General features: G+C 42.0%; 4 protein-coding genes across 7 annotated transcripts in view; 3 read left to right on the plus strand and 1 right to left on the minus strand.

Annotated features, from left to right (window-relative positions):
* Positions 1-6,766: 6,766 nt before the first annotated feature.
* Positions 6,767-8,127, plus strand: abraa (actin binding Rho activating protein a). The gene has a single exon (XM_072244409.1). It carries the CDS (start codon positions 6,806-6,808, stop codon positions 7,898-7,900), a length of 1,095 nt encoding a protein of 364 aa, XP_072100510.1. The 5' UTR covers positions 6,767-6,805; the 3' UTR covers positions 7,901-8,127.
* Positions 8,128-15,752: 7,625 nt separating this feature from the next.
* timmdc1 (translocase of inner mitochondrial membrane domain containing 1) lies at positions 15,753-36,235 on the plus strand. The gene is made up of 8 exons (XM_072244422.1): positions 15,753-15,876; positions 16,343-16,609; positions 19,129-19,294; positions 20,999-21,087; positions 26,031-26,098; positions 29,120-29,198; positions 32,912-33,022; positions 34,592-36,235. The coding sequence occupies exons 2-8, from the start codon at positions 16,479-16,481 to the stop codon at positions 34,728-34,730; spliced, it is 783 nt and encodes a 260-aa protein (XP_072100523.1). The 5' UTR covers positions 15,753-15,876; positions 16,343-16,478; the 3' UTR covers positions 34,731-36,235.
* Positions 36,236-42,236: 6,001 nt separating this feature from the next.
* On the plus strand, positions 42,237-74,908 carry poglut1 (protein O-glucosyltransferase 1). 3 transcript variants are annotated; one of them, XM_072244384.1, is made up of 11 exons: positions 42,237-42,343; positions 48,556-48,640; positions 52,032-52,175; positions 54,426-54,561; positions 55,475-55,596; positions 58,944-59,003; positions 60,245-60,344; positions 62,860-62,918; positions 63,967-64,134; positions 69,513-69,569; positions 71,371-74,908. In XM_072244384.1, exons 1-11 carry the CDS (start codon positions 42,265-42,267, stop codon positions 71,525-71,527), a joined length of 1,167 nt encoding a protein of 388 aa, XP_072100485.1. In that variant the 5' UTR covers positions 42,237-42,264; the 3' UTR covers positions 71,528-74,908. The 3 variants fall into 3 exon arrangements, with proteins under 3 accessions (XP_072100485.1, XP_072100494.1, XP_072100500.1); XM_072244393.1 differs by lacking the exon at positions 42,237-42,343 and adding an exon at positions 42,375-42,641; XM_072244399.1 differs by lacking the exon at positions 42,237-42,343 and adding an exon at positions 42,824-42,932.
* A 21,759-nt stretch (positions 74,909-96,667) lies between these two features.
* Positions 96,668-144,179, minus strand: part of LOC140188243 (death-inducer obliterator 1-like) — a 105,397-nt gene continuing 57,885 nt past the window's right edge. For both annotated transcript variants that reach the window (XM_072244347.1, XM_072244339.1), the window contains 10 exons: positions 142,955-143,435; positions 141,097-141,256; positions 140,824-140,940; positions 135,423-135,533; positions 124,845-124,974; positions 120,588-121,101; positions 117,642-117,795; positions 116,240-116,329; positions 113,030-113,225; positions 96,668-100,288 (listed from right to left, as the gene is read on the minus strand). In XM_072244347.1, the coding sequence (XP_072100448.1) occupies positions 98,037-100,288; positions 113,030-113,225; positions 116,240-116,329; positions 117,642-117,795; positions 120,588-121,101; positions 124,845-124,974; positions 135,423-135,533; positions 140,824-140,940; positions 141,097-141,256; positions 142,955-143,435 (4,205 nt within the window). In that variant the 3' untranslated portion in view covers positions 96,668-98,036. The remainder of the gene's footprint in view (positions 100,289-113,029; positions 113,226-116,239; positions 116,330-117,641; positions 117,796-120,587; positions 121,102-124,844; positions 124,975-135,422; positions 135,534-140,823; positions 140,941-141,096; positions 141,257-142,954; positions 143,436-144,179) is intronic.

The raw sequence follows: 144,179 nt of genomic DNA on the forward strand, positions 1-144,179 counted from the left end.
CAATCTGCCTTTGTCCCTTCTCCTGTCAGTAGAAACAGTTTCACAGGGCCTAGTAACCAAGCCAGAAGTGAAAGCCAGGAGCTGGTCTTGGTTGTCAGAAGCTATATGAGATGTATGCCATTGGGAGCATTTAATAGCTAGTGGGAGTTTATCCTCTCTAGTCCCAACTTCCTGCTCCCCAACTATGACAACTTAAGGAACCATCAGTGGACAAATCAATCGTTTATTAAAAAAAGAGATTCATGGAATCACTATCAACTGAAGTTGCTTCCATCAGGCATTGAGGACTCCTTCAAAAGGTGATGCCTCAAAGAGGTGGCATCCATCATAAAGGGCCCCCATCACCCAGGACATGCCCTCTTCTCATTGCTACCATCAAAGAGGAGGTAGAGAAGCCTGATGACACACACTCACATTTTAGAAACAGCTTCTTCCCCTCCGCCATCAGATTTCTGAATGGGCCAAGAACCCATGAACACTTCTTCAGTATTTTCCCTCACTTTTTGCACTACTTATTTAGTTTATTTTTTAATATATATTTCTTATTGTAAACATAGAAACATAGAAAACCTACAGCACAATACAAGCCCTTCGGCCCACGATGCTGCGCCAAACATGTACTTACTTTATAAATTACCTAGGGTTACCCATAGCCCTCTATTTTTCTAAGCTCCATGTACCTATCCAGGAGTCTCTTAAAAGACCCTATTGCATCCGCCTCCACCACCGTTGCCAGCAGCCTATTCCACACACTCACCACTCTCTGCGTAAAAAACTTACCCCTGACATCCCCTCTGTACCTACTTCCAAGCACCTTAAAACTGTGCCCTCTTGTGCTAGCCATTTCAGCCCTGGGAAAAAGCCTCTGACTATCCACACGATCAATGCCTCTCATCATCTTGTACACCTCTGTCAGGTCACCTCTCATCCTCCGTCGCTCCAAGGAGAAAAGGCCGAGTTCACTCAACCTGACCTCATAAGACATGCTCCCCAATCCAGACAACGTCCTTGTAAATCTCCTCTGCACCCTTTCTATGGTTTCCACATCCTTCCTGTAATGAGGTGTCCAGAACTGAGCACAGTACTCTAAGTGGGATCTGACCTGGGTCCTATATAGCTGCAACATTACCTCTCGGCTCCTAAACTCAGTCCCATGATTGATGAAGGCCAATGCACTGTATGCTTTCTTAACCACAGAGTCAACCTGCGCAGCAGCTTTGAGTGTCCTATGGACTTGGACCCCAAGGTCTCTTTGATCCTCCACACTGCCAAAAGTCTTACCATTAATACTATATTCTGCCATCATATTTGACCTACCAAAATGAACCACCTCACAATTATCTGGGTTGAACTCCATCTGCCACTTCTCAGCCCAGTTTTGCATCCTATCAATGTCCTGTTGTAACCTCCGACAGCCCTCCACACTATCCACAACACCCCCAACCTTTGTGTCATCAGCAAATTTACTAATCCATCCCTCCACTTCCTCTTCCAGATCATTTATAAAAATCACGAAGAGCAGGGGTCCCAGAACAGATCCCTGAGGCACACCACTGGTCACGACCTCCATGCAGAATATGACCTGTCTACAACCACTCTTTGCCTTCTGTGGGCAAGCCAGTTCTAGATCCACAAAGCAAGGACCCCTTAGGTCCCATGCCTCCTTACTTTCTCAATAAGCCTTGCATGGGTACCTTGTCAAATGCCTTGCTGAAATCCATATACACTATATCTACTGCTCTACCTTTATCAACGTGTTTAGTCACATCCTCAAAAAATTCAATCAGGTTCATAAGGCCCGATGTGCCTTTGACAAAGCCATGCTGACTATTCCTAATCATATTATGCCTCTCCAAATGTCCATAAATCCTGCCTCTCGGGATCTTTTTCATCAATTTACCAACCACTGAAGCAAAACTCACTGGTCTATAATTTCCTGGGCTATCTCTGCTCCCTTTCTTGAATAAGAGAACAACATCTGCAATCCTCCAATCCTTTGGAACCTCTCCCGTCCTCATTGATGATGCAAAGATCATTGCCAGAGGTTCAACAATCTCCTCCCTCGCCTCCCACAGTAGCCTCGGATATATCTCATTCGGTCTCAGAGACCTATCCTACTTGTGCTTTCCAAAAGCTCCAACACATCCTCTTTCTTAATGTCTATATGCCCAAGCTTTTCAATCCACTGTAATTCATTCCTACAATCGCCAAGATCCTTTTCTGTAGTGAATACTGAAGCAAGGTATTCATTAAGTACCTCTGCTATCTCCTCCGGTTCCATACACACTTTTCCACTGTCACACTTCTCATTTATTCTCATTTATCTTTTTTTTTATCATGTACTTTATCATTTTTTTATTATTGTGTATTGCAATATAGTGCAGCCATGAAACAAGAACATATTTCACGATGCGTGCCGGTGATATTTAACCTGATTCTGATTCCTCTTTAAGGCCTGACATTTCTGGACATGATGTCAGGAGCTGTGGGATTGTTTACATGGGAAGAGGCTGATGGAGCATGTGATTCATCGGGGCTAGAAGTCTATGTAATTGACTGTTGTGGATTAGTGGAAAAGGACACAGAAGAATGCACACATTTATTCCTCTCCATAAATGAGATGTGTGTGGATGGACTCTGAAATATCACACCGGTCATTCTGAAGTCATCTTCCTGTCTATTATTGCCTGTTGTCTCATTACAGAGGCATTCCTATTAAACATTCTGCACTGGACTGAGATCATCAAAGTACAGCACCGTATGCACCCTTGATGTTCCGCTGACCTATATAAATATACTCCACTATCAATCTAACCCTTCGCTCCTACACAGCCCATAGCCCTCCATTTTTCTAATTTCCATGATGACCTAAGAGTCTCTTAAAAGTCCTTGTTGCATCAGCCTCAACCATCACCCCAGCAGTCTCAACCAACACCCCAGCATTCTCAACCAACATCCCAGCATTCTCAACCAACACCCCAGCAGTCTCAACCATCACCCCAGCGGTCTCAACCATCATCCCAGCATTCTCAACCAACACCACAGCAGTCTCAACCATCACCCCAGCGGTCTCAACCATCATCCCAGCATTCTCAACCAACACCACAGCAGTCTCAACTGTCACCCCAGCGGTCTCAACCATCATCCCAGCATTCTCAACCAACACCCCAGCAGTCTCAACCATCACCCCAGCGGTCTCAACCATCATCCCAGCATTCTCAACCAACACCACAGCAGTCTCAACCGTCAACCCAGCATTTTCAACCATCACCTCAGCGGTCTCAACCATCACCCTAGCAAGCTCGACCAACATCCCAGCAAGCTCGACAACACCCCAGCATTCTCGACCAACACCCAAGCAGTCTGAACCAACACCCCAACAGTCTCAACCAACACCCCAACAGTCTCAACCATCACCCCAGCGGTCTCAACCATCATCCCAGCGGTCTCAACCAAACCCCAGCAGTCTCAACCATCACCCCAGTAGTCTCAACCATCACCCCAGTAATCTCAACCATCACCCCAGCAGTCTCAACCATCATCCCAGCACTTTCAACCGTCACCCCAGCAGTCTCAACCATCACCCCAGCAGTGCATTCCAGCCACTCTGCGTAAAAAATCTACCTCTGACATCCCTACTATGGAGAGGAATAAAGAATCAACATTTCATTACTCCTGATCAGACCTTGATCAGCCTTGATGAAGGCCAGAAACATCGTCCTTTCTGTAGATGATGCCCGACCTGCTCATTCCTCCAGCATTTTGCCTGTGTTACTTTGGATTTCGAAGTAATTTTTATTATCAGAGTATATATATGTCACCAGTTTCAACCCTAAGATTCATTTTTCTGTGGGCATACAACAAATCTATAGAAAAGTAACTATAACAGGATCAATGAAAGTTCAAGTATAGAAGACAACAAACTGTGCAAATGTAAATATAAATAAATAGCAATAAATAACAAGAACATAAGATAACAAGGTAAAGAGTCCTCAAGGTGAGATCATTGGATGTGGGAACACCTCAATGGATGGGCAAGTGAGTTAGTTATCCTCTTTTCTTCAAGAGTCTAATGGTTGAGGGGTAGTAACTGTTTTTGAACCTGGTGGTGTGAGTCCAGAGGCTCCTATACCTTCTACCTGATGGTAGCAGTGAGAAAAGTCCAAGGCCTAGGTGATGTGCATCTCTGATGATGAATGCTACTTTCCTCCAACAGCATTTCATGTGGATGTGCTCATTTGTTGAGAGGGCTTTACCCACGAAAGCTTTTGCAGAGGCTTTCCCAGCATCTACTGAATCTTGTGCGTTTTTGACATCCCTCTTAATACATTCCTCCACTCACCCCTCTGGCATTGGCCACTGATGCCCTGGGAAAAAGGTGCTGGCTGTTCATATTGTCTATGCCACTCACAATGATGTACACCTTCATCAAGTTGCCTCTCATTCTCTTTCTACCAAAGAGAAAAGCCTAAGCCCACTAAACCTTTCAAAGAGCCCTTGCCACATATATTTGTTGAGGTGAATTGGAGGGGGGAAGCTGGATAAACATATGAGGAATAAAGAAGTACACTCAGTGGCCACTTTATTAGGTACACCTGTTCATCTGCTCATTGACGCAAATATCTAATCAGCCAATCATGTTGCAGCAATTCAAAGGTTTCAAAGGTACATTTAATGTCAGAGAAATGAATACAATATACATCCTGAAATGCTTTTGCTTCACAACCATCCACAAATACAGAGGAGTGCCCCATAGAATGAACGACAGTTAAATGTTAGAACCCCAAAGTCCCCCCCAGCTCCCCTCCCTCCTGCGCATAAGCAGCAGGAAGCAACAGTTGCCCCCTCTCCCTGCCAGCAAAAAAAAACATTGGTACCTGTCACCGAGCACTCAAGCATGAGCAAAGCAACAGCAAAGACACAGACTTGCAGTACCCCGAAGACTACTCGTTCACCCAGTATTCAACATACCACAGACTCTCTCTCTTTCTCTCTCTCTCTCTCTCTCCCTAATAAGGGAGGGGGTGGTGTCTCTGTTTCACAGTGAGAGGAGAAACATAACAAACAACTCACTGGTACGATGTTAAAAGTCTATTGCGTCACTTTTTCCAAGCTCTGTGCCGAAAGATCTCAGGTCTCTGGGCACACAGCCGGAGATGTTCCGTCACCAAGGCACCGACCTCCAATACCGCCCCCCACTCCACCCCCATCTCCAGAGCCACAAAATCTCGGTCCTCCAAAGGTGAGCAAAGCTTTTAGCTGAGCCCTTGTCGTGCCAAACAATGGCCATTTGTAAAACCCCAAGAGCAGGTCTCATTCTCACAAAGAACTGTAGTCAACGTGTAACTCCAGGTCAGGGTCTTCAAAAGAACCCTGAAAGGGAAAACTAGAGACATTAAAGATGGAAATAGAGCTATTTCCGAAGATGCAAGCAAAGGACGCCATTAGGTGCCATTAACCTCCTAAGCTCTAATGCATAAAAGCATGCAGACGTGGTCAAAAGGTTCAATTGTTGTTCAGACCAAACATCAGAATAGGGAAGAAATGTGATCTAAATTATTTTGAATATGGAATGATAGTTGGTGCCAGACAGGGTGGTTTGAGTATCTTAGAAACTGCTGATCTCCAGGGATTCTCACGCACAACAGTCTCTAGAGCAGGGGTTCCCACTATTCTTTATGCCATGGACCCCTACCATTAACCGACCCCAGGTTGGGAAATTCTGCTCTAGACTTTGCAGAGAATAGTGCAGAAACAAAAAAAGATCCAATGAATGGCAGTTCTGTGGGCAAAAACATTTGAGAGAGGTCAGAGGAGAATTGCCAGACTAGTTTAAGTTGACAGGAAGGTGACAGTAACTTAAATAACCACACATTACAACAGTGGTGTGCAGAAGAGCATCTCTGAACACACAGCACGTTGAGCCTTGAAGTGGATGGGCCACAGCAGCAGAAGACCACAAACATACACTCAGTGGCCACTTTATTAGGTACAGAAGATTACTAACAAAATGGCCTGAGTGTAGAAAGATAGAACATGGAGGCTGTTGGTAGGGAGGTCATGGATCAAGTGGTATCTCTAGGAAGGACCGAATAGACTCAAGAGGAAGAATAACCTTGTCCGATAGTGTCGTCTTACTCTGCATGACAGAGTTTTCATTTTGAGATTGATCTTAGCTGCCTGCAGCTGATTAGATTAGAAATCCATGGTAGCATAGTGGTTAGCGGAATGCTATTAAAGCTCAGAGCGTTGGAGTTCAGAGTTCAATCCCAGCATCCTCTGTAAGGCATTTGTACGTCCTCCGTGTGGAATACATGGGTTTCCTGGGTCCTCCAGTTTCCTCCCACAGTCCAAAGACAAACCGAATAGGTTAATTGGTCATTGTAAATTCGCTCGCAATTAGGTTAGGGGTAAATTGCGGCTGTCGGGGTTGTTGGACAGTGTAGCTCGAAGGGCCGGAAGGCCTATTCCATGGTGTATCTCTAAATTTAAAAAAAGAGTTGGCACTATGTGCTCCACCTGTCACTTCATTGCAGAGTGTAAGACACTGTCTTGGCAGCTTGATGCAGGCACTGGAACACAGCCAACAATGGAGGGAGAGTGAGGAGCATCTGAGAATGTAAAGAGGACATTTCCATGTGTGGGAGCCAGTCAGAACCAGGGACTTGTCCTCAATCTGAAATACCAATCATGCTTTCAAAATAACTCCCAGGTCGTGCTCTATATAAAGTGTTCAAAATCAGTCCCGGGAAGCAGAGGTTCAAGGCTGAGTTTCCTTCCGCTCACTCTCCGTGCTCTTCAAACCATGAACGCTGAGTCCAAGTCTCCGAGACCAGTCAGTAAAGCAGTCAGAAGGTTCCGGTGTGTCTCCATGGTGAACAGCCTGGCGAAGAACTGGCAAAAGTGGGCAAATGATCACACACACAAACAGAAAACGCAGCCTCTCGGTTGGCAGCCTAGTGGCTCTTCAGAAGACTATGCCAAGAAGCCCACCCTACGTGAGACCGAAATCCAGCCGCCAAAAGTGTTGCAAATAGATCTAAAAAGCAGCAGCTTCAATGGGGAGAATGTGGCATCCAGCAAAGAGCAGAAGGAAAATCAGGAAACAAAATTGTCCATTAGGACTGTCCCTGTTAACAAAACAGTCAGCGCCAGACAAACTGCCAAGGGCAACGAGCTGGTGAGTTTGATGAGTGGCCGATTCAATCAGCCAGCGCCGGAGAAGGCACCAAAGCCATTTCTGGGTGACAGGTCACCCACCCGAAGGCGACTGCGTCTCAGCAAAGCATCGGAGTTGCTGCAGTCATGGAAGACAGCGGAGAAGGAAGGGAAGGACCTGGCACTCAAATGCAACCTGGCCAGCGATGGTGGGAGAGAGAAGAGGAAAGAAGGGATTGAGGAAGAGAGCAAGGACAAGGACGGCACAGGTGACAGAGGGAAGAGGAAGAAGCTGGTCCAGAATGTCCACGTGCGCACCATGGGAGAGCTGAGGAAGGCCTGGCTGAGGTGGGCAGAGGATCATATCGAGAAGCAAAAACTCAACCCTTTCAGTGAAGACTTTGACTATGACTACGCCATGTCCTTCCGTCTAAAGAAGGGTGACCGGGGCTACGGGCAGCCAAAGGAGGGGAGCAAGTCCGCAGAGAGGGGAGAGCGAGCTCAGAGGCACATCCGCAGAGAGGTCGATGAACTCTGCTACATCATCAGAGACCTAGGGATAGAGGGGAAGGACGGGATGACCCGAGTCACTTTCGGCCAGCTGTTTGACAGATACGTCACCATCTCAGATAAAGTGGTGGGCATTTTGATGAGGGCTAGGAAACATGGACTGGTGGAATTCCCAGGTGAGATGTTGTGGCAGGGAATAGACGATGATGTTATTATCACCCTCATGGAATGACAAAATCCAGAGTATTAGAATCAGACGAAGAGCCATGCGGCAGAGAATTTGATTCGTATTCTACTTCTTTCAAAGTGAAAGTGTATTTATCTCCTTGGAGCAGAGACTGTTGTGGTATATTTTGTACATATTTTTCTACAAATGTTAGCATTAATTCCTGTGTCAGCTGTTTTGATTAAAATAAATATGAGTTCTGCTCAAGGTTTGAATAAAGATCTGTCCAACAAGTGTGAAAAATGATGCTCAGTGGACTAGAGCCTACTTTTGTATTTAAAGGTGACTCATTTCTTCAAATGCGTTGAAGGGTTTCAGTAGAGCTTCATTAATATAGGCAAGTGTTCCAACATACTTCACAGAAATATTGTCAAACCAATCTGTCATTCTGCTGCATAAGGAGACATTAGGACTGATGACTGATTGTATGCCAAAGTTAAATCTATTGTCATGTGCACAACTAGATTAGATTAGCTTCTCACACAAAAGGCTGGAGGAACTCAGCAGCCCAGGCAGCATCTAAGGAAAAGGGTAAAGTTGAAGTTTCAGGCCAAGACCCTTCATCAGGACTCTTTTCCATAGATGCTGCCTGGTTCACTGAGTTCCTCCAGAACTCTGTGCGTATTACTTCAATTTCCAGCATCTGCAGATCGTCTCTTGTTTTAGATTAGATATCTTTGCTTGTCACAGGTATATTGGAACATACAGTGAATTTGCATCAACGACTAATATAGTCTAAGGTTGTGCTGGGGGCAACCCGCAAGTGTTGGCATGCTTCCAGTGCCTATGTAGCGTGCCCACAACTTATTAACCCTTACTAACCCATTTGACCTTTTTTTTAGATTATGAAGACACGCAGTCCTCTTTTATTGTCATTTAGTAATGCATGCATTAAGAAATGATACAATGACTTTGGAATGTGGGAGGAAACTGGAGCACTCTGAGAAAACCCATGCGATCATAGGGGTGGGGGGGGAGGGGGAAATGTATAAACTCCTTATAGCCACGGGCGGGAATTGAACCCGGATCACTGGTGCTGTAAAACATTCTGCTAACTGCTATGCTACCGTGTTCTACAGGTATGCAGAGGAGCAATGAAAAACTTATTTGCAGCCACGGAAGCATCAGCAGCAAGAGGAAAAGAGGTTCTGAAGGGAATTTTCAAGTTCAAGTTTATAGTCATCCAGCCATATACATGTATACAGCTAAATGAAACAACGTTCTTCCGGACCAAGGTGCACAACACAGTACATACAGTATAACTCAAACACAACACTTAATGCACTATTACCACAAATAATAAGGTGCATTTACAACATACATTAAAAAGTAAACAGCGTAACACTACTGTTGCTTCATACGTGATGAGACCTGCGTGGTGACAGGGACTTCAGTAGTCTCACAGCCTGGGGGAAGAAACTGTTCCCCAATTTTAACAGTCCTTGCCCTAATTATATTTTGGTTGACGATAAGATATCGTCTGGCAAAATGCAGGCACAAATACTAAACTAGAAAATCCCATATTTCAGCTACAGCCCATGGTGTATCAGCTGATTTCAATCAGAATGTCATCAGCAAGGTAAGGGACAAACTGTTCACCAACACCACCCTGTTCAGAAAATGCCAACATCTGGCTACTGAGAGGGACAGGCTGCGGCACGCCCACAGTTAAACAGTTAGAACGCAGCACACGCAAAGGATTCTGCACACTCGTAAATCCATGCCAGTGTTTATAAGGCTCATCGTCCCATGTCTCACACACCCTGTTCTCCTTTCACCATGTCCACGATGACCCACACACAGAAAGCACCTCTATCCGGATGCAGCACAACAATTGCTCTGCTTGCAGCAACAAGAACTGCAGAGTTGTAAATGCAGCCCAAACCATCAAGCAAACAAGCCTCCTCTCTACTCACTCTGTCTCCACCTCCTGATGACTCAGGATTGGCAGTCAGCATAATAAAGGATCCCTCTCGCCCCAGACATTCTCTCTTCTCCTCCCTCCCATCGGGCAGAAGATACAACGGCTTGAAAGCATGTAGCACCAGACTCAAGGAGACAACTTCTATGCTGCTGTTATAAGGCTATTGTACCTGCACCAATTGCAACAAATTTCTTTACGCATTGGACCGGGTCAATATCAGTGCACAACCCAACTTGATCTAATTTCCTGATTTTAAATGTAAAAAATTTACAATGGTTGCTTTCTGACAGCACATTTTGCTAAATGAGTTTCTATTTCTACTTGTTCAGGCTTCTGTACCTCCTCCGTGATGGTAGCAATGAGAAGAGGCCAGGACACGTACTGCTGGACAAAATACTAGTACTCCCTATACCTTCTCTGAGGATCATCACCTTGTCATGGTGAAGAGGCTTGTGAGTTCCTGAGATCCCAAGAGTGATGCCATCTGGACCTTCCTGGTAGGGTCACCCATAGTGGTAAGGTCAAGGGAGAAGATTCAGACAAAGACTGATCCAACCAAGACCTCAATGGTGCAGCCGGCAGAAGATGATGACACATCACAACAGCAGTGATGGTAGAGGAAGGCCTCAGCACTGAAGGGTCCCCAGTCATCTTGCCCTCCATGTCACTGGACCCTGACTGTGGTGGAGCAGAAGACCATGAGACAAAGGAGCTGAATTGGGCCATTTGGGCCATTGAGTCTACACCATTCCATCATGGCTAATTTATTATCCTTCTCAACTCCATTCTCCTGAATTCTCACCATAACCTTTAGTGCCCTGACTAATCAAGAAGCTATCAACCTCAGCTTTAAATATAACCAATGACTTGGCCTCCACAGCCATCTATGGCAATGAATTCCACAGATTCACTACTCTCTGACTAAAGAAATTTCTCCTACTCTCTGTTCTAAATGGACATCCCTCTATTTTGAGGCTGTGCCCTCTGATCCTAAGCTCTCCCCACCACAAGAAACATCTTCTCCATGTTCACTCTATTGAGGCCTTTCAATATTTGATAGGTTTCAATGTGATCCCCCCTTCATTCTTGTAAACTCCAGCGAGTACAGACCCAGAGCCATTAAACATTCCTCATGTGTTAACCCTTTTATTCCCAGGATCATTCTCATGAACCTCCTCTGGAACTTCTCTAAAGCCAGCGCATCCTTTCCATCTAAGTCCTTCCGCAGACTCCCTGCTTCCTCAATGCTACCTGCCAATCTGCCTAGCTTCGTATAGACCCAGAACACAGCTCACTGCAGAAGCTACTTTCCTCAGAATCAGAATCAGGTTTGTTGCTGCTGACATAAGTTGTGAGATTTGTTGTTTGGTGGCAGCAGTACAGTACAAGACATAAAAATTGCTGAAAGATACAATAGATAAATACATGTAAGAGAGGATTACTGAGGTAGTGTTCATGGACCATTCCAGTTCAAGTTCACTGCCATTTCAACCATCTATATGTATACTGCCAAATGAAACAATGTTCCTCTTGACCAAGGTGCACAGCACAGTATGTAAAACTCTCACACAGCACATATATGTCAATGATATGGTTGACAGAATTGGTGGCTTGGTGCCCAGATTTGCTGATGAGGTGCAGGCCGTGTTGAGGAAGCAGGGAGTCTGCAGAAGGACTTAGCCAAATTGGGAGAATGCAAAATTTGTTGTTTTATGGCAGCTGTACAGTGCAAAGACATCAAAATTATTATAAATTACAAAAATGAAAAATAGTGCAGAAAATAAAGGAGTAACAAATTAGTGTTCATGGATTCATGGACCATCCAGAAAACTGATGGTGGAGGGGAAGACGTTTTTCCTGAATCATTCAGTGCAGGTCTTCAGACTCCTGTACTTCCTGTTACGTACCCCGTAACTGGGTTGCCAAACTAGCAGAAATGGATCACTCAGTTGGAGTCTGGATTACTAGAGCTAAGAAAATTTTATTAAAGAAACAAGCAACACAGTAATCGAAAGGATAATAAATGCAACAGTTCAGCAATGATAAACACACATGTGCACAGAATTAAGATAACAGGATCAATCAAGCTCTATCGTTGTCTAGGGGTAAATGACCAATTTCAAAGTGACACAAAGTCCAGTTCAATTTAGTTCAGTTCGCAGTAATCATTGCCATGGCGATGGACAATGTGGGGGGGAAGGAGAGAGAGAACGAGAACGAATGATCATTCAAGATGGCTTCCACTCACAGACCTGCGATATTGCTCACAAGCAGCTTTCGGGCGAGTCCTTTGTGATGTCACCTGGGCTCACCGACTGTGACCCCTCCTCCAGATGCGGTCGATCCTCTGCAGTGAACCCGGCGCCCAAGCAAGGGCGGACACACACCGGGTTCCCGCTGATGGTACCCTTCCACCCAGTGCGACTAAGGCTGATCCCGCGATCAGCCGTCCAAGAGCTTCCCACCGACTTGTGAGAGGCGCACCGCTTCCAGGGTCTCGTTACCTCTGGGTGTCGTGTGTGCTGCCTTAGCGAACCTGTCCCTTTTTATCCCCCTGCTGGGGTATCGCCTGTCCATCACTTCAAACAGTTCAAGGTTCAAAGGGGGAGCCGCTCTAGTCAGCTCTCTCTCCCGTCCCTTCATTACACATCTCCAGATTGCCTGTCCATCACTTCAAACAGTTCAGGGTTCAAAGGGGGAGCCGATCTTGACAATACCCAGACTGATGGCTCCTTCATTAACATCGCCAAATGCTGCTTCATTGTGTTCCTTATCTCTCCCTCCCCTGAGGACAGGTGGCAGACCAACTGCTGATGCCACTGGTGCTAGCCCAGGCCAGCAAACATCTTAATTTATGTGTATTCTTGTCACATTCCTCTCTGATGGTAGTAATGAGAAGAGGGTATGTCATGAAATTTTCTATTGAACTGTTAATAATTTTAACTGTTATAATTAATCTCTTCGATTCACTAGTTTAAGAACAAGAACTGGGCCTCAATACCGCCTTGTGCAATTGGATCCTGGATTTCCTCACCTGTAGACCCCAGTCAGATCAGACTGGTAAAAACATCTCCTCCACAATCTCCATCAGCACAGGAACACCATAGGGATGTGTACTTAGCCCCCTGCTCTACTCATTTTACACCTATGATTGTGTGGGTGAGTACTGCTCCAACACCATATACAAGTTGGCTGATGAACCATTGTTGTGGACTGTATCAAAGGTGGGATGAATCAGCATACAGGAAGGAGATTGAAAACTTGGCTGAGTGGTGTAATAACAACAACCTCTCACTCAATGTCAATTAGACCAAGGCATTAATTGTAGACTTTAGAGGAGGAAAACCAGAGGTCCGAGAGCCAGTAATCATCCGAGGAAAGGGTCAGTAACTTTAAATTCCTGTGTGTGACTATCTCAGAGGACCTGTCCTGGGCCCATCGAATAAATATAATTGCAAAGAAAGTACAACAGTGCTCTGTTTCTTCAGGAGTCTGCAGTGATTCAACATGTCATCAAAAACCTTGACAAACTTCTATAGACGTGTGGTACGTATGCTGACTGGCTGCACCCAAAGGTTCAAAGGTTCAAAGCATGCATGTACAAAACAACCCTGATATTTGTCTTCTCCAGATAGCCATTAAATACAGAAAGGTGTTGATGAAAGAAAAGACATCACCTTCCCCACACCCCCCCCCCCGCCAAATCCAGGATGAAAAAGAAAAGAAACAAAACTCACAGGCCCAAAGATCCCCTTCCCCCACAGCGAAAAGCAGCCACGAAAACAATCACTGACCTCTACACATAACAATCCCCGATGCCGTCACTCGCAGAAAAGGACAGCAGCAGTAGCACCAAAACCCCAACCCCTCCTCTTACACACAGATCACCCAACTGCCAATCGACCACAAGATAGAAAACATGGAAAAACTGAATATAATATACAGTCCAATAATCACATAAATCTCAGAATATAACCATATAACAATTACAGCATGGAAACAGGCCATCTCGGCCCTTCTAGTCCATGCCGAAAGGTTACAAATATAGTAAACATTTTTTTTGTCTGCATACGAAGAGACCAGCCACACGAACTTAGTCCTTCAATAAAGAGTGATCTTTAAGAGTGCATTACAGCCTGGTATGGGAACACCAATGCCTTTGAATGGAAACTCCTACAATAGGCAGTAGATTCGGTCCAGTACATCACAAGTAAAACCCTCCCAACCACTGAGCACATCGACATGAAACGTTGCCATAGAAAAGCAGCATCCATCATCATCGTCAATCACCACCCAGACGATGCTCTTTTCTCACTGCTGCCATTGGGTAGAAGGTACAGCAGGAGCCTCAGGATTCGCACCACCAGGTTCAAGAACAGTTACTACCCCTCAACCATCAGGCTCCTGAACAAAAGGGATAACTAAACTCATTCTATTTCTGGTGTTCCTGCAACCGATGGTCTCACTTTTAGGACTCTTCATCTTGTTATTTAATGCTTGCTATTTATTGCCATTTATTTATATTTCCACTTGCAGTTTGTTGTTCATTGATCCTGTTTACAGTTACTCTTCTATGGATTTGCTAAGTATACCCACGGGAAAAAGAATCTCAGGGTTGTATTGGTGACATGTATGTACTCTGATAATGAACTCTACTTTGAACTTTGCATTCCTCCCCCACCATTCATTGCTTTTGACCTTGCCCAGTTGCAATCCCCTCCATCCCTCATTCTCCCAAGTCTATTCCCCTTTTTTTCATCTCCCCATTTATTGTCTTTCTCTTCGCTTGTGCACCCTCTTCTTTACATTCTCTGCCTCCCTTACTTGTGTAACTTACAGCAATTTTTATCTGGCACGGTATTTTTGCTATAAAACAGCAAATTTCAGTGATAATAAATCCAACTCCATTCTCTCTATACCCATGACTGTGTGGCTAGGCATAGCTTAAATGCCATGTATAAATTTGCTGACAACCATTGTGAGCAGAATCTCAGATGGTGCCAAAAGGGCGTACAGAAGTGAGACATAACAGCTAGTTGAGTGGTGTCACAGCACAACCTTGCACTCAATGTCAGTGACACCAAAGAGCTGATTGTGGACTTCAGGAAGGGTAAGACGGGGGAACACAAACTAATCCTTACAGAGGCATCAGAAGTGGAGAGAGTGAGCAATTTCAAGTTCAGGGGTGTCAATTTCTCTTAAGACCTAACCTGGTCCCAACCTATAGATGCAGCTACAAAGAAGGTAAGACAGTGGCTATATTTCATTCGGAGTTCGAGGAGATTTGGTTTGTCACCTAAAACACTTGAAAACTTCTACAGATGTAGCGTGGAGAGCATTCTGACAGTCTACATCACTGTCTGGTATGGGGCGGGGGAGTGCTACTGCACAGGACCGAAAGAAGCTGCAGGAAGTTGTAAAATTTGTCAGCTCCCTCATGGGTACTAGCCCCTGTAGTTTCCAAGACATCTTTAAGGAGCGGTGTCTCAGAAAGTTCAAGGACCCATCACCCAGGACTTTCCCTCTTCTCATGGTTACCGTCAGGAAGTACAGAAGCCTGAAGGTATTCACTCAGTGATTCAGGAACAGCTCCTTCCCCTCAACCATCTGATTTCTAAATGGACATTGAACCCATGAACACTACCTCAACTTTTTCAATTATTTCTGTTTTGCACTATTTATAATTTAACTATTTAGTATACATATTATGCTATAATTCGTGCATTTATTTGTTTCTATATTTATCATGTATTGTATGATAAATTAATAAAATTAACATATGCCGATGATATTAAACCTGATTCTGATTCCTAATATTAAAGGCCTTCCCTCTAACCTTTCCCCCTCGCACCCGCAATGGATGGAAGGCGCATGCTCTTCCTACTGCTGTCTCTTGAACTACAACTCCCATAATGCCATATTTCCAGAGCCTGCGTAGTTGCTCTATCGGGCTTCCTCTGGCCTCCTGGTGTGAGAGGTACCTGGGTGCCGGGGAAAGCTGGGGAGTTCGTTTTTCTGTCACCAGCAGTTGACGCAGATGTCTTGGCTGCGCCGGGAGGTAAGGTGGCTTATAGTCTGTCGGCCAGCAATTGTGCGGCAGTTGGGCCCTAGGGTCCAAACAGGACAGCGTCAATGTCACCGGTGTCGAAGGATAGGTGATGGCAGATGGGTAGTGAGGGGAGAGAGAGGAGAGGAGGAAGGGGGAAAAGGAGAGGAATGGTAGGGGGAGATAGAGGAGCAGTGGGATGGGGAGAAGGAGAGTGGGGGGAATTCGTTTATTTTCTTTCAACCCGCCAAATGAAACACTTCCTACAGACCAAAGTACACAATACAGTACAGATATTTTGCACACAACACAAATGTTCCCTGTAGTATGTTGACGAATAATAAAATATATTCCAGTTGCATTATGACGATGCTCTTCACTGTATACTTCCATCTACATGTGAGAAATAAAGCTAATATTTTAGTGTTTAATTTGGTGAAAGAGGTGATGGAATGTGGTTTATGTTATTGATTTATAGTGCCATTGCATCTGGGGCTAAATGAGGAGCAATATTAGTGGTGAAATAAAGCATTGACCCTCAGACGTGCCTCTGCCTCCACGAAGTGCCAGGTGACGAGTATTTCTGGAGTTATCTCAACTGCTACTTTGGTAAAATGTTCTGCTTCCCTCGGGTGTGTGCCGCGGAAGACATGGAGAGCCGGGATGAAAAGCTACCAAAATTTATTGGTAGTTCCCAGATCCCTGAGACAGGATGGGATAGACTCCGGGAACTATTCCATCGAGAGTAAGTATGAACCCAATCATTTTTTTTTAATGCAGTAAACCTGGAAAAGGGTAGTCATTTTAACAGGCATTCATAGAGAGTTGATTGAGGGAAAACCAGAAAATTTGGGGGGGGGAGGGGAGGGAACATAAGAAATTTTGTGTATGTTGGAAATCCAGAGCGACACACAAAATGCTGGAGGAACTCAGTAGATCAAAATGGAAATGAATAAACAGTCAGTGTTCAGGACCTGATGAAGGGTTTTGGCCCCAGAGGTGAACTGTTTATTCAGTTCCACTGATGGTGCTTGACCTGCTGAGTTCCATTTTGTGTGGGTGGGGGTGGGCTAGAGAGGTCTTTTTGAAATCTTTTTGACAGTCTCAATCTTTCTGGCTATGAAATGCAGTAACAGAAAGTGACCATTTAGTTCCACAATCTATCCTTCCATTCAATGGTTAACATTCACTATAAATGAAATAAAAATTAAAACTATGTAATATATATGGTAGCTCATCCTGCTGAATCTTCCAGCAGTTTATTTTTGCTCCAGGAACTTGAAACACTCGACACGTCAGACAGCATCTGTTGAAAGAGATTTGACCTAACTCTATACAGTATATCTGCCTGTATCTTGTATCCCTAAGTATATTTAGTTAACAAAACTGTCAGTTTTGGACAAAATTAAAAGTAACAAGTTTTATTCCTCAGCAATATCAGCCTTTACCTTTTTCACATTTGAAAACCTCCCCCAGGCAGTTAATCTGATGAACCATTCTAGTTAGCCCCCCAACCTCTTTGTCTATTACTCTGCACTGTAAACACTTTAAACCACTTTTTATAATGTTCTTTGCACTGTAAATACATGATAGTATTTATAGATTTACGCACATCATATTCCATATCTGTACTTTTTAAATGTAATCATTGAATATTGTTTTTTTGTTGCATGTCGCACCAACACACCACTGCAAATTCCTAATACATGTAAATTTGCACACTGGCCACTTTATTAGGTACACCTGTACACCTGCTCATTACTGCAATTATCTAATCAGCCAATCATGTGGCAGCAACTCAATGCATAAAAGCATGCAGACATGGTCAAGAGGTTCAGTTGTTCAGACCAAATATCAGAATAGGAAGAAAAGTGATCTTAGTGACTTTGACTATGGAATGAATGTTGGTGCCAGAGAGGGTGGTTTAAGTATCTTTTGAGAAGCTGCTGATCTCCTGGGAATTTCATGCACAATCTCTTAGAGTTTACGGAGAATGGTATGAAAAAGAAAAAAATATCCAGTGAGTGGCAGTTCTGTGGCTAAAACACCTTGTTAATGAGAGAGGTCAGAGGAGAATGGCCAGACTGGTTTAAGCTGACAGGAAGGTGACAATAACTCAATAACCATAGTGGTGTGCAGAACAGCATCTGTGAACACACTACACATCGAACTTTGAAGTGGATGGGCTGCAGCAACAGAAGACCATGAACAATACACTCGGTGGTTACTTTATTAGGTACAGGAGATTACTAACAAAATGGCCACTAAGTGTATGTAAATGTACATGACAAATAAAATTGAGCCTTGAGCCTAAGTTCATAATTGTATCTTTTTTTGAAATGGAAGTGTGGTTAACTGAGCAACAATTGACCTTTATTGTCATTTGTGGTGTACTGGAGAGCGAGGAAGACTATCAAAGCTTGCAGTGAAATCTGAACCAGCTGGAAAATTGAATTTAATGCAGACAATTGTGAAGTGTTGCACTTTGGTGGGACCACCCAGGGTGGGTCCTACACACTGAATGTTAGGACACTGAGGAGTGTGGTAGAACAAAGAGATTTGAGAATACAGGTCCATAATTCATTGAAAGTGATGTCACAGGTAGATAAGTTCATAAAGAAAGCCTTTGGCACATTGGCTTTTATAAATCAGGGTACTGTGCACAGGAGATGGGATGTTATGTTGAAGTTGTATAAGACATTGGTGAGGCCAAATTTGGAGTATTGTGTGCAGTTTTGGTCACCTACCTAGAGTAAAGATGTAAGTAAGATTGAAAGACTATAGAGGAAATTTACAAGGATTTTGCTGGGACTGGAGGACCTGAGTTATAAGGAAAAATTGAATAGGTTTGAACTTTATTCTCTAGAACATAGAAGATTGAGGGGCGATTTGACAGACGTGTACAAAATTATGAGAGGCACGGATAGGGTAAATGTAAGCAGGCTTTTCTTACTGAGTTTAGGTGAGACTACAACTAGAGGTCATGGGTTAAGGATGAAAGGTGAGGAGTTTAAGGGGAAGATGAGGGGTAATGTCTACTCAGTGTGGTAAGAGTACCGAATGAGCTGTCAGCACAAGTGATAGATGTAATTGCAATTTCAGTGTTCAAGAGACATTTAGAGAGGTACATGGATGGGAGAGGTATGGTGCGGATGGAGGTTGATGGGTTTAGGCAGTTTGAATGGTTCGGCACGGGCTGGATGGGCTGAAGTGTCTGTTTCTGTGCTGTGATTCTATGATTGAATACACGTCCTGTGCACGCAGCGAGATGAAGAATTACCCGGAGGAAGTCATCCATATCTGGAAGAGCGCTGTTGTCGCTGGATTTGTTGGGATGGTGTACGGTGGTATTCCTGCAGCTCGACATGCTAAAATCCGTTACATTGAACAGAGCCAGGCTGAGGTGTACAGAAATCGCTTGGAAGCTGTGGTGAGTGACAGAATTACGCGGTACAGAAATTGGAAACAGGCCCGGAGTCTGTTCTGACCATTAAGCACCTAGTTTTATTTCTTTTTCCTCCCACGTTCCAAAGACATGCAAGTTAGGGTTAGTTAGTAAGTTGTGGGCATGCTATTTTGGCGCCAGAAGCACCCAGCACTTTCAGGCTGCCCCCAACATACCCTTGCTGATTTGATGCAAATGTTGCATTTCACTGTATCTTTCGATGTACATGTGATACATAAAGCTAATCTTTATTTGTGCTAATCTGACAGGAAGCCCTTCTCACCAGCCCAGGTCTAGTTACACAGTAGGAACAATTAATAGTTGCTAACCCACATAACTTTGGGATGCAAGTTCAAAGTAAATTTATTTTCAAAGTATATATTTGTTACAACATGCCATCTTGAGATGGAATTTACAGGGAAAAAGAAATACAGTAGAATTTACAATAACTTAAACAGACAAAAACTGACACAAACAACCAGTGTGCAAAAGACACAGCAAATAATTGTAAAGCTGAGAACATAAGAAAACCCTGCTTGTAACCTGTGGGGATCACAGCCTTGATTTACCAGTGTTATACAGATGGGTTGCAGGAAGCCTTGGGGGATGTTAGTATGGATGGAGAGGAATAAAGAGTCATCAGTTCGCCAAGACCCTTCATCAGGACTTATGGATGTGTCAATTGCTTCCACTGTGTTTCCTTCAACTTTTCAAGTGTTGGGTGCCACACGGATTGCTTTTATTGTGTCAGGTACATAGAATAGTGAGCCATATCAAACTTGTCCCATCTGCTTCTATGTGGTCCATACCCTCCATTCCCTGCCTTTTCATGTGTCTGTCTAAATGCGTCTTAAACCGTGATGTTGTCCATCCTGTCCGATTACGACAGGAAAACTGTGCGGGAGAGTTTTTAAAGTGGTTAACCTGTTGCACTGGGACAGTTCCACTCTCTCGACCTCGGAAGTCCGGGTCTAGTGGTACGAACAAGTGTAACAAACTGGAGTCTTCCCTGGTTGCAGTGGATGACCATGACATCCTCTGTGCCTTGTCATGCCCTTCGGTCTCCACGGAGTGTTGCAGTACCACCACCCTGGCTGTTGGATTTCACTGTAGATCTCATCCACCCAGTCTGTCGCAGCTGCTTCACATGCTAAAACAGTTATGTCCCTGTCTCACTGGAGTATGAGGCTGTCGGCTACCCTCACCTGGTTTAGCTCACCTTTCGAAGAGGTGTACCCAGGTGTGGCTGCTGTCACATGCAAACAGCTACTGGGAGCCACGAGTGAATGCCTGGTGGGGACCAAAGGTGAGTGAGCTGCCTCAGAATGGACACAAGCTTCTAGTATTCTATCTGCCTCTTAGGAATTTCTCTGGTTTCGGGCACCTATGTCTCTCTTTAATTTAAAAAAAAACAGCCTGCCATACAAATGTTTAAACTGGTGCACTCTTACCTTAACCTAAGCTATCCAGCATTTAACATTCCCACTCTGAAAGGAAAAAAAACCCTCTAAGGCTCTCAGTTTATGTGTTTTTATTAGACAGTCTCCAAAACTGCAGTGACAGTGCTGCAATATGTTGCAAATTGAAACCAATTAACTGCATTTGTTTTTTTCTGTGGTACTATTATGTAGCTTGTGTGAGTGAGCAACAATTTCCCTGCATCAATGCTGCTTTTTTCTCATCTGTTAGAGGTCGGCACAGGATGCTGCTGTCCGAGGTTTCATCCGTTATGGATGGCGGTGGAGCTGGAGGGTGACTGCATTTGTCACGATTTTCAAGTAAGTGAAATGTTTGGTCAGTTACAGCACGCAAACTAACTGTGTTTAAGGTGTGAGCCAAATGCCCAGGACCAACTCCTGGAACCACTTTAATATGTTTGGAAGGAATCCGAATTTGGTCGTCACAAACTGGAAAGTCAAAAGTGATAACTAATATGTGTTTTTCAAACAACACACATCAAAGTTGCTGGTGAACGCAGCAGGCCAGGCAGCATCTGTAGGAAGAGGTGCAGTCGACGTTTCAGGCCGAGACCCTTTGTCAGGACTAACTGAAGGAAGAGTGAGTAAGGGATTTGAAAGTTGGAGGGGGAGGGGGAGATCCAAAATGATAGGAGAAGACAGGAGGGGGAGGGATGGAGCCAAGAGCTGGACAGGTGATTGGCAAAAGGGGATACGAGAGGATCATGGGACAGGAGGTCCGGGAAGAAAGACAAGGGGGGGGGGACCCAGAGGATGGGCAAGAGGTACATTCAGAGGGACAGAGGGAGAAAAAGGAGAGTGAGAGAAAGAATGTGTGCATAAAAATAAGTAACAGATGGGGTACGAGGGGGAGGTGGGGCCTAGCGGAAGTTAGAGAAGTCGATGTTCATGCCATCAGGTTGGAGGCTACCCAGACGGAATATAAGGTGTTGTTCCTCCAACCTGAGTGTGGCTTCATCTTTACAGTAGAGGAGGCCGTGGATAGACATGTCAGAATGGGAATGAGATGTGGAATTAAAATGTGTGGCCACTGGGAGATCCTGCTTTCTCTGGCGGACAGAGCGTAGATGTTCAGCAAAGCGGTCTCCCAGTCTGTGTCGGGTCTCACCAATATATAAAAGGCCACATCGGGAGCACCGGACGCAGTATATCACCCCAGTCGACTCACAGGTGAAGTGTTGCCTCACCTGGAAGGACTGTTTGGGGCCCTGAATGGTGGTAAGGGAGGAAGTGTAAGGGCATGTGTAGCACTTGTTCCGCTTAACACGGATAAGTGCCAGGAGGGAGATCAGTGGGGAGGGATGGGGGGGACGAATGGACAAGGGAGTTGTGTAGGGAGCGATCCCTGCGGAATGCAGAGGGGGGGGGGAGGGAAAGATGTGCTTAGTGGTGGGATCCCGTTGGAAGTGGCGGAAGTTACGGAGAATAATATGTTGGACCCGGAGGCTGGTGGGGTGGTAGGTGAGGACCAGGGGAACCCTATTCCTAGTGGGGTGGCGGGAGGATGGAGTGAGAGCAGATGTACGTGAAATGGGGGAGATGCGTTTAAGAGCAGAGTTGATAGTGGAGGAAGGGAAGCCCCTTTCTTTAAAAAATGAAGACATCTCCCTCGTCCTAGAATGAAAAGCCTCATCCTGAGAGCAGATGCGGCGGAGACAGAGGAATTGCGAGAAGGGGATGGCGTTTTTGCAAGAGACAGGGTGAGAAGAGGAATAGTCCAGATAGCTGTGAGAGTCAGTAGGCTTATAGTAGACATCAATGGATAAGCTGTCTCCAGAGACAGAGACAGAAAGATCTAGAAAGGGGAGGGAGGTGTCGGAAATGGACCAGGTAAATTTGAGGGCAGGGTGAAAGTTGGAGGCAAAGTTAATAAAGTCAACGAGTTCTGCATGCGTGCAGGAAGCAGCGCCAATGCAGTCGTCGATGTAGCAAAGGAAAAGTGGGGGACAGATACCAGAATAGGCACGGAACATAGATTGTTCCACAAACCCAACAAAAAGGCAGGCATAGCTAGGACCCATACGGGTGCCCATAGCTACACCTTTAGTTTGGAGAAAGTGGGAGGAGCCAAAGGAGAAATTATTAAGAGTAAGGACTAATTCCGCTAGACGGAGCAGAGTGGTGGTAGAGGGGAACTGATTAGATCTGGAATCCAAAAAGAAGCGTAGAGTTTTGAGACCTTCCTGATGGGGGATGGAAGTATATAAGGACTGGACATCCATGGTGAAAATAAAGCGGTGAGGGCCAGGGAACTTAAAATCATCGAAAAGTTTAAGAGCGTGAGAAGTGTCACGAACATAGGTCGGAAGGGATTGAACAAGGGGTGATAAAACAGTGTCGAGGTATGCAGAAATGAGTTCGGTGGGGCAGGAGCAAGCTGAGACAATAGGTCGGCCAGGACAGGCAGGTTTGTGGATCTTGGGTAGGAGGTAGAAACGGGAAGTGCGGGGTGTGGGAACTATAAGGTTGGTAGCAGTGGATGGGAGATTCCCTGAGCGGATAAAGTCGGTGATGGTGTGGGAGATAATGGCTTGGTGCTCCTTAGTGGGGTCACGATCAAGGGGTAAATAAGAGGAGGTATCCGCGAGTTGTCGCTGTGCCTCGGCAAGGTAGAGGTCAGTACGCCAGACTACAACAGCACCCCCCTTATCGGCGGGTTTAATAATAAGGTTAGGATTAGTGTGGAGGGAGTGGAGAGCAGAGCGTTCGGAAGGAGTGAGGTTGGAATGGGGACAAGGTGCGGTGAAGTCGAGACGGTTGATGTCCCGTCGGCAATTAGCGATAAAGAGATCCAGAGCAGGCAGAAGACCAGAGCGGAGTGTCCATGAAGAAGAGGAGGGTTGAAGATGGGAGAAGGGGTCATCGGTGGGAGTGGAAGAGTCCTTGCCAAAGAAGTAGGCTCAGAGACGGAGACGGCGGAAGAAAAGTTCCGCATCGTGGCGAACACGGAACTCGCTGAGGTGTGGGCGAAGGGGGACAAAGGTGAGGCCCTTACTGAGGACCGAGCGTTCTGCCTCCGACAGTTGAAGGTAGGAGGGGATGGTAAAGACCTGGCACGGATGAGAGCTGGGATCAGAGGGGGGAGGGGGGAGGCTGGGGGTGTCAATGGAGAGGGGAGGGTTGGGGTGAGAGGAAGATGGAGCCTCCGAGGGCCCAGGAGTTGACGGTGGGATCTGAGGAAGACGGGGCTGCGGAGTGGTGGTGGGGGAAGGGGAGACGGGAGTCACAACAGCAGCACATAAAGACCCGGCCTGGAGTTCAAGGCTGGAATCTTGAGAGCTGGGATCAGAGGGAGGAGGGGGGAGTGTTTTTCAAGATGTGTTGGTGTTCCCAAGAGCATAACACGGAAAAATTAACTGTCTCTATCGGATTATGTTCCAGCTTAGACCATTTTCCTTTATAGCTAGATTTTAATGTTTCTTTGAACTACAATTTAGAAATGTCACAATACCAGAAGGCATGCATTTAAGGTGAGGAGGGTAATTTCAAATGAGATTGGGAGGGAAGGAGCTATTTTTTTTTTTTTTTTTTTAAACACACAGTGGTGGGTGTCTGGGATGTGCTGCCTGGGCAGGTATTAGAGGCAGAAACATTTGGAACTTTTAAGAGACATTCAGATGGGCACATCAATGTGAGGAAAACGGAAGGATATGGACATTGTGTAGGCAGAAGTTAGTTGCCCATTTGATTACTAAATGGTTCAGCAAAACACTGTGGGCCGAAGGGCCTGTTCCTGTGCTGTACTGTTTAATGAACTATTTTTGCATAATACGTTCTGAAATTTTAGTAAGCTGCTATTTCTCTAAGTCTTTATTTTTAAATTGTTGATGGTAATGGCACATTTAAAAAGATACATAGCACAGATGCTGAAAATGAGAAATGCATGATTTAATCAGACCTGAAATGTTGAGTGTTCATCTCCTTCCAAAGATGCTGCCTGACCCACTGAGTTCTCCAGCATGTTGTGCGATACTCCAGATTCCAATATCTGTAGTCCTAGTCTCTCCATGGATAGATTGAGCAGGCTTGTTGGCTTCCAAATAAACGTAGGTACTAAGACAACTGCATTAATAGTATGAGTAAAACTGAATGGAGGTAATTGCACTCATCATCATAAGTAAGAGAGAGGAATTCTGATTGGAATGACAATTTGATTTGGATGAGATTTCTCTCCTGTGCCAATGGTGAAATAATACCAGGAAAATATTCTCTTTAATTTGACTTGTTATTTTAGGTGCAAGATTACACAAACATTAACATCTTTTGGATCCAAAGAGCCGACTTTGGATTCTGTTTTCAGATTTTCAGGAGCTTTCGTGTAACATTTTGTCTATAGCTGAATCATCAGGGGTATCACAGAGTGAGTTAAGATTAGACTTTAAACAAAATGGATAATGTAAAATAAAGGATGCTGTAAAAAAAAGAAATGATGCAAACTGAAAACTGCTCAGTGCTCACTGTTTGTTAATGCAAATATCTAATCAGCCAGTCGTGTGGCAGCAACTCGATGCACAAAAGCATGCAGACGTGGTCAAGAGGTTCAGTGGTTATTCAGACCAAACATCAGAATGGGGAAGAAATGTGATCCAAGTGACAGACGATGGAATGATTGTTGGTGGCAGACAGAGTGGTTTGAGTATCTGAGAAATTGCTGATCCCCTGGGATTTTCATGCACAAGTATCTACAGATAACAGAGAATGGAGCGAAAACAAAAAACAAAACATCCAGTAAGTGGCAGTTCAATGGGTGAAAACACCTAGTTAATGAGGGAGGTCAGAGGAGAAATGCAGACTGGATCAAGCTGACAGGAAAGTGACAATAACTCAAGTAACCACACATTACAATAATGGTGTGCAGAAGAACATCCCTGAAGTGGATGGGCTACATCAGCAGAAGAGCACAAACATACACTCAGTGGCCACTTTATTAGGTACAGAGAGCCCACACTGCCCAATTACGCCCATGTGACTAACCCATAGGTCTTTGGAATGTGGGAGGAAACCGGAGCACCTGGGGGAAACCCACGTGGTCACAGAGGAAAAAGTACAAACTCCTTACAGAGAGCAGTGGGAATTGAACCTGGGTTGTCAGTGCTGTAACAGTGTTGTGCTAACCGCTACACTACCATGCGGTCCCAATTATATGTATGGGTGCAGGTTTACTTTCCCTTTTCAGGCTATGTAGATGTGATTACCTTGTTTTTACTTGTTTATTCTTACTTCGTTATTTTTCCCCCAAACAGTACAGTTAGCATGGGTCTATCGGTGTATCATGATCAGAATCTCCTGAGGTACTATTCTGCAGCTGGAGGTGAGAGCCTGCTTAAACTTGCACTTTTCGAATCATGAACCTCCCCCTGCATTTTGTATTTCTTAATTGTAACATTTTATTTATTTTCAAGTGCATTGATAGACCATTTGCTTCAAATGTCTATACCTAGTTTTATACTCTACCTAGTCTTCACCCACCACCCCACCCTCAGATGCTGAGCTAATTTACATTAAATGAGTTATCCATTGCAACCGATCTGAGAGGAAAAAAGACCTTTCTTCTAGGAATCAATTTCATTGTCACTAACGTGCTGTGAAATTTATGGTTTTGTGGCAGCAGTACAGTACAATGAGCAGAAAAATTACTGTAACACAAGAATTTTAAAACTAAACACAGTACAAGAACCTCAGGACTTGCATCACCAGGTTTAGGGACAGTTACAACCCCACAGCTATCAGGCCCTTGATCAAAAGGGATAACTACACACACTTGCCCGTCCATTGGGATGTTCCCACAACCAATGATCTCATTTTAAGGATTCTTTATCTTGTTATCTCATATTCTCGTAATTTACTGCTATTATTTTGTATTTGCTCAGTTTGTTGTCTTCTGCACTCTGGTTGATCTTTCACTGATCCTGTTATAGTTTGTATTCTATAGATTTGCTGAGTATGCCCACGGGAAAATGAATACATATATGTACTTTGATAATAAAATTTACTTTGAACTTTGAAAAGAGCAAAATAGTGAATTAGTGTTCATGTTCAGTTGAGAAATCGGAAGGCAGAAAGGAAGAAGCTGCTCCTGATAGGCGAGGTACAATTCCCTACTGGATTTGTTAATTCGATCTTATCTTTTTCCCCCTTTGCCTGTGATCTTCCCTAGAATTTGAATCTTTTTCAGATTCTTTATCATGCCTCTCCTAGTTGAATGATTTTCATCGGTCGGTGGGACCTAATGACCATTCTTCATGAGGTCACTGTGAGAGTGTTGGTTGACTGTTTGACCAGGGAAGAGCCATGGCATAATCCAGACCACAGGTGTTGCTTAATTGTTTCAAAAGTGACCAAGAAATGGAAATCTAGACTGACTTATTTTTAAATCCTCTGAATGGTGGAGCCAACTTTGACATGGGCTTGCCATCACTAACACCACCACCACTGCAGAATGAACTGGAGGCTTCAACAGGCGGTTCAGCTGAACGCTGTCACTAGAATGTTGTAAGTGGGCAGTATGGCTTCCTCAAAGCAATTTGCGATTCAATATGCTTGTGGGGCCTCTTTTCTGCTAGATATGTTCCTTTACAACAGGGGTTCCCAACCTGGGGTCCACGGACTCCTTGGTTAATGGTAGATCTCTGTGGCATAAAAATGGTTGGGAATCCCTGCTTTAGAGCAGAGGTAAGAAATTTTTTTTAGTGAGAGTCTGGTGAATTGAGTTAATTGCTATCGTTAGGTAACTTTAAAGCAGAAGTTGATAGGTTCTTGATTAGTCAGGAAATCAAAGGTTATGGGAGAAGGCAAGAGAATGGGGTTGAGAGGGGTAATAAGTCAGCCATGAAGGAATGGAAGAGTAGACATGATGGGCCAAATGGCCTGATTCTGCTCCTATGTCCTACAGCATATCTCCATAATCGTTGATTTTCCCCTATGGTTCAGAAATCCATCCCAAACTTGAATGTACAGTATTTTAATGATTCATCATCTACAGTCCCTTGTGCTAGATTTATTTGTTAATCCAAACCTGAAAGCATGTGCCACCAGACTCAAAGACAGCTATCCTGTTGTAATAAGATTATTGAATAGTTCCCTGAAACGATAAGTTGTACTCATGTGATCACAATCTACCTCATTATGATCTTTCACCTTATCTACCTGCACTGTACATCCTCTATAACTATTATACTTTATTCTGCATCTTCATCAACTTCATGAAGTTGAGGGAATAACATCATTCAACTTCACTTGTCTCATCACTGAACTGTGCCCACAACCTATGGACTCACTTTCAAGGACACTTCATCTCATGTTCTTAATATTATTGCTTATTTACTCTTATTATTTTTTTCTTTTTGTATTTGCATAATTTATTGTCTTTTGCACGTTGTTTATCGGTCTTGAGTGCAGTGTTTCATTGATTCTATCATGTTTCTTTATATTTACTGTGTACGCCCTCAAGAAAATGAATCTCAGGGTTGTATTTGTTGACATGAATGAACTTCGATAATTTACTTTGAACTTTTGATCTGTCATCACTTTCTATTTTTATTTATTTATCGATACAGTGCAAAGTAGGCCCTTTCAACCCTGATTTAGCCCTGACCTAATCAGGACAATTTAAAATTTACCCAGTATGTCTGTTTACTGTGGCACAAATCTGAAAACCCACCCATTCCACAAGGAGGACATAGAGACTTCTTACAGAGAATGCCAGGATTAAACACCAAACTCTTAAGCCCCGAATTGTAATAGTGTCACACTAATTGCTGTGCTACCATGACGCCCCAGTTTTCCTTGTTCTACCTCAATGCACTGTATAATGATTTGATCTGTATGAACAGTATGCAAGATAAACTTTTCACTGTTTCTTGTACATGTGACAATAATAAACCAATATCAATACACTCCCAAGAAGAAATTCCTGTCCATCTATATTAAATGGGTGACCTCTTATTCTGAAACTTTTCCCCACCTCCTAATTCTAGATTTCCTATTATCCTTTCAACTTCCTCAGAATCTCATGTTTTAATAAGGTCATGTACCATTTTTCCCAGTGGTAAGGAGTGTAGCCTCAACCTTCCTTTATAGGACGGTCTTTCATCCCAAGAATCAACGTGGTGAACCTTCTCTGAATATCCCTTTGTGTAATGTCAGGGCTGGTGTTGAAACCTGACCTCTTGTACAACAAGAGAAGCTTGTAGCAAGCTCCACAAACTGTACAAAACCAGTATTTGTGTACATTGAGTACAGGGCTCAAAGAATGAAGCTTTTATTTCCTTTGTCATTTACAAGTAGCACCAGTTACTGAGAGCTAATGTGAAGCATGTACTTCTGTTTTTAGCAATCACAGGAGGACTATTCCGGATGAATCTTGGACTGGGTGGATTTTTAGCTGGTTCAGCCATTGGCGCTGTAATGGGGTGAGTCAGAAAATTTATTTAGTCTTACAGCATGGTAATGGGCCCTTATGACCCAACGACCTCATGCTGCCCAGTTACACTCATGTGACCAATTAACCTACTTACCCCTGTGTCTTTGGAATGTGGGAGGAAACCCATACAGTCGTGAGGAGAACATACAAGCTCCTTACAGACAGTGGCGGAATTAATGCTGTCACTGGTGCTGTAACAGTGTTACAATAAGCCGGTCTATGAGCCAGTCTTAAGGGATCAGAGGTGGAGAGGATCAGTAACTTTAAATTCCTTGGCGTTAACGTCTCAGAGGATCTCTCTTGCGGCCATCACAAAAAAGGCCCAACAGCTCTACTTAAAGTTTGTGTAGATGTCCCCAAAAACTTTAACAAACTTCTATAAGTGTATAGCAGAGAGTATCCTAACTGGTTGCACCATCCTGCCAAAAGGTCTTGGCCGGAAATGTCAACTGTACTTTTTCCATAGATGCTGCCTGGCCAGCATTTTGTGTGTGTTGCTTGGATTTCCAAAATCTGCAGATTTTCTTTTGTTTGTGGTTGCATCATCAGCTGGTATGGAAGCACCAACCCCCAGGTGTAGAAAAGATTAAATGAAGTGCTGAATACAACCTAGTCCATCACAGGAAAAGCCCTCCCTACTATTGAGAACATTTACATGGAGTGATGCCACAAAAAAATCAGCATCCATCATCAAAAACCTCCAGCATTCAGGCCATGTTATCTTCTCACTACTAGCATTGGACAGGAATTACAGAAGCCCTGGGTCCCACTATTCTCTCAAAAAAGAACACAATAAGAACAAAAAGAAGTATATTTGAGTGATGGTCACAGTATTGCTAAACTGTAGTGATTAGGTTGGTTCAAGAACTGAAAGGTTGAAGTGAAGCTGTTTTTAGAAAGAGAAACATAGAAAGCCTACAGCACAATACAAGCCCTTCGGCCCACAAAGCTGTGCAAAACCTGTCCTTACCTGAGAAATTACCCAGGGTTGCCCATAGCCCTCTATTTTTCTGAGCTCCATGTACCTATCCAGGAGACTCTGAAAAGACCTTATCGTATCCACCTCCACCGTCATTGGCAGCCCAGTCCACACACTCGCCACTCTCTATGGGGGAGGGAAAAGAAACACAACAACAACAAACAAACAAAAAAAAACTTACCCCTGACATCTTCTCTGTACCTACTTCCAAGCACCTGAAAACTGTGCCCTCTCGTGCTAGCCATTTCAGCCCTGGGGAAAAAGCCTCTGACTATCCACATGATCAATGCCTCTCATCATCTTATACACCTCTATCAGGTCACCTCTCATCCTCCGTTGCTCCAAGGAAAAAAGGCCAAGTTCATTCAAACTATTCTCATAAGGCATGCTCCCCAATCCAGGCAACATTCTTGTAAATCTCCTCTGCAGCCTTTCTATGGTTTCCACATCCTTCCTATGATGAGGCAACCTGAACTGAGCACAGTACTCCAAGTGGTGTCTGACCAGGGTCCTACATTGCTGCAACATTACCTCTTGGCTCCTAAACTCAATCCCATGATTGATGAAGGCCAATGCACTGTATGCTTTCTTAACCACAGTCAACCTGCGCAGCAGCTTTGGGTGTCCTATGGACTCGGAGCCCAAGATCCCTCCTATCCTCCACACTGCCAAGAGTCTTACCATTAATACTATATTCTGTCATCATATTTGATCTACCAAAATGAACCACCTCACACTTATCTGGGTTGAACTCCATCTGCCACTTCTCAGCCCAGTTTTGCATCCTGTCAATGTCTCGCTGTAACCTCTGACAGCCCTCCGCACTATCCACAATAACCTCCAACCTTTGTGTCATCAGCAAATTTACTAACCCATCCCTCCACTTCCTCATTCACATCATTTTAAAAAAGTCACGAAGAGTAGGGGTCCCAGAACAGATCCCTGAGGCACACCACTGGTGACCAACCTCCATGCAGAATATGACCTGTCTACAACCACTCTTTGTCTTCTGTGGGCAAGCCAGTTCTGGATCCACAAAGCAAGGTCCCCTTGGATCCCATGCCTCCTTCCTTTCTCAATAAGCCTTGTATGGGACACCTTATCAAATGCCTTGCTGAAATCCATATATACTACATCTACTGCTCTACCTTCATCAATGTGTTTAGTCACATCCTCAAAAAATTCAATCAGACTCGTAAGGCACAACCTGCCTTTCACAAAGCCATGCTGACTATTCCTTATCATTTTATGCCTCTCCAAATGTTCATAATTCCTGCCTGTCAGGATCTTCTCCATTAACTTACCAACCCCTGAAGTGAGAATCACTGGTCAATAATTTCCTGGGCTATCTCTACTCCCTTTCTTGAATAATGGAATAATATCCGCAACTCACCAATCCTCAGCAATCTCCTCCCACGCCTCCCACAGTAGCCTGGGGTATATCTCATCTGGTCCCGGTGACTTATCCAACTTGATACTTTCCAAAAACTCCAGCACATCCTTTTTCTTAATATTTACATACTCAAGCTTTTCAGTCCGCTGTAAGTCATCCCTACAATCGCCAAGATCCTTTTCTGTAATGAATACTAAAGCAAAGTACTCATTAAGTACATCTCTTATTTCCTCCGGTTCCATGCACGCTTTTCTGCTGTCATACTTGATTGGTCCTATTCTTTCACGTCTTATCCTCTTGCTCTTCACATACTTGTAGAATGCCTTGGGGTTTTCCTTAATCCTGTCTGCCAAGGCCTTCTCATGGCCACTTCTGGCTCTTCTAATTTTTTTCTTGAGCTCCTTCCTGCTAGCCTTATAAACTTCTAGCTTTCTATCATTACCTAGCTTTTTGAACCTTTTTTAAGCTCTTCTTTTCTTCGTGACTAGATTTACAACAGCCTTTGTACACCATGGTTCCTGTACCCTACCATTCTTTCCCTGTCTCATTGGAACGTACCTATGCAGAACTCCACGCAAATATCCCCTGAACATTTGGTGGTCTGGGACTTCAGACTTCTGTACCTCCTGCTTGATTGGAGCACAGGATGATGGTATGGCCCAGATGATGGCAATCTTTGGATGTTGCCTTCTAGAGGCAGCGCCTCCAGTTGAATCTACCTATGGTGGGGAGGCAGTATTTTAAAGTTAGTTTGTACTTCATGTAAAGCAGGGGTTCCCAACCTCAGGCCCACAGACCCCTTGCTTAATGGTATTGGTCCATGGCATAAAAAAAGTTGGGAACCCCTGTTGTAAAGGAAGTTCTATTACTGAGAGTTAACATGTTGAAGTAGTGAAATCCATTGGATAGACTGCTGGCTGGAGAAGGTGGTGCCAGGAGAGGGTTCGTGTTTTTGGTCTAAAGACAAAACTGAAATATATAAAGTTGCCCTCAGATTTCTAGTGCTTAAAGAGCAAGTGAGTAATATTGTCCAGGCTTCACTTTCATGTAAAACATTTGTCGTATTCGCCTTGGCTACAAATCTTGTTCCCTCCTTTTCATTGTGTGCTGCCTGTCACTGTGATGGTATTTCCCTAAGTGAAGGTGGTTGAAGACTGGTGAAGGTAGTGAAGTTTAATTGTTTTTAAAATACTTGCAATTGGTGTTTGTTTTTTTTTTCTGCAAGTACTTTAAGATAGAGTCACTCAATGCCTGAGAAAAGTCAGTGAGCTTTCCAGTCCAGTTTCATGTAGATTGTGTACTGACAGCTATATATACCATTTTCTTCCAGGATACCAGCTGGGGCCTTGATCCTGGGAATTCAGAAAGTTAATGGAGAGACCCTGCGGGAAAGGAAACATAGACAACGTCAAGAAAATTATAAACTTAGGTTGGAAGAATGGTAAGAAGTTATAATTTTGTGACCTCTGAAACTAGAATAAGACATGGGAAAATCTTTGAAACAGGTTTTGAAATGTATTTTAAAATGTGGCATGTTAGCGTAATGCTTTACAGTGCCGGCTGTAAAATCAATATTTAATTCCCGCCACAGTCTTGTGGGCATGCTCTGTCGGTGCTGGAAGCCTGGTGACACCTGTGAGGTGCCCAGCGCGATCTTCACTGATTTGATTCACTGCAAAATGACACATTTCATTGTTTTGATATACATGTGACAAATAAAGCTGATAAAGCTAAAGATAACCTGCATGATACATCCAAGCGATAGATTTGAAACTAGAATATTTAGTATTGTTATTAGTTTTTTTGGTTCACCATTTCTCACAGATACGTAGATTTATAGAGAGATACAGCACAGAAGCAGGTCCACACTGCCCATCGAGCACCCATTCGTATACAAACCTTATGCTAGTTAGTCTTCTCCACACTTATTTATGTCCTCCAGATTCTAAACTCTCCTACACAATAAGGCCAACTTACAGTGGGCAATTAATCTACCAATCCACAGATGTTTTTGAGAAGTTGGAGTTTCCTGATTGGTTGCATCAGGGCGTGGTATGGAAAAAGAAAGGTCTACAAAGTGGTGGATACAGCCTAGTCTGTTACAGACAAAGCACTCGCCACCATTTAGCCCACAAGAAGGCATCATCAAAGACCCCTACCGTCCAGGCCATGCCCTCTTCTCATACAACAGGAATTCTGCAGATGCTGGAAATTCAAGCAACACACATCAAAGTTGCTGGTGAACGCAGCAGGCCAGGCAGCATCTCTAGGAAGAGGTGCAGTCGACGTTTCAGGCCGAGACCTGACGAAGGGTCTCGGCCTGAAACGTCGACTGCACCTCTTCCTAGAGATGCTGCCTGGCCTGCTGCGTTCACCAGCAACTTTGATGTGTGTTCCCTCTTCTCATACTGCCATTGTGAAGGAGGTACAGGAGTCTCAGGACCCACGCCACCTCAGGTTCAGGAACAGTTATTATCCCTCTACCATCAGGTTTCTGAACCAGCATGGATCACCTCACTCACCTCAACGCTGAACTGATTCAACAACCTACAGACTCTCATTCACAAACTCTACAACTCATGCTCCCAGTATTATTTCTTGCTTATTTTTATTTGCGCTATTTGTCTTTGTCTTTTGCACATTGGTTGTCAGTCTTTGTTTACAGTTTTTCCTAAATTCTATTGTATATCTTTATTTTCCTGTAAATGCCTGCAAGAATCTCAAGGTTGTATTTGATGACATACTCATACTTTGACTATAAATTTACTTTGACTTTGATCCGAACACTGGAGGGAAGACACATTTCTTATGGAAAACATACAAACTCCAGACTGACTGCACCCAAGGACAGGATTGAACTAGGTCAATGGAATAGTGAGTCAGCAGCTCTACTCTCTGTGCTGGTTTGAATTATAATTTGTTCTGATTCGTACAAATCACACTGATTATTACCAACTCATCGTATAAGGAATTGTTTTTGTTACATAAACAATTTGCATCTTCTCCGCAGGAGAGCCAGACTTAATGTGACGGAAGATTTAGTACATGAAATTGCTGGAAAAGATTCAGTGGAAAATGATTTGGAGAAATTGGAGGAGTTATTGAAGCAGCCCAGAAATCCCAGTTCATCTGTTCAAGAGAAAAGTTGACTCATTTAAAGAATTAAGAGTGTTTGTAACAGATACCAAAATTCAAATGACTTTTTTAAAAAAAAGGTATTGAATATATCCAAGGCACTCACAATAGTGATATTCTTGGCTTGTTGGAGGACAATGGAGTCCCAGGACTAGATTTAAAGGGATTGATATGTGAAATGACTGTACAAGCTACAAATCTCATGACTGTGAATATACTGGACCCGGTGAAGATCTATGTTACCTTCTGTTAGTATTCTGCCATGTTTCACACAAGAAATCTGCACCTGGTTTAGTATTCATCAGAAGATTAGCTAAAGGTGACTATCTTCCTTTCCATAAGAAAGCAGTGGCCATTTTGCAAGCTTGTCCCTCAAATGTATGATCAAGATGGATCAGCACACTGTAACTCCTGAATACTACCTCACAATTCAGGTTGTACAGTGCCTATAAAAAGTATTCACCCCCTTGGAAAGGTTCATTCATGCTTTATTGTTTTACAACATTGAATCACAGAGGATTTAATTTGCCATAAACAAGAGAAAATCTGCATGGTCTGCTGAGTTCCTCCAGCATTTTGTGTCGATTTAATTTGGCTTTTTTTTTATACACTGATGAGAAAAAGACTCGTGTCAAAGTGAAAACAGATCTCTACAAAGTGATATAAATTATTTACAAATATAAAACGATTGATTGCATAAGTATTCACCCCCTTCAAGTCAGTATTTAGAAGCACCTTTGGTAGCAATTACAGCCTTGAGTCTATGTAGATAGATCTCCATCAGCTTTGCACAGCTGGACACGGCAATTTTTCCCCATTCTTTACAAAACTGCTCAAGTTCTGTCAGATTGCATGGGGATCATGAGTGAACAGATCTTTTCAACTCCAGCCACAAATTTTTTTTTTTAAAGGTTTTCCTCCAGCACTTCCCTGTATTTTGCTGCATTCATTTTACCCTCTACCTTCACAAGCCCTCCAGGGTCTGCTGCAAGTGAAGCATTCCCAGAGAATGATGCAGCCACCACCATGCTTCACATTAGGGATGGTGTGTTTTTGATGATATGTGGTGTTAGGCTTGTGCTGAACATAGCATTTAGTTTGATGGCCAAAAAGCTCAATTTTGGTTCATCAGACCATAGAACCTTCTTCCAGCTGACTTCAGAGTCGCCCACATGCTTTCTGGCAACTCTATCCAAGATTTCATGTGAGTTATTTTTCATCAGTGGCTGTCTCTTTTCCACTCTCCCATTTCAACCACTGGGGCTTGTAACTCCTCCAGAATTGTCATATGTCTCTTGGTGGCCTCCCTCTCTAGTTTCCTTATTGCATGGTCACTCAGTTTTTGAGGCCGGCCTGCCCTCAGCAGATTTACAGCTGTGCCATATTCTTTTCATTTATTGATGATTGACTTAACCGTACTCCGTGATATTCAGATACCTGGAAAGTTTTTTTAAAACGCAGACACAAGGAAATCTGCAAATGCTGGAAATTCAAGTAATACACACAAAAAATACTGGTGAAAGCAACAGGCCGGGCAGCATCTATAGGAAGAGGTACAGTCGACGTTTCGGGCCGGGACCCTTCGTCAGGACTAACTGAAAGAAGAGATAGTAAGAGATTTGAAAGGGGGAAGGGGAGATCCAAAATGATAGGAGAAGACAGGAGGGGAGGGGTGGAGCCAAGAGCTGGAGAAGGGAGAGGATCATGGGATGAGAAGCCTGGGGAGAAAGAGAAGCAGGGAGGGGAGCCCGCAGGGTGGAGAGCAGGCAAGGAGTTATAGTGAGAGGGACAGGGGGAGAAATAAGAGAGAGAAAAAAAGGGAGGAAAATAAAAAAAATATATGAAATGAATAAGGGATGGGGTGAGAAGGGGAGGAGGGGCATTAACGGAAGTTAGAGAAGTCAATATTCATGCCATCAGGTTGGAGGCTACCCAGACGGAATATAAGGTGGTGTTCCTCCAACCTGAATGTGGCTTCATCTTGACTATAGAGGAGGCCGTGGATAGGCATATCAGAATAGGAATGGGACGCGGAATTAAAATGTGTGGCCACTGGGCGATCTTGCCACACTCAGGTTGGAGGAACACCACCTTATATTCCGTCTGGGTAGCCTCCAACCTGATGGCATGAATATTGACTTCTCTAACTTCTGTTAATGCCCCTCCTCCCCTTCACACCTCATCCCTTATTTATTTTATATATTTTTTAATTTTCCCCCCTTTTTTTTCCTCTTTTTCTCCCTCTGTCCCTCTCACTATAACTCCTTGCCTGCTCTCCACCCTACGGGCTCCCCTCCCCCTTCTTTCTCCCTAGGCTTCCCATTCCATGATCCTCTCCAGCTCTTAGATCCACCCCTCCCCTCCTATCTTCTCCTATTAAATTTGGATCTCCCCCTCCCCCTCCCACTTTCAAATCTCTTACTAACTCTTCCTTCAGTTAGTCCTGACGAAGGGTCTCGGTCCGAAACATCGACTGTACCGCTTCCGAGAGATGCTGCCTGGCCTGCTGCGTTCACCAGCATTTCTCTGTGTGTGTTGCTTGGAGAATTTTGTGTGTCCATCTCCTGAATTCTGCTTTTCAATATCTTTTTCGCGGAGTTGCTTCGAGTGTTTTTTTGTCTTTATGGTGTAGTTTTTACCAGGATACTAACTCATCAGCAATTGGACCTTCCAGATACAGCTGTATTTTTACTACAATCAATGGAAACACCTTGACTGCACACAGTGATCTCCATTTAACTAATTATATGACTTCTAAGATCAATTGGCTGCACCAGTGATGATTTGGTGTGTCATATTAAAGGGGGTGAATACTTATGCAATCAATTATTTTGTGTTTTATATTCGTGATTAAGTTAGATCACTATGTAGAGATTTGTTCTCACTTTGAGATGAAAGAGCCTTTTGCTGTTGATCAGTATCAAAATAAGCCAAATTAAATCCACTATGATTCAATGTTGTAAAGCAATAAAACATGAAAACTTCCAAGGGGGATGAATACTTTTTATACTTTTTGTTAAATTTTCTGAATTATTTTAAGTCACTGGTTAAAATTCTAACATGCATTCTTGCTTTTGATCATCTTTTTGATTTAAAGTAGTGATAAAGGAAGTTTCAAAGTCATATTAATCCAGTGATCTTGAGAAACATACTGTGGAAATGAAGACTATTTGTATGTACGCCAAGCAGTAGGAACTTGTCTTTTCATAAATTGTGTTGTCACCTCACTTTAATCTTATGAAATGCCAGTATTGCAAATAATGTCACTAAACTGAAATGTTTTCTTCAACCAATCAGGTTTATTATCACTGATGTAAAGGGCATATAATTAGTGGCCTCTGCATTAGGTACACTTGCTCATTAATGCAAATATCTAATCAGCCAATCATGTGGCAGCACCACAATGTATAAAAGCATGCAGATGTGGTCAAGAGGTTCATTTGTTGTTCAGACTGCACATCAGAATGGGGAAGAAATGTGATCTAAAATTACCTTGATCATGGAATAATTGTTGGTGCTAGATGGAGTGGTTTGAGTATGTCAGAAACTGCTAATCTGGAAGTTTCATGCACAAGTCTCTTAAGTTTACAGAGAATGGTGCGAAAAACAAAAAAAAAAAAATCCGGTGAGTGGCAGTTTTGTGAGTGAAAGTGCCTTGTTAATGAGAGAAGTCATAAGAAAATGGTCAGACTGGTTCAAGCCAATAGGAAGTTGGCAGTAACTCAAATAACCACACATTGCAACATTGGTATACAGCAGAGCATCTCTGAATGCAAACACATTGAACAGAAGTGGGTAGGTTACAGCAGCAGAAGACCACACTAGGTTCCACTCCTGTACCTAATAAAGTGGTCGCTTAGTGTATGTTGTGAAACTTATTTTGTAGCAGCAGTACAATGCAATACAAAAAATAGACTATAAGAAATGTATGTGGCACATGGTCCACACCACTCCCTCCTCTTTCTTTATCTGGACCATCACTCACACCTCCCTTTCCTTTCTCAATCTCTCTGTCTCCATCTCTGGAGGCAAACTGTTAGCCAACATCTTTTGTAAACCTAGTAGTTTCCACCATGTCTCCTGTAAAAATGCTATTCCCTTTTCTCAATTCCTTCATCTCCCACTGCATCCATTGCCAGGATGTGGCTTTTCTTTCAAGCACATCAGAGATGTCCTCCTTCAAAGAATGGTATTTCCCTTCTTCCACCATTGATGCTTCCCTCAACAGAATCTCCTCCATTTCACGAACATCTGTGCTCAGCCCATCTTCCCGCCTCCTTAATACTGATAGAGTTCCTCTTGTCCTTACCTACCGGCCCAAGAGTCTCTGCATACACTGCCATTTCCAAAAGGATCCTACCACCAAACATACCTTTACCAACCTCTCCCCCAAACTTTTTTGCAGGGATTGCTCCCTCCATGATTTCTTTGTCCATTCATCCTTCCCAGCACTTATCCCTGCGAGCACCTGTCCATTCACCTCCATTCAGGGCCCCAAACAGTCCTTCCAGGTGAGGCAACACTTCACCTGCGTATCTGCTGGGCTCGGCTATTGTGTCCAGTGCTGCCAGTAAGGCCTCTTGTGCTTTGGCGAGACCCATCATAAGTTGGGGGACCACTTCGTCAAGCACCTCCATTCCATCTGCCAAAATTGGAACTTCCCGATGGCCAAACATTTTAATTCCCATTCCCCTACCGACGTGTCCTTTTGTGCCATGATGAGGCCACCCTGAGGGTGGAGGAGCCACACCTTGTATTCCCTCTGCGTAGCCTCCAATCTAATGGCATGAATATTGATTTCTCCTTCTAGTTAAAAAAAATTCCTTCCCCACTCCTCTCTTCTAATCCCCACTCTGGCCTCTTTATCTCTTCTCACCTGTCTATCACCTCCCACTAGATCCTCTCCTTCCCTTTCTCCTATGGTCCACTCTCCTATCAGATTCCTTCCTTTTCAGTCCTTGACTCCCTGGATTCACCTATCATCTTCTAGCTATCGTTTCCCTCCTCCCACCTTTTTATTCTGGCATCTCCCCCCTTTTCCAATCCTGAAGAAGGGTCTTCGGTCCGAAAAGTTTATTCATTTCTATAGATGCTGAGTTCCTCCAGCAATTTGTGTGTGTTGCTTTGGATTTCCAGCATCTGCAGAATTTCTTGTGACATATGTATGTGTATATATATTTTTATAATTTATATATTTATAATTTATCTTGTTTAATTTCTTATATAAAATAAAATATATAATAAATAAGTATTACAAAATTAGTGAGGTATATTCATGGGCTTATGGACGATTCAGAAATCTGATGATGAAGCTCTTCCTAAAATACTGAATGTGTTGTCAGGCTCAGATACCTCCTCCATTTGCCTTTTAGAGGCATCGCCTTTTGAAGATGCCCTTGCTGGTGAGGAGACTAGTGCCTCAAGGTAGGTCTGTGAATGCTAAATTCAAAATTCTAATAATTTATTTACAAATTATTTGTAACCATACACTATCTTGAAATTCATTTTTAGTGGGTATTTTCAGTAAAAATAAAGAAATACAATAGAATTTATATAAAATTATAGATGAACAAAGACTGACAAACAATGAATGTGCAAAAGACAAACCACAAATAGAAAAAAATAAGAATGATCTCACTGGAGTTCTGAAATTGTTCCATACTGCAGCTAATGGGTAAGTATAGTAACACAGATCAGAGAATGCCTTGAGCTAATAAAACACCTTTACTCTTGGAGTTTGGAACACATACTGAATTTCTGTAACTGTACTGGCTGAAAATTGGAAGTGTTGGGGGAATTATGTATGAATCATTGGAAATGGATGCTGAGTGTCCATTTAATGGCCTAACCTCCACATCATAGATATGCCTGATCCTTAAGTTTTCACAATACCCATTTTATCCCTCATTTTTAAATAAAAGATTTTGCAGAATAACTGGTTATAACTTAAGTTGGTTTTCACTATTTAGCAATTATCAAATCAAATCCAATACAGATGATCATTTCTTTGGTGGTAAATTATAATCTCAGCCTAATGTAAAAAGAACACAAAAGATACGGTAGGAGAACCGTTTGATCATTTTTCCCTCAATCCCATTCTCCTTCCTTCTCTTCGTAACCTTTGATGCCCTTGCTAATCAAGAACTATCAACCTCCGCCTTAAATATACCCGAAGACTTGATCTCCATAGCAGTTTGTGGCAAGGAAGATTCACCACCCTTCGGTTAAATTATTTCCTCATCTCATTTCTAAAGGCGCTGTGCCCTCTGGTCCCAGACTTTCGTAATCCTGTCCACAGATATTCCCCCACCCCACACCCCTATTCGTGTAAATTTCAGCATGTATAGGCCCAGAGCTATCGAATGCACCTCATACGTTAGCCGTTTCATTCCCAGGATAATTCTCGAGAACCTCCTCCGGACCTCTCCAATGCCAACACATCCTTTCTTAAATTGGCCCAATATTGCTCATAAAACTCCATATGTTGTCAGACCAAATCCTTAAAAAGCCTCAGCATTACTTTTATATTCTAAATGAATGCTAACCTTGTATTTGCCGTCCTTACTACCGACTGCCAAATCCTTTTGCAACTCCGATTTCCGAATTCACTCACCGTTTAGACAATAGTCTACGCCTTTATTCCTTCTACCAAAGTACTTCATTCCTTCTACCAAAGGACACGAATATTTTAATGTTTAATTATGTAGAAAATGCAACAAAGGCAGTATGAATTTATAAAACTCCTACATATTATACAATTAAAACAACCAGGCAATGTGATCAATATGACGGTGTACGTTATAAATAATTATTGGCCCCATGGTGTAGGAAATAATTCTACTCAGAGGCACATTTATAAACAATGCGGTAATGTGATATTGAAATTCCAGCTTACACTTTTCTTCTCCAGTCTGTAGAGTGGACCATGAATATCAGCTTTTAAGGTTAGATCTCCAGGGTAGTGTTAATGAGTGTACCTTTGAGAAATCTGCATGAATTTTTGATATATAGTTCAGTAGTTGAGAATTACTGTTAATAGCTCTGCAGCTGTAATTAGCTTTTGCAAACAACAGCGGTAAATTGCTATGGACACGGCCCCTGTGGTTGAAGATTGATCTGCAGGACAATGGCGGACGTAACAACTCGATGAGCACGTCGCTCATGTTTTAATATTTCTGGGAGTTTTAAAAGTGCTGGAAATGGGGGAGAAGGTAGAATCGTTTGACTAACAAGTGTAGAAGACCAATGATGAGCGAGAAAGTGTAAATCCTATCAGGATTCACGTCTCGAGCAGTGAATGGCTGCGCGAATTTGACAAACTTTACAGAGAGTGCAAACAAAGTTTTAAATTTACGAACGCTACATTTGAATCCCTGACACTAGGTAAAACCCACCATTTATCGGTAGGCTGAGATAGCCAGGCAGTCATCATCAGTTGCATCAACAGGCTGTGTACACGACCAGGCCTGGGCGCCGTCGCGATGGTAACCACAGGCCAGACCGTGTAATGGATCGCAGAGCCGTAGATGTGCGCAGGCGTGTTGTGCGATGGCGACAAGATGGCACCTGCTGGCGGCCTTTGTGTGGGGCTCGAATATAATTGCGGCTTCTGGCGGCGGCAGGACAGGTAGAGTGGTTCCGGTCGGGTTTGGCAGGCAGCGCCCAGCAGTGGTTTCAGCAACTGAAAGCAGAGAATTCCACGGATGGGGAAGAGAGAGGTTACAGACAGGGTGGTGAGGGCTGGGTAAGATGCTGTGTTGGTGTCGAGGGATTGAATGGGGATATTGGGAAAGAAGATGCAAAAGTTACACCGATAGCGCCAAGATCTGGGTTAAATCGACCTCACTGGCACCTTGAGGCAGCGGTCATTGACTATATTCATAGACTGAGATAACATGGAAACAGATAAATTGCAAGTAAATCTGGTGAGTTGCCGCAATGTATTTATTCAAAATTCTAAGTAAATTTATTATCAAAGTACATATATCCCATCATATACAACCCTGAAATTCGTTGTTTTTTGTGGACATGCTCAGTAAGTCCAAGATGCACAATAAAATAATGCCGCACGCAACAGGAAGAACAAACAACCAATGTGCAAAAGGCAACACACTGTGAGAATACAAAAGAGAAGAAAAAACAATAAGTATCGAGAACATGAGATGACGATTCCTTGAAAGTGAGTCCATAGGTTGCAGGAACAGTTCAGTGATGGGGTGAGTGAAGTTATCCCCTCTGGTTTGAGAGCCTGATGGTTGAGGGGTAATAACTGTTTCTGAACCTGGTGGTGTGGGTCCTGAGGTTCCTGTACCACCTTCTTGATGGCAGCAGCAGAAAGAGAGCATGTCCAGAGTGGTGGGGGTCCTTGATGATGAAAGCTGCTTTCCTGTGACAGCGCTCTTGTGTAGATGTGCTCAATGGTGAGGAGGGTCATATCCAGTACTTTGTGTGGTCTTTTCTTTTCCTGGGCATTGGTAAAATATATATTCCTTTCAATATACATCTATAGAAGTTTGTCAAAGTTTTAGATATCATGGCAAATCTTTGCAAACTTTTTTAATTTTATTTTTATTTGGATAAGGTATTCGCAAGTATTATGCACACTTTTTTACATATAAAACCTTTTCCATTTTTTAATATATGTATAAATATGTATACATTCACAAGTACACACAGATGATATTAAAGGGAAAATAATGAAAAAAAAGAAAAGATAATAAAAGGGCATAACAAAGTGGGAATAAACAAGAATGTATAATTAGGCACTTAAATAGATATTTATGTGCAATTGTAATTCCACACTATTTAAATAATAATAGTTATTAAAAATAGTAATAATAGTGGTTGACTATTAATTTCCATGTATCTCTTCTGGTCCATTTCTTTCTAGTCCAAAATATTGTTTGTAACCCTATGTAACTTCCATCGCAGGTGTTTGTATCCTAACACGTTCATGTTTGCTCCTACCCACAAACATACTTATCCAATCCCTGTGTACTTATTTACTTCATTTTATCCTTTTTTCCCCCCAAATCTTTTTCTTTACTTGTGTTAATTCCACGTTTTCCAGAATTAGAACAGTGAACATTCGAACCAAGGGAGCTTACATTAACACTATTACTATGTTGATGAGGAAAGCAGTATGAACCATTAGGAGATTCATCTGCTCATATTGGGGTTATAAACTTAATCTATTTATTCCAAATTTGCAGCAGCTTTATATCTTTCTTCTGTTCCAAAAACAATACATGCCCCAAATAGAGAGTCTCCAAGTTCAGAGGTATCTGAGTCTTAAATACCTTGACTAATGTTCTGTGAATACCCTTCCAATATAAACTTAATTTAGGGCAATCCCAAAAATTATGGAAATGATTTGCCTCCTTGCAGCCATACCTTCTCCAACACGCCACGTTTGTGTTTTTATATTTTTCCTGGTATGGGGTCTTGAAGTATCTTATATTTTTCCAGCAATGTTCTCTCCAAACAAAAAAGTTAGTTGAAGACCACTGAAAGTTGCATATTTTCCCCCAAGCCTCCTTTGAAAGTACCAACCCCGCTTTGTTCTCCCACTTCTCTTTAATGTACAATGTGTTTTCATTTTTGGCATGAGAGAGGGCACTATATAATCGAAAAATAGATTTACTTGGTATTGAGCTGTAAGCCGATTTCAGAATCTTGAAAAATTCTAATTCTGCTGTTGATAAGTATGTCTACAACTCTGGTTAACATAATGCTGTACTTGAAGGTACCTAAAAAAAAGTCATTGTGTTCTCGGCCATGTTTGTCCTGCAGGGATTGAAAACTTTGTAATGCATTTTTATGTGTGAATGAGAGGTAGGTTGTAAGACCTTTCTTTATCCATAGTTCAAATCTTTTATCATCTCTGCTGGGAAGGAATTTGGTATCATAAGCACACCATCTGAAAAGTTTTAACATGTTGTAGATTCCACATGAATTAGCCACCTTCTGCCATACTTTTAGTGTGAGATTTATCCAGCTGTTTTTAAACTTTTCCAATTGGGCCACCAATCCTTTGTCTGCAATTGAGGCCTGTAGACGAAAACTGTCAATCAATCCAAATTCTATTTCCTTCCATCTAGCCTTGTATTCCCTATTGCACCAATATAACAGAGGGGTTATCTGTGAAGCATAAAAATAGTTTCTCAAGCAAGGAAGTGCCATACCTCCTCCTTCCTTTCCTATCTGTAAGGTGTTAAATCAGATTCTAGGTTTCTTCAAATCTTTGCAAACTTCTAAGGAAGTAGAGGTGCTGCCGTGCTTTCTTTGTAATTGCACTTCGATGCTGGGCCCAAGATAAATCCTCTGACATCAAGGAATTTAAAGTTGCTGATCCTCTCCACCTCTGATCCCCTGGTGAGAACTGGCTCATGGATCTCCAGTTTTCTCCTCCTGAAGTCAATAATCAGCTCCCTGATCTTGCTGACATTGAATGAGGGGTTATTATTGTTGTTGTGGCACCACTCAGCCAGATTTTCAATCTCCCTCCTATATGCTGATTCATCACCACCATTCGACCAATGATTTGAATGTGGCATTGGAGCTGTGCTTAGCCTCACAGTCATAAGTATAAAGTGAGTAGAGCAGGGTGCTAAGCACACAGTCTTGTGGTGCATCTGTGCTGATGGAGATTGTGAAGGAGATGTTGTTGCCAATCTGAATTGACGGGGTTCTGTGAATGAGGAAATTGAGGATCCATTTGCACAAGGAGGCATTGAGACTAAATTCTTGAAGCTTATTGATTAGTTTTGAGGGGTTAATAGTATTGAAAGCCAAGCTGTAGTTCATAAAGAGCATCCTGCTGTATGCATCTTTGCTGTTCCAGGGTTGAATGAAAAGCCAATGAAAAAGACAACAAAGTTCATGACATATGCCATGATATAAAACTTAATTCGGATTCTGAAATGGTATCTGCTGTGGACATTTTGTGCTGGAAGGCAAATTGGAGTGGATCCAAGTCACTTCTCATGCAGGACTTGATATGTTTCATTGCCACCTTTCAAGGGGTTAGGGTTAGGGTCAGTTCATTACCACAATCTTAGGCACTACAAGGTTATGCATAGCATAATTTTCTTTGGTGGACTAAGATTAATTCTATGGAGGAGACATTTGAAAATTGATTGTGAAAGTGAATGCACAATTGCAAAGTTCAAAGTAAATGTACTATCTAAGTCTCATATACTACCTGAGATTAATTTTCTTATGGGCATTCACAGTAGAAGAAAGTGATACAAGAGCATTAATGAAAAGTTACACATAAACCAAGACCGACAAACAACTAATGTACAAAAGAAAACAAACTGCAAATACAAAAATAAATAAATAAATAAATTGATAATGAGAACATGAGTTGTAAAGTCCTTCAAAGTGAGTTTGTAGGTTGTGGAATCAGTTCAGAGTTGAGGTGAGCGAAGTTATCCACACTGGTTCAAGAGCCTGGTGGCTGAGGGGTAATAACTGTTCCTGAACCTGGTGGTGTGGGTCTTGAGGCTCCTGTACCACCTTCCTGATGGCAGCAGCGAGAAGAAAGCATGGCCTGGCTGGTGGGGGTCCTTGGTGATGACTGCTGCTTTCCTGTGGCATGTAGATGTGCTGTGAAGTTGCTTTAATTATAGGTGATTCTGAAAGTATGAGACTGGAGCTGGTGGAGAACATACATGTTGTGTAGCCTTTCTCATCTTGGCACTGAGCAGTGTTGCATATGCTGGCACAAGGCTGGAGGACAAGAAGTAATTCAATTACTATTTGCCATTTTGAGCCCTGTATGATTGGACTTCGATCATGAAAAGGCAACGTTACTTCATTGGACATGTAATTAGGAAAGAGGAGTTAGAATGCTCAGTAATTATGGGAAAGATTGAAGGGAAGAAAGCAAGAGGAAGGCAAAGACAAATGATGATAGAGACAGCAGCCAGAGAACTGGAAATGAATACCAATGAATTGATCCACTTGACCCGAAACAGGAGTGTGTGGGCCATGGCAGTCAAAGCTCCAACTGGGCATGGCACCTGGTGATGATGATGATGATTGAACTTGCCTCATGATGTTACAAAGTAAGCCAGCTGAAGAATTAGAAACACGAGCGCAAAGCAATGAATCAGTCATTGCATTGAGACCATACCACTGTCATTTCCATGCTAGAAACCTCAGGAGAAGGATTAGGCTGTTCATCTCGTTGGTATTCACTTGACGATGCCTGATCTATCTTTCATTGTTCCATGTTCAAGAACAAACAATCACAAAGGATAGGATAGTGGTAACGTTACTCAACGAGCATTCAACACCTTGATTAATGTTCCAGAAATGTGAGTTCAAATGCTATTACAACAGCAGAGAAATTAAGTAATTTTATAGCAGTACAGTAGCGTAACATAGTAGTCTAACGCTATTACAGCGCAAACGACCCAGGTTCAATTCCCACCGCTGACTGTAAGGAATTTGTACATTCTCCCCGTGACCATGTGGGTTTTATCTGGATGCTCTGGTTTCCGAGGGTTGCAAACACATTTTCGCTGTATTGGTGCATGACAAATTGTACTATGCAATGACAATAAAGATATTTCATTTCATTTCACCACATTTCAAAGACACATGGGTTAGTAGGATAATTGGTCACATGGATGTAATTGGGCAGCATATGTTTGTTGGGCCAGAAGAGCCGGTTAGCACGTTGTAATCTCTATTTAAAATAACAGTCTCTAACTAAGATCTACTTAGCTTTGAACATTTTGATTGACCTTTGGCGTTCACAGCCTTACGGGAAAAAGAGTCTGTATCTCCATTTATGTGGAATTTGTTTCCTGATTATGCTGCTGAATAGTTTGAATTTAATTCCGCGATTAATGATAATTAAAATTAGTATCTCAAGTTAGCCAACACAAAGTGAAGCTTTTTTGACAACTTTTCATATTGAAAATCTGTCAGTCGGAGTATCATTCTCTGGTCTTGGAAGTACAGATGTCCTGAAAAAATATGATATAATTCAAGCTTAAGGTTATTATCATTCAGCCATACAGCCCTGTGCAAAAGTCTTAGGCACATATATATATTTATATAGTGCTAGGGTACCTAAAGGCTTTTGCACAATTTTGTAGTAATTTTATGTATTGCACTGTAGTGTCACAAAATAAAAACAAATTTCGTGACATTTTTGAATGATGATAAACCTGATTCTGATATGTGTCTCTATTGTGGACTGAGAGTGTGAAGTGTGCAGGGAGGGGGGATTCATGGCTAGGAAAAGGGGAAGGGAGTGGGAAGCACCAGAGGGACATTTTGTAATGATCAAAAAAACAATTGTTTGGATTCATATGACCTTACCTGGTATCTGCACCCGTGTCACACCCTACCTCGGCACTCCTTCTCTGCCACCTGTCCCACACTCTTCCCACGGTGCTCCACCCGCGCCATTCCCAATATCTTTTGCTCCTACCAGGTTTACACACTCGCTCTCCACTCCACATTGACAAGTACAGTACTGTGCAAAAGTCTTGGGCACCCTAGTTGTATGTATGTGCCTAAGACTTTTGGACAGTAGTGTACTTTGTTCCTCCGGAGCCAAGGTGCTAAACACAGTACACACAGCAGAGTACACACAGCACGTATAGTTATGATAAAGCACAATGCATTCACAAATTAATAGTCCCTTTACTGTTGGTTGTTTGCATTTTAGATTAAACGGGTGTAGATCCTGCTCACTAACAGAGGAGTGGAATGAGAGGAATTAGTGGCATCAGCCAGAATCAAGCTATTGTATTCACTGATCTTTTGAGTGCTCACAACTCTGTTGCTAACATTGTTATCTTTATTTTCCAAATGTAGATTGGCAGAAATACAAGGACATGATATCAGCTGCTCTGGAATTTTACCAGACCTGTAGCCCACATAACTGTAGCTGTCACCGACGGTATGTGCTTACTTTTGTTTAGTTTTGTAAAAACATACTTTGGATTTTGAATTATGTTTTGATATTATAATTCCCCACCACCACCAGCTGTGAACTTTTGTGCATCTGGCTCCATCACAGTCTTTTCCCATTTAAGGATGTGATCCATTTCACCCTTGCCCCACATTAAATAGGTGGGTTGCTGGGCAGCGTGGGATGTTCCACATTGTATCTCTAAATAATTAAATAAAAATAATAAGAGATTAACTTTATTTGTCACATGTACAGTGGTGCTAGAAAATTTGTGAACACTAGAATTTTTTCTTTCTGCATAAATATTTTAAATGTGATCAGATCTTCATGTAAGTCCTAAAACTAGATAAAGAGACCCAATTTAATAAATAACACAAAAAACATTATACTTGTTCGTTTACTTATTGAGAAAAAGATCCAATATTACATATATTAGTTAGAAAAAAGTATGTGAACCTTTCGGTAACTGGCGTGACCCTCTTGTACAGCAATAACTTCAATCAAACGTTTCTGGTAACTGTTGATCAGTGCTGCACATCAGCTCGGAGGAATTTTAGGCCATTCCTCCTTACAAAACTGCTTCAGCTTGGGGATGTTGGTTGGCTTCCTTGAATGAACTGCTTGCTTCAGGTCCTTCCACAACATTTCTATAGGATTAAGGTCCAGACTTTGACTGGGCCATTCCAAAACAGGAATTTTCTTCCTTTTAACCCATTCTGTTCTTGTATCAAGCAGTACTAAATCAAGGCAACTGGACTTGCTGTGTTGTCTAGAAGACTTTACACCATTCGTCTGAGAGACTTTCTCAGTTCTGATTCGTGCTGGGTAGTTTTCCAGTTTATAAACTGAGTTGTTTAAAGGACCTGAGCACCTGAGGGCCAGTAGGAGTTGTAGAGGTAATGAGAGAGTCATTAGTCTTATCTCCATTCATGACGGACTGCTACCCTGATATTCTCTTGTATAATGTCTTGATACAATTCTGAATTCATTGTTCCCTCAACGATTGCAAGCTGTCCAGGCCCTGAGGTAGCAAAGCAGCCCCAAACCATGATGCTCCTTCCTCTGTTTCACAGTTGGGATGATGTTTTGGTGTTGGTGTGCAGTACCCTTTTTTTCCTCCAAACATAGCAATGTGCATTTCTGCCAAAAAATTCAACTTTTGTCATATCTATCTGCAGCACATTGTCCCAGAAGCATTGTAGAACATCCAGGTGGCCTTTTGCAATCTTGAGATGTGCAGCAATGTTTTCTTTGGAGAGCAGTGGTTTCCTCTGTGGTATCCTTTTGTGAACACCATTCTTGTTCAGTGTTTTTCTTAAAGTGGACACAAGAACAGAGACTTTAGCAAGTTCTGGTGATTTCTGCAGGTCTTTTGCTGTTTCTTTTGGGTTCTTTTTCACCACCTTCAACATTGCACGTTGTGCTCTTGGTGTGATCTTTGCAGAATGCCCACTCCTAGGGAGAGTTGCAACAGTTTTCTCCATTTTTAGACAATTTCTTTTACTTTGGACTGATGAACACTCAGGTCTTTAGAAATGCTTTTGTAGCCTTTTCCAGCTTCATGCATCTCTACAATTCTTCTTCTAAGGTATTCTGAAAGTTGTTTTGACCGAGGCATGGTGCACATAAACAGATCTTTCTTGAGAAGAGCAGGCTCTGTCAGTTACCTGACTTTGTGTGTCTTTTTTTTATATATGGGGCAGGGCACCTCTACAACCCACACCTCCAATCTCATTTCATTGTTTGGAACACCTGACTCCAAATAGCTTTTGTAGAGGGTATTATCCTAGAGGTTCACATACTTTTTCCAACAAATACATGTAATATTGAATCATTTTCCTCAATAAATAAATGACCACGTACAGGTGCACGTTCCTTTATCCGAAATTCTGAAATCCAAAAAGCTCTGAGAACAGAAGTTTTTTTCGCCAACAGGTGACGTCACTCAGGTGTGACGTGGCAGCACTAGCAGAGGCGGCCAGACGTAAGTTGTGGCTCAGCGCTCGTACTGGTTACACGTGCATTTGCTGTTCGCTGATATTTTGTGTTCACTGTTGACTTTGTGTTTAATTTCACTGTGAAAATGTCCAAAAGAGCTGCAGGTACCCCTGTGGGTAACAATGAGAAAAAGAGAAAGAATCTTCTCTATCAATAACGCAGAAAGTGGAGTTATTGCAGAAGCTTGATCATGGTGTGTCTGTGTGGCGTCTTACTGAAGAAAATAGTGTCAGAACTACCACTGTATATGATTTAAATAAACAGAAAGACAAGTTACTGACATTTATAGTGACAGTGATGTTCTACATTTATTTGAATAAGTCATTTACCATGTGTTTGATTCGGTTCGTCTGAAACTGTATATTTTTATGTTTTATTGAATGTTTTTGTTGGAAATAAAATTTCTTCTTGTCATTATTCCCTAAACAATACAGTATAACAATTATTTACATAGCATTTACATCGTATTAGGTATTATAAGTAATCTAGAGATGATTTGAAGTATACGGGAGGATGTGCGTAGGTTTGATGTGCCGCTGGGCACCGTGCCGAGACAGGTTAAATAAGGGACTTGAACATAAGTGTTTTTTGGTATCGGGGGGGGGGAGGGGGTCTGAAATCCGAAAAATTCTGAATTCCGAAATGCAACTGGCCCCAAGGATTTCGGATAAGGGATTGTGGACCTGTATAACGTTTTTTGTGTTATTTAATTGGCTTCTCTTTATCTAGTTTGAGGATTTGCATGAAGATCTAATCACATTTTAGGTCATATTTGTGTAGAAACAGGAAATTCTACAGGGTTCACAAACCTTTTAGCACCGTATATGAATATACAGTGAACTGCGCCATTTGTGTCAACAACTAATAAAGTTCGAGGGTGTGCTGAGGGGGGCAGCCCATAAGTGTCACCATGTTCCAATGCCAACTTAGCGTGCTCACAACTTACTAACCGTAACCTGTATGTCTTTGGAATGTGGGAGGAAACTGGAGTACCCAAAGATAACCTTCACTGTTATGGGGCGAACGTACAAATTGCCTACAGATAGTGGCTGGAAATGAACCCAGGTCACGCTGTAAAACGTGATGCTAACCACTTGACTCCCACACTCATGATCCTGATGAAGGGTCTCAGCCTGAATTGTTGACTGTTTATTCCCCTCCAATAATGCAGCCTGAAATATGTGTATGTTGCTTGTATGTTTCCTTGCCTTGTTACATCTCAACCCAAAATGTCAGCGCGGTTCTTCTCTCATTCCCAATTTCTGTCACCTGCAGAATTTAGCTTTTCAGTAGGCTAATATACTAGTGTTTGCTATAGACCTACTAACAATCTATAATTATGAACCTCTGACCAATTGCGAATATTTTATTCTTTACGCAGTGTTCTAGAGGATGACCTTTCACCTTTTCAGCAAGGAATCTCGGAAGAAATGATGGCAGCGACTGTCCGTCAGGACGTGGGGAGCCACTACCAGATTATTAAGGGCAAGCTCTATCGACAAGACAACTGCATGTTTCCTGCCAGGTGGGAGTGCAACATACCCTGCTGGGCCTTGATATATTTATTCCAGGACTGAAATGGCCACGAGCATAGAATCTTTCCTGGAGAGATGTTTGACTCTGCACCTGTTAACAGTGAAAATTCGACTTCGCCATCCTTGAGGCTGCTTGTTGAGTCAAATATTCTAACGTGCAGTGAAGAACGAGTAAAATCCTCTAACATAACCAGAAGTGAGTTGCACAGTAGAACAAGGCAAGAGATGGGGAGATTTAATAGAGGCTTGTAAGACTATGAGAGGTATAGATAAAGTTGACAGTATCTTTTTTCCCAGGGTGAAATGTCTTAATACCAGAGGTGAGAGGGGGGTAATTTCAAAGGAGATGTGAGGGCCAAGTTTTTTACATGAGTGGTAGGTGCCTGGAATGCACTGCCTGGGTTGTGGTAGAGGGCCTTTTCAGAGGCGCTTAGATAGGCACATGAATGTAAAGGATATGGACATTGTGTAGATGGAAGAGTTTAGTTTAGTTGGCCATTTAATTGGTTTGGCACACAATTGTGGGCTGAAGACTCTGTTCCTGTGCTGTATTGTTCTACGTTCTAAGATCATGGTCAAGTGATGACCCCAACAGATTCCCAGATGAGTATTGCCTCACCTGGAAGGACTGTTTGGGGCCCCAAATGGTAGTGAGGGAGGAGGTGTAGGAGCAGGCCTGGCACTTGTTCTGCTTGCAAGGACGAGGACCGGAAGGGACGAGTGGACAAGAGAGTCATGTAGGGAGTGATCTCTGCGGGAGAGAGGGAAAGATGTGCTTGATGGTGGGATCCTGTTGTAGATGGCCTAAGTTACAGAGAATTATGCCTCTTGTCATCTTGTAGACATCTATCAAGTGTATAATAACATCGAGGTGAAGGAGAGGGATTCAGAGGGGTGGGCAACAATCTGAATGAGACAAAGGGGTTTTACTCTGAAATTAAAACAGAAAAGCTGCAGTCTGTGGAAAGTGGAACAGTTAACGTTTCAAGTCAGAGATTCTTTTTCAGAGGACTTGTTTGCAGAACTCTGAATAAGAAATATCCTCTGGTCTTTAGCTCTAACATCTATTCTTAATAGTCTGTCACTTTATGGTAATCTATGTGTTCTTCTTCAGGTCTGGTTTGTCAGAAGGTTTATTCTCTAGATTCAAGGAGTATTCAGAATTCTGCAAACAAGTCCTCTAACAAAGAATCCCTGACTTGAAAAAATGGGATCTCCCAGTAGCCACCCATTTCAATTCTACTTCGCATTCCCATTCTGGCATGTCAGTCCCTGGCCTCCTCTACTATCACAATGAGACCACACTCAGGTTAGAGGAGCAACACCTTATATTCCATCTGGATGGCCTCCAACCTGATAGCATGAACATCGATTTCTTGAACTTCTGATAATTGCCTCCTCCCCCCTCCCACCATTCCCCATTCCTGTTTCCCTTTCTCCTTATCTGCCCATTCACCTCCCTCTGGTTCTCCTCCTCCTCTCCTTTCCTCCATGGTCGTCTCCTGCCTCCTATCAGGTTCACCCATCTCTAGCCCTTTATCTCTTTCACCAATCAACTTCCTAGCTCTTTCTTCACCCCGCCCTGCCTCTCCCAGTTTCACCTATCACCTACCACCTTGTACTTCTTCCTCCCCTCCCCCCACCTTCTTTTCCCAACCTCTGTCGTTTTTCCAGTCCTGATGAAGGGTGTCAGCCTGAACCGCCAATTATTTATTCTTTCCATAGATGCTGCCTGGCCTGCTGTGTTCCTCCAGCTTTTAGTGTGCATTGCCTTAAGTTTCCAGCATTTGCAGATTTTCTCATGTTGGTGATAAGAGGCATTGATGGATTGGACAGCCACAGACATTCTCCCATAGTTGAATGGCTAATACAAGAAGGCATAATTTTAAGGAGATTGGAGGAAAGTATAGGGGGTGTCAGAGAGAGTTTTTTTTACATAGAGAGTGGTGGGTATATGGAACGCCCCGCCAGGGTTGGAAGTAGAGACAGATACATTAGGGACATTTAAGAGACTCTTAGATAGGCACATGGATGATAGAAAAGTGGAGGGTTATGTAGGAGGGAAGAGCTAGATTGATCTCGGAGTAGGTTAAAAGCTCGGCACAACATCGTGGGCTGAAGAGCCTATGTGCTGTACTGTTCTGTATTAAGGCAAGGATGATATCAAAATAGCACAGACAGTTTGCAGCTCAAACTCTAAATCAGCAGATGGATCTCAACCCTTTTTCTTTTGAGTTCAGGTGCAGTGGGGTAGAGCATTTTATACTGGAAATAATCGATGAGCTCCCTGACATGGAATTTGTCCTCAATGTTCGAGACTACCCTCAGATTCCAAAGTGGATGCAACCCATCAAGCCTGTTTTATCGTTCAGCAAGGTAAGTGGGTGGTCGATATTCTCAGGTTGTCGAAGAACAGCACAGTTTTGCTCATCTTTTACACAGAAAAGTACAGCAGAGAAACAGGCCCTTTGGTCCGTTTTATCCATGCCAAGCCATTTAAACTACCTACTCCCATTGATCTGCATTGGAAAAATAGCCCTCCATACTCCTACTATCAGTGTTCTGTTTATTGTTGCTGTTATTCCTTCCCGTGCCTGTGGCATATCAGGGTGCAATCTTACCATTTCATTAGCTTTTTTGTCTGTTTGTTGTATCAATTCATGATCTTAGCAAACTGTGGAAGAAATGAGACTTTTGCAGTCACCTTCTTATAGTTCAGACTCCCTGCTGTAGGAGAGAAAGATGAGCAATAATCCGAACCATCTATAACTTGTACTAGTATTATAACTTGTATTTTATGTGGAAGTTTTAATAGTAATTTAAGTTTATATTAACTTCAGATGTTTTCATCATATGTACATGTTACCATACAGAGAAATGCTTTGTTTGCATTATCAACCTAAGGATGTGCTGGGGGCAGTCCACAAGTGTCACCATACATTCAGCACCAGCATATCAGGTCCACAATGCTTGGCAGAACAACACAACAAAACCATGACAGGAAAACAAACCGCTAAATTCCTCCCACCCACACATATGAATGGTCCTCCAACTCCAGAATAGGTGTCCAGGCTTCGGCCATTGGACATTAATTTCCAGACTTCTTATCGAACTTCGGATTTCTGTCTTCAAAATCGACTTCTGTTTTGTAATGTACTGTGCTACTGCTGCAAGAATCAAATTTTTGTGGCACTTATACCCTGAGTAGATATGCCTGTGGCAATAAACTTTATAATTAACTCTTCCTTTCCACTATTTGAAGAGAATTCTCTCTGTCTTTTCCACACAGACAGCAGAATACTATGATATCATGTACCCTGCATGGACCTTCTGGGAGGGAGGTCCAGCAGTTTGGCCAATTTATCCCACAGGACTCGGACGTTGGGACCTCATGAGGGAGGAGCTGCAAACGTGAGTTGACTGAATAAATTATTGTGTCTAACTGTGCAAATGGTGTGTTGTATAACCTCTCCATCTATTGGGTTCTGATGTTCTTAATACAAGGTTCTTTTGGAAGTCAAAAAAGTGGCACAAACCTTTTGCTTCTGGATTGGTTATATTAAGCACTAATAGAACAAAGAGAATCAGAAGTGTAGAGCTGTAAAAGTCTAGTAGCTAAGAACAAAGAACAAAAAAGACAAAGAATAACGGGCCAATATGGTTTACCCTTCTTATACTCCATAGATAAGAAATATTCCATTCAAATATATAGATAAGAGTTAACCAATCAGATAGCCCCTATTCAAATAATGCTACATCAGAGAAGTTTCCAAAATCATACAAATGTAACCACTAGGGAATACACTAAAAATTTCATATACATACTGTGACCACTAGGAAACATGCTGAACAGTTCCATGTTTATAGATAGTTATATAAAATACAAGCAGGCATGAACAATTAAACTGCACAGAAATAACAATTATACAGTCTAATCCAAAACATGTAATCTGGACACAAGAAAGTCTGCAAATGCTGGAAATCCAAAGCAACACACATACGCACAATGCTGGAAGAATCAGCAAGTCAGGCAGCCTCTATAAAAATGAATAAAAGGTCAACATTATGGGCCGAGACCCTTCCTAAGGACTGAAAAGGAAGGGGCAAGATGCCAAGATAAAAAGGTGGGAGTGGGGAAGGAGGCTAGCTGGGTAAGGTGACAGTTGAAGCTAGGCAGATAGGAAAGGTAAAAGGCTGGAGAGGAAGGAATCTGATAGGAGAGGAGAGAGGACCATAAGAGAAACGGAAGGAGGATGGGACTCTGGAGGTAATAAGCAGATGAGATGACTTAAAAGACCAGAGTGGGGAAAAGGGTAAGGGGGGAGTGGTTTAACATGAAAGAGAAATGGATATTCATGTCATCAGGTTGGAAGCTACCCGGACAGAATATAAGGTGTTATTCCTCTACCCTGAGGGTGGCCTCATCGGCACAAGAGGAGGCCATGGACTGACATGTTGGAAAGGGAATTTGAATCAGAATGAAAATGTTTGACCACTGGGAAGTTCCGCTTTTGGCTGGTGGAGTGGAGGTGCTTGATGAAGATGTCCTCCAATTTACAACAGGTCTCGCCAATGTAGAGGAGGCTGTATTAGGAGCACCAGACATAATTGACGAGCCCAGCAGATTGGCAGGTGAAGGTTTGCCTCACCTAGAAGGACTGTTTGGGGCCCTGAATGGATGAGAGGGAGGAGGTGTAGCACTTAATGCTGCTTGCAGGGGTAAGTGCTGAGAGGGAGATTAGTGGGGAAGAATGAACGGACAAGGGAGGGAACGATCCCTGCAGAAAGCAGGGAGGGAAGGTAAAGTTATGTTTAGTGGTGGGATCCGTTTAGAGATTGTGGAAGTTGTAGGGAATGATGTGTTGGATGTGGAGGCTCATGGGGTGATGGGTAAGGACAGGAGGAACTCTATCACTGTTAAGGCGGCGGAAAAATGGGGTGAGCGTCAATGTCCAGGAGATGGAGGTGATGCGGTTGAGGGCAGCATCGATAGTGGTGGAATGAAAATCCCATTCTTTGAAGAATAAGGACATCTCTATGTCCTGGAAAGCAAAGCCGCATCCTGGGAACATACGGCAGAGGCGAAGGAACTGAGAAAAGGGAATAGCCTTTTTACAGGAGACAGGGTGCGAAGAGGTATAGTCAAGATAACTGTGAGAATCGGTAGGTTCATGAATAATGTCGCTGAACAGTTTGTCTCCAGAGATGGAGAAAGAGAAATCAAGAAGGGGAGGGGGGGTGTCAGAAATGGACTAAGTGAATTTAAGGGCAGGGTGGAAATTAGAGGCAAAGTTGTTGAAATTGCTGAGCTTAGCTTGGTTGCATGAAGCAGCAACAATGCACTCATCAGTATAGTGGAGTAAGAGTTACATAGAAACATAGAAAACCTACAGCACAATACCAGCCCTTCAGCCCACATTGCTGTGCCGAACATGTACTTACTTTAGATATTACCTAGAGTTACCCATAGACCTCTGTTTTTCTAAGTTCCATGTACCTATCCAGGAGCCTCTTAAAATACCCTATCATTTCCGCCTCCACCGCCGTCGCCGGCAGCCCATTCCACACACTCACCACTCCCTGCGTAAAAAAAGCTTACGCCTGACATCCCCTCTGTACCTTAAAACTGTGCCCTCTTGTTTTAGCCATTTCAGCCCTGGGCAAAAGCCTCTGACTATCCACAAGATCAATGCTTGTCATCACCTTATACAGTACACCTCCATCAGGTCACCTCTCATCCTCCGTCACTCCAAGGAGAAGGGGCCAGGTTCACTCAACCTATTTTCATAAGGCATGCTCCCCAATCCAGGCAACATCCTCATAAATCTCCTCTGCACCCTTTCTATAGTTTCCACATCCTTCCTGTTGTGAGGCAACCGGAACTGAGCACAGTACTCCAAGTGAGGTCTGACCAGAGTTCTATACAGCTGTAACATTACCTCTCGGCTCTTAATTTCAATCCCATGGTTGATGAAGGTCAATGTACCGTATGCCTTCTTAACCACAGAGTCAACCTGCGCAGCAGCTTTGAGTGTCTTATGGACTCGGACCCCAAGATCCCTTTGATCCTCCACACTGCCAAGAGTCGTACCATAATACTATATTCTGTCATCATACTTGACCTACCAAAATGAACCACCTCACACTTGCCTGGGTTGAACTCCATCTGCCACTTCTCAGTCCAGTTTTGCATCCTATTGATGTCCCATTGTAACCTCTGACAGTCCTCCACACTATCCACATCACCCCCAACCTTTGTGTCATCAGCAAATTTACTAATCCATCCCTCCACTTCCTCATCCAGGTCATTTATAAAAAATCATGAAGAGCAGGGGTCCCAGAACAGATCCCTGAGGCACACCACTGGTCACCAACCTCCGTGCAGAGTATGACCCACCTACAACCACTCTTTGCCTTCTGGATTCACAAAGCAAGGTTCCCTTGGATCCCATGCTTCCTTACTTTCCCAGTAAGCCTTGTATGGGGTACTTTATCAACTGCCTCGCTGAAATCCATGTACACTACATCTACTGCTCTACCTGCATCAATGTGTTTGGTCATATCCTCCAGGTAGACTCCTCGAGTCTAGCTAGTACTCTTGGCTTTGTTTAATCCAATTTGAATAGACTTTTCTAAAATTGCGCAACAACTAGAACAAGTTACATGATGGTAAATACTGTGCTCAGTATGTGAAATAGGAGGGATATCTGTTTACAGTCAGTGGTATCTATCGTAACTTACTCACTTTCCTTCACTAGATCAGCTGAAGAATGGCCATGGGAGAAGAAAATCACAAAAGGTTTCTTTAGAGGATCAAGGTAATTTGTAAAGATGTACCAAATAAATGCTGGAGAGTATCTGAGAACTTGACTAATTAACCCAGTTTCTGAACCTAATGTGGCTTCCTCTCCCTCACGGGGTGAGGGCTGATTCCAAAATTTACCCTTGTTGAAAGGTTTAGTACATAAACGAAAGTAATTAGAGAAGACTTGCTGCAAGAGATGGATAGGTTTATTAAAATGATGCCATAGAATATATGGGGTAGAATATAGGGTCTTAAAGAAAGGTTTTGGCACATTGGCCTCATAAACCAATGTATTGAGTACAGGAGTTGGGATGTTATGTTGAAGTTGTATAAGATGTTACTGAGGCCTAATTTGCAGTATTGTGTGCAGTTTTGGTCTCCTACCTACAGGAGAGATGTAAAAAGGTTGAAAGAGTACAGAAAAAATTTACAAGGATGTTGCTGAGTCTAGAGATCATAAGTTCAAGGATGTTGCTGAGTCTAGAGATCATAAGTTATGAGGAACGAATGAATAGGCTAGGGCTTTATTCCTTGGAATATAGAAGATCGACAGGAGATTTGATAGAGATATACGAAATTTTGAGGGACATGGATATGATAAATGCCAGCAGCTTTTTTCCACTGAGGTTGGGTGGGACTACAACTAGAGGTCATGGGTTAAGAGTGAAAGGTGAAAAGTTTAAAGGGGACATGAAGGAAAACTTCTTCATGCAGAGGGTCATGAGAGTGTGGAACAAGTTGCTAGCGCAGGTGGTGCTTGTGAGCTCGATTTCAACATTTAAGAGAAGTTTGGATAGGTACCTTATTGTACTGATCTGTGTGAACAGTGTACAAGACAAGTTATTTATTGTATCTTGGTACAAGTGACAATAGTAAACCGATACCAATACAAAATAATTTATCTATTAGGAGACACTTACATTGGCAACAACATGCCTGTAAAGAGTTTGTATGTTCTTCCTGTGACCACATGGGTTTCCTGTGAATGCTCCAGTTTCCTCCCACAGTCCAAGTTGGTAGGTTAATTAGTCATTGTAAATTGTCCTGTGATTAGTGCAGGATCAAATAGGGGGTTTGCTAGGCAGTGTTGGGTCTATTTCTCACTATCTAAGTAAGTAATTAAATGTGTCAAATGGTAAATGAAACACCCTATCATCATATGAACATTCAGACACTACATGTGACTCTTCTCTGTGTACGTCCCTTTCCCTGACACATGACATGGCAATACCAGGTTTATTGTTTCCATTTCAGGACGAGCTCAGAGCGGGATCCTCTTGTTCTGCTGTCGCGTGAGGATCCGTCGCTGGTAGATGCAGCGTACACTAAAAACCAGGCCTGGAAGTCTGAGAAGGTAAGCTGCAGGTAGGAGCTGAATTGAAGTCTCATTGGAGTTGATAATATATAAACATTCTGGACTGGTACAAAGTTCCAGTGCATGAGGAAACGTGACTAAAATGAATCTTGCACTTCTTGGCATCCTTCACACCATTGTCGGCAGTGGAAGCCAAGGTAATGAAAGCAGGATTTATTTCAAAATCTCAAGTCAGGCACGGTGGCTGCAGAGCCAGCAATCTGAGTTCGATTCCCACGGCTGTAAGGAGTTAGTGCGTTCTCCCTATGACTGCATGGGTTTCCTCCGGGTGCTCCAGTCAGCTTCTTTCCACGTTCCAAAGATGTACTGGTCACGAGGTTAATTAGTCACTTGGGTGTAATTGTGGTGCGCAGGCTTGTTGAGCCGGAGGGCCTGTTACTGTGCTGTACCTCTGAGTAAGTAACTCATACCTCCTGTTGTTGTCATTGAGTATATTTAAAGCGGAGGTTGATAGGATCTTGATTACTTATTACTTTTTAACTTAGAGATACAGAGTTGCGCCACCCAGCAAGAGCATCAATGGTTAGAGGGAGAAGGCAGGAGGATGAGGTTGAGAGGGATAACAAGTCAGCCATGATTGAATTGTGGAGCAGACTTGATGGCTTCATTGCCTAATCCTGCTCCTATGTCTTATGTTCACCCGGCTCACTTCTGCTGTCTCAGTTCCCATGTCAGCACTGTCTCAGTATTAAAATCTTTGCTCACTTTCAAATTCCTCCCTTTGCTTCTGAAAAGACCTTCCTGCCTACAACCTTCAGGTCATACTGCTCCTGTGGTTTTAATCTGCTCTGAATTTCATCGTTTCCACCATAGGCAGTTGCCCTTGAGCTGTCTGGTCACCATTTGGGAACCCTTCGGCCCTTTTCCACCACAGATGCTGCCTAGTTTTAACTTTCCACATATTCACTGGGACTCCCATACTGTAAAAGGACTGGATAGAAAAAGTTTGCCAAATGTGTTCAGTAAGGCTTCCCTAACAGTACATAGAAGTCCCAACTAGGAGGAAGTTTGCCAGTAGATTTCCTATTAGGGAATGAGAGGGCAGGTGACAGAAGTTTGTGTAGCAGAATACCTTGCATCTCATGATCATAATGCCATTAGTTTCAGAGTAATTATGAAAAAGCATAGGTCTATGCCTTGGGCTGAGATTCTGAGTTGGAGAAAGGCCAATTTTGATGATGTCAGAAAGGATCTGGCAAGTATGAATTGGGATAAGTTGTTTTCTGACAAAGGTGTACTTGGTAAGTGAAATTTTGAAAGTACAGATTTTGTATGTTCCTGTTAGAATAGAAGTCAAGGGTAACGGGTTTAGGGGACCTTGAGAGATATTGAGGCCCTGGTTAAGAAAAAAAATGGAGGTGCATAGCAGGTATAGGCGGATAGAAACAAATTAGGTACTACTTGAGTATAAGCAATGCAAGAGAACATTTAAGAAGGAAATCAGGAGGGCTAAAAGAAAGCATGTGGTTGCTCTAGTGGACAAGGTGAAGGAGAATACTAAGGGCTTCTACAGATATATTAAGAGCAAAAAGATAGCAAGGAACAAATTTGGTCCTCTGGAAGATCAAAGTGATAATCTATTTGTGGAGTCGAAAGAGATGGGGGAGATCTCATATTGATTTTTTTGCAATACTCACAAAGTGCTGGAGGAACTCAGCAGGCCAGGCAGCATCCATGGAAAAGAGCACAGTCAATGCCTTTGGGTCTCAGCCTGAGGCGTCGACTGTGCTCTTTTCCATGGATGCTGCCTGGCCTGCTGAGTTCCTCCTGCATTTTCTGTGTGTTGCTTGGATTTCCAGTGTCTGCAGATGATTTTCTCTTGTTTGTCATTGATGTTTTTGCATCTGTATTTATTCTACTCAGAGTCTATAGAAGGGAGACAAAGTAGCAGCAAGATCATGGACACTGTGCATATTACAAAGGAAAAGGTGTTTGCTGCTTGATTGGGACAGGAGATAGTTGCCAAGCAGTTTCTAACTAGCATCAGTCACGTGTACTTGTGTGGCCCTACGGAGCAAAGTTTTCAAATAACGTCAGATGCATATGCTTATGTTGTTGACAGACTCCAATTCAAAAAGCTGTTGATAAACTTCAGACCCTTGCCAAGATGCCACGAAAAGATATAACACTGAGCGAAAAGATTACCCTAGATTCCCGCATTGACTTTGTTCTTTTACAGTCAATCAAAAGAACATGGCAGCACTGGATGAATTCTTCTGTCAATAACTATTAGGAACTATACACAGTTTTATAGTACAGTAGTTCTATTGGTAGTGTTCTAATTCTGTGTTTCAGTTAAATACATAATTTATTACGGTTAAATGGTAGTTTGTCTTTTTATAGTATTTTAACTGTTTCCAGGAAACTTCAGTTAATTGGGACAGCCGTCTAATTGGGCCAAATGTACTTTTTTTCAATGTGTCCCAATTAACCAGAATCCACTGTATATGCAAACTGCAGCTGTTGTTAATCTTATAATTTGGTCTATTTACAGGACACACTGGGAAGACCTCCTGCTAAAGAAATTCCTTTGGTGGAACACTGCAAATACAAGTATGTAGTTAAATTACTGAGCTAGTAATCCAGATATCTAGACTAACAATCAGTAATAGAAAGCAGACAGCCTGAGATTTTTTTCCCAGTATGGAAATGGTTAATACAAGGGGGCATAATTTTTAAGCTGATTGGAGGAAAGCATAGAGAGGTGTAAGAGTTAGTTTTTTTTTTACACGGGAGAGTGGTGGGAGTGTGAAATGCCCTGCCAGGAGTAGTGGTAGAGACAGGTACATTAGGGGCATTTAAGAGAATTTTAGGTAGGTACATAAATGAAAAAACTGGAAGGCTATGGAGGAGGGAAGGGCTAGATCAGTGGTCTCCAACCTCCAGGCCACGGACCGATACATTGCCGCGAAGAATGCAGCGGTGCAGTGGTGGCCGGAACGCACCCAGCACATCTTTAAGAAAAAAGCCGAAATAAACAAGTTAATTAATTAGGTGCCGCCCGGCATGTAAATGTCGGCCCAGATCAGAGGCGGTTGCTGATTGCATTGCCTCTGATCTGGGCGGACATTTACATGCTGGGCGGCACCTAATTAATTAGCTTGTTTACTTTGGCTTTTTTCTTAAAGATGTGCTGGGTGCGTTCTAGCCACCGCTACACACTGTGTGACAATGTATCGGTCCGCAGCCCAGAGGTTGGGGACCACTGGGTTGGATTGATCATAGAGTAGGTTAAAAGGTTAGTACAACATCGTGGGCTGAAGGGCCTGTACTGTGCTGTACTGTTCTGTATTCTACAGCAGGAGAATGGGGTTGAGAGGGAAAATAAATCAGCCACGATGGAATGACAGAACAGACTTGATGGGCCAACTGGCTTAATTCTGCTCCGATTACTCTTACCCTTTGCTGTTTTATTGTCTTACCCCATCTTCTTCCACTCCATAACATGCTAATCCTTTCCTGGTTTCTAACAGTTTCCCAATCCCCTAGCCTATCAATAATCATTTTAGCGTTGCATTCCTTTATTCCATTGACTTAATCTTGTTACTGGAAGCAATTAGTACAACAAAGGACTGAAATGCCCGCACTTTTCTTTACCCAGATACTTGTTTAACTTCCGGGGAGTTGCAGCCAGTTTCCGATTCAAGCACCTCTTTCTGTGTGGATCATTGGTTTTCCATGTTGGGAACGAGTGGCTGGAATTCTTTTACCCTCAGCTGAAGCCATGGGTGCATTACATTCCTGTCAGTCAAGACCTCTCTGACGTACGGTAAGCTGAGGGCAAGGGCAGCAGCAAGGAGCTTGGGTCTTACTGAGCCGCCATTTGGGTCCACATTCCTCTGGGAATTCTGCATGGGGGAGAAGTCTGTCCCCAAGGATGGTTCCTTCTTGTTTAATTCTGTAGCATTGATGAGATGCAGGCAATCCCGCAATAGAATACAGATTTCCCCCGCTATCCGAAAGTAGAGCGTTCCTATGAAACTTTTCGTAGGCCGAAATGATGCTAAGTGAAGAAGCAATTGCCATTAGTTTATATGGGAAAAATTTTTGAGCATTCCCAGACCCAAAAAATAACCTACCAAATCATACCAAATAACACATAAAATCTAAAATATCACTAACATATAGTAAAAGCAGGAATGATGTGATAAATACACAGCCTATATAAAGTAGAAATAATGTACGTACAGTGTAGTTTCACTTACCAGAATCGGGAAGACAGTGAGCACACTGGAAGATTGAGAGGTGGTGGTGGTGATGATGGTGTGTTAGGCTGAGTCATCGGAGATTGGGGTGGTGGGAGGACTAATGTATCCACTCATGTACTCAGAAAAAATCACTTGGGTATTCCAACTGCTTGGATGTGTAGGAAACACAACAGGAAGTGTATTCGTATCAAATGTCTTGCTTGACAATTTTTTCCAATAAATTGCAGTTCCGTCACAGTTAAACACTTGCTTATACGAGTAACCACCTTTTGTAATTATTTTCTTCAGTTCTTCTGGGAACTTTTCGGCAGCTTCAGTATCAGCCGAAGCACTCTCTCCAGTAACCACGATCAAAACTTAATTACATCCAGTTTTACACTAAGTGTAACACCGTTATGAGCTCCCTTAGGCTTTTCTGATACCTTAGGACACATCTTGCTAACGGATGCACAAAATAAATCGAGATAAATCACAGATGCTCACAGGCACAGTTCAATACTATGGCGGCTTGATGCTGAGATGAGTGTAGTTCCCGGGGAAGGAGCTTGGCGGTGCCACTCTTGCTGCTCGGGGTTCGTGCTGCCTCTATAAGGGCTCGCTGCAAAACAAACGCTGAACGCTATTTTCACTTTTCGCCTTTTTTTGTAAAAGCGAAAATCCTCTTCGGATTTCTTTCGGTTAGCAAAAATAGGTACTAATGTAGGTCTTTTGTAAAAGCAAAGTGGCGTAAAGCAAACTTTCGAAAAGTGGGGGATACCTGTATACAAAACTAGGGAAGACAGCTGGAAAAACCTTTCCTTGTAACAGATAGTGTGTGAAGACCATAAAACGATAAGATACAGGAGCAGAATTAGGTCATTTGGCCTATCAAGACTGCTCCGCCATTCAATCATGGCTGATCCTTTTCTTCCCCTTCTCAGCCCCACTCCCCGGTCTTCTCCCTGTAACCTTTGATGCTGTGTCCAATCAAGTACCTATCCAGCTCTGCCTTAAATAAACCCAACAACCTGGCCTCCACAGCTGTCTGGTCAGAAATTCACCACCCTCTGGCTAAAGAAATGTCTCCGCATCTCTGTTTTAAATGGACGCCCCTCTGACCTGAGGCTGTGCTCTCTTGTCCTAGATTACTCCACCATGGCAAACATCCTCCTAGACCTGGACCCACTGCAATTTGTCTATCGCCACAATAGGTCAATGGCTCTTCACATGGTCTTAGAAACCCTGGACAGTACAAACACCTATGTCAGGATGCTGGTCATTGACTATAGCTCAGCATTTAACACCATCATTCCCACAAGCCTGATTGATAAGTTACAGAATCTGGGCCTCTGTACCTCCCTCTGCAATTGGATCCTCGACTTCCTAACAGGAAGACCACAATCTGTGCGGATTGGTGATAATATCTCCTCCTTGCTGACAATCAGCACCAGTGCACCTCAGGGGTGTGAGCTTAGCCCACTGCTTTATTGTTGGTAGAATCTCAGATGGAGATGAGAGGGTGTACAGGAGCGAGATATACCAACTGGTGGAGTGGTGCAGTAACAACCTTGCACTCAACATCAGTAAGATGAAAGAGCTGATTGTGGACTTCAGGAAGGATAAGATGAGGGAACACATACCAATTATAGAGGGATCTGAAGTGGAGAGAGTGAGCAGTTTCAAGTTCTTGGGTGTCAAGATCTCTGAAGATCTAACCTGATCCCAACATATGAATGCAAGCTATAAAGAAGGCAAGACAGCGACTATACTTCATTAGGAGTTTAAAGAGATTTGTTATATCAATAAAAACACTGAAAAACTTCTATAGATGTACCGTGGAGAGCATTCTGACAAGCTGCATCACTGTATGGGGGTGGGGGCGTGGGGAGGTGGGTGGCTACTGCACAGGACTGAAAGAAAGAATTTCAGAGGGTCGTAAATTTAATTGGTTCCATCTTGGGTACTAGCCTACAAAGTACCCAGGACATCTTCAAGGAGCAGTGTCTCAGAAAGGCCACGTCCATTATTCAGGACCCCCAGCACCCAGGGCATGCCCTTTTCTCACTGTTACCATCAGGTAGGAGGTACAGAAGCCTGACAGCACACACTCAGTGATTCAGGAACAGCTTTTTCCCCTCTACCATCCGATTTCTAAATGGACATTGAACCCTTGGACAATACCTCACTTTTTTAATATATATGTGTTTTGGCACACTTTTTAATCTATTCAGTATGCATATTGAATTTACTTATTTATTTAGTTTTACTTTTTTTCTTCTATATTATGTATTGCATTAACAAATTTCACAACACATACCGGTGAAAATAAACCTGATTCTGAGGTTTGTCGGGCAAGATTTTTCCTTAAGGAAATCATGCTGACTTTCTCCTGTGTTGTCCGGTGTCACCAAGTACTCAATAACCTTATCCTTAACAATTGATTCTAACATCTTCCCAACCACTGAGGTTAGGCTAACAGGTTTATAATTTCCTTTCTGCTGCCTTCCTCCTTTCTTAAAGAGTGGAGTACATTTGCAATTTTCCAGTCCTCTGGCATCATGCCAGATTCCAATGATTTTTGAAAGATTATTTCTAATGCCTCTACAATCTCTACAGCTACCTGTTTCAGAACCCAGAACTGATCTGGGTGTCTTATGTACCCTTAGGTCTTTCAGCTTTTTGAGCACCTTTTCCCTTGTGATAATAACTGCACCTACTTCTCTTCCCTCGCACTCTTCATCATCTGGCACACTGCTAGTGTCTTCCACAGTGAAAACAGATGCAAAATACTCATTTAGTTCATCAGCCATCTCCTTGTCTCCCATTATTATTTCTCTGGCCTCATTTTCTAGCAGTCCTCTAACCACACTCATCTCTCTTATTTTTTTACATACTTGAAAAAGCTTTTACGATCCACTTTGATATTGTTTGCTAGCTTGCTTTTATATTTCATCTTTTCCCTCCTATTGTTTCTTTTAGTTGCTCTCTGTAGGTTTTTAAAAGCTTCCCAATCCTCTGTCTTCCCTCTGTGTTTGTTTTACTTTGTTTTATGCCCTCTCTTTTGCTTTTACATTAGCTTTGACTCTCTTTGTCAGCCACTGTTGTACTATTTTGCCATTTGAGTATTTATTTGTTTTTGGAATACATCTATCCTGCACCTTCCTCATTTTTCCCAGAAATTTAAGCCATTGCTGCTCTGCTGTCATCCCTGCCAGCATCTCCTTCCAAATTACTTTGGTCAGCTCCTCTCTCATACCACTGTAATATGCTTTACTCCACTGAAATACTGCTACGTCAGACTTTACTTTCTCACTATCAAATTTCAAGTTGAACTCAATCATATTGTGAGCACTGCCTCCTAAGGGTTCTTTTACCTTAATCTCCCTCCGGTTCAATACATGACACCCAATCCAGTATAGCTGATCCCGTAGTAGGCTCAACAACAAACTGCTCCAAAAAGCCATCTCGTAGGTGTTCAGCATACTCACTCTGTTGAGATCCATTACGAACCTGATTTTCCCATCAATCTTCATGTTAAAATCTCCCATGATTATCATAACATTGCCCTTTTGACACGCCTTTTCTATTTCCTGTTGTAATCTGCGGGCCACAAGCCAGCTCCTGTTGGGAGGCCTGTATATAACTCTCATCAGGGTCCTTTTACCCTTGCAGTTTCTTAACTCAACCCACAAGGATTCAACATCTTTCTACAGATCTGATGCCATTGTTTACCAGCAGAGCCACGCCACCCCCTCTGCCTACCTTCCTATCCCTCCTATACAACGTGTAACCTTGGACATTCAGCTCCCAACTACAACCATCCTTCAGTCATGATCAGTGATGGCCGTAGCATCGTACCTAACAATCTGTAATAGTACATCCACCTCATTTCTTACTCCGTGCATTGAGATATCACACTTTGAGTACTGTATTTGCTACCCTTTTTGATTCTGCATCCCTAATGAACTATACTCACCATATTGGCTGCAATTTTGTCCTATCATCTGCCTGCCCTTCCTGACAGTCTGACTGCATGCTATCTTTGCTTTTTTACCATCTGTCCTATCATGAGTCCCTTCACTCCGGTTCCCACACCCCCTACCAAAGTAGTTTAAACGCTCCCCGATAGCTGTAACAAACTTGTCCGCAAGAATAGTTGTCCCCCTCAGGTTCAAGTACAACCCGTCCCTTTTGTACAGGTCATACCTTCCCCCAGAAGAGATCCCAATGATCCAAGAACCTGAAGCTCTGCGCTCTGCGCCCTGCACCAGCTTCTCAGCCATGCATTTATCTGCCAGATCATCCTGTTTCTACCCTCACTGGCACATTGAGCAATCCAGAAATTACTATCCTGGAGGAGGGTAAACAGTGTGGTCTTGATTGTGTACACAGGATGGTTGCAATGTCCAAGTGTGCACAGGGTGGTCATGCTGAATGAGTGTGCACAGAGAGTGGACTGAGTGTGTATTGAGTGTTTGCTGATTAGAATGGGTGTGCACAGTATCCATCCATCCTCATAGAGCCAAGTGTGTGTGGATGCTAGTGAAGTGTGATTTCTGTGCAGAGACTGGTCATGTGACCGTAGGAACGCTGAACTGCAGAGCGTGAGAGTTTATTAGAATCGGAGCACTACAACTCAGAAACAGACCCTTCAGCTCATGGAGTTCATGCTAGCCTGTTTTGTCTAGTCTTGACCCACACCTGGACCTTAACTTTCCACACCCCATCCATCCATGAACTTATCCAAACCTCTTAAATGTTGCAATTGACCCCACATCCACCACTTGCAATGGAAGCTCGTTCCACACTCTCACCACCATTCCCCCTCGTACTCCCCTTAAATATTTCACCTTTCATCCTAAATCGATGACCTCTAGTTGCAGTTTCAACCAAGCTGAGAGGGAAAAGCTGCTTGTATTTACCCTCTCTATACCCCTCATTTGTTTGTGTTTATTTTTAGGGAACTCTTGCAGTTTGCTAAGGAAAATGATCAGATTGCCCGAGACATCGCAGAAAGGTGAGTATATCCAGTCCTTTCAGTAACAGCAGTATCCTTGGTGAAATCCAACATGTGGTGTACTGTGCTCTCTCAAGTTGATTTCTCTGTTAGCAGTTTTCAACATAGGAAGACACAAGATGCTGCAGATGCTGGAATCTGGAACAAGGTGCACATCGGCAGGTCAGGCAGCATCTGTGGAGGCAGAGGAATAGATGATGATTTGAGTTTCCAGAGATGCTGCTTCACCCCGCTGAGTTCCTCCAGCAATTAATTTAAAGCCATAAAGTGCTACAGCACAGAAGCAGGTCCTTCAGCCCATCTAGTCTATGCCTAACTATTATTCTCCCTAGTCCTTTCGACCTGCACCTGGACCATCACACTCTGTACCTCTCCCATCCATATACTTATCCAAACTTCTCTTAAGTATTGAAATCAAACCCGTATCCACCACATCTGTTGACAGCACGTTCCACTTTCTCACCACCCTCTGACTGAAGAAGTTTTCCACTCAGGTTGTCCTTAAATATTTCACCTTTCACCCTTAACCCATGACCTCTAATGTTTGTCTCCCCTGACCTCAGTGGAAAAAGCCTGCTTGCATTTACCCTCTCTGTACTGTTTGTTCTGCCTTTCAGGCAATTGATTTATGTTAAGCGTATTCAGCTTTTATTTTAACGACCAGTTTCAGATCTGTACTAGGTCAGTTCCTGTGCAGCCAGTAAGTGTAAAAGCACATTGGCTGGCAGTAGACCAGAGGTTTATGTTTGGAGGGAAAGAAGATTCCATCTAAAGCCGTCCTGTTTTTTGTCCCAGCAGAAGCTTTCCTTTTGCACTGTACTGCCCTTGCTGAGGTATTGTAAAATCAACTAGACAGTCAGCCAAACTCCATTTAAAAATGACATGAGAGTCAGGGTATAGCGTCCTAGCTCCTCTTCATTATGTCGTGACACTGAGTCTGCAACAAACCCAGGGAGCTAGGATGTTATACCCTGGCTCTCGTGTTGTTTTTGAATGGAGTTTGGCTGACTGTCTAGTTAATGTTAGAACACCTCAGCAAGGGCAGTACGCTGCTCAAAATTCTATATACTTCTATCATATCTCCTGTCATTCTCCATCCTGTTTATTCCTTTGCTTCAATTTCATAGAAATTTTACTTTTTACAGTGACTCTCAATGTTGCTAATAATCTTACTGCTCACAGTTGACAGTTAACTTCATCCATTTTAGCCTTATTTTCTGAAGTTTGTTCTGGAACCAGCTATGAGCCAAACACAATGTGGAAAGACTTTCCTCTCCTTTTTCTGGTGAAAGTTTATTGTCACTGTTCCCAAAATAACAGCAACTTCATCATCCACTATCACTATCTCTCTATACTGGGTGCAGGGATGCAAGGTTGAGTTAATTTGGATTATCTTCCCTGTTATCAATGCCCAATTATTAGAGTTCATCTGAGCTCTCATCCCTAAAGATTAGCTTTACTTGTCACTTGTACATTGAAAAATACAGAGAAATGTGTCATTCGTATCAATGACCAACACAGTCCGAGGATCGAGGATGTGCTGGGTAGTGTGCACGTTTCACCACGCTTCCAGCGCCGACATAACATGTTCACAGCTTACAAACCCTAACCTGCGCGTCTTTGGAATGTGGGAGGAAACCAGAGCACCAGAAGGAAATCTATGTGCCCACAAGGAGAACGTGCAAGCTCCTTGCAGGCGGCGACAGGAATTGAACCCAGGTTACTGGCACTGTAAAGAGTTGTGCTAACCACTAAGTAACTGTGCTTTCCCGTAATTCCAGCATGTGTTTGTCTTCACCAGGGGCTGCAGGTTCATCCAGGATCACCTCAAGATGAAGGACGTTTCCTGTTACTGGAAGCAGCTGCTGGTGGAGTATTCCAAGCTGCTCCTTTACAAACCCAGGAGACACAGGAGCTACTCCCAGATCCTCAGCAAGGACAGGCACAGTGAACTATAGCTTCCAAAACCACCTGGACCTTCCAGGTCCCTCTCTACAACACCTAACACATTCCATGCCAAACTTTCAGTGTGGGTAGCAAGCTTCTTGACCTCTGGGTTTTCTAAAAAGGTTTGACTAGTATTTATATTTATCTGTGCCCAGGATGCAGGTTTCCATTCCAGGACATCAGAGATATCCTCCCTCCAATGTTGATATGGCCCTCACCTGCATCTCCTCCATTTCCCATACATCCACGCTCATTGTATCTTCCTTAATAGTGATATTTCCTCTTGTCCTAACCTACCACCCTATCATCCTCCACATCCAACACATTATACATCGCAACCTGTTATCTCTAAAGAGATCCTGCCACTAACATATCCTTACCTCCCCCCATGTACCCCCCACACTCTGCTTCCTGCTGTGATTCCCTGGTCCATTGTCCCTCCCGGCACCTATGCCTGCATGCAGCCTGAGTGTCTGTTCACCTCCTCCCTCACCTCCATTCAGGGCCCCAGGCAGTCCTTCCAGGTGAGGCAACACTTTACCTGTGAATCTGCTGGGGTCGTTTATTGTGTCTGGTGCTCCCGATGCAGCCTCCTTTATACTGGTGAGACCCGTCATAAATGGGGGACCATTTTGTTGAGCACCTCGCACCATCTCCCACAAGACGGTCTTCCCAGAGGCCAAATGTTTCAGTTCCCATTCCTTTCTGATGTCAATCCGTGGCCCCCTTTTGTGCCAAGATGAGGCCACCCTCAGGGTGGAGGAGCAACACCTAATATTCTATCTGGGTAGCTTCCAATTTGAATGGGATGAATGTTGATTTTTTTTTTTCCCACCAGTCAACAAATCCCCTTCCCACCCTCATCTGTTACCCACACCGACCTTTCACTCCTCACCTGCCTATTACATCCCCCTGGTACCTCTTCTTTCTCTTTCTCCTGTGGTCCACTGTCCTCTCCCATCTGATTCCTTCCTCTCCAGACTTTTATCTTTCCTACCCACCTGGTTTCACCTATCACTTTCTAGCTATCCTCCTTTCCCTCCCCTATCATGTCTAACAAGCCTGATAGAGTTCTTTGAGGAGGTGACCAGGCATATAGATGAGGGTAGTGCAGTGGATGTGATCTATATAGATTTTAGTAAGGCATTTGACAAGGTTCCACACGGTAGGCTTATTCAGAAAGTTAGAAGGCATGGGACGTTTGGCCAGGTGGATTCAGAATTGGCTTGCCTGCAGAAGGCAGAGGGTGGTGGTGGAGGGAGTACATTCAGATTGGAGGATTGTGACTAGTGGTGTCCCACAAGGATCTGTTCTGGGACCTCTACTTTTCGTGATTTTTATTAACGACCTGGATGTGGGGGTAGAAGGGTGGGTTGGCAAGTTTGCAGACGACACTAAGGTTGGTGGTGTTGTAGATAGTGTAGAGGATTGTCAAAGATTGCAGAGAGACACTGATAGGATGCAGAAGTGGGCTGAGAAGTGGCAGATGGAGTTCAACCCGGAGAAGTGTGAGGTGGTACATTTTGGAAGGACAAACTCCAAGGCAGAGTACAAAGTAAATGGCAGGATACTTGGTAGTGTGGAGGAGCAGAGGGATCTCGGGGTACATGTCCACAGGTCCCTGAAAGTTGCCTCACAGGTGGATAGGGTAGTTAAGAAAGCTTATGGGGTGTTAGCTTTCATAAGTCGAGGGATAGAGTTTAAGAGTCGCGATGTAATGATGCAGCTCTATAAAACTCTGGTTAGGCCACACTTGGAGTATTGTGTCCAGTTCTGGTCACCTCACTATAGGAAGGATGTGGAAGCATTGGAAAGGGTACAGAGGAGATTTACCAGGATGCTGCCTGGTTTAGAAAGTATGCATTATGATCAGAGATTAAGGGAGCTAGGACTTTACTCTTTGGAGAGAAGGAGGATGAGAGGAGACATGATAGAGGTGTACAAGATAATAAGAGGAATAGATAGAGTGGATAGCCAGCACCTCTTCCCCAGGGCACCACTGCTCAATACAAGAGGACATGGCTTTAAGGTAAGGGGTGGGAAATTCAAGGGGGATATTAGAGGAAGGTTTTTTACTCAGAGAGTGGTTGGTGCGTGGAATGCACTGCCTGAGTCAGTGGTGGAGGCAGGTACACTAGTGAAGTTTAAGAGACTACTAGACAGGTATATGGAGGAATCTAAGTTGGGGGCTTATATGGGAGGTAGGGTTTGAGGGTCGGCACAACATTGTGGGCCGAAGGGCCTGTACTGTGCTGTACTATTCTATGTTCTATCCTTAGTTCTGATGTCTTCCCCCTTCCTTTCTAGTCCTGACGAAGAGTTTGGCCATTGATTCATTTGCATAGATGCTGCCTGGCCTGCTGAGTTTTTCCAGCATTTTGTGTGTATTGCTTTGGATTTCCAGCATCTGCAGACCTTCTTGTGTTTATGATTTGTACTAGTCCCCTCTCCCTTTCTCCTCTCCTGCCTGCCCATCAGCTCACTCTGGTTCCTCTCCTTCCCTTTCTTCCATGGTCCACTCTCTTCTCCTTTTAGATTTCTTCTTCAGCCATTTATTCCTTCCACCTCTCACCACCCAGCTTGTACTTCTTCCCCGCCTCCTACCACCTTATTATTCTGCTTTCTTTCTCCTTCCTTTCCAGTCCTGATGAATGGCCTCATCCTGAAGCATCAGCTGTTTATTCCTCTCCATAAATGCTGCCTGACCTGCTGGGTTCCTCCAGTATTTGGTGTGTGTTGCTCTAGATTTCCAGCATCGGTAGAATCTCATGTGTTTATTAGTACTTTTAACTATCAGTTGTTGTTGAGTCTCACAGCCAGTCAAAACACCCCTCCACATTTTGATTACTTCCTCGTTGATGTAATTTTAAGGGAGATTGTGTTGCATGGAGACTCATTAGCCTTTCAGACAAGATGATCTGTAACCACCCATTTATTCCTCTGGACCCTCCTCATGAAAATGGAAGCAATTTCTGTGCAACTTCTTATTGTTTTTGCCCTTGTCTTTGGAGTGGCGTTCCCACATATTTTACCTCATACATCAGTGATAATAAACCTGTTTCCGATCCAGGAGCCATGGTGCTCCCCTCATTATTCCACAGAAACTTTCCCAAACCGTATTCCTATCTCATTCCCAAACAGTTGATTGATGGTTTTGTCCCTGGAACCCACTTGATAGAGGGGCAGATCAGTCAGACACTCTGCCTGCCCACCTCCAAGAACATGGACCCAAGGGTGGCAGAACTCCCATCCACTTCTGAAGGGCAGGAGAAAGCTGGTTACTACAAAGGAATGTTCCTAGTTGTGGTGCAGCTTCTGTGCATCGGCCACACAGGCAAGCGAGAAAGACAAAATGATGGGTTTGATTAGGTTAATAAATGGCTTTTTCTAGAGTGTGTGTATGCAGATTTAAATTATTTTTCACAATTGAAATTGTCGACCCTTCTCCAAGCTTCAGTGTAAATCACAAACAATAGGACAGAGTAGAGGAGAGGGCATTACATTGTAACTTTACAAAACACAGATAGGACCACACTTGGAGTACGGAGTGCATTTCTGGTCACAACATTGCTTCGGAGAGAGTTTAGAGGAGATTCACCAGAGTGTCGTAAAGTTCAGAAGTAGGCCCTTTGGCCCATCTAATCTATGCTGAACTGTTATTCTGCCTAGTTCTGCTGCCAGCAGAAGTGGTGAATGCAGGTTTGGTTGCAGCATTTAAGACAAGTTTGGATAAGTACATGGATGGGAGGGGTATCGTCTAAGTGCAGGTTGATGGGACTAGGCAGAATAATAGTTTGGATAAATACTTTGCTTCAGTATTCACTAAGGAAAAGGATCTTGGCGATTGTAGGAATGACTTGCAGCAGACTGAAAAGCTTGAGCATGTAGATATTAAGGAAGAGGATGTGCTGGAGCTTTTGGAAAGCATCAAGTTGGATAAGTCACCGGGACCGGATGGGATGTACCCCAGACTACTGTGGGAAACAAAGGAGGAGATTGCTGAGCCCCTGGCGATGATCTTTGCATCGTCAATGAGGACGGGAGAGGTTCTGGAGGATTGGAGGGTTGCGGATATTGTTCCCTTATTTAAGAAAGGGAGTAGGGATAGCCCAGGAAATTATAGACCAGTGATTCTTACTTCAGTGGTTGGTAAGTTGGTGGAGAAGAGCCTGAGAGGCATAATATGATTAGGGATAGTCAGCATAGCTTTGTCAAAGGCAGGTCGTTCCTTACGAGCCTGATTGAATTTTTTGAGGCTGTGACTAAACACATTGATGAAAGTAGAGCAGTAGATGTAGTGTATATTACATGTAAGAGATGTTAGCAAGGCATTTGATAAGTTACCCCATGCAAGGCTTATTGAGAAAGTAAGGAGGCATGGGATCCAAGGGGACATTGCTTTGTGGATCCAGAACTGGCTTGCCCACAGAAGGCAAAGAGTGGCTGTAGATGAGTCATATTCTGCACGGAAGTCGGTAACCAGTGGTGTGCCTCAGGGATCTGTTCTGGGACCCCTACTCTTTGTGATTTTTATAAATGACCTGGATGAGGAAGTGGAGGGATGGGTTAGTAAATTTGCTGATGACACAAAGGTTGGGGGTGTTGTTGATAGTGTGGAGGGCTATTGGAGGTTACAGCGGGACATTGATAGGATGCAAAACTGGGCTGAGAAGTGGTAGATGGAGTTCAACCCATATAAGTGTGAGGTGGTTCATTTTGGTAGGTGAAATATAATGGCAGAATATAGTATTAATGGTAAGACTCTTGGCAGTGTGGAGGATCAGAGGGATCTTGGGGTTCGAGTCCATAGGACACTCAAAGCTGCTACGCAGGTTGACTCTGGTTAAGAAGGCATACGGTGCATTGGCCTTCATCAATAGTGGGATTGAGTTTAAGAGCCGAGTGGTAATGATGCAGCTATATAGGACCTGGTCAGACCCCACTTGAAGTACAGTGCTCATTTCTGGTCGCCTCACTACAGGAAGGATTTGGAAACCATAGAAAGGGTGTAGAGGAGATTTACAAGGATATTGCCTGGATTGGGGAGCATGCCTTATGAGAATAGGTTGAGTGAACTTGGCCTTTTCTCCTTGTAGCGATAGAGAATGAGAAGTGTACAAGATGATGAGAGTTATTGATCATGTGGACAGTCCAAGGCTTTTTCCCAGGGCTGAAATGGTTAGCACGAGAGGGCACAGTTTTAAGGTGCTTGGAAGCAGGTACAGAGGAGATGTCAGGGGTAAGTGTTTTACGCAGAGAGTGGTGAGTGCGTGGAATGGGCTGGTGGAGGCGGAAACAATGGGGTCTTTTAAGAGACTCCTGGATGGATACATGGAGCTTAGAAAAATAGAGGGCTATGCGTAAACGCAAACAACAGGAATTCTGCAGATGCTGGAAATTCAAGCAACACACATCAAAGTTGCTGGTGAACGCAGCAGGCCTGCTGCGTTTACCAGCAACTTTGATGTGTGGGGCTATGGGTAAAGCCTAGGTAGTTCTAGGGTAGGGGCATGTTCGGCACAGCTTTGTGGGTCAAAGGGCCTGTATTGTGCTGTAGGTTTTCTGTTTCTATGTTTTAAGTACATGGATGGGAGGGTGTGGTCTACGTGCAGGTCAATGGGACTAGGCAGAATAATAGTTTGGATTGAACTGGATGGGCAGAAGCATCAGTTTCTATGCTCTGTGGAAACTTCAGAAAACAAAGTTAAATCTGATTCAATTAACTGTCAACCATGAGCAACAAGATTATTAACAATATTGCATGTAACTGTGAAAAGTTAAGATTCTATTAAGTTGAAGGAAAGAAATGGCGATTGAGAGGAGATTTGATAGAGGTATATACAATTACAAGGGGTGTAGATAGGGTAAATGCAGAAGGCTTTTTGCACAGAGGTCGGGTGAGACTAGAACTACAGGGCATAGGTTAAGGATGAAAGTTGAAATGTTTAAGGGAAACCTGAGGGGGAACTTCTTCACTCAGAGGGTGGTGAGAGTGTGGGACGAGCTGCCAGCGGGAATGGTGGATGTGGGTTTGATTTCAACATTAAGTACTTACCCAAGATTCTCTTAAAGAGAAGACTAGCAAATGTTAATGTGTGTCCCTTGCATACCAAAACAGGGGAACACTCGGGAATGAGGAAGGCAAAGACCTTGAACATATTTTGTGTGTGACTTTTGAAAAGACATGGTAGAGCTCCTGGAAATGGAGAATCCATGTTAAACGAGAAGCAAGAAATGAGCAATAGTGGGGTGCAGGATGCACCTGAAAGTTCAGAGATCCCCAGATGACCAACACTCAAACCCCTTGAAGGAGTGACATATAAAGATAGTGGATGCATTGGTTATCGCCTTACTAAATTGATGTTAGAGAGGGAGTAATGGGGGCAAACTGAATAAATATTGTGCATCAGTCTTCACTGTGAAAGACACCAGCAGTATGCTGGAAATTCAAGAGTGTCAAGGTGGCAGAAATGAGTGCAGTTGCTATTGCTAAGGAGAAGATGCTTGGGAAGATGAAAGTTCTGAAGTCACCTGGATCAGAAGGACTGCACGCTGGGGTTCTTAAAGAGCTAGCTGAAACGATTGTGGAGGTATTAGCAATGATTTTTCAAAAATCAATTAGACTTTAGCATGGTTCTGGAGGACTGGAAAATTGCAAATGTCCAGTCCTCCAGAACCATGCTAAAATCTATTGATTTTTGAAAAATCATTGCTAATACCAATGATTAGCATTGGTATGGGGTGGGGGGGTGGGGAAGAAGAAGAAAGGAAATTATAGCCCAGTTAGCCTGGCTTCTCTGGTTGGGAAGATATTGGAGTCAATTTTTAAGGACGAGGTTTCGGGGTACTTGGAGGCACATGGTAAAATAGATTGTAGTCAGCATCATTTTCTTAAAGGAAAATCTTGCCTAACTAATCTGTTGGAGTTATTTGAGAAAATAGCAAGCAGGATAGACAACAGAGAATAGGTAGATGTGTACTTCGATTTTCAGACAAGGTGCCACAAATGAAGCTGCTTAACACGAGCCCATGGTATTATTGGAAAGATACTAGCATCAATAGAGCATTGGTTGATTGGCAGGAAGCAAAGAGTGGGAACCCCATGTGTTCCGCAGGGGTTGATAATGGGACCACTTCTCTTTGTTGTATATCAATAACTCGGCTGACAGAACTGATGGCTTTGTGGCCAAGTTTGCGGACAATACAAAGAAAGGTGGAGGGGCAGGTAGTGTTGAGGAAGCAGGCAGGCTACAAAAGTACTTGGACAGAGTAGGAGAATGGGCAGAGATGTGGCGGGTGGATTACAGTGTCAGGAAGTGTATGGTCATGCACTTTGGTAGAAAGAATAAAAGCATAGGCTATTTCAGAGGGTTGCAGGGTGAAGGCAGGAGAATAGTGTTGAGAGGGAAATGGATCAGCCATGATGAAATGGAAGAGCAGATCTGATGGGCTGAATGGCCAAATTCTGCTCCCATGTCTTATGGTGTAAATTCCACAGCATAGTTACTTCACACTGGAAGATGATAAATGCAACCCCACTGTGCAAGGGAGTAGTGAGAAAAAGTCAGTGCAGGTTCAGATTTATTTATCACATACAGCACAGTGAAATGTATTATTTGCATTAACAATACAATCTAAGGATTTTCTAGGGGCAGACCTCAAGTGTCGCCTCACATTCCAGCACCAACATAGCCAATCCAGAATGTTCAACAGAACAAGATCCCATCTTCCCTCCACCCATCCACACACACTCACATCAGTCCTCCAACTCCAGGACAGGCTGCCTCTGGGCCTCCAGTGTGCTTGTGCTGGAGTTAACCTAATGTCATTCACAGGAAAAGTGCGGGTAACTTTGAGCTTCTAATGTTTTCTGTCATTCATTCTTTGGGGTTTTTTTTCCTGTTTCGTGGATGTCTGAAGAATAAGAATTTCAAGTTATATATTGTATACAATCTCTGATATTGAATTGAACCATCAAGTCATTAAGCAAAAAAGTAGCATGGTTGATCAGAGCAGATTTGATGGGTTGAATGGCCTAATTCTGCTTTTTGCCTAAGAGGTAATAGACGACTAGGTCCATAACAGGATCGGACAGAGTCACTACTGAGTTTTGAAAGGGGATACAGTTTGAACTCTGAAACACAAGGATATCTGCAGATGCTGGAAATTCAAGCAACACACACAAAATGCTGGTGGAATGCAGCAGGCCAGACAGCATCCATAGGAAGAAGCACAGTCGACGTTTCTAGCCAAGACCGTTTGAACTCTGTTGGCGTTTTGAGGTTGTAACTATTGTATCAGAATACAATAGTAGATACAGTATATTTAAACTTTCAGGGACCTTTGAAAAATGCCACTGATAAGGTCATTAAACAAAGCGAGGGTACGTGGGGTTGGGTGAGGGGTGGTTAGCAGATAGGAAACAAATCTGTGACGGGTGGCAACAGTGCTGGACCCAACTGTTTGCAAGCAACGTCAATATATCAACATAATCTTGCAATATACGTAACATAATCAATGTTCAAAGTAAATTTATTATCAAAGTACATTGATGTCACTATGTACTGTGCAACCCTGAAACTCATTTTCTTATGGGCATTCACAGTGAATACAAAGAAGCAGAATGGAATCAATGACAACATACAACAAACACAAACAAGTGTGCAGAAGTCAACAAACTGTGCAAATACACAGAGAGAAAATAATTATAATAAATAAACAATAAATATTGAGAACATGAGATGAACAATCCTTAGAAGTGGTCCATCGTTTGTGGAAATTGTTCAGTGTTGGGGTGAGTGCAATTGAAATTATCCCCACTGGTTTAAGAGCCTAATGGTTGAGGATTAATCATTGTTCCTGAACCTGGTGGTATGGGACTTCAGGCTCCTGTACGTCCTTCCTGATGGCAGCAGTGAGAAAAGAGCATAGCCTGGACAGTGAGAGTTGTTGCTTTCCTACGACAGTACATCAGGACTGAAATGTCAACTGTTTATTCCCCACCGTAGATGCTGCCTGATTTGCTGAGTTCTGACAACAAGATATCCAGCATCTGCAGAGTCTCTTGCGTTTATTGATTGACTCTGGGTGTTCAGGGATTTGAGGGATTCAGAGAGAGTGCAGAAATCTGGAATGGAGGTAGTAGACCAACCATGATCCTGATAATTGGTAGAACAGCTTTTAGGGACCAAATGCCCACGGCTCCTATTCCTTATGTTCCTGTGACTATTACCATGTCTGCCCCATCACCATCCTGAGGGATGAGGTTAGCTGGAATCATTACTACACCAGATAACCACACAGCAGTAAGAGCAGGTCAGAGACTGGGAAGCCTGCGGTAAATATCAGCACCCAATGCAAACATCTTTCAAGCGTCTCAAGGCCGTGTGCTAGGAGTCTGAAGGAACTCTCCACTTGTTCAGGTAGGTGACCTGACCGACAACTTGGGCAGCTCAACAGCATCCTGGATCATTATAAGATCATAAGACACAGGAGCAGAGTTGGGCCATTCGGCTCAATGGCTGATCTATTTCCCTTCTCAATCCCATTCTCCAGCCTTCTCCCCATAACCTTTGACGTCCATGCTAAACCTATCAACCTCTTATATACCCGATGACTTGCCCTCCATAATGTCTGTGACAATGGTGTCTGTCCACAGATTCATTATCCTCTCGTTAAATTCCTCCTCACCTCCAATCTAAAGGGACAACCTTGCATTTTCAGACTCTCCACTATTGGAAACATCCTCTCCACATCCATGTTATCTAGATCTTTCAATATTCAATAGGTTTCAATGACATCCACACCACCACCACCCCACTATTATCCTAAATTCCAGAGTCATCAAACATCATACATTAACTCTTTAATTGCTGGGATCATGCTTGTGACCCTCCCTGGACTCTGTCCAATGCCAGCACATCCTTTTAGATATGGGGCCTAATGCTGGTAATAATAGTCCAAGTGTAATCTGACCAATGCCTTATAAAGCCTCAGCATTATATCCTTGATTCTATATTCTTGCCCTCTCAAAATGAATGTTCACATTACATTTGCCTTCTTTGCCACCATTGTAAGTAGATCTTAAAACTAATGTTCATTTGCCAATTTGACCCTATTTGCAAACTCCAAGCTTTGTTAAACCATACAAGTGTAACAAGAGGTAGGAGCATACCGTCTAATATGGAGGGGCCATTGCACAGGATCAGGAAAAGCTGCAGGAAGTTGTAAAACTCTGCCAGCTCCATCCTGGGCACTTGCCTCCACAGCATCCAGAACACCATCAAAAGGCAATGCCTCAAAAAGACGACATCCATCATTAAGGACCCATCACCCAGGACATGCCCTCTTCTCATTGTTACCATCAAGATGGAGGAACAGGAGCCTGAAGACCCGAACTTGACATTGAGCTTCCCCTCCACCATCAGATTTCTGAATGGGCAACGAACCCATGTGCAATACCTCCCGGTTTTTTCCCTCTCTTTTTGCACTACATATTTAATTTTATATATATATATATATATATATATATATATCAAACAACAAATTTCACAACATATGGCAGTGATAGTAAACCTGATTCTGACTCTGTCACAACAGTAGATATTCCAGAGGTGAGATGCTGAGACTGAACACAATAGTTTAGAAAGGAATGCAGCTTGGATGTATCCAAGTACCAAATTATTGTAGCGCTACTGACCGGCTTCCGGGCAAATGGGGCTCGTTAACCATGGATGGTAGCTCGCCCAGGAGAGGGAAAACTCCGATTTCAAACCTGCGCTGCCTTGCGGCTATACCCGCTTACGGGAAAGGCTTTGGGAGTAAACCCCGAGGAAAAATCCGGAGTCGGAGTCCCGAAGGCAGCTGACTGCTGTACCCAGCACTGGCATGGCAACTCTTGCGATGCTGCTGGCACCAAACTGTATCGACTTTAGTTGTTCCTTTGGACCTGTCATCAGCATGGAGAGGGAGGTCCCACTGCATGGGCAACAGACGGATCTCCATATCAACTCTGCCCTGGCTTGCGCTCTGGAGAGGCCACTCCAGTGACTACCAGAGACGCAGTACCCATGGTCGACCACGAGATAGATAGATAGATAGATAGATAGATAGATAGATAGATAGATAGATAGATAGATAGATAGATAGATAGCTAGCTAGCTAGCTAGATATCTCCCTCCCTCCCTCCCAGGGTTCCAGATGTGGAATGAGCTGTCAGCGCAAGTGGTGCATGCAAGCATGATTTCAACATTTAAGAGAAGTTTGGATAGGTACATGGATAGTAGGGGTATAGATGACAATGATCCAGGTGCAGGTTGATGGGACTAGGCAGTTTAAATTGTTTAATTTCTATGAATCTGTTTCTATGAATCTATTAACTTGCAAGTTCACCCTCAGACTGCATGGTTCTAATAGAGATGTAGAGCACTACAACACAGAAAGAGATCCTTCAGCTTGTCTAGTCCATCACAAAATACTATTCTATCAAGTCCCATTGACCTCTATACCTCTCCCAACCATGTAACTATTCAAACTTCTCTTGAATCAGGGTTTCAGATTTCTGCATTTTTGGAATCTCTTCTGGGGAAGATATAACCTGTACAAAAGAATAGGTTACACCTAAACCCAAGGAGACCAATATCCTTGCTGGCAGGTTTGCTGGACCTGTTCAGGGTTTTAACTAATTTGGCAGGGGATGGAAACTGGAATGACAGAGCTGAGGATGGGGCAGTTGGTATACAAGTAGATGTAGTGTTTAGTGGGACTGTGAGGAAGAACAGGTAGATGATAAGGCAAAATTGCAGTCAGTAAGATGTGTTGTACTGTAACAGGGGCAAAATTGAAGAGGGTGGCGGATACAGGACTGAAGGTGTTAAATTTGCATGCAGTATATGGAGTAAAGTAGGTGGTCTTATAGTGCAGTTAGAGATTGGCAAGTATGATGTTGTGGGCATCACTACTGAAAGAAGATCATAGCCAGGAGCTTAACATCCAAGGATGCACTTTGTATCGAAAGGACAGGCAGGTAAACAGAGGGGTGGGGTGGCTCTGTTGGTAAAATTGAAAACAAATCCTTAGAATTAGGTGACATAGGATTGGAAGGTATAGAATCCTTGTGGGTAGAGTTAAGAAACTGTGAGGGTAAAAAGGCCTTGAAGGGAGTTGTATACAAATTAAAACAGGAGATCAAAAGGGTAATGTTACAATACTCACTGGGAATTTCAATGCACAAGTAGATGAGTAAAATCAGGTTGGTGCTGAATCCCAAGAGAGGGAATTTGCAGAATACCAGCAGTTTGTGGCTTTTTACAGCAGTTTGTGGTTGAGTCCACTAGGGGAAAGGCAATTATCAATTTGATGTTGTGTAATAGACCAGATTTGATTAGGGAGCTTAAAGTAAAGGGGCCTTTAGGAGGCAATGATCATTATATGATAGAATTCACCCTGCAGTTTGAACAGGAGAAGACAAAGTCAGATATATCAGTTTTAAAGACCATAAGACCATAAGACAAAGAAGCAGAAGTCAGCCATTCGGCCCATCAAGTGTGCTCCACCATTTTATCATGAGCTGATCCATTCTCCCATTTAGTCCCACTCCCCCCACCTTCTCACCATAACCTTTGATGCCCTGGCTACTCAGATACCCATCAATCTCCGCCTTAAATACACCCAATGACTTGGCCTCCACTGCCACCCGTGGCAACAAATTCCATAGATTCACCACCCTCTGGCTAAACAAATTTCTTCGCATCTCTGTTCTGAATAGGCGCCCTTCAATCCTTAAGTCATGCCCTCTCGTACTAGACTCCCCCATCATGGGAATCAACTTTGCCACATCCACTCTGTCCATGCCTTTCAACAATCAAAATGTTTCTATGAGGTCCCCCCTCATTCTTCTAAACTCCAAGGAATACAGTCCAAGAGCGGGCAAACGTTCTTCATATGTTAACCCTCTCATTCTCAGAATCATTCTAGTGAATCTTCTCTGTACCGTCTCCAATGTCAACACATCCTTTCTTAAATAAGGAGACCAAAACTGCCCACAGTACTCCAAGTGAGGTCTCACCAGCGCCTTATAGAGCCTCAACATCACATCCCTGCTCCTATACTCTATTCCTCTAGAAATGAATGCCAACATTGCATTCGCCTTCTTTACCACCGACTCAACTTGGAGGTTAACTTTAAGGGTATCCTGCACAAGGACTCCCAAGTCCCGTTGCATCTCAGAACTTTGAATTCTCTCCCCATTTAAATAATAGTCTGCCCATTTATTTCTTCTGCCGAAGTGCATAACCATACACTTTCCAACATTGTATTTCATTTGCCACTTCTTTGCCCATTCTTCCAATCTATCCAAGTCTCTCTGCGGACTCTCTGTTTCTTCAGCACTACCGGCCCCTCCACCTATCTTTGTATCGTCAGCAAACTTAGCCACAAAGCCACCTATTCCATAATCCAAATCGTTGATGTACAACGTAAAAAGAAGTGGCCCCAATACGGACCGCTGTGGAACACCACTGGTAACCACTGATAAAGTTCTGAATAAGAGATTGTGGAGGCATTAGTAATGATCTTTCAAGAATCAATGAACTCTGGAATGGTTTTGGAGGCCTGGAAATTGCAAATGTCACTCCACTCTTTAAGAAGGGAGTGAAGCAGCAGAAAGGAAGTTTTAGGCCATTTAGCCTGACTTCAGTGGTTGGGAAGATGTTGGAGTCCATTATTAAGGGTGAGGTCTCAGGCACAGGATAAAATAGGCTAAAGCCAGCATGGTTTCCTTAAGGGGAAATCCAGCCTGACAAATCTGTTGGAATTCTTTGAGGAGAATAACAGGCAGGATAGGCAAAGGGCAGTCAGTGGGTGTTGTTTACTTGGATTTTCAGAAGGCCTTTCGCAAGGTGCCACACATGTTGAAGTTGTATAAGACGCTGGAGAGGCCTAATTTGGAGTATTCTGTGCAGTTTTGCTCACCTACCTACAGGAAAGATGTAAACAAGGTTGAAAGAGTGCAGAAAACAATTACAAGGATATTGCTGGGATTGAAGGACCTGAGTTATAAGGAAAGATTGACTAGGTTAGATCTTTATTCCCTGGAACATAAAAGACAGAGGGGAGATTTGATAGAGGTATACAAAATTATGGGAGGTATAGATAGAGGATAAATGCAAGGAGGCTTTTTCCACTGAGATTTGGTGAGACTACAACCAGATGTCATGGGTTAAGGGTAAAAGGTGAAATGTTTAAGGGGAATGTGAAGGGAAACTTCTTCACTCAGAGGGTGGTGAGAGTGTGGAATGAGCTGCCAGCGCAAGTGGTGGATTCAATTTCAACATCCACATTTAAGAGAAGTTTGGGTGGGTACATGGATGGGAGTGATATTGAGGGCTATGGTGTGAGCGCAGGTTGATGGGGCTAGGATGGTTTGGCATGGACTACTCGGGCCGAAGGGCAAGTTTTTGTGCTGTAGTTTTCTATGACTCTATGAGGCTGCTTAACGTGATAAAAGACCTTGCTATTTCAAGGAAGATACTAGCATCGATAGGTTTGGCTAATTGGCAGGAGGCAAAGAGTGGAAATAAAGGGAGCCTTTTTTGGTTGGCTGCCAGTGACTGTTGTGTTCTGCAGGGTGCAATGTTTGGATTGCTTCTTTTCATATTATACATCAATAATTTGAATGATGGAATTGATGGCATTGTGGCCAAGAATGCAGATGACATGAAGATAGGTGGAGGGTCAGGTAGTGTTGAGGAAGTAAAGAGTCTGTAAATGGACTTAGGCAGATTAGGAGAATGGGCAGATGGAATAGGAAGTGTGTTGGTAGAAGGAATAAAGGTATAGAATATTTTCTAAATGGAGAGAAAATTCAAAAATTGAGGTGCAAAGGGATTTGGGAGTCCTTGTCCAGGATTCCCTAAAGGTTCACTTGCAGGTTGAGTTGGTTCAATGTTAGTATTCATTTCAAGAGTACTAGAATACAAGAGCAAGGATGTAATGTTGAGGTGTTATAGGGAATTGGTCAGTCTGCACTTGGGGTATTGTGAGCAATTTTATGCCTCTTATCTAAGAACAGATGTGCTGACATTGCAGAGGGTCCAGAGGAGGTTGATGAGAATGGAGTATTTGATGGCCCTGGGTCTATACTCACTGGAGTTAGAAGAATGAGGGGGGGATCTTATTGAAACCTATCGAATATTAAAAGGCCTAGGTAGAGTGGATGTGGAGAGGATGTTTCCTATGAAGGGTGAGTCTGGGACCAGAGGGCATGGGCTCAGAATAGAGAGATGACGATGAATTTCTTTAGCCAGAGGGTAGTGAATCCATGAACTTCATTGCAGTAGACGGTTGTTGAGGCCAGGTTAATGAGTATATTTAAAAAGGAAGCTGATAGTTTCTTGATCAGTAAACAGCCCAAAGGTTACGGTGAGAAGGTAGGGGAATGGAATTGAGAGGGATAAAAAAAAAATCGGCCATGATAGAATGTCAAAGCAGCCTTGATGGGCTGAATGGCCTAATTCTGCTCCTATATGAAATGAACCCACGTTCATCCACTCTTATACCACCCTCTAGCTGAAGGCATTCCCCCTCAGGTTCCCCTTAAATATTTCACCTTTCACCCTTAACCTATGACCTAACTAGATTCATTCAACATCAATGGAAAACAGCCTTTTTGCATTTACCCTGTCTATAACCCCTCAAAATTTTGTATAGCAGTCCATTTACAAGGAGCACTGCCACAAGAAAGCAGCATCTGTTATTAAAGACTCTCATCATCAAGGTCATGCTCTGTTCTTGCTACTAGCATCAAGGAGGAGATACAGGAGCCTTAGGTTTCACACCAGCTGGTTCATGAACAATTATTACTCTCAAGCATCAGGGTCCTGAACCAGCATGGATAACTACACTCACCACAACTCTGAGATAAGCCCACAACCTACAAATTCACTTTCAAGATCTCGTAACAACTCTTGTTCTCAGTATTATATATTTATATACAACGTGCTCTTCTTCTTCAGCACATTGGTTGTCTGTCAGTCTTTGTTCATGCAAAGTTGTTTCTGTGAATTCTTTATATATATTTCCTACCTATGCCTGCAAGAAAATGGATCTCAAGGTTGCATATGGTAACATATAGATATTTTGATAATAAATTTATTTTGAACTGGTTATCTTTTTCTTGTGAATGCTGCTTATCTGATGCGAAGTGCCCGCGGTGCTGCTGCAAGTTAAGTTTTTCATTGCCTCCTGTGCAGACATGGACTTGTGCAGATGACAATAAGCTCAAGTTAGATGTTCAGCAGCATGCTCCTGCTTCCTCCCACATCCCAAAGACATGCTGGTGAATTGAAATGACTACTGTAAGTGGCAAAAAAAAAACCAAAGGGGAGTTGATGGACATGCGATAACAGGACAACAGAGAAATGAGAGGGAGAATAGCCTTTCCGGGGATTAGCATCAGTTTAACGGACTGAATAGCCCCTTGTTCTTGTAATAACTAAGTAAATTAAGCTCAGGAGACATTACAAAACTAGTGATACATTTCTTGGAAATTTGAACATTGGGTGAAATGAATACGTGTTATAGATCATACTCTTTTTCACTTGTTGGGCAAGTCCAGATCTAGAAACATAGAAATGTAGAAAACCTGTAGCACAATACAGGCCCTTCGGCCTACAAATCTGTGCAGAACACGTCCTTAGATTAGAACTACCTAGGCTTACCCATAGCCCTCTATTTTTCTAAGCTCTATGTACCTATCCAGGAGTCTCTTAAGAGACCTTATCGTTTCTGCCTCCACACCTACTGCTCTACCTTCATCAGTGTGTTTAGTCACATCCTCAAAAAATTCAATTCAGGCTCATAAGGAATGACCTGCCTTTGACAAAGCTATGCTGACTGTTCCTAATCATATTACGCCTCTCCAAATGTTCATAATTCCTGCCTCTCAGGATCTTCTCCATCAAATTACCAACCACTGAAGTAAGACTCACTGGTCTATAATTTCCTGGGCTATCTCTACTCCCTTTCTTGAATAAGGGAACAACATTCGCAAACCTCCAATCCTCCGGAACCTCTCCCATCCTCATTGACGATGCAAAGATCATCACCTGAGGCTCAGCAATCTCCTCCCTCGCTTCCCACAGTAGCCTGGAGTACATCCTGTCCAGTCCTGGTGACTTATCCAACTTGATGCTTTCCAAAAGCTCCAGCATATCCTCTTCCTTAATATCTACATGCTCAAGATTTTCAGTCCGCTGCAAGTCATCCCTACAATCGCCAAGATCCTTTTCCGTAGTGAATACTGAAACATAATCAAGGGCAGAGTTTAAAATTTGGAACCGAATCTTCACAAGAGAAGTTGAGCAACATTTCTAAACATAAAGCACACACAGTACACAGAATGTTGCTAGTTTGCCTGTTAACACTTGAGATTAATGAACTTTCAACTGAAGATGATAAAGAACATAAGGAATTGGAAGGCATGTGGTCACACCACACAATCTCACTCAGAATGGAAGAGATTCAAGAAGCTGTTTGTTTGAATTCATGTCACTTTGCAATCAAACTTTGGGCAGTAGAAAGTACTTGAGTCCAAGTCTTCGATCTAAGCAGGCAAATGGGATTAGTATTGACAGGCATGATGATCATTTCTGTGTTGCACAAATCTATGACTATCTTTAATAATTGCCCTAGGCAAACAGACAGAACTTAGTCCTGACTTCATAATCCAATATTATATTCTTTTAGATGTATTTATCTTCAATTATAAATATTTATCTCTATATTTATAATGAAACTTACTACATGAACTGGAGTCACATGAAACTAGAAAGACAAAGTTGCTGGAGAACTCAGTAGTTCATGCAGCATCTGTGGAAGGAAATGGACAGTTGTTGCTTCTAGTCAAGACCCTTCATCTGGGCAGATTTGAGTCCACCTGAAGCATTTTAACTTGAAACTAGTTGCCAATGAGGTTTTTGCTGATGTTGCAACATCAATGCTGGTGGGAATATTCTCATTAGAGATATTGGCAGGAATAGAAAGTTAACTGAAGAATTTTACAGAGGTAATTCCAAACAAACTCAGCTTCTATGAAGGAGCTTGAGTTAAGTTTAGAGCTCAACTTAGCTCTAGATTATAACACAGGGTTGTTCTTTTAAAAGCAAACTCAAAAGTAAGGTTTTATAGTCATAGAGCACTGGAGCACAGAAACAGGTGCCTCGGCCCATCTAGTAGCTGTCAAATTGTTATTTGTCCCAATTGTCCCATTGACCTGTAACTGGACCAAAGCTCTGAATGCCCTTTCCTTCCATGTGCTTACCCAAACTGTCTCAAATGTTGCAATAGCACCTGCATCCACCACCTGCACTTGGATCACCATCTGAGTGAAGAAGTTCCCCCTCAGTTTCCACTTAAATAGTTTCTCCTTAATCTATTACTTCTAGAATTCCTGTAGAATTTTCTCTATTTCTGTATCATCATCATCATCCAGTGCCATGCCCAGTTTGAGCTTTGACTGCCATGGCCCACACACTCCTGTTTCGGGTCAAGTGGATCAATTCATTGGTATTCATTTCCAGTTCTCTGGCTGCTGTCTCCATCATCATTTGTCTCTATCTTCCTCTTACTTTCTTCCCTTCAATCTTTCCCATAATTACCATGCATTCTAACTCCTTTCCTAATCACATGTCCAATGAAGTTACTTTGCCGTTTCATGATCTCACACATCATTTCTCTTTTTGTGTTTGCTCTGTTCATGACATCCTCGTTAGATATTTGTTTCGTCCATGATATTCTTTGCATCCTCCTCAAAAACCACATCTCTGCTGCTTCAATTCGTTTCCTCACGTTACTAAATATTGTCCAACATTCTGAGCCATATAACATAACTAAATAAACATAACATTTCAGTGCTCTGAGGTGGGTTGTCATGCCTAGTTTAGTGTTGGTCAGTATACTCTTCATTCTCGTAAAGGTGTCTTTTGCCATCCCTATTCTTCTTTTGATGTCCATGTTGCACCTGCCATCTGATGTCACCCAGCTTCCTAAGTAGCAAAGTTCTGTACTTGTTTTATGTCTTCCCCGTTTATTCTCAGCCTGCAGATAGGATTCTCCTTCTTTTTGGATATCACCATACATTCTGTCTTTTTGCAATTGATAGATAGACCCATTTTTGTACTTTCTTCAACAATTATCAATTAAGTTTTGTAGTTCTTCCTCCGTACTTGCAATTAACACAGTGTCATTGGCATATCTGAAATTATTGATGTTTTCACCATCAACTTTGATTCCCAAGATGTCTCTTATTTTTTGTAATATTGTTTCACTGTACACATTAAATAAATCAGGGGAGAAAACACACCCTTGTCTAATACCTCTCTCGATTTTCATAAACTGACTCACTTCTCCATCTATTCTTACAGCGGCAGTTTGTTCCCAGTACAGATTTCTGATTAGGTGGAGGTCTTTCCAATCTAGATCTAGAGTTTTCTGTAATATTTCAAATAACTTAATGTGCTTCACTTTATCAAATGTTTTTGTGTAGTCGATAAAACAAACAAATCTTTTTGCACTTGAATAGCTCATTCTGATAGTATCCTTAACATCAATATTGCGTTTCTTGTACCTTTGCCTTTCACAAAACCACATTGTTCTTTACCTATTTCAGCTTGTATCTTACTTTTAGCTCTTGTCATCAAAATTCTTAGAAGTATCTTGGTGATATGACTCATTAAACTTATGGTCCTATGTAATTCACATTCTATTGCTCCAGGTTTCTTAGGAAGAGTGATAAATACTGATTTTTTTCATCTCTTCTGGTATTATTCCAGTCTCATAAATGTTATTGATTAAATCAGTAAGGTTTTCAATTCCATAATCTTCAAGGGCGATAATTTGTTCTATTAATAATTCATCAGGACCTGCTGCCTTTCCTTTCTTCATCTTATTTATTGCATTACAAACTTCAGATTTTAAAATACTTGGACTTTCAGTGTTTTTCTTAATTACTGGTTTTTCGCCTCAATCGTCTTCAAACAATTCCTGAATATACTCAGTCCATCTGTTCATAATCTCATCTTTTTCCATGATAATGGTACCATCCTTTGCTTTCAAACATCCACCTGAAGAACAGAGGAGCTTTTTACCAGTGATATTCTTGATTTGTTGATGTAACCTTTTTGGATCAGTAATAGGAATTCTTTCTATTTGCTCACATTCCTGGTTAAACCATTCTTCTTTGGCTTTTTGACATAAGCTTTTAACTTTTTTTTAAATCTAAGGACATATTCTATAGGATTTGTTTTCTTTTGTCTCCTTTCTTCCATTAGATTTTTGATTTCATCTGTCATCCATTTATTCTTTGTGTTTTTTTCTTTTTTAGGAATCACTGACCTTGCTGATTCTACCAAGGCATCTTTTAGAGAGTTAAATTTCATTTCTACATGATTGCTATCATCTTCAACAGATTTTATTTCTAGACTTTGAAATCTATTTCTCATTTCAATTGTAAATGTTTGTCTTAAGTTTTCTTCTTTAATTAATTGCAAGTAGTCAAGGGATTGTTCAGGGTTTTGCTTCTTTAGTTTAAGTTTTACTTTTACATGACACACTACCGGGTTATGGTCACTATTACAGTCTGCACCTGGATATATTTTACATTGACTCACTGAGTTTCTAAATCTTTGGTTTATAGTAATAAAGTCAATTTGATTTCTGGTGTTATCACCTGGACTTTCCCAGGTCCACAAGCGTCTTGGATGGTTTGTAAAGTAGGTATTCATAATGACCTGATTATTCATCTTGCACCATTCTACCCATTTCTCACCTCTTTCATTTTTTCCTCTAGTCCAAATTTTCCTATGGTATTTCCATCAGCACCTTGTCCTACTTTAGCATTTAGATCTCTTATGACAATAACAATATCTTGAGATTTGCATCCAATCTTTGTTTGTTCAAGCTATTCATAGAATTTATCTATATCCTCATTTGTTCCATATGTTGTTGGGGCATATTCCTGTATAATTGCTAAATCAAATGGTCGTCCTCTGAATCTAATAAAGGAGCACTCTTTCTGATATTGCTCAATGTCCTAAGACACTTTTTGCCATGTTTTCATCCATAAGAATTCCTATTCCATTAGTATGGGCTGTTCCACAAGAATAAATTAGTGTTTTATTTCTATTCTAACATGTTCCAGCATATATCCAATGAACTTCGCTAATTCCCATGATATTTCTGCATAAATTACCTAAAATATGATCAGTTGTTCATGCAAGTCCTAAACCTACTTTGTAGATAAACAGAACCCAATTAAATAATGAACACAAAAAATACTCTTGTTCATTTATTTATTGAGAAAATGATGTAATATTACATGCATTTTTGGAAAAAGTATATGAGCCTTTGCTTTCAGTAACAGGTGTGACCACCCCCCCCCCCGCCCCATACAGTAATAACTTCAACCAAACGTTTCCATTAACTGTTGATAAGTCCTGCACATCCACTTAGGAGAACTTTAGGCCATTCCTCCTTACAAAACTGCTTCAAGTCGGGGATGTTGGTGGACTTCTTTGCAAGAAACTGCTTGCTTCAGGTCCTTCCACAACATTTCTATAGGATTATGGTCAGGACTTCGATTCAGCCATTCCAAAACATGAATTTTATTTTCTTTTTAAACCATTCTGTTGTTGCATCAAGCAGTAGTAAATCAAAGCAACTGGACTTGCCGTGTTGTCCAAAGGACCTTTCACCACTCATCCGAAAGGCTTCTTCAGTTCTGATCCATAGTGTGTAGTTTTCCAGTTTATAAACTAAGTTGTTTAAAGGTATAGCAATCACCTGACAGTCAGCAAGAGTCGTAGTGGTGATGAGAAGGTTATTAGTCTTATCTTCATTCATGCAACGACTAATGACTCTCTCATTGCCTCTAGGACTCTTAATGACCTTCAGGTGATTGCTATACCTTTGAACAACCCAAAGTTATAAGCCAGAATCCTACCCACCATGGATCAGAATTGAAGAAGCCTCTCGATTGAGTTCTGAAATGTCTTCCAAACAATGCAGCAAGTCCAGTTGCCTTGATTTACTACTGCTTGATATACAATTACCTGGATGATTGAGAACCTTCATAGACATTTTCTTGTCAATTTACTCTTGTCTTTCGGGTCATGGTCTTGTCCCATTATCCAACTTCTATTAAGCTTCAAGTGACAGACTGCTACCCTGATACTTTCCTGTAAAACGTCTTGATACAATTTTGAATTCATTGTTCCTTCAATGATTGCAAGCTGTCCAAGCCCTGAGGCAGCAAAGCAACCCCAAACCATGATGCTCCTTCCACCCCGCTTCACGGTTGGGATGAGATTTTGGTGTTTGGTGTGCAGTACCCATTTTTCCTCCAAACATAGCAATGTGTATTTCTGCCCAGAAATTCAACTTTTGTTTCATCTGGCCACAGAAGATTGTCCTAGAAGCGTTGTCAGACATCTAATTGGTCTTTTGCAAACTTAAGATGTGCAGCAATGTTTTTGCTTTGGAGAGTAGTGGCTTCTTCCATGGTGTCCTTCCATGAACACCATCCCTGTTCAGTGTCCTCCTCCTAGTGGACATATGAACAAAGCATTCTAGAGATTTCTGCAGGTATTTTGTTGTTACCCTCGGGTTCTTTTCCACCTCCTTCAGCATTGCACGTTGTGCTCCTGGAGTGAACTTTGCAGGATGCCCGTTCCTAGGGAGAGCAGCAACCATACTAAGTTTCCTCCATTTGTAGACAATTTCTTTTCCTGTGGACTGATGAATACTCAGGTTTTTAGAAATGCTTTTGTAGCCTTTTCCATCTTCATGTATCTCGATAATTCTTCGAAAGTCCTCTGAGAGTTGTTTTAATCGAGGCCTAAACAAATCTTTCTAAGAAAAGCAGGCTCTGTCAGTAACTTGATGTTGTGTGTCTTTTTTTTTGAAAAAGGGCCAGGCACCTCTACAACCCACACCTCCAATCTAATTTCATTCATTGGAACACCTGACTCCAAATAGCTTTTGTAGACGGCATTTACCCCAGAAGTTCACATACTTTTCCCCAACAAATACATGTAATATTGGATCATTTTTCTCAATAAGTAAATGAACAATTATAATGTTTTGGTGTTATTTAATAGGGTTCTCTTTATCTAGTTTTTGGACTTATGTAAAGATCTGATCACAGATTAGGTCATATTTATGCAGAAATAGAGAAAATTCTACAGGGTTCACAAACTTTGTAGCACCTCTGTATATTCCTCATCTACAGAACTCAGCCCTGAATATACTTGCTTATAAAGCACTTTGCAATGTCCCGAGGTTACAAGAGTTACAGACACATCTTTTCTCCTTTAACTGGTTCCTTGGATTAGCACCATCAGTCAATAACGTCTTACCACTTGCAACCAATATGTAGAACATACAGCACTAGGCAGGCAATTCAGCCACAATTTATGTCATTCTTAATGCTAATTTATACTAAATATCCTCCTGTTATTTAGCATACATATCCTTTTATAGCCATGTGTCTATTTCAATGGTATCAAACTGCCCACTTCCACTACTAGCCCTAGTAGCCCATTCCAGACACGTACCATGCTCCTGACCTTGCCTAACACGTTCTCACATTTTAAGCCACCCCCACAATCTCCTTCCACACTTTCCTACTACTTTTCATTGAAACAAACCTTCCCATCTCCCACACACATATTTAAATTAAAATTGTCATTCAACCATACACATGTACACAACTAAACGAAACAGCAAAACATAGTACTAACAGCCACACACACCACATATAATTACAATAGCACATGTAGCCAATGAAACTGTTGATCTGCTCACCCATACCTTCCATACTTCGACCATTTTGGTGCCAATTGACCTGGCATCCAAGACAGACTAGACCGGACCCTCTCATTTGAGAACGTCAGCAAGTTTCTTCCTGAAAGTCTGTGCTAAACACGGTGCTGTTTGACTGCCAAGGTGACTCACATCATCTGCGGTGCAGTCATTCCAGACCATGGGCGTACCAAGTCATGAATTCACCTCTGAAGAACCATGTATTGGCAATGCTCCTGCTTTGACCCCTCGCATTTACAAACGTTTATATTTTGGCTCCTATTAAAAGTCCAAAGCATTATTTGTGTGTAAAGACTGCTTCATATATTATTTTCTGATAATTTTAAGTTGATTGGAGAAAGGTTTATAATGGGGGGGGGGGGGGCTATCAGATGTAGCTTGTTTTAAAAAAGTGTAAACAACAGGAATTCTGCAGATGCTGGAAATTCAAGCAACACACACCAAAGTTGCAGTTGAACGCAGCAGGCCAGGCAGCATCTCTAGGAAGAGGTGCAGTCGACGTTTCAGGCCGAGACCCTTCATCAGGACTAACTGAAGGTGATGTGTGTTGTTTAAAAAAGTGTGGTGGGCGAGTCGAACGCACTGTCCGGAGTAGTGGTAGAGGTAGAAGCAGATAAATTAGAGACAATTAAAAGACTCTTAATTGCACAGGGATGACAGGAAAATGGAGGGCTATGTGGGAGGGAAGAGTTAGATCGATCTTAGAGTAGGTTACAGGGCTGACACAACATTATGGGCCAAAAGACCTGCATTGGGCTGTAATATTCTCTGTTCCTTAGCGCACACCCTGTTTTCGGACATTCCTACTTTAGTGAGCAGAGATGGATTTCACCATTCACCCAAGGACAGATGACCTCGAACAACGCCCTCCCCACTTTTCAAATATTATATAAAGTTCATAGTAAATTTATTATCGAAGTTCATGTCTATCACTATATTCAACCCCGAAATTGGTTTTCTTGCGGACATACTCAATAAATCCAATAACCACAACAGAACCAATGAAAGACTGAATCACTGGCTCTCCCTCTCTATCGCCTCCCTCCATAAGTTCTTCACACTCAATATTTTACCCGTTTGACCCTTTCCCAGTGCCGCCCTTGGATATGATATTTGGCTGAAGCCGCTGTGCAAATTTACCTTACTGAGTATCAGGGACTGGGCCAATTACCACTGGCCAAGGAGCGAGTTTTCTACTCCTGAATGAGACCAAATTATCTCAACTCCACACAAGTCTAAAAAAAACAAGACTACAGCCATCTTTGAATTGTGATTTTCTTTTAATTACACTGTACATTTCACTTTTTTTAAACCCCCTCCCCCGAATCAAATCAAAACCAGTTAGGTTCGTCTTTACATCCAGTGATAAAGTCTATTGGTTTCACTAACACGTAAAAAACTTCAGGTAGTGTGACCGTGAGCCGGGCCCCTGAATTGCTCAGAACTGGAGTAACTGGGTGGTGATAAAAAAATATCCACAAGTGGTAAAAGGTAGTGGAACAAAATAATCCTTTTTGCATATCTACCTTGAAAGGCTCTGCATTCGCAATGACTGAATGTTAAGACTCCAAGAACTTCATTTAAATAAAAATGTTCAGGATGGGAAAAGACCCTGAATCCATAGGCAAGGATGTCTGACAGGAGGAGCTTTTCACAGGCGTTTACAAACGCCAGCAATCGTGCCGAAGATTTCAGCAACTTCCGGTTTTTACCTGAGAGTCCCTTATGGACGCAGATATTTTTATATACATACACACAAACACAATTCCTGAAGATTTAATGATCAGAAATAACTCCAGAATGTTGTCCAGTGTGGGGAGGTGCGGAGTGAGAGCCTTTCTTACCCCCTCCCCCCACCACCCCCCAACCCACATTCAGCAACGCGGACGCCGGTCGGGAGTCACACCAGTAACCAATACAATTAATACCAATATCAAACAGCGTGAAATTTCATTTCGATTTTGCATCTTGTTCGCTCCTCACCCTTCACCTCTCCTCCATGTCATATAAAAAAATCCTTGAAATCTGGCGTTGGGAGCGGAGAGCCGAAAATTTACTAAAGAGGTTCACAGAAACAGAGACGGTGCCGGGTTTCCCCAGTGGAACCACCCTCCTTCCCTCTCAGGCCCAAGGAGTGGCACCACTTGATCAGATACCCTCCCTGGAGAGGTACTAACAGCGTTTCCTTCCCTGGGTCATAATTCATGAACCCCAAACCAAGGAAATGCATTTAACCCCAGAGCTACGTTGGAACGGAAAGAATCTCCAGAATATTTCGGTTGCAGTTTCTGCGCACCGCGCCCACTCACTGGGAATATCCTAACGGTTCTCAAAAAAAGACTGAAATCAGTCTGGGACCGTTTAAAATGTACAACCATGGTTTGACTTTTAAAAGTGTAGAAGTAATAAAGGTGCCGAGAGTTGGGTGGTCCGGGAGCAGAGCTTGAAGTCTCTTTAGGCGCTGAGACTTGTACGTAGTCGGGGCTCCGGTGGCCTCCACAATAAAGAGTTGCTCCAATAACCCGTTTAGTCCAAGTCCCTTCACCGACGGGTGACGGTGGATTACAAACTCAATGTTAGTCGCTATCAGTCTCTTCCCCCTGCATGTGAAGAAGGGAGGTCGCTGAAACAGTCTGGCTCTCGTCATGACTCGGGCTTGCTGTTGGGAGCACCGGCCTCACTCGCCGCTCTCTTACCCTCTTCGGCCTCGGCTTTGCCCTCTCGCTCCCTCTCCTTGCCTTTGTTCTCCCTGCCCCGGTCATAGTCTCTATCTTTAACTCGTTCTCTTTCTCTGCTTCTATCTCTCTCTCTGCCTTTATCCCGTTCCCTCCTACGGTAGCGATCCCGATCTCTGTCTTGGTCCCGGTTCTTGCTTCGGTCACGATCGCGGTTCCTGTCCCACTCTCTGTCGCGATTCCAGGACCGCTCTCTGTCGCGGTCGCGGTCCCACGGCCGCCCATAATCTCGATCTCGGTCTCTCCGCCTGTCGTCCGCTCCCCTGCGGAACCGATCGGCCGGGTAGCGGTTATCAGATCGGTCTGACCCGTACCGGTCATGCGGGCCACCTTCTTGCCTGTCCCGCTGTCTTCCCGGGTGGACCCTGGATCGCTCTCGGTCTCGCGTTTCGGGTTGCATCCCCCCTAACCTCTGGCCTTCGGCTTCCGTGTTTTGAGCGGGCATTTCTTGGGGGGATTGGGAATGGTTCCCCATGGGATGGGACAGATGGTTCCCGTACCCCGGGCGGGATTGACTTTGGAAGCGGTACCTAGGCGCGGGGGCTCTGGGGAAGAAGTTCGTGGGCTTCGGCTGCTGGAACGGGGTTAGCGGCTCCCGGTTGAAGTCGGGGTCGAACGGTTGACCGCTGTTAGGATGCTGGAAGTTCGGGAAAGGTCCCATCGCCTGTTGCATGTTGTTAGTGGGGAAGTTCTGCGGGTTTCCAAAATTGGGGGAGCCGCAAGGAGGCGAGGGGAAGCTGTGGTCGCCGGCATAGGATACCACGAGGGGCGGGTGTGCGGGGGTCGGGAGGAGAGTTTTGTGTATGGGTTGAACACCCTGCGCTTGGTCCATGAGCAACGGAGGTTGAGGCGGGCATCCGAGTGGCGGCATCGCTTCCTGGCAGACGGGGGGTTGCAGCACTTCGGCGGGGGCCGGGACCCCTCCTTCGGCATGGGAGGTTGAAGTAGCAGCAGCTTCTGGGACCAAAGTAATTGCGTCGGTGGGTGTCGCTTCCTGGACTCCGGGACTGCTGTACGAGACCGGGCCGTGCGGGTTGGAGGCACCTTCTTCGGGAGCCTGGTTTCGGGCGGCTGGCTGCGACTGGTTCGGGGTCACCCTCCTCACGGCTGCCTGGCGAGGATCCCGGCGCTGGTCAATTACTTGCGACAGGCCAGAGGAAGCAGCAGGTTCGGGGCCAGCCGCCTGCCCTGCGGCCCCGTCCGTCACCTCGAACATATCGGGCTTGTAGGAGGCCGATTTGGGTGGCGGAGACATCAAGGCATCCGAGACGGAGAAACAAGCCATAGAGACGCCGACTGCCGCTCGCTGCTGCCTCAGAGCCTCCTCCTGCGCTTCGACTTGACGCGTTTGCTCTTCGATTTGCTTGTTGAGAGTGTCCAACATCTTTTGCTGTTCCTGGAGGGACGAGGTGACTGAGAGCGAGGGCAGGTACAGGTCGGACGGTCCGCTGCTTTTTGTGTCCATGACGACCGGTACCATCGCTTCCTCCAGGATGGTTTCATCAGCCGGGTCATAAGCGTCTTCCAAGTCGTATACCTTCTCTGCCTCTGGCTTATACTCTTCCTCTGGGTCGTACGGACGGTTGTCATCGTCCTCGACCTCGGGATCGATCTTTTCCTCTCTCAGCTGCCCAAACTGCTGGACGATGGGGTCCATGAGAGGGGCAGAGGAGCCCGCTTCTGCCTCCGGCGTGGAGCCAGAGGAGTCGGGAGAGTCCTTGGCTTTGTCAAAAGCCTTCTTACCGCCGAACAGTGTCTGCAGGATGTGTTGGAGAGGGTTAGCCACTGTGGTACCGCCAGGCGCGGCTGGTGCGCTGGGACCGGCAGCTGGTTGAGCCGGGGCAGTAGTGCTCACCGTGCCCTTGGGCGGTGGTGGGACTGAATCCCCGGGAATCTCGGCGGGTGGAGAGGCCGAGGGAGGGGTAGAGGTGACCGGCTCTACTTGGGCTTTGGCTGGCTTGCTCTCCCTGGACACAGGAGTGTAATGATGCACCTCCATCTCCTCGGCGGCGGCCAGCCGCACCCTCTTCTCCTCCGAGACGCCAGACTCTCCCTTCTCAGGCTCGGGCACGTTGACCGGCTCAGGCTCCTGCTGCCGCCGCTTGCCTTTCTGCCGAATGACGAGACCCAGGATGAGATTGGGGCGGTTCTTTTCCAAACCTGCAGAGGGCAAGAGAAATAACATAGTCAACATTAAATGTAGTTAACACATTGGACAAACTTAGATCGTTCTTCCTAAAGTATCAGTGGCTGAGGGGAGCCCGACAGACTTGTTTTTTTTTAAATTATGAGAGGCATAGGTAGGGTGGATAGTCAGAATCTTTTCCCCAATGATAGAAACACCAAAAAAAAGGAAAGGTTTTTAAAGCTAAAGGCGACGAGATGGAAAAGTTTTTTTTATATTAAACACAGAGAATGGTAGGTATGTGGAATGGGTTACCGGGGTAGTAGCAGAAGCAGGCCGTTCGGTGGAGTTTAAAGGAGCTTTTAAACAGACACATGAATATGAAAAGAATGGAAGTATACAGATAATGAGGGGGGGGCATTTAGTATAAATTGGCATCAAGGTTGGCATGACATTGTGGGCCAAATGGCACGGCCAGTACTATACTGTTCTGTTCAGTGGGTAAAATCCCAGCCCTCTCTGCCAACCCAATGACTGGGGACCTCTTGTTTCCCACAGATCGACAGATAGAAACAGAATCGAAAAAGCCATTCAAGTATTTTAATGGATCTCCGTTAACACAGGGACCAAGTAACAGACGCGCAGGATGCAGCATTTGCACGGAAAGTGGGGGGAACCTCAGTGGCCGGCCAGCATTGTCCCAGCACAGATCTCAAATCGGTAATATAAAGATGGTTTACACCAGGCGATATAGATCTACTTCTTGAAGTAAAGCTAATTCCTCTTATAAAAGTATAATGTTCCAATTGACGTCTCCTGCTAACCAATGGGAATTTTCACGGGAAAAGTGAGAATAAAGTTTACGGTCAATATACTATATCTTATAAATGCAAGCTTTAAGTAATCGCAAGTATGCAAGGGTCCCAATTTCACCTTCGCAAGATGTTCTACAATGCACCTTGCGCGTCACACACCATTGTTGGGGGAACTGATGATCTCAGTTTATTCCCCTTCATAGATGCTGCCTGACCCGCCGAGTTCCTCCAGCATATGCCTGCGTATTGCTCAAGACTTCCAGCTTTTGCAGAATCTCGCCTCTACATTGCATCTTGCAGCGAGCTATCCGGGATGGCTGATACTTACAGAAGGGACGGGACGGGACGGGGGTAGGACAGCGAGAAGAGAGACGGGTGGAGGGAATCGCTAGGAGAGAGGGAATGCGGACTGCGTAGGGGAGGATTCAAGTTTCCCAGTGAAACTCTGAAATGGAGGTGATCACTTAGAACTTCAAGAAAGTCACAGAAACAGACGTATTCGACGTTAAAACCTAGATCGTTCCACACTAGTCCGCAGCTAGGGAAACTGCTTAAGTTCAAATGTCAAGTTGATTTTTTTTTAAAAATCAACTATTTTAAGTTAAACTTCTGTAAGATTGGCTTGAACACTTAAGTAACGGTACATCGGAAGATTACTAGCGTAAACATTCGCTGCGAATGTGGAAGACATCTTAAAGCCGAGCTTGTATCTTCTATTGGGTAACCCCAGTTTGCAAGTTGGAACTCCGAATTATGAAGGGGAAAAGAGTTCCGTAGGCTGACGATTCTTACCTCAAAACGATGCAGTGGGCTTTAAAAAAAACACGAAATTAATCCCTTCCCATCCATTACTGGACCCCAGTGGTTCTTGGGGAGTTCCAAGGGAAAAAAAAAATCAGTCGGAGGAGAAAGTAAATCACCATCCAGAAATAAAATAAATTTAAGAAATTTAACAAGGTTTGGATCAATTATGCAAAGGACTGGGGTTTCCTTTGGAGGAGGTGGTCACAAGAGTTGACTACTACTAATGAGGCCGGGTTCTTCACAGGCAAGAGAAAATCTGTAGATGCTGGAAATCCAACCAACATACACAAAATGCTGGAGGAACTCAGCAGGCAGCATCTATGGAAAAGAGTAAACAGTCAACTTTTCAGGCCGAGACCCTACATCAGTTCCTCCAGGATTTTATGTGTATTGCTCCCATTTCTTCACTGCGGGGCTTCCCTCACGCAAGCCCGCCAAAGCAAAGGAGACAGAAGACCACAAAGGCTGGTATCTGGAGCAACAAACAACCCGTTGGAAGAACTCAGCGGGTCGAGCAGTATATGTAGATGGGGAGGGTGGTGGCGGAGGTGAGGAATTAATGAGGTCCTGTTGCAGGGTTTCTAGCTGAAAAGGCAATTCCTACAGCCACTGTTCATCTTGCTGGACCTAACGTTTAGTTCTTCCAGCAGTAATACACAAAAATGCGGGAGGAACTCAGCAGGTCAGGCATCTATGAAGGGGGATTCGGCCGAGACCCTTCATCGGGTCATCTCGCCCAAAATGCTTTCGGACCTGCTGAGTTCCTCCAGCATTTCGTGTGTTCCTCTGGATTTCCAGCATCTGCAGAATCTCTTGCGACGACTTCACTGTCAATTAGGGTTTGAAGAAGCACTCAGTATTGTGTTGTCTGAGACAACCAAAATCCCAGAGGCAACAGCACAAACCGTAGTGACAGCGAAAGTACAGCCAAATTCTGCTTTCTACTTCATATTTTCACACTAAACCAACTCTATCTTCCCTTCTGATCACCCCCCCCCCCCCCCCATGAGCCGCGATCGCAGAGTTTGCATCGCCAACACCAGAACAGGAACAATAACTAGTTGCCAGTCCGATAGGGGGCGATCTCGGGGTGGTCAGGCCTGGCTCAGGGAAGGGCGACTCTCCCATCCCGTTCCTTTCCCCAGAGACTGTGGCGGACAGGCTGATGCGCGCTGAAGTGGAACAACCAGTCAATAAATGATAACCGAAAACCCAATGAGGGAAGGAAAAAAAAACACAAGATTCTGTAGAGGCTGGAAATTTAGAGTATTATGCACGGAAGTGCTGAAGAAACTCAGCCGGTCAGGCAGCATCTATGGAGATATTTCGGGCCGAGACCTTCATTAGTCGACTTGTTTATTCCTCTCCATAGATGCTGCATGACCTACTGAGTTCCTCCAGTATCTTGTGTAGGTAGGGAAGAGGACTGGTCATTGACCGGACCCTGAGCTAGGCTCTCTCCCTTTGGCTGGATGGCAGCCTTGGATAACGTGGTGATCCAAGTTGACATACACGTTGTCAATCTCCTCTATCCTCACTCAGTTACCCCAGCCAAAGTAGCTGAAACAGTCTAGCTCCAACTAACCACTCACCCATCCACTCCCTCCAGCATATCAATAGTATTTGATAGTAGCACATTACCAAACTCTCGGATTACACTACTGGACAACACGCACAACTCGCCCTGTCAGTTCTTCTAGTCCGATGGGCAGGGACACAGTGCGCGTACTGAACCTGGCCGCCTCCTTCGTCGCACACTATATGGCTAGAAGCGGCAGCTACTCCCACTCGGTATTTAAATCGCAAGAAAGCTATGTAGTCCAAGGCGTGGTAAATGGGATTTATATTAGATAGATCAGGATGAACATAGTGGGTTGAGAGGTTTGGTTCTGCGCTCTGCACCTACGACTAGAGAGAGGCTGGACACGGAAGTATTTCGCCACGTGATTCACTCAATCATAATCTAAAAGACGGAACGATTGCATTTTTCTTGGGAGACGGCGAGGATACTGAACGCAAACACCTAATGAAGACGATGACATGAAAACATTAGATAACTTTTAGAAATGAAACCAATTTTTGTTGGACATTTTTCCAAACAATGTGCGTGGGCTGGGTATGTTTAACTAGAGTAGCGGGGTTCTATCTCAAATTTAAAGTAACCACCCATAAACAACAGGGATAGAAAACTAGGGAATAATAGACAAAAGGTTTAAATTGGAGTCCAAAAAGACAGCAATAACGACGGGCCGAACTGCCGCATGTGGGGTTCTCCTAGTTTTTTGGGTTGTTTTGCTCCACTGTAAAGATTGGTGGAAGAGAAGCTTCACTTCGGGGCAATATTCCCCACTAACAGGAGGGGTTCAGGAAAAAGCAACACTTCAACACAACAGAAACAGATAAACAAACACCAACTACTGCCAAATAAATCCGTTCACCAGGTCTTCAGAGATGTGACGGGGGTAGTGTTTACCAGGAGTCCATGATTCACCCCCGTTAGCCTAGGGGATGGAGACAGCGGTCTCCAGCGGCGGGAAACCACACCAACTATTGGGAATAAGCGACTTCACGTTATAAGAATCTGATCACACCACTCACTTCCTTATGAACTAAGATGTGGCCTCAGAGTGAACTTTAGCGAGCAACTCCACTCGATATTACACTTTTCCCCTTCTGCTGGAAGCTTCAAGAGCTCTCACCCCCAGTCATACGCTACTCAACCTCCTTACTTACAATGTAGCCTCCAGTGATGGTAGACTTTCAAGCAGAATGCCGAGTATTTACAGACAGTCTAGGAGAGGTATCACAGATCTTTGAGGTGGGCCGATGTGCGTTAGTTCGCGCTTGCCACGCACTGAGTGGCTTCACAACGGCGAGATGCCCTCTTTACTACTGAAACAATCATACCAATCTTGATCAGAAGATTCGAGGCAGCAGTTGAACCAATTTCAGGATCAGTGTGAGACGAGGAGGCTCGTGACTAAGCTCTCAAATTAGGCCTGCTCTCACGTATTCCCTCAGAACCCTGACTCTAAGTAATTATCCAATTCATTTTTGATGTTATTACATCGACCTTTCAATTAAAAATCTCCTACCCAAATCTAATTGGTGATTTGATGTAATCAAGGGTCTCAACTGCCGAGTATTGATGAACAGAAAGGAGAGAGTTAAAACTTGCGGGGAAGTGATCGTTGAGTAAAAAAATGTTGGAACAGACTTTTTCTGAGAATTCCGAAAGCAAAGGTTGGTAGGTGAAGTGGTGGTGGTTGTGGTAAGAGAGAGAATAGTTGGGCTTGTATAATAGTGAATGAGATTCACACTTGCACAGGACCACAGTGTGCGACAGAACGTAAAGGGCAGAGGTGATCTTACAGAAGTGTATAAAATCACGAGGGGCAAAGATAGGTTGGGGAAAAAAAACAGGTTTAAGGTGCAATATTAAATAGGAACAGCTTTTTAATGTACAATGTGGAATGACTTATCAGATGAGCTACTTCTGAAGATCAATTGGACAGGTACATACATGGACTAGAAAAATTTGGGTTATGGGCCAAACACAAGCAAATGGAACTAGGTTGGACGGAGCATCTTGATCAGCATTTACCAGTTAGAATCGATGGTCTTAGTTGTAACTCATCATAAAGTGTAGTTATTTAGAGAACCAGCCTTAATCAAAATATTTAGTTTTTAGCATACCTTTAGAGTTGTTGACACCCATTTGGTTTGAAACTAAGGATTAATTCTTCTGAAATTTATCATGTTGAACAGTGAACACGAAACCTGCCCAGACTGCTTTGCAACTTATTGAAGATCAGTAAAAACCTACTGATGATACACAATTCCATACTGCAGGAACATTTAAAAAATGTTATGGAACATAAAATGCAAATGATTTGAGTTTAAAATCAAAAGGGAACTACACATCAGGTGAAGACGAATCCTGTTTGGGAGACCGAATTTTCACTGCAATTCTATTTAAACGTTGGCAACACTCCTGCGTTTGTAGATTTGAATCCATTGTAGCTCAGCAGTTAATCCTGGAGAACCTGTCCATGTAACAAAGGGAAATCGGTCTTTTCCCCACAATAACCGGCTATTCCACAGCTGATGAAAAAATCCACCGCAACAATCCAAAGGGGAGCAAAACAATTTTCCTGTCCTTCAATCAACAGATTGGTCTCAATGTATACTGTGTATTATCATTTAACATCCATTCTAGGGATCTGGTGTGACCAGGAAGAACAGCATTTTAATCACCATCTCTAATTGTCCTGTGGTGTGGGGCTGAGCAACATTCTTGAACCACTACAGTTCTTCTGCTGAAGACAGGCACAATGTTGTTCGTCAGATTAATACAGCACAGAACAGGCCTTTCGGCCCAACCGTTCCATACTAACCAAGGTCCCATTTGCTTGTGTTTGGCCTATATTTCTCTCAACCTTTCCTATTTATGTACTTAAATGTCTTTCCAATGTGGCTATGTCCTCTCCTCAACTACTTTTTCTACCTCCATGGAAGCACCACCCTCAGGTCTCTTAAATCTTTTCCCTCTAACCTTAAATCTATGGCCTCTAGCTTTTACTTAGCAGTGTATACTCACCTTATCTATGCCCCTCATTATTTTATACCCATAAGGCCATCTTGCAGTCTCTTATATTGCAAGGAGTAACATTCCAGCCAGTCCAATCTCTCCCTATAGCTCAGGCCCTTGAATCCTGGCAACATTCTTGTACGTCTTACATAGAGTACAGCACAGTTCAGACCCTTCGGCCCACTATGGTGTGTTAACTTTTGAACCTATTCTAAGATTAATCTAACCCTTCCCTCTCATATAGCCCTCCATTTTTCTTTCATCCATTGTCCAAGTCTCCTAAATGCCCATAATGTATCTGCTTCTACTACCACCTGACAGTAAATTCCATGTACGCACCACTCTCCTTTACATTCTTTCCAACATAATGACTTTTCTCTTATAACTGGTTATTTAATACTAAGCAAAGTAACTCAAAATACAGCAGCACTAACATCTTGAACAGCTGATGGTTTGAAGTTTCTGGAAAGAACAGCAGCAATGAAGGAATAGTGATTTAGTTCCAAGACGGCATGAGACATGGAGGGGACTTCTCGATGACAGTGCTCTCAAACTCCTACAGCTCTTGTCCTTGATGGTCGAGGTCGCAGGTTTGGCCAATGAGCCTGGGCCAGTGACTGCAGTAAGTTCTGCAGTTGGTAAACACTCTAGTGGTGAAGTGAATAAATATGGTGGATGTGGCTAATCAAGTTGGTTGCTTTGTCCTGGATTGCGTTGAGATTCTTGATTGTTGGTGGCTCTCCAGGAAAGTGAACAGGTTTTCATCACTTGTAGATGATGGAAAGGTGTGAAGTCACTTGCTTCCTGATATCCAGCCCCTGAACTGACCTGCTCTTGTAGTCCCAATTTTTAATGTGGCTGGTCCAGTTGAATTTCTGGTCATTGTTTGTTGTTAGTAGTAATGCCACTGACTATCAAGGTGGTTAAACCCTTTGTTGAGATTATCACTGCCTGTTGATACAAATATTCTACCACTTACCAGCCCATGTGGTCTAGTTCTTGCTGCACACATGTCCAGCTTTATTTTCTAATGTTCTTGTAAAGTAATAAGTTTTTGTAAAGTCAGAGGCCTCGAGCAAGCACTACCGTATCAGCCCTACTTAGAATAAATACTTCTTGTAGAAATTGTACCTTAGCTTGAAAGAAAGGGCCATCTCTTTAGAACAAAGATGAGGAGGAATTTCTTTAGCCAGAGGGTGGTGAATTTGTGAAATTTGTCGTCACAAATGGCTCTGCAGGCCAAGTCATTGAGTACATTTAAAGTGGAGGTTGACAGGTTCTTAATTAGTAAGGGCATCAAAGGTTCGAGAGAGATGGCAGGAGAATCGGATCGAGAGGGATAATACATCAGCCATGATGGAATGGCAGAGCAGGCTCAATGGGCCGAATGGCCTAATTCTGCTCATGATCTTATGCTATAAAATATTGAGCTAGTAAAAGATTACATATTTCTGATGATAATAATTTATAAATTTAAGTTAGATAAAAATTAAACCTGTCTAGGGACTGTTTCCTGAACTTCTGAGCATATTGTTCTCTAATTGCAGGCCCATCGTTTTAAGCTCTTAGATTTAAAGATGCTGCTCACTGTATTCTCTTCACTGCAGTAAGAGGCCGACAGACATCCCTCTCAATGAACAAACCCTGGATGCTGTCTGATGCCATTCTGTGTGCCTGAATAGCAGAATACTCAACCAGGTGGCCAATGCAGAGATGGGTGAATAGCAATCAGTAATGAGATCACTAGTTGATCTATTAAGGTCCCTAGCAACTGTAACACCCAAATATCTGCCTCAGATCAGAAGACAATGAAGCTACTGGGCAGATAAATAGTTCGGCATGGACTAGATGGGGAGATATTAAGTCAAGGGTATCTGCCATATGCAGATGTAATTATGGTTGAGGTGTTATTACATTGTGAATATTCAGAAACTGAGAGGGGCATCTCAACTCACTTCAAGTTATCCAAACTTTTAGTCAGAGTGGAACTGTACAAATCTCCAGAGGGTGACCTTCCAAAGTTTCACTGCTGGTCCTCAATGACTTCATTAGAGAATGAGATTGAATGTGAAGCTGAAAATAGCAAATTCTACTTTTTATCCTAAGAACAAACTATTTTTATAATTTAAGGCATTGGTATAATAGGTCAACTTTAACCCACAAAACATACTCAATACCATGGCTTTCAGAGGAATGTTATGCAACACCAGTTTAGACCCTTTCAAATCCCAGGGTTATTTCTTGCATTCTAAGAGTTGACTGGTGTACTCTGTCGAGAGGAGCAGAAGAATGTTCTTTGGGCTGACTGCCTCTAACACTTGTGCTAAATGTCCACAATGAATATGCAAGCAGCACAGGGTGAATGTATTGTGTACACTCCTGTGGGACAACAGGGACCAGATTTCCCCCCTTTACAGATGACGGAATGTTTCCTGTTGCCCTAATTAATAACAGTTACCATGCAGTCTGGATTTACCAAGAGATCCTCCCAGTCAACACCGCTCAGTTATTTGATGTGATCGTAGACTGATTCAGTTTAACCCTCCAAAACCCAATCTTCTGTTGTCACAACATATCTTCCCAATGCAGGAAGGAGCTGGTTATATATTAATAACTCAATGGAATAATGCTCTTCGAAAAAACCTTTATGTGTTGTATCCATATCATTAGGGTGACACAGAGGTGTATCTAGTAGAGTTGTTATCGCTGAGCCACGTTCAATCTTGATCTCCAGTGCTGCCCATGTGGAGTTTGTACGTTTTCCCTGTGACCACATGGGTCTCCTCCACATCCCAAAGAGATGCAGGTTGGAAAATTAAATGGCCCCTAGAACATGGATGAGCAGTAGAAAATGGGAAGAGTTGATGGAATTAATGAGGGAGTAGGAAGATCAATAAAATAATTTTATGATAGTCAACATGGTCTCAATGGGCCGAAGGGCCTGTTTCTGTGCCATGGAACTCTACAATGTTATTTCATTGTAGAAGTTAATATAATTCTAGCACTACGCCATGTTAGAAACAAAAGCCTTAATATGGGTTCCTGATTATTGCTGGCATAAGTCATAGTCCTATTTACAGCTCTAACCCAGTGTGAAATATAATACTCTCTGTGACAGTAGCACAAATGCAGTTGTAATGCTTTAATCTACAAATAGAAATAGAAATAGACAACAACTTTAAGTACTGTTGTATGGACCAAAAAAATGGGAGTGCTGAAGTAGGGGGTGGTAAGGAAAAAACATTTTAATCATGGTTTTACTGTTGCTGATTTGTTTGGGAAGTTTCAAGAATCTGACTAAGATATTGGTACACTTACAGCCAAATTATATTGCTGCTAAAAATAAAAGATAATCATTGCATATTAGACCCTGGGAAGGTAACGGATGATGGGAGTGATGGTGCACCTGAAAGGAAAATTTCCCTAAAATGGTTAAATTTCTGTGTTTCCACAAGCTCAGCGGCGCAGTCATACATTTTCAGGATTCCAAGTGCTCATCACTGTCTCTGTTCTTCATGGAAGATCAATCTTTGTGGATGCCTTCATGCCACCATGTTGGCAACCTGCTGTATCTCTCTCGCGTGTTGACACAAAACAAAATGTGCATTTGTTGAGTCAATGCCCAATGAAGGTTGGGATCCGCATAGAAAAGAGGCAAAGTTCATACACTATGGCTGAAATCACACATTCCAAATTTTCGATATGGGACATTCCTCAATTTAGAAATAGGATATAAATTAAAACACTACTCAAAATCTTTGCAATGGACTACCTTAGGGATTAACCTCTGAAATTTACTGATAATTCTCACATAGCATTAATAGTATGAAACAGCTATGGATGTGATATTTTGGGATTCTGACACTTTGGCACTCTGAAGATTATCAGAAATAATAACCATTTTATGCAGGAACAATATTCCAGGAGTTTTTGACACTTGATTTATATTTCAGGTGACAACCTACTATCACATACTGTGACGCTTCATTTAGCTGGCACTCTAAACCCAACTGATTTAAGTGAAGGAGCTTGCTAAATGTGCTTCTGGTTACTCTACACTGCTGACTCCCAGGGCAACAATACATAGACAAATTCACCCAGATTTCCAAAATAAACGAGTAAAAGTATACTACCTTTAGCACACAACAAACCAAAGTAAATTGTCAGGGATTGCTATTTGTCACAGAGATGATAAATGGACTCCCAAGACTACTGGGTGCATTTAATGTAAAAATAAAAAAAAGTAGAGCTGATTCTGCAAAAAGGAATGCATTAGAAGGATCTAGAGACCGTTTTCTTTCCCAAAGTACTTTTGTGCTCTTAGTTCACCAAGAATAAATCTAATCCCAGCTATGACTGAAGTGAGTAGGATTGATCACTACATAACTGTAAATGGCAGCACAATGTCTAGTTTTTTTGTCATAATCCAGAGTTAAAGTCAACTTGATCAATTGCCTCAAATAAATAAGCTGTTGACATTTCTGAATTGGAGTGAAAGATGTAGACACACGAGCAGAGTGCAGCACAAAGGTAAGTTAACAAGGCGCAAAACTAACAGCATTCTGTTAATCACCGATTAACAGTTACATAAGAAAACCACGTGTCAGTCATGCTGGAAGATTTTAAATAAAATGATACATTGTCAATGTATCATTATTGTATATTATAAACACGCAGGTGTGAAGTAATGGAACTTCCTAATATTTACGCTCATAAACAGTAAAAAAAATAGTAAGTCAGGAGCAAACTACTCTGGTGTTAAATACAGGTGGTAGTTGGTACCTACCGACATTGAAGCTACCACGGCCAATACATAGTCAGCAGGGAGTTAATTTACCATCAACACTATAAGTATCAAAATGTCTTCCCAGACATGAAGGCTGAAGAAGAGACATGTTGCTGCTGACTACATCCAAATCCTATCTATATGTTTGATGTTGAATCCTAAACACAATCCCTTACAAGGTGCTGAACTTCAAACACGGTAGGGGATCCAGAGTTAAAACTCCGTTGATTGGCATCATGATTCCAGGCGCTGAACCTCATCCATTGCCAGACATTTATAATTCACACGAATCCCAAATGCAATGTTCCGGAAATAACTTTATTTATAATAGTTATGTTAAAAACAAAGTTACAATATTGAAAACAAAAAAAGCAGTTTGTATACAAAATACACAAGTGTGAAGATATTGGAAACCACCCAATTTAAGAATGTGTTTCAGTAGAGAAACTAAAAGCCAAATTCTAAATGTGCACAGAATGCTCCACAAGTTAGTTGAGTACTCCACATCTCTTTATATAAAAAAAAACCCCGAGTTAATTTCTGTCTGTGGCATTACCAAGGTAACATGTATCTTGAAAATCTCCTCAGAAAAACTTGGGAACATAGTTTAATTTATGAAACAGAGTTAAAAATGTTTGCTGACTATGTATGTTGATGGGATTCTGACTAAAATTCCCACCCCCAAATTCCATTGCCTCAATGTGCTAGAAAGTCTGCTATATTTGAGTCTGGTTCCTTGAATGCAGCACTGCATTGACCAGGTAACTAATATTCAAATCGTAGTCTAAAGAATAATGGCATAAAAAATGCATAATTTGCTCCAAACCCTACGAACAGAAAGAAGCAAAAAGCTGTAATATGACAGCATGCCAGCAAAAGAACTGGCTTCTTTGTATGAATGATGTATAGTAGGATAACCCTGAAATACAGAGCAAATTTGTATTTAAATACTCACCTCCATCTCGAGTATTGTATGCCATGCAAGTGATGGTCATTTCAAACTGAATGGACTTACCTTTTTAGTCTTTAAGCTCGCCGGTATTTTAGTACAAGGCAAAAAGAAACCTTGAAGTGAAGAGTGCTTAATCTATTTGTTAAGTAAGATCAAGTTTCTCCTCTAGTGTCTGGATGCTGTAAGCATGCTTATGTAATACACCAAACACTCAACAAATCCAACTGCAATCAGATTTTACCAAAATGACATATAACCTGATAAAATTAAGTAATCATCTTTTCATAATGGATTTTAATGACCGGAAAGTCACTTGATATTAAATAGTGAGTATGTTGCTCTGTTGTTTGTAACCCCAGAATTACTCAAGTACATAATTTACAGATTTTGCTCAATGTGTTTGGACTGAACACTATACATATTTAATGGTGTGAAGTGTGTGGCGAAGTCCTCAACACTGCAATATTGTGGAATGTTGGTGTAGAACGGCAAGAGAAGCATAGTGGCCACATAATTTCTGCATGTCACCCCCACTGTTTACAACTCAATCAGCCTGGCTTCCCAAAGATGGTGAAAAGAGAATGATAATTATGACGAGTTCCCAGATTGTAGAATGGCAAGATTTGTGAGTAGAGTGAACTCCCACAGACAACACGGCCAGGGAGAACTGTTCAAACAGGAAACTGATGTCTCAAAAGGAGATGTCATCGCTTGGGTCCTGTTGTGATTCAGTAAAATACTAATGCAATTGCAAAGTCAGCAGCTTCTTAGCAAGCTGCTGTTCTACTGGCATTTTGCTAACCGTGTTTCTAAATAATCTGCTCTTACCTGGGCCCTCAAAAGGTAATAATTTGGAGGGAATCGGGTCAGCAGCAGCAAGCGGTATTAGATAGAGGTCCTTGATGTGCCTGGCGTTATTCGCCACCACGCCAAAGCGGCCCCGACTGTTGAAGTAGGAATACAACGAGATGTAGGTGACCTCCTCTTCTTCAGTGGCTGGGTGAAAACGAATCAGGCAGACTTCCTGCATTTGCCATGGGAGGAAAACAAAAGCAGAAATCACTCAACACAAGCCACACTATAAACGTTCCTACCCACCCCAATATCACCTCCAAATGTACTATATCTCAATACTTGTTCATAGAATACACAGGAACCTCTCTCCAGCCTATTCCCCATCTTGCCCACTCTCTATTAATCAATAGCTGATCTACACCTCACATTTATTACTTACTTGAAGTGCTCCTCACCAGACATTTAGGACATAAGACATAGGAGCAGAATTACATTCAGCCCAAGTTTGCTCTGTTATTCGATTATGGCTGATTTATTTTCCCTCTTAACCCCATTCTCCTGCCTTCTCCCCATAACCTTTGACACTCTTGCTAATCAAGAACTGCTTTAAATATACCCAAAGACTTGGCCTCCACAGTTGTATGTGGCAATGAATTCCACGGATTCACCACCCTCTGACATCTGTTATAAAGGAACACACCCTTGTATTCTGAGGCTGTGCCATTTGGACCTAGACTCGCCCACCATTGGAAACATCCTCTCCTTGTCCATTCTATGTCGGCCCTTCAAGATTTGATAGGTTTCACTTCTATTATTGGTCCTTAATTGTACATTTCCTTGCAATTAAGACCAATGGAATTGCCAATTTCCAAACACCCCTTGAATTATGCAGCTTCTTATGCCACTGTGGTTTATGGTTTAACCACACTGCTATGGATCTGGAGTCACATGCTGATCAGATGATGCAAGGACTCAGTTTTTCCACCCTTGGAGGGCCATGAACAATATTGAGGAATTGAGAAATTGAAGAAGAAAGTATAATCTGGAAGTGAGCTGTACCACATCAGGTGAGGTCCAACAACATATTTCCCTTGAATGGGTATCTCTGAATACTTCATAGCTGTAGGCTCATAGAATTCGTAACCTTCCAAGTATCAATGCAGATGCATTACAGCCAGAGTGGCAGATCTTGCACTCTTAAGTAATATTCAAATAAAAATCAAATTCGTAAGGTTAGCTTCATTTGGGCTCTTACACCCAGGTTCAGATCAGCCAGGATTGCTGACTTGTTTCTAGATAGTTTCTCACAACAAGCTGAAACTTAACTGAACATTAATAGACAGAAGAGGCAATGAAGGTACCAAGATATGAGGTGCTTCTGTAAAATGCTTTGAGTAGCTTTAAATTTAAGTGTTTGACTAATCCTATCCAACATCCCAAAAAGCAAAGAATACAAGACCCCTTAACCAGAATTTTAAATAATCTAATGAAACTGGTCTGTAATTTTCTCAGTTTAACTCATCTGTAAATGATTATTGAATAAGTCCATTTATCTTTTAAATGACTTAAGATGATTTTCACTAGAATTATGTGATACCACTCACAAACAAATCTTCCAAAATTGATAGACAATGATGTTTTAACTACAACGCACTGCCAGGGGTGGAGATAAAGGCATCTAAGAGGCTCTCAGATAGGCACATGGATGAAAGGAAAAATAGAAGGTTATATAGGACGGAAAGGTTAGATTGATTTTAGAATAGGTTAAAAGGTCGGCACAACATCGTGAATTGAAGGATCTGTTCTATGTACATCAAACACAGGAGGCTCAGAATTACATTAACCATCATGGCTTTAGTTCAGCTACTGTCAAAACCTTATGTATGCCACTATCTTCAGACTTTGCTAACCTGACCAACACTTTGCCAACTTTACCTTCCATAAACCCGAGGTAGGACTGGAATCTGCTTCCCATCCCAACTTGCAAAAAATTTTGTTGATCTGTTACCCACGTGCAGTGTATCAGCTTACAATTGAGCACTGCCTCTACTTAAGCATTTCATTAGTGATTCCAAATCTCAGCATGGCTTAATCTTTCTCCTCCTCCTCCTTACATGTATGCATCCCATATTTCTGACTTTGTGATCATCCCCAAGATTAACCATTGCCTAGGCCCTCCTTCCTTAAACCTCTCCTCTCCATAGATGTCACCTGACCTGCTGAGTTCCTTCACACCATAAACCTCTTCTTTACACCTAACTAACAAAAGCTGCTGGTCATATTATCTCCTTATATCCTTCGGCAAAGTTTTGTTTACTGACAATCCTCTGAAGAGCTCTGAGATGTTTTTTCCACTTTAGGTTAAAGATATAATTAAAATACAAGTTGTTATTGTAATACAATTTTTGGGATCAAATAAACATTTAGTAAATATTTACATTTAATTCTAGTATAGTGTTTTGTAATAACTATATTACAAATAACAGTGCTACAAGGGAAAATATTTTGGCTGCAAAAAGTTGGAAGAGTTTATTGTAATACATATTTAGAAATCTGTAGGTGGTTTATGTACACTGTGCCAACAGGTAGCTATCCATCAGGCTCATCCAGTTGTCTGTTAACAGATTATTTAGCAAATTTGTTGCTGCAGCCTGAAGAACACACTCAGCATTTCAGAAACAGCTTCTTTCCCATCACCACCAGATTTCGGAATAGACAATGAATCCTGGTGCATGACCTCACTAATTTTTTGGCTCTCTTTTCGTACTAATTATTTAATTTCTTATTGTAATTTAGTTTTTTTTAATACATTGCAATGTACTGCCACTGCAAAACAGCAAATTTCACAACAAATGTCAGTGATATTAAACCTAATTCTGACTCTGAATTTGATTTATGGCACCATCACCACTTCTCCCTCCCCTCAACAATGACAGCAGAGCTTCCACATTGACTCAGCTGTGCATCAACTTTCTAAAGCCAGCATGCTGAACCAATCATGCGCTGTTGGCTCATGTCTCTCAGAAGGGAATGAGCCAACATTGTTCAATGGATGCTTTTTCAAGAGCTGAAAATTCTGAATAACCGTTACTTGCACTGAAAAATGAGATTCTTATATTTCAGGAAAAACCTATCTGTAAAGCAAATGGGATTCAAAAATTATAAATCACTGCATAAATATAAAGTGACGTACAGAATTTTAGAACACAATTTTCTAATCATGAAGAATAAACAGTGGAATACCTTGGAGAGTGATGACTTTAGTTTTCCTACATAATCCCAAACTGTATGGGGTGAAATCCGGCCGCCGATGTGAATTGTATCAGGCAAATCCTAACAAAACAGAAAGATTGTTAAATCATAAAAGCAAATTACTCTCTGCGGCACCGATTTTGTTATCAGTAATAACAAAATCTAAACTTGCTCCAAAAAAATGCTGAGTTTCATCACATTGACAAACAACTTATCAGTTGATAAAGTTATTGACAAATTGTCCTTTGCATCAGAAGAGCTAGAGGTATTGCTTTGGATTCCTTCATCTTTTCACATGGGCATTTTACTGAATACCAATTTGCCATTGGTTTATACTGTGACCTAAACCCTTTTCGACTAAATGCCCCTGTGCAAGGCAAACTCTACAGGTAAAGAAATCAACCCCAAAGTGAGGTATATCAGGGGATATTTTGTTTTAAAGTGCCCTGGCAGTGAACTCATGGAGCCATTTCATCTAGCTGCTCTTGGTGTTAAATCCCCTGATGTTTGGAACTATTATCACTATCCCAATTCTTATTTACTACACAAACTTCCACTTTCAATAGTAAATAAAACTGAGAAAATTCTTAAAAATTGGTAATTACAGCAAGTGGAGATGTAAGAGGAGATATATGACAATGATGTCAATGAAATGGAAGAATGTATCAACTGTGTCAGAATTATGTTAATCAGTTTGGAAGTGCAGAAAAGCAACAAGTCAAGATGGCAGTCACTAGTTTCAATTATTCTTTTTTAAACTTACAGTAACCATGTCCCTTTCTTCACTGCATCTTAAGTATTTTTATAATGAACAGGTCTTAGTTAAAAGATTTGTCAGATATTTTGAAAATTAAGTCTACTTCAGACAAAAATGTAGAAAAGCTTAACAATTCCAATTCAAATTAAATTTCAAATAATCATATATTACTACACTAAGTGCTCTTGAAAATACCAATGTTTGTAAAATTAGAGGACAAAATAACAATAGAAATAGCTTACAAATATTTAATTTCATGTAAGAACTGTACTATCATCCCTTGGCTGATTACCTTGTATCCTAAACAGAACTGAGACACTCCAAATATCAACTCTGTTATGATGCTTTTAGAGTGAAATTCAGGTTTCAAATTCCAATTTCAGGACTGTTTCTATGAGAATACTAGAAAAGCCCTTTCAACTTTCCAATGCCCACAAATCAGGTAAAAATCAGCTTATTTACAGATTAAAATATATTCAAATATTCCTTACCGAAACATCTAAACATTTTGATTTTTCAGGGTGCAGTGCTGCAATAAGCTTAAGAATTATTACAATTGCAACTTCATGTGCATGGACTGAAGGCCAACTATTACACACAAATGCAACAGGAATGGTGGGGCAAAGACTTTCTTACCTCTACAAGGTAGTCAATAGATCCAGAGACTGGGTAGGCTTTAGTAACAAACTTTGCCACACCATGCATATTGATGAATCCTTTCCAAATTGTATCCAGGTGAGACAGAAACAATGAAGTATCCAATTCCACTTGAGTCTTTGACTCTGAACCCCTATTAGTAGAAAAGTCAGTCAGAAAATTCAGAGATCCCTCCTTGTATTTTACACCTGTTTTCAATCAATAGGGGAAGTGGGCAAAACATCACGTCTGTGTCTCTGGCCCTCTGAAATCACATGACCAGCAATTTTCATCTCAATTTTTGTTTAAGTAATGACTCAAATCCAGTCATCTTATCCTCTTTGTTGCTCTGGTCATTACTACCATAAAACCACTGCCATTCTTGCACATGAACACATTTTACATGTATGTACATGTACAGCAAAACATTAACCCTCTATTCTGGCTCTCTTCACTTATTCTCACAGAATAAGAATGACAACCAGACTTCATTGCCAATCAGGATCCCAGGTCCGTTTGATTTTCCACAATGACTGAATGTGTTTTCTTGTGATTATAGTTTTATTTCCAATTTAGTAACTGTGCTTTCTGAATATCTGCCCCCATTTGAAGAATTTAACCTGCCACTTATCTGCTTAATTCTGAAGAAAATTCACCCTCTTTGTAGAATCTGTAAATTTAGCCAGTGCCAATTCATAAAAGAGCCACTAAAACATCATCCCAAGTTACTGTATATCAACTGGAGGCAGAACATGGCCCCTTGAGCTGTAGCCACCATTCAGTGGTTGAACAATTTTGACACAAACTGTGTGTTCCCATCTATTCCAGGTAAACATTCACCCTCTAGCTGATCAAAAAGCTGCTTAAAAACATTTAAAGCCACTTTACCTTTTGTTTATTGCCCTTATTCTCTTTATGCCTCATCTTAAGCACAGCTGTGAAAGTTATGAATATAACATGTTTAGCCAGCAGCAAGTTAAGATGTGCAGGACTGTGTTACTAAGCCATAAATTGCAGAATGGATTACGTGGAGAGGTAATTCATAGACTTTCTCCAGCTCCTCCATGTTTGATGGAGCCTTCCTGTAAGGCGATTCAGGAAACAGAAAATTCTATTCCTCTCCTGCTGGGTGTCAATGCTATGAAAGTGGAATGCCATCAAGAAACAATCATGAGACTTTAAGACCATTATGCCACCATTCCATAATGGCTGATTTATTAACCTTCTTGACCCCATTCTCCTGCCTTCTCTCCGTAAACTTTGACAGCCTGACAAATCAAGAACCTATCAATCTCTGCTAAAGAATCACGAGGCAGTTTGTAGTGCAACTGGCCAGAACCCAGAACAGATTAATTGTCAGAGTCAGAGCAAAGAGAATTGGGCTTTTCAGCCCACCTCCATAGTGATTATTTTGCCCACATTAGGTCTATATGCTTCTGTGTTTTGCCTATTTAAATGTCTCTTAAACAGTGATTGTAATTTGCACATGCCCAACCATGGTGCTCACCAACTAGTCCCATTTACCTACATTTGGCTTATACCCTCTGAACATTTCATATCCATGTACTCACTCAAATGTTTTTTGTATGCTGTTGTTATACTCCCTGTGACTTGGTCTTGTTTCTGCTGGTGTCACACTGACCTCTGGTTTTGGTTCTGATATTTCTGGCTTTTACCTTTGGCTTCTTAGATATGAGCTTGTCGTCCAAGACTGGAACTTTACCTAAAAGTGTGCAACCACACCAATCCTATTGTGTGTAGTTCTGGTCACCACACTATACTCCAAATGCAGTCTAACCAGTGTTCTGTATATTCCAACCGTTATACTATATCCCTAACCCATGAAAGAATGCCATCTTCATGATTCTACCCATTTATGTTGTCACTTTCAAGGAACTATGGACTTGATCTCCAAGGTTCAACAACATCTATTAGTGTCCTGCCATTTATTGTATGCGTCCTATCCTTATTTGACTTGCTACAGTGTATCACCTCACATCTCCCAAAATCTAAACCTTTGGTTTTGAATGTATAGCTTTTTGTATACAAAGGGGAGAATTTAAGTACCGTATGGGAGAAAGAAGCAAACGATTAGAACAGAGAATTAGCTTAGATAGATGTGTAAAGCCTATATCAGACCTCTAAAATTTACTTTAAATCTCAATTGTTATATCTATTGGATGTTTGGCAATCAATTGAAACACAGCACAGTACAAGCCTTTTAGCCCACAATGTTGTGCCAACCTTTTAACATATTCTAAGATCAATCCAACCGTTCCCTCCCACATAGCCCTTCATTTTTCTATCATTCATGTGCCTAAAAGTTTCTTAAATGTCCATAATGTATCTGCCTCTACCACCACCCTTGGCAGTGTGTTCTACACTCTGTGTAAAAAAAAAACTACCTCTAATATCCTCCCTATTTATGTTTAAAGAACACGTTGCCCAAAGACATCAGTGAGATGTAAATAGTGATGTTAACTCAGTGACAAATGGATGCATCATCAACCACCTGGCTTCTGAATTGAAAGATATCCTCACACCTATATGAAATTATATTGTATGTATAGGCATCCATTAAGTCTCGTGAGACCATGGATTTGCACCTTGGAAGGTTTCCAGGGGGCAGGCCTGGGCAAGTTTGTATGGAAGACCGGCAGTTGCAAGTCTGCAAGTCTCCCCTCTCCACGCCACCGATGTTGCCTAAGGGAAGAGCATTAGGACCCATACAGCTTGGCACTGGTGTCGTTGCAGAGCAATGTGTGGTTAAGTGCCTTGCTCAAGGACACAACATGGTGCCTCAGCCAAGGCTCGAACTAGCGACCTTCAGATCACTAGACGAACACCTTAACCACTTGGCCACGCACCATACATATTGTATGTAATAATGCCATATTACTATGACAGCTATATCTGGATTAATAGATCAGTCTTCTCTTTACACACCTTCCTGTTGATATTGAGTAACTTTGCTCAGTTTTTGCTGATGGCTTTGAGAGTATAGATTTTGGAACTGCAGGTAACAAAATAGATTTTGGTAGATCCTCATCCTCTTTTTTAACAGCAGAAGCTTTCACTGACTCAGAAATTGAAGATGAAGACAACAGAGTCTTTGGGACACTAGGAACATTAAGGCTGGATGCTTTAACAATGGATGGTGTGTTGTTCTCAGCAGCTCTAGTTGAGTCAATAAGTGGTGAAGTGAAGGAACCGCTGATGGATGTCGGTGCTGGCTGCGTAGTAACTACATTGGTAGTCGGTGAGGTTTCTGATACATTGGAAAGTGGGGTCATTTCTTGGGCTGAAATGAGCTGCTCATTTGGAGAAGCAGTCACGGTTCCTTGGTCTTGTTCTTGCTGATACCTCACATTGGATCTCGGTTTTGGTTTCGGTTCTGGTTTTCTGGCTACCACTTTTGGCTTCTTAGGCACTGGGTCATCATCTGAAACTTGAACTTTACCTAAAGTGTGGAAATTGACATGTGAGATAACTAAATCCTTGGACTTTAAGTACATGCTCAGTTTTTCTACAATATATGTAGTATCCCTGGAATATGTCATCTGAAGTCACACCCACTTCATTGTTCTCTCGTTCACTATGCCCAAGCAAAATAGTCCCAATTTTTCATTAACTACTTAGTGCTAAAGGAGCTGCTGCACGTCTCACCACATTTATATTTACTGCCTCATAAGTCTTGTCAAGTTCCCTTAAGTTGCTATCTGAATTTAATCACCACCATTCCAGACAATACTCTTATCATGGCTTTATAAATTACATCTACAGTACTGATCCGAGTCTAAAAGCTATTAAACAGATTTACTCATTAGTTTACAACTCAATTAACAAAAATATTGTAGATATACAGCAAGAGAAAGTATGTTAAGCACCTATCAGAGTGGTATTGGTGCTTGAATAAGTTTTTTTAGCTAGCTGTGAAGTAACTACATTGCCTGGAATGATGATCAGATATATTCCTGAATTGGGAAGCCTTACGTTACTGGGTGAGAGCAGGGAGACGAAGTTCAAAGTAACTTCATCAAAGTACATATACGTCACCATATGCAACCCTGAGACTCATTTTCTTGTGAGCATTTGCAGTGAATACCAAGAAACAAAATAAACAAATAAGCAATAAATATCGTGAACATGAGATGAAGGTACTGGGAACAGTTCAGTTTTGGTGAGTGAAGTTATCCCTTCTGGAATTGTGGAGTTCTCCCCTCTGGAACTGGAAATCTGAAATTCACTAGTACTTTTTTTTAAAAACCCAGATGTGATCAACTTAAAAAAGATATTCTCTAATGCTCCTGATGCATAAATTTTATACTAAATTATGAGGTAAGAGTGCCATTAACAGAGGAAAGTCACCGTAGTTAGGTCTCTGGCACTGAGACTGCCTCAGTGACTCAGAAGGGAAGGGGGGAGAAGAGGCACTCTTTGATGATAGGGGATTCGTTAGTTAGGGGAGAAGACAAGAGGTTCTGTGGTGAGAACAAGATTCCTGGATGTGATTAATGTTGCCTTCTGGGTGCCAAGTTCTGGGATATCTCGGATCAAGTCCTCAGCATTCTTAAGTGGGACAGCCAGAAGTCGTGGTCCATGTACAAACGTAGGTACCAATGATACGAGTAGGATGAGCCACAAGGTTCTGCATAGGGAGTTCAGGGAGTTAGGTGCTAAGTTAAAGGGCAGGGCCTCCAGGGCTGTGATCTCAGGATTGCTACCCGTATCATGTGCTAGTGAGGCCAGAACTAGAAGATTCAATACATGGCTAAGCAGTTGGTATAGAAGAGAGGGCATTAGATTTTTGGATCAATGAGCTCTCTTTCAGGGAAGGTGGGACCTGTACAGAAGGGATGTTCGCACCTAAACTGGAGGGGGTCTAATATCCTAGTGGGAAGGTTTATTAATGCTGCACGGTGGGCTTTAAACTAGAGGTGCAGGGGGATGGGAACCAGAGTGCCAGAACAGTTAGTAGTGAAGTTGTCAAGGCAGATATTGATAAGACCGCAGGGTTAGGAATCACAACGTTGATCGTGATGTGACAAAATCGAATAGGGTGAATACAAGACAGAAGGTGCTGTATCCGAATACACACAGTATATGGAATAAGGTGGATAAACTTGCAGCACAGTTGCAGATTGGCAGGTATGGTGTTGTAAACATCACTGAATCATGATTGAAAGATTATAGCTGGGAGCTTAACATCCAAGGCCACACGCATTGAAAGGATAGAATAACTGAAAGGGTTGACTATTTTCTAAATGGAGAAAAAAATGCAAAAGCACTGAGGTACAAAGGGACTTGGGAGTTCTTGTGCAGGATTCCCCAAAGGTTAACTTGCAGGTTGAGTCTGTGGTAAGGACGGCAAATGCAATGTTAACATTAGTTTCAAAAGGACTAGAATATGAAAGCAAGGATGTAATGTTGAGATTTTATATAAGTACTGGCAAGGCCTCACTTGGAGCATGTGAGCAGGTCTGGGTCCCTCATCATAAAAAGGATGTGGTGAAACTGGTCAGGGTTCAAAGGTGGTTCACAAAAATGATTCCAGGATTGAATGGCTTGTCGTACGAAGAGCACTTGATGGCTCTGGGCTTGTATTCACTAGAATTCAGAAGAACGAGGAATGACCTTATTGAAACCTAGCACATGATGGAAGGCCTTGATAGAGTGGATGTGGAGAGGATGTTTCTGATAGCGAGAGAGCATAAGACCAGAGGACGTAGCCTCAGAATAGAGGGGTGTCCTTTTAGAAGAGATGAAGAGGAATTTCTTTCACCAGAGTGGTGAATCTAAGGAAATCTTTGCCACAGGCAGCTGTGGATACTGTCTTTATGTATATTTAAGGCAGAGGTTGACAGATTCTTGGTCAGGGCACGGAGGGAGCTGAGACAAAAATTGGCCCAGCTATGACGAAAAGTTGGAGCAGACTCAATAGGCCAAATGACCTAATTCTGCTTCTATATCTTATGGTCTCAGAACATCTGTAGTGTGGTAAAAAAAAACTCCAAATGTGTATAGTTGTTTAACACAAATGAATGGCTTTTCAGATCTTTTTTTTTAACAGGGTAATTACGTCCATATACTGTAGTTCGAGAATCATGCATAATCCAAAGAATGAGACTCAACACCATCAAATGATCCAGATGTGTTTACTATGAACCTAGTGGCTTCACGGTTATCTTTACAGACACTTTTATTTCCATATTAATCTATTCAACTGAATTTAAATTCACCTGCCACAGTTGGATTGTACGAAAAGTGTTAAGTGTGGTTCCTCCTTGGTATATACTGAATTAAAATGGAAGTCTGTGCGACAAAATGGTGATACCTTGGAGTGGGATTGTTTTGAGAAAGTATCAGAGAACCAGCATACTGCAATGTTTTGAGAAAGTCAAGGAAGTCTGCAGCCATAACAGTGGAAAGTGGTGAGAAACATGTTTGTCTGGGCTGAAGGTCATAAGAGATAAGCGAGGGTGATGCAGCTGGTACCACCAAGGGATGGAAAAGTACCAGTGTAGGGGGTTTTGAAGGGTATAAAAAGGGGTACTTTTTGTGCAAGGGGAAGAGACCTTTGTCTTAGGCTAAGTCATAAGTGATGCTAGTGCTAAAACCTGGAGAAGATCGGGACAAATATCTTGAAGGAGTCAAGAGTATGTTGAGTTAGAGCTAGAGAGAGAGGAAAGAAAAAAAGCTTGTGTGAGATTATCCAATCTGTGGCTCCCCTCCAACATTGCAGAGATCAGCCTGCTTAGTGGATGACAAGTATTATTTTGATTTCTGTACTGCTACTACTGTAGACTTGTTTTTCTTTTGTAGTGAATTTGTTCTAGTTCTAATGAAGTGTTTTCTTGTGGCCGTGAACACTTGTGCAGTGTCTTCTTTGTTTGCAAATGCATATGTGAATATTCTAAGCTGAATAAGAACACAGAATGGATTTTAAAATGATTTTCGTTACAGTAGTCCACTTCCCCGGATGGGTTGTGAATCTACAATCAACTTTGTCTTGCTTCATAGCATGATGAAATTGAGCAATATACACAAAACGCTGAACAACTCAGCAGGTTAGGAGGCATCTGGTGTGCGTTGCGGTAGATTTCCAACATATTGCAAAATCTCGAGTTTGTTTTAATTGAAGAACACGTTTTACTTACGCTGAGTAGTGTTCATGATACATCAATATGTCTTTTTACTGCTTACCTGTACAGATCCTGCAGTTCAAATCAAACAGGTGGGCTCGATGTTCATTTGTCGTGTCTTTAAGCATGTTGCTGAAGACGTCAGGCAGTGGAACGTTGGTCTTCTGAGCAGGATGTGCATCTTCCTGCTCCTGAAGAGCACAAACGAATGTTACTCGTTTTGGAAACTTAGATAAATATCACATAATCACAACTACAATTACAAACTGCAGATAGAAAATCATATATAACAAAACACTAATGTATGTATTGCATGCACAAGATTAAATTTAGAATGCATTGGATACAAGTTCAATAGTAACTTTCAAAAGGGAATTGATAAAGTATATGAAGAGAGCAAATTTACTGATAGACAGTAAGATTAATTGGACGCCTTTAAGTAAATCTGAAGATTTATAAAAGGCATTATGTAAAGACATCCACTACAGAGCCACCAACGCCTTTTAAAACGCCTTACAAAATAAATCATATGTAATCTTTATTAACTTCCTAAATTTACTTTCTAAATCCAGTTTGTCTGTTTTATTCTCTAGGTATCAGTTAATTATAGATGTGATTCTTGTTAGCAGAACACATTTGGATGCACAAGTTCCTGTAAATAAGAAATAGATGATACAATGACTCTTAATTTGCCAGTGATTCCCCATTTCAAACTAGTGCCACTGAAACTGCTGTTCAGTACAAAAAGTGAATGGGCAAAAAATATCAGTGATAATAGCCCTCGTTGGACCCGAGATTTCATTGTAAACTTTTCTGAGCCAAGATACTAAGAAAGCAGTTTTACAACAAAGATTGATTTCTACCTTGCTTTCAATCCTAATTTGAAGTGAAACTGCATGCACTTCTCATTGCTATACACACAAAATGCTGAAGGAACTCAGCAGCATCTATGGAAAAGAAATAAACAGTCGATGTTTTGGGCCAAGACCATTCAACGAGATTGGAAAGTAAGGGAGAAAAAGCCAGAATAAGAAAGTGGCGGTGGGGGAAGAAGAGGGGATGAAGTGAGAAGCTTCTCATTGCTAGATGTCTCCCCAGTCAATAAATTGTTTACGTTGGGAAGCGAAACACAAGATTGGATGGATGCTTTGGAGAGAATACTTCCATTCCATCTACAAGGATGACCTTAAGCTTCCCAGTGCTTGTCATTTTAAATTACGATCCAACTGTTCCTAACTTTTTTTATCTGTAGTTTTTGCTTCTTCCTTCTTCCAATAATATACCTCACTCCAGTCAAGTTTCCAGTGGACAAATTATGGTACTAAGGGAAAGCAGTTCAACTTTCATCATTTGGAATAATTTTTTTTTTTTTATTAAAATCACAGAGGACAAAAATCACAGGCATTATATATGGTTTTCCAACAACCTGTCCAGCTATACCAGTGATCACTCTTCCTCAAACAATGAAGAAATAGTACATGAACCACAGCATGCCACCCACCCATCTAAGCAGTATACTTATGAGACCAGGAAAGGAAAAAAAAAAAAATCACTCTTTGAATACAGGATCCCTAAGCAAGGGGAGTTATGAATGATGACATTCATCACTGCCTCCAGCACAAACTTGGCTGACTGACTGTGGATAACAGTACTTGAAGACCAAAACACAAACTATGCACCAAGTTCACGATTTACTGAATAGCAGTGATCCAACAATTCTGCACGGTGAGAGAAACAGGGCAACTGACAAGAAACTCAATGACGTGACAGAATTTCTGTTATGCTCTCTGTAAAATCTTCTGAGTGCATGGGTAGAATAAGGAAATATTGGCATTCTGTCCTAGTGCAATACACATTCTTATTATTCTTTAACAGCTTCAAAAGCCTGCATTTCAGTTTTACTCCCTGCCCCACCAGATTAAATATGCCTAGGCATCATCCCTGATGAAGATGGCGGAGTTTGTCATGAAACGTCAGTTAAAATCATTACCTGTACCCAGCTGGAAGCCCTAGAAGAGTTTATTCGTCATATACACCGGGAAGGTACTAGATCCTTTTTCAAGTTGAAAATACATAGTATTTTTTTTTTAATGTAAGAGGTTTTTCATCAGTACCAAGTTTTATGAAAGTTGCTTAAATAAGTTTGTTCTAATGAAATTCTAATTTTCCAATAATTGATACTGATGAGTGAAACACCTCACAAAACTGCCTTTGTACTAATTAGTCAACAAAGAAAGCACAATTTTATACAACTATGAAGAATGCTAAGTAGCATTTACAGATACTGAGGATAATTAAGACTTGGCAGGTGCCCTGCAATATATTATACAGTCAAAGTTCAAGCGTTAAGTTATAAAATATGTAGGCCTACATGAAAACAATTATTCCAATGATAATGACTTCAGCCCTACACTCTTAATACAGCAGAGACCTTTGCTAGTATTGAAAATTCTAAAATGGTTTTCAGAGCTCATGAGGGAACTTTGGATCAAACTATAATTACAATAAAAAAGGTTATCCACTAGGTATCACTTCAAAACACTATGTTACAATTTTTCCCTCATATCTACAACTTGCATCCAAATTGCATTGAACCACCAAAGGTAATATAAGTAACTGAACCTATTTAGAAATGGTTGTACTTGGTGTCAATTCTAAACCCACTGCCTTAAATTACTGCACATCTCAATGGCCCATATGCACATTTTTTCTTCAAAATGTAGATGTGAGCATATTCAGTATATTTCTTTCTAAAGATGTTGGTATGTGCTCTTCTTGAATAGCAGATGTATCATTTTGAACAGCATGTGTGTTTTGTGCAAGTGCCTAGCCTTAGTCTTAGAAAACTAGACAGAATTCAAAGATAATCCTGAATGTCATCACCTTTTAAAGGATTGCCCAAATGACCAATGACAGATTCCATTTCACAACAATGCATGTGGCAGTTAAAACTCTCTAGGTGTTGGGGCAATCCTAGCTTGGTAGTTGACCAGAAGGCATGATGTGCTTGTATGCTTTGTATTTAAGCTAAACACAGATGTTATATCTTCTCATTATGGTAACTGAGTAAAAGCTTCTTGCTAAGGGCTCCCTGTCAATGTGGATAAAATGAATAAATATATCCACACATCAAGACCTGCAGATTTCAACCCATGAGCACTGAAATATCACCATTTTAAAAATAAACATGTACTTGCTGTTGTATAATCAGTTTTGAGGAAATGCTTTAGCTGTTTAAAAATACTGCAGTCACGACATCTCTGGTACACAGGCCATTGGTTGGATTTTGCAGGCTGATGACCATTTTTACGATTTAAGGTGTTTTTTCATTTTTTTTTTAAAGAGGTAAATTAATTGATGTGTCTCCACCACCCCATTCTTCCAGATTTTAGGATGTACAGAATCTTGACCAATTTTTCAAATATGTATGAAATTCTACATATATAATCTATATCTGTCTATTCAGCTGGAAATGTCTGTGTTTGAGAGACTATAGGTTTCCTCCATGTTTCTCATTTAAAGTGATTTCCTTGGAGAAGTCATTGCTTTGTACAGTGGTCTCTTAAGTGCATTGTCAGGCGTAATGTTTTGATGTAACTTTGATGTTCACAATGAAATATTTATTTAAAGTAAATCATCTTCAAAAAGTAATTGAAAACATTACATGTATATTTTTGAAGTGTATGAGAGGAACAAATGCAAGGCAAGTATTTGCCAATTTCCTCTTCATTTGGCACTTGCCCCATCCTCAGTCCACTCTTCACAAGGCAAGCTGTGTGCACTGTTTAATGATCTGTACACGTCTGGATGAAGAACTACTCTTCATATAGCAGATTTCATATTTTTCCAAGTCACGGTAGAAGATTTTTGGAACACAGTGCAAGCAGCAATGACAATTTTGCAGTAAATAACAGCAGCTAATTTTCTACGAGACAACTTGATGAAGACATTAGCTAGCGAAAATGTCTAAACCAAACTGAATGTTCTATTAAGTACAGAAAAATGCATATTATACAGAGCTGCATGGGGTTCTTGCTAGTACATTGTGGCCTGGGCAAACTGGTGTTGCATTTATGCCAATTAACTATCTGTTGGTAACCCAATCAATGCACCCCATGTGATCTTCAGTACATTTATGATGAGCTATCCATTGTTAATAGGATCTTGTTTAGCACATAAATCTGGGGTATGGGTTTGGATTGCAGTGGAAAATTTGGTTGCATCCTGCTTGTTCATTGGTGGCACTTCTTCAAATCAGTCTTAAAACACAGTGTACACTTGGGACAAGGAAGCATAATTACAGTAATTAGATATCACGTAGAGGGTGGAGATAGCTTTGACATTCTTTTATCATCTGACATTTACAATCATTAAGTTCAAGACGTAAGATGCATGGGACTATAAGGCATATATGGTGACCAAGGTTAGAGATCACAAAATCGAGAGAGGAAGGATTTCTCCTCTCACAACCGAAACCAAGAAAATTCTCATCAACTGTCAGACTCCTGTTACAAACTTCAGGATATGGAATGACATTGATGGAATACCTAGTAGTCAGCAGAGCAAGACATTCTGTGCAAACGTTAAAATATAAAAATAGCAGGCTAGAACCTAACACAATATGCTAACAGATAGTAATATCTATTGCCAATTGTTCTAATAGCAGCTGTAATTTGGTAATGGCCATGCCCTTAATTTGATTTGTGATGGAAGCATGGCTTCATTAAATCCCACTGCATTCTATGGAAAAGAGTGAACAGTTGATGTTTTGGGCCAAGCCCTTCTGGGTCTCAGCCCGAAACAGATTGTTTACCCTTTTCCATAGATGCTGCCAGGCCTGCTGTGTTCCTCAGATTTTGTGTGTATTGCTATAGACCTTTGCTTCCCATTTTCCTCAGTTATACTGCAGATGTGTATGGTACCTAATGGATTACTGGAGCACAAGCTAGTTTGTACATGTGACTATTGTTTTCTCACTCCTCCTGCACTAAATGTACATTAAGCCAATTTCCAATCAGACACCATAGTAATTACATTTTCTCCTAATGCACTGTGCCCTTGTAAAGACACAGTAGGCAACAGACCATCCACCCCCATCATGAGCTTCACTTGGCGGGTCAGAATGACATCTTGTTTGAAGATCGTTGATGTAGCTTTGCACAATGAAGGTGTGCGTGCAGGAAGGCAACAAATGTATATTACATTTGAAATAGTATATTCCACTTTAATGTGTAGTTGTCCATAGGTTTGTAAAACTGCAGTTATTAATGTTTCCTTCAGCAGAGGCTTACTCAACTTTTCGAAAAGCCCTGAATAAGATGGCACATCTTTTCATCGTACTGTTTCTGGGTGCTTGTTTAAGACGTATTGAGGTATCAAGGTTTAAAACTTTTTGCCGTAATTACTGTGCTAAAACTATCTCAAATGTATTGACAAGAGTATCTGCAGATGCTGGAAATCTGAGCAACGTACACAAAATGGAGGAACTCAGCAGGCCAGGCAGCATCTATGGAAGAAAGCACAGGTGACAAAGGGAAGATTTAAACTTCTTCAGGGTAGGCACCCCCGGAAGAGACTTTACAGAGTAGTAATCAAATCAAAGTAGTCCGAAATGTTGACTGTACTCCCCCCACCCCCTCCCCACAGAATCTGATTGGCCTGCTGAGTTCCTCCAGCATTTTGTGTGTGTTGCTCAAGTGTATTGACTCACTTTTCGACTGCCGCAGAAGCAGAATGGAATTATCAAAGATGAAATATAAAAGCTGACAGCACTACATTTCTGCTCTGTTATGGTTTTTTGTGCACATTTCAGATACAGTAAGAATGCTGTTCTAGCCTTTTGGTTACCACAGATTAAACTCATCTGCAGAGATTAAAGGTACTGCAATAATACAAGTTATAACTGCAATTCCTCAACAAGATTGCTGTTTAATTTCAGATGCATTATTAATTGGGTTAGATTTAAGAATGAGGTTGTTAAAATGTTGCACACAGCCCCTCTTACATTTATTGATCAGGATGGATTTGGCATATTTCTCTTAAATAGAGATTAAACTGGTTAGAGTTATATATTATCAAACAGTATTCTATCTTCCGCACATCCAACTCTTCCCTATTTCTTAGATGGATTTCATACAAATCTTTAATTAATGGTGGTATCTTGACAAAAAAAAGTGGTCAGCTGTCAAATTAGCACTAGTAAAGATATTAAACTTGTAAGGTTGTAGGCAAAATAATCCATGCTCACTTTACAGCATTTTAAATTTAATTTTTTAAAAATGTATTGTCTGAAGTATAATGCCAACTCCAAAATGTATGGATAACCTCTATCAATTATTAACGATATTACCAGCTTTCTTAACTCTCTGACGTTTAAATTTCCACAAAGGGAAGATTTAAACTTCTTCAGGGTAGGCACCCCTGGAAGAGACTTTACAGAGTAGTAATCAAATCAAAGTAGTCCGAAATGTTGACTGTACTCCCCCCCCCCACAGATGCTGAGTTCCTCCAGCATTTTGTGCGTGTTGCTCAAATGTATTGACTCACTTTTCGAGCTGTTAGGTTCAAACATGCATCCTCCAGGAAAGCCATGAAGATCTCAAAATTAGGAACCAAGAGCTAAGATTGCTTCTGGTGTCCTCAGCTCACTTAGATCAGCTGTATTCCACGTCAGTGCAGCAGGCAGGATTCCAGAGCCACTAGAGAATCAGTATCCAAGGCAGCCACAACACTTCAATGTCTTGAAAATATACTCCCTTTATATTTTATGAACGATGCACACCTCAGTATAGTATCAAGCAGTGAAGTGTGATGTTTTCCTACCTGTCAGAAACAGAATGCACTTGGTTCTTCCTGGTAATTCCCTTTTCTGGTGAGATTACTGTGTGTAGAGGGGCCCTTTAATGTGGAAAATGTACTGTGTTTATGGCTGTATAGTTACATGTAGGAAAAGAAACATACTGTGAAACTTTAAATGGCTATATTACTGACATATTCTTTACCAGATGATGACCACTTTGTGGAAGACAAAAAATGGGTAGAAGGAGAACTTTTATGCATATGTAGACACCCAAGAATGGGATTGTGTCACAATTAATTAATAAGGACAATGTTCATAGAATTCGGTTAAAGGTAAAGGAGTATTTAGCTGTGGTATTTATGACTGAAGGATTTGAAAGGGTATAACAAGAGATGGCCAAATAAAGTCAAGGGTGCAGAGCTTTATAATTGGAACTTTAAGATACAACTCAATACAAAAAAAAAAGGCAATAGAAAGTAGTAGCATTCGCCACCAAAGTTTTCTAGAGTGATAATCCTTGCCAAAGAAAAAAAAAAATTAGGGTTACAATGGAGGAAAGATTTGTTTCAGCTCAGTTGCAATTGTTTCATGGGTACTTCAAGCTTCCTCCAGATCCCTTGTTCCTTTACCACTAAAAAAATCTTAATTAAGCTTCATTAGAGCAGTTAATATCTTCATTTTGTTGTAAAATGTGAGCTATATTCCAGTTGAAATAATATAATCTAAAATGGTATTAGGAAAGCATATGCACAACCATGTGCTGTGTCACATTAATCCCATCTCTTGTTCAACTCACCCTCCCTCTGTTATCCTCTCAACTCATACTTACTTGTTCTTCCTGGAGATGGCAACTACTTTCATTTGTAAGCGACAGGAACTGAATCCATTTTGTCCTCATCTTCGAGGACAATCCCTATACCACCACCTACCCATCCATAAATTATTTTCCTATCCCGGAAACTCTTACAAATACCTTGCTAAACTTCAAGTTCAATACACTCACAGCCAAACTAATCAAACTGCAGGGCCTTACCACAGAAAGCTTGATTTTCAGGAACTTGAACTAGCTCTATTTGATTTTTATCCACATGTTGAATGATCTTTATATGAGTAATTCAGTAGTTTAACCACAAAAGACACCAATGTTTCCTGGTTCATTTTCACTCTTCCTTTAGAAATGGTAGGAGTATTATCTTCCTCCCTTTGTATGGTGCATGCTAGAACACTGCAAGGCTCATTGAATCTCTTTGAGTTTATTCAAATCTTCCAGAACTGGCACGTAGTGTCATATCTTTGCAATGACCTTCGAATTTCTTCTCCTGTAAATTACCCTGATTTGCTTTGTAAATAAAGGGGGGAAACTAATTTTGTAGCATCAATTAACATGCCTGAATTGAAATTCAGCCGTTATACTCCATACCCCAGCTTTCTTTCTCTACTAAATCTCATCACATTAAATTTTTGTCACTCCAAAGACAGTAAACACCGAAGCATTCTTGGCCATCTTCCTTCGTGTCCTTTAATCTTATCTACACAAGTTTCTTGGCAGTCCTGTTTCATCATGTAGAGTGTTTAATCTTGATACCTTTGCTTTGGAAGGAATTCACTATTCCTCCTTGAGGCAATTCCATTATTTTCTCTGGACTTAGCGTGATGGTTTTAAAATTCCATAATTGGGCTTCCACTTTTCTCACTGCTTTAATTTATGTTGAAATTACATAAGTCAGCTCAACTCTCGAAAATATCTTTGTCTAATCGAGAACATTATTGCTCCTTAGGTTGCATTGGTTGTCATCGCAAACAACACATTTCATGGTATGTTCTGATGTAAATGTGATAAATAAATCCGAATATCTTGGGTTGAGATGTGGGGTTATTGGGGTTGGTAAGGAGCTTCTTAGACTACCCTATATATTTAATTCTGTATAAACTATTAAGTCTACCCAAAACGACTGTGTAGATCTCCCCTTTTCTTGCCGTCTTCCTTTTGCCACAATGCTCCAGTAAAAAACAGCATCGATGATAAAGGCAGAATGTTAGTAATCGCAGCATATCACCTTGAAGAACTTCAATTGGATGCCCTAAATTTTCACAAAAACGTCAATTCAAACCTGATGCAGAAGACACGGAGAGACACTGGAGACACCGGAGAGACAGAGAGACACTGTCAAATATTCACATGTAAATACTTAAATCTCAATGTATGTCAAAGGATTACTTCCATGAATCCCATTACAGAATATGCAGGACATCAAAAGAATTCATTAAAAATTGTAAGTAATTTTTTATTGATGACTCTGCATGTTGAGTCAAGTAAATTGTATCTTTTGTGCAAAAAAATAGTTTATCTATTCAAAATTGCATCCATTCCTATATGTAAAAATACACAAAACCCATTGGAAGTCATTATAGCAAATGATATGAAGGATGAAGGGAGTATGGTGGGAAAGGCAGGGAGTGATGCAATAGAGATGCAGGAGAGAGTCAATAAATAAGTTATTGAAAGAATTAAGGACATATTAAGCTTCCTGCCAAGGACTGTGTGAAAATGAATGGAATAGTAACAAATCAGACCAGTTTCAAAGCTCCCTTTCTCTCTTCAGATCTCTGCGTCTCATGGTACTTAAACCCACTGTTCTGACCGTTCAATCACTGTGTTTTGCTTTGGGTTAGTATCTGCCTGATACTTCTGCAGACATTTAAAATTTGTCATACTAAAGGTACTATATAAATGTAAGTTGTAGATCAAATGGCAAATAGCCACCTAAGAGAAAAAATATGTTCCTTTGAATAGTGGTAATGATAGTACTTACGCTGAAACTCGCTCATTTGGAACTTTATCAATTCTTTATCATATCGTAGCTGTGCCAGCCTGTAGTCGTAACTTAGCACCTAAATGTGGAAGGTGCCAAGCCCAAATCCCCGCTTCATTGTTCTTTAAGCCCTGTCACTCCCTCATGTAAGATTTATTTTTTTTTTTTTTAAATTTCACATGGAAACATTTTGTTCATCAATTCCTCTTTGCCATTACTTGTAGCTGGGGCACTTTTGAAAGAGTTACTGTTGCTGCAGTCGAGAACGTAGCCAAAACTAGGCAAGACTGGGCTAAGTTCTCTCACTTTCACTCCCACTAATCCTGTTACCTCTCAGAGTAGGCTAAGCCCCTAATATCACAGAGGAATTGACACACCAGCATTCAGCATTCTATGCAAGCCTATAGCTACACAGTCATAGCTATCTGTCAAAGAACACTAAATGCAAGACCCAAAATAAAGCAAACACTATACTGGAGATTGTTGGGGTAAAAGACTTAAAAGTAATAGCGAACTCGAGAGTTTGGGGGGGGGGGGGGGGGCGGCATATGCTCCTGAAACCAATTTGGATGTACTAAGTTTTTCTTCTGTCATTATTGCCACATCTGAGTCAGGAAGCACTTTGGCATAAGAACATTACTCTACCACATTAGACCACAGGTTAGATGAAACATTCAAAAAGAAAAAAAACACCCTACTGTTACCCAGACACAAGGATAAGGTTTTGAAGGTTCTTCTTCAAAGGCAGAACATTCCTCAAGTGGAATAGTGAATAAGCAATGACTGAATCACTGACAAATAAGAGTACATTGGCACTTGCAAACCTGGGAACCAGAAACTCAAGGATGTGCTCAGACTGTGTAACTGGTAGAAGTTGAGTGAGAGTAGCAGCAATGCATTACATTGTACGGAAGGTTCTAAGGGAACACCATGTTACTGTTTAGAGACAATGAAGTAGAGAAGTTATGCAAAGGAAAGCTGTGTGCTTGAGTGTATGCGGTGACAACTTTTCAAACTTTGTACGTACATCAGCATCAGACATGGGTGGTGCCTCCTCCATATCTACTTCATGTGTGTTCGCTGCCCGGGAGGCTGTTCCTTTGGTTTCACGATGCATTCTCTCACTTTGTTCCTGTGCCTGTGAAACAACATCAAAATATGTCAAGGCTCTCATAGCAGTGAATGCACTATTGGTTCAGCGCCAGGATTAACACTATTTGGAATATTTATCAGCACTATCATGTTCAGTTATCAAAAAAAAGGATGCCAGAAATCTGGTAAAAAGTGAATACACTCAGCCAGTCACGATAGGAAAGGTGGAGTGGTAAGCTGTTCATCAGAATTCACTGACCTGAACTTTAATTCTATTTCCCTCCACAATGCTGAGTTGCTCAGCACTGAACATCGGCTTTATTTCCAGTGAATATTGTTACATCAGTCTAAATTAAAACTAGTTTATCATTATGCTAGTTAAAAAAAAATTAAGTATTCTAATCACGAGTTTGCTTTTCCACTGCAGTCCATAGAAAATTGGTGACCAACCCTATACAAGCATGTTAAAGTGATTTCCTTCATTCCACATTACACAACATCACAGAGGGGTACCTAATATCTGGAACCATACCAGCCTACTTGCCACATAACCCCTATTACCCCTATTTTGTAGCGTACCATAAAGCACACCTTTAACAAAGAATGAAATATACTTATGGCCAAGTTATCCCATCTTTCAAATCAGCAGAATTTGATGAATACAGCCTTGTGGCAAAAACGTAAGATCAGTTACTGCAAGATCCAATGAGGTGAACAAACAAACAGAATTCAGCACCCTTCCATTTGGTATGACAAATGCTTCAGAACCTCACTGCCTTGTTTTACTATGTCATCAGTTCAATGGTCTTTATACTAGCTATTCAAATGTTAAAATTAATTTTCATTATCCCACATAAAGTCCTTTTATATTTTTTTTTATCTTTCTTTTTTTCCCCCAAAAACAATCTCAGATTTAATTTTAACTTGGAACCATTCTAAAAGTTTTTTTTAGCAAATTCACATTTTACTTAATTATAGTGGGAGATGCAAATTCTGATCAATTTACTTAATTCATCCAATATCCAGATACAATTCTGAGTGTAACTCAACTACTGAACCCCCACAACCCTCTGCAGTGTGAAAAGCTCACTACCCTCTGAGTGAAGTTTCTCCTCACTTTCCACAGATACTGTTCGAGTGCGTGTAGCATTTTTTGTGCTTTTTTCCAATTCCTGAGAAAACCAGACTTCCATACCATATTCTTCAGTTACACAATCAGTCACAAAAATGTATGATACAGCAGTCACAACAAATTAACATTACTGCCACCTGTTAGCCAGGAAATCTCAAGTAGAACTAATTTAATTTATAGAAAAGATAAAACTACTTTACAAGATAAATAATTTATCTAGTTTCTTTGGAGCTTAAACTAGTGAGCTAGTGATTCAACCCAACCTTTGAAAAAAGACAAATGCATCTTCATTAATGTACGAGGAACATTTAATGGCTTTGGGCCCACACTTGTTGTATTTTAGAAAAATTGAGGGGTGGATCTCCTGAAAACCTGCTGAATATTGAAAAGCCTAGATAGAGTGGACGTGGGGAGGAGGTTTCCAATAGTGGGGGCATCTGGGACCAGAGGGCACAGCCTCGTAATAGAACATCCATTTAGAACAGAGGAGGAGGAGGAACTTCTTTAGCTAGAGGTAGCGAATCTGTTGAATTCATTGCCACAGGTGGCTGTGGAGGCCAAGTCATTGGCTATATTTAAGGCTGAGGTCCATAGGTTCTTGACTGGTAAGAGTATCAAAGGTTATGGGGTGAAGTCAGGAGAATAGGGTCGGGAGGAAAAATAAATCAGCCATGGTGGAATGGTGGAGCAGACTCAATGAACCAAATAGCCTAGTTCTGCTCCCATGTCAGATTAGCTATTTCCCTCTTCAGGATTTAATAATGAAGTATGCTCCCAGAATATACTGAGCTAGTGCCCTATATATACGCACAGGTACAGTCTGAGATGGCCTGAGACTATATACATAAACCTTGAAAGAATCACTAACAAGGGGCATAGCCACAAAATAAGGAGCTGCTTATTCTGTTGCCATCTTTGATCAAATAATACAAGATTTAATCTTTTACTTTGATCTTGAATTAGTCCTAAAACATCTTATCATTATTAATAACATTAAGTGATTTAATATTCCTCACTATACACAGAATTGTTGCATGGACAACCCTCTGGCTCAATTTGCAAATGCAACTTTGATTGGAAGACTAACTGAACCTTACACTTTCTTGAACTGTTCAAGTTTGAAAGTTACAGTACAAAACATTTACACTAATTCTATGGGATGAATTTGAACTTTCCTCAATTGTATTTAACTCTCAAATATCTAAAAACATTCTAATATTTGGAATAAAAAAAAACAGGAGTTATCTTTTTAGTCCTTGACCTCCAATCCAATTTTCAATCACTTCATTCATGCTTTGGACCGCCACTCCATTGTCTCCAATAGACCCACAAGCATTAGTACAGTTAACTTGGAAACTTTCTATTGATCCAAGCACTTTTTCCTGCGATGGGGGACTGATATTCCCCTTTTCCAATGCATTTTTTTTTTAAAAAAAACAGCCTGGGTTTAATTTTTCCAAGGAAACATGAATGCAAACCCAGAACTGGATGTTTCACTCAAGTGTAAAATTACTACTTGGAAAATCAGAGAGTATTTTGAACAAAAAGTTTTCAATTTTTGGTAAACAGAATTGAAGTTTTTCTTTAAAACCATGAAGGACATGAACAATGAACACACTTTGCGTAATTTTTCCATTGAATTGTATTGATAAACCTCCCTGTTGGTAGTTTGCATACTTAATTATGAAAAGCATACTCCAGTATGCTTACGAAAAGCATTCTCCTGTAGTGTGTGGCTCCTTAGTATTGAAAATATTCTTCAATTTGTCTCCATAGGGCCCATAAGACATAGGAGCAGAATTAAGCCAATTGGCCCATCAGGTCTGCTCCGTCATTCAATCATGGCTGATCCTTTTTTTTTTCCTCCTCCTCAACCCCATTTCCCGGCCTTCTTCCTGTAACCTTTGATGCCATGTCCAATCAAGAACCTATCATCTCTGCCTTAAATACACCGAATGTCCTGGCGTCCACAGCTGCACGTGGCAACAAATTCCACAAATTCACTACATTCTGGCAAAAGAAATTTCTCTGCATCTCTTTTTGAATGGACACCCCCCCTATCCTGAGGTTATACCCTCTTGTCCTAGACCCTCCCACCATGGGAACACCCTTTCCACATCACCTCTGTCAAGGTCTTTTAATATTCAAAAAGTTTCAATGAGATCCCCCCCTCATCCTTCTAAATTCCAGCGAGTACAGACCCAGAACCATCAAATGCTCCTCATATAACCCTTCCATTCCTTGTGAACCTCCTCTGGACCTTCTCCAATGCCAGTACATCTCTAAGATGAGGAGCACAAAACCTATACAATACTCAAGGTGAGGCCTCACCAGTGCCTTATAAAGCCTCAGCATCACATCTCTGCTCTTGTATTCTAGACCTCTTGAAATGAAAGCTAACATTGCATTTGCCTTCCTCACCACCAACTCAACCTGCAAGTTAACCTTCAGGGTGTTCTGCACAAGGGCTCCCAAGTTCCTTTGCATCTCAGAATTTTGGATTTTCTGAGTCCACACATTTATTTCTACTACCAAAGTGCATGACCATGCATTTTCCAACACTGTATTTCATTTGCCACTCTCTTGCCCATCCCCCTAGTCTGTCCAAGTCCTTCTGCATCCTACCTGTTTCCTCAACACTACCTACCCCTCCACTAATCTTCGTATCATCTGCAAACTCGGCAACAAAGCCATCTATTTCATCTAAATGATTTATATACAGCAAAAAAAAAAAAGTGGTCCCAAAACCAACTCCTGAAGAACACCACTAGTCACTGGCAGCCAAACAGAAAAGGATCCTTTTATTCCCACTCGCTGCCTTCTTCCAATCAGTCAATGCTCTAACCATGTTAGTAACTTTCTTGTAACACCATGGGCTCTTAACTTGGTAAGCACCTTGTCAAAGGCCTTCTGAAAGTCCAAATATACAACAGCCACTGCATCCCCTTCATCAATCCTATTTGTAATTTCTTCAAAGAATTCCAACAGGATCATCAGGCAGGATTTTCCCTTAAGGAAACCATGCTGACTTTATACTGTATAATACTCTATAAACTGTACTTAAGCAAGCAAAGAGTAAAGGTGCCAAAATAAATTTTGGTTGTACCACATATTGTTTCTTAATCTACAAGCATAATGAAAACCACCATAGCACATCAGCCCCATTAAAAACAGATCATACTTGAATTAGTCTCAAGAAAAAGCTTGTGAACCCTTTGCAATTATCCGGTTTTCTGCATTAATTACTCTAAAAATGTGGCCCGATCTTCAGTTAACACAATCTGCCTAAACTAATAACATATAAACAATTGTACTTCACATCAATACTGAGTACATTTAAACAATCACAGTCTAGATTCGAAAAAATATGTGAACATCTGGGTTAATGCCGTCTACAAAAGTTATTTGTTATCAATGAGATGAGATTGGAGGTGTGGGTTGTTGAGGTGCCCTGTCCTATATAAAAAAAGACACAAAGCCAGGTTACTGACAGAGCCTGCTCTTCTAAAGAAAGATCTGTTCATGTGCACCATGCCTCGATCAAAACAACCTTCAGAGGACCTTAGAAGAATTATGGAGATGCATAAAGCTGGAAAAGGCTACAAAAACACTTCTAAAGTGCTGTGTGTTCATCAGTCCACAGTAGAAATTGTCTACAAATTCAAAATTGTTACTACTCTCCCTACGAGTGGGTGTCCAGTAAAGATCACACCTGGAGCACAAGTGCATTTCTGAAGGAGGTGAAAAAGAACCCAATGGTAACAGCAGAAGCAAAAATCTATAGAACTTGCTGAAGTCTCTGTTCATGTGTCCACTCCAAGAAAAACTGAGCAAGAATGGTGTTCATGGAAGGACACCATGGAGGAACCCACTGCTATCCAAAAAAAAAGTTGCAAGCGTCAAGCTTGCAAAAGACCACCTGGATGTTCCTCAGTGCTTCTGGGACAATGTTCTGTTGACAAATGAGACAAAAGTTGAACTTCTTGGTAGAAATGCACACTGCATGTTTGGAGGAAAAGGGGCACTGCACAACACCACCAAAAGGCTCACAAACTTCTTCTTGCAACTGTTATGAAATTACACCCAAAGCAAATAATTCACCATTTATAAAATATAGACAATTGTACACTATACTTACCTACAACTTTAACATGTATAAAATTAAACTGCACCCCAGAGCAGGATTCTCAACTCAAATACTTACAGATCTGCTCTCTTGTTCTCCCCAAACTGCGAGTTCCTTCGATTCTATTTCTTCAGGACTCATACGTACCAAATAGAAGGGAACAATCTCTTCTCGTACGACACGCCGAAAGAGCCCCTGCAAAAAACAGTTCTACTTTATCCAACATAAAAGTGAAAGAGTAAGAAAAAACAATTAATGAGATTGATAAAATAGTTAATTACAAAAGCAGGTGGTTTTGTGTCAAATGCACAAAATAAGTGCCAACTTTACCACATGACACAGAAAAGATACCTGGTTCCTGGGGTTCTTTAAATTGAACATGATACTCCGGTATCTGCTCTTGTACTTGCTGTGAGTATCTTGAAACAGGGTGAAAAGCTCTTTTTCAACATTCACAGCTATCCTTCCTATTGTGTCCTCAGTTACGTCAAGATCGTCACAATCATTTACCCTGGGTTGTATAAACATAAATACATTTGGGTCATTACCAACCAGGACAGAGCCCTCCATCTTACGAGAAAAAGGATTATGCATGACATCTGCAGAGTTGGGTAGTGAATAAGATTGACCTACTGGGCACAGTCAAAGGATTACAGAGAGTATAAGTAACCTATGTACAGCAACTAAAACAGTTAATGAACTTCCTGTTTGCTCATCATAGGTACAAACACTACTGTTAAACTGTTTAATAATCCACAGCTAAAAACTGGGAATTTAAAAAAGTGTTTGGGGGAAAAAAAATAATTCAGTTAATTAAATAAACTGGGACTAAAAAGCTAGCATTATTTACAATGACAGTTAAGCAACCATACATGGCAAATTGAACTTAAAGCAGTTACGTATGCCGTTTTTCATTTTAGTAGGAAAAATAAAATTTTTCCAAGGGTACAGAAGTGAAGAAATGGGAGACTGACAGGCTATTGGAAGGACAAAGTAAGACAGTTACTAAAAATACGTTCTGAGTGTTTGGCTCTGCCACTGGAAACAAAGCAGAAAAGGGAATTGTGCTACTATCAATGCCTAGACTTCAGCTGACAGCATAATAAATTTGGTTTAGGAAAGAAATGAAGGTCCCGGAGAAGGTGGAGGCAAAGTTTACCAGAACGGCATTAGGGCAAGAAACTTCATTCACATGAAGAGCTGAGAAAAATCTGTGTCCTTTCCTTACAGTAGAGGAAGTTAAGGGAAGAATCTTATAAAGGGTCAGTACCCCAAGGGGACAAATTTAAGGCGACAGGCCAAAGAACCAGAGAAGAGAAAAAATAGTCAATAGGTTGATAAAATTTGGAATACTCAGCCCAGGTGACTGGGGGAAGTAAAATTCATTCAAGTACAGATTTGTTTGTGTCAGTAGAAAGCCTTGTAGGTTTGTAGGGAGAAAACAGAATAGGTAAATCAATAAATAGATTGCTGGCACTGGCAAATGGACTGAATAACTGCCTCCTGTGAGGTTTTTTTTTTAACCTCCCTCTCTCTTGCTTCTTGCAATGCTTAGCCTAATCTGAGGGTTAAAGCAGTTACACAAGATGATGAATAAGGACAGAATTACACCAGGAAAGAGTCTGAAAACACCTGCAAATTTTCACCAATTTATAATAGCTACATACGGCAAAAGCTTGATAATCAATAAACTGAATTGTTCCATTTTTCTAACCAGTCTTGCTTTGAAATATTCACTTTTTACTCCGTGTTGAGAATTCAAAATCACACAAATTACTGCTTGTAGTATGCTCCAGTTTCTCTGAACAGAAAACGCTGAACTGTTACACTGTGTCATAACCAGACACTAACTTCTTACACGAGAAATTCTTTTGTCCATAATTTTACTAAAGCTTATAAGAGTATGAGAAATGGGAGGAGGATTCGGTCAATCTGCCTGTCAAGCCTAATCATGCAGAAATTTGCCACGTAGAATTACCACCCAAAGATGCTAAACGTTGAAGTGATTGTTTTAAAAATCAAATGATAACTCCTAAATTTTAATAATAATGAACCACAGAATTGGGAATTACTAAAATACGGAAAGATAAACTAAAAAAATGACAATCGATACAAAGATGGCATTTCAATATGATTAATCCATAAAAATTCTGCATGTTACACCTGGCTCTTTCATAGATCACAAATTGTTGTGCATTGAATTTCTCACCTTTTACAAAGGATCTCCTTCAGTGACCGGCGAATGTTGTGGCGGATTTGGGAATTAGATAATTGACTGGCATTTTTTACAGCAGTAACCGGAGGCTGTTTATCCACTGATCTGTTTGCTGTAGACTGCTCACTTGGAAGGACAGACTGTTTTGCTGTGGCAGTAGAGTGCTTTAGTGGTATTCGGTATTCAGATCCAGCAATGCCTTTAGGTGAAGACTGTGGCTTAGATGAAATTGGATACTTAGCTGAAACTTGTGGCTTAGGTAAAATTTTCTGTTTGAACAAAGTCTGTTTAGCAGTAGGTTGTTGAGATGCAGGAACAGGTCGCTTAGCTACAACACGATGTTCTGCAGTATTGACTGGCTGCTTCAATGCTGCAGCTGATGGCTTTGAGGACGTAGTTTGCATACTTGCATTAGACGGTTGTTCCACAGGTGCAGAATCAGATATCTTGGTGTCAACTGGACCCTCTCGTTGAACTATTAAAGAAAATATATTTTTCCAGAGTGAAACATCTTGTGTGGTGCAATATTCTTGATGCATAAGTATTGCATCTTCATAAAATGTGCATTTCAATTTGACATGAAAACAAAAAGGAACTCAAAAACACACATCTTAACTGAATAAAGTTCAGGAAACAATTACCGTGGATTCATTGATACGGTCTTAAAGCCTCAATAGCATGGCCTTATGAATCTGGCCATGCATTGCATAAAAAGAACTGAACTACTTCATCTAGCAGCAAGTTATATTCAGTTAAAATAAGTTACTGCATGGTTTCGGTAGATCATCCTACAAGAGACCAGTCAGTGCTTTTACTAGCAGGCAACAGTGGCCCTGTCAATATGGTCTTCTAATGTTCTACAAAGTGTTGTCTAAAGGAGCCAGAAACATAATACTGTAAACACAAAATACATGAAAATATATTAGCAAATTGTAATTACTATACAACTACAACACAGCAGTTGATTATTCTGGGGAATGTTTATTGAGCATGCACTGAAATAATGCATGTCCTCAATGTCAAAAATCCCGCATTGGCTGCTTATGAACTTCAGTTTCACTTCTTCAAAGCAACTCATCTGTAAAATATTCTTAAAATACCAGACTTCAAACTCTAAAATAGAATGCAGTATAACTAATCATTTACAAATTACTATTGCAATATCTACTTATTTGAATTATAAGCTATTGAACAATGATCTTACCCAGAATTCATTACA

The sequence above is a fragment of the Mobula birostris genome, chromosome 2, assembly GCF_030028105.1.
Source record: "Mobula birostris isolate sMobBir1 chromosome 2, sMobBir1.hap1, whole genome shotgun sequence".
Classification (NCBI taxonomy): Eukaryota; Metazoa; Chordata; class Chondrichthyes; order Myliobatiformes; family Myliobatidae; genus Mobula; species Mobula birostris.

What these genes read in the sequence shown, in the direction of transcription:
- abraa (XM_072244409.1), top strand. Translation starts at nt 6,806, where the DNA reads ATGAACGCTGAGTCCAAGTCTCCGAGACCAGTCAGTAAAGCAGTCAGA.
- timmdc1 (XM_072244422.1), top strand. Translation starts at nt 16,479, where the DNA reads ATGTTCTGCTTCCCTCGGGTGTGTGCCGCGGAAGACATGGAGAGCCGG. An exon ending in CGGGAACTATTCCATCGAGA is followed by an intron (nt 16,610 to 19,128) that starts GTAAGTATGAAC and finishes CTGTGCACGCAG; the next exon opens with CGAGATGAAGAATTACCCGG. An exon ending in GCCATTGGCGCTGTAATGGG is followed by an intron (nt 29,199 to 32,911) that starts GTGAGTCAGAAA and finishes ATTTTCTTCCAG; the next exon opens with GATACCAGCTGGGGCCTTGA.
- poglut1 (XM_072244384.1), top strand. Translation starts at nt 42,265, where the DNA reads ATGGCGACAAGATGGCACCTGCTGGCGGCCTTTGTGTGGGGCTCGAAT. An exon ending in TTCTGGCGGCGGCAGGACAG is followed by an intron (nt 42,344 to 48,555) that starts GTAGAGTGGTTC and finishes TTCCAAATGTAG; the next exon opens with ATTGGCAGAAATACAAGGAC. An exon ending in AACTGTAGCTGTCACCGACG is followed by an intron (nt 48,641 to 52,031) that starts GTATGTGCTTAC and finishes TTCTTTACGCAG; the next exon opens with TGTTCTAGAGGATGACCTTT.